The 124,314-nt window shown below is 44.8% G+C and overlaps 1 protein-coding gene across 1 annotated transcript; it reads left to right on the forward strand.

The window, feature by feature from the left end:
• The first annotated feature begins 5,878 nt into the window (after positions 1 to 5,878).
• LOC119462304 (glutamate receptor ionotropic, kainate 2-like) lies at positions 5,879 to 120,339 on the forward strand. Its single transcript, XM_049672927.1, has 14 exons — positions 5,879 to 6,081; positions 72,945 to 73,166; positions 85,358 to 85,621; positions 88,706 to 88,890; positions 89,788 to 89,841; positions 94,726 to 94,902; positions 95,511 to 95,675; positions 100,760 to 100,864; positions 109,740 to 109,853; positions 112,110 to 112,313; positions 113,050 to 113,329; positions 113,492 to 113,573; positions 118,882 to 119,080; positions 120,115 to 120,339. Exons 1-14 carry the CDS (start codon positions 5,940 to 5,942, stop codon positions 120,337 to 120,339), a joined length of 2,418 nt encoding a protein of 805 aa, XP_049528884.1. The 5' UTR covers positions 5,879 to 5,939.
• Positions 120,340 to 124,314: the final 3,975 nt, after the last annotated feature.

Consider the following 124,314-nt stretch of genomic DNA (forward strand, 5'->3'; position numbering starts at 1 on the left):
GAAGTAAACGAGGGCACAGTTATTGGGTTCCTTTGTCTGTCGATGTGTGTAGCGAGCCTCTGCCGTGGCGCCAAGACTTCTACGACCTGCCCCCCCCCCTCCCTCCCCTCTATCCGTCCCTATAGGGGGCGCTTTCAACTGCCTCTTCAATGCAGACTGGTACCGAAGGCCATTGGTTGCGTGAGGCGTGGTTCACGTATAGATGTTTCTTTTGTTCCCTAATTTATTGCCGTTTTTTTTTCTCGTCCACCATAACAACTCCTCCTCGCTACCCTTTCTCCCTACAATCTTCCCGCACGGGGACTGCTCGTTAGCGAAACACTCCCCATTGTCTTCCCGCTTGTAGAGGGCGTGCGGTTCGTTTTAGACGCCTCGAACAACCCTGCACCAGTGCACATGAAACAATGTTTTTGTTTCAATCTGACCTCGGCTCTTCGCCATTGTGTAGTTTGAGGCCCCACTTGCGTTGATCGTCGGCGTAATTAGACTACCAGCCTCCAGTCGAGTTTAGGCATTGGCGGCAAGGATTGACGAAATGGTGCTAGAATAGAAGCCTGATTTGCAAATTACGACCAATAAAATAATGTAAGCCTTTTGTCGTCCCTGGTTTTTGCAGAAAGAACAAAATGATACAGCTCTACAAGCGGTGTGATTCGCTTCCTGATACAACGCCCGCCTTTCTTATTTTTTTGTAGCGTTTATGATGCATGCACGTGATGTACTGTATGCAGCTTGAACCGATGCTGCTTTGGAACTTCGAAAGTACTATGCGCGCCGGCGGGTGACATTCAACGTCCTCAGCACGAACTTCAAATTTCAAAACACGAGGAACGGCTGCATCGGTTCCCGAGCAAAAACATGCTGCTGCTTGACCTTTAGGGATAGCACTCAATGTGCGACCGTTGTGGCGATCCTGGCTAAACATTTCATTGGACAACGACTGCCTTCACTTTTGTCTTCAATTTCTCAAGAGCGTGTTAAAACACTAGTTCGAGTTTGCCACACACAACGTACAAAATAGTTTTCACCACCCCTGCCAATGTTTACACGCACAGGTCCCAAAACAACGTCTTTAAAACAACCCGCCGAATTTAACATTTAACGGAGCGAATGTATTTTTATATAGGCTTCAGAATGTTTATGACCCTCGGGCTGCCATCTGCATGCCATACAGTGGAAACATTTTTTTAACATCCAATTTTACTCTGAAATGCACAAGTACGCTGCAGGCACGAGTTCAACACAGGCAGCGTTTTACTTAAATTTGAAAACGCAGGGAACATGTATACCTACAGTCAACTAAAGAACAACACATTTCATTAATTGTCAAATAAAACCTCCAAAAACGCGCGATTCGAAGTTTGGTGGGGTCTAATACACACTGCCGGAACACACCAGGGCAAAAACAAAAAAGGGGGTGTATATCCTAAATAAAAGAATACTCGCAAATCTAGCTAAATAAATATACCGGAGCAGCATCGAAGCCGGTCACTACCCCAGGCAATGAACTGTGGTACGTGTGCCACGTGTGGCACTAAGTGGATCCATGGACGTGTGGTTTGGTGTCGAATTCCTGGTGCACCTGTAATAATGCCACACCGGTATCAAACACAAAATACTTGATTGCTGGTTGTCGTCCTAGCTATGCGATCCCATTTAGATACCACTAATATTGGGAAATTACGCGCGTAATTATTTAACGCTGAAGACGCAAAAGCCAAAACTTTAAACACTGCGTGAAAAACAAGTTCAGTCATGGCGAAAGGTATATGAGTCCCGTGTCATGTGCGGGTGGTTTGACAATAAGCTGGCTCCTTTTTTAATGTCATTTTATTTACTGTTATAAATGAGTTTGATAGCACGCATAATAAATACAGCAGCTGTACTCGCGGAATTCTTAGTCACCTGAGTGACGCGTACGATCCAGCGCTCCATGTTTAGATGCACGATACGGCTGCTGGCGTGATCAAATTTATGAACAGTAACCCCAATGCGGAGTCGTTTCATGGCCAAAGCTTAGGTTAGTGGCAATAGATGCTGTCTCATGGGTGGTTTTGACACCACAATAATGCAATTCCCATAGGTATTATTAAAAAAAAGTTCCAGGTAGGAAGGTCATAACGACGCTTAGGATCTTTTAATGTCTTCGTAAAGGAAAACTTTCAGTTAGAACGCCCCACAGCTCGGCAGCCACATAAGGGGAAAAATAAACATAGTGTGCAACACTTCCATATCAGCGAGACAAAGCATACTATGTGAGTTCTACTAAATATCCTTTTTTACCTTTTACGAAATTTCGTCATGCGTAATTTGGCAGAAACGTTTCTCCAAGTTGTAACCTTTATTATTTAGCGTCTTATTCAACGCTATTGATGTAAGTACGTACTATAAAACAATAATGGTTTTGTTTTGAACTTTACGTCCAGCATACAAAAAGAAAAAAAAAGAAAAAAAAAACTCAGTGCCATTCCACTCTGTGGAGGTGTATGACCAGCGGAACTGTATATATGCTGATAAAGTATATTGATGTCAATAAAGACACATGGCAGATGAATTGTCATTTTCTGCAGCCATTATCGTTTTGTCACTAAGGTGGCTATAGCTTTGTGGTCGCTATAGTAGACGGCCATGGGTTATTGAACGATGCTTGAGCGGGGATGGTCGCGATGGCGGGGGGCGTCGTTAGCAGACGCCCGGCGCTTCGCGGCGCACATTCCACCTTCTGCTCACGCCGTCGTTCTTCGTAGGCATGCTGTTCTTCCTTCATCTGCACAATACGCGGCCTACCCATTACACTGCCGGAACGCAACTGAGATAACTTGCCTACGCAGTGCGTGACGTCACCAGCCAAAGATACGCACTCATAGGCTATTAAACGCAGCTGGGGCACACCGGCGTTACGCCTTTGCTTTGTATCTAGGCTACGGCGTTTTTGGTTTACGCGCTCGGTCTACGCACGCAGCGACCCGCTGGAAACTAGCGTATAACACCTCGACTGTAAAACTGGCTGGCGTTATTTCGCTTTACGCTAATTATACAAAACGAATGATGTTCCGAAAATATCTACACAAAAAGAAAGCCACATGGAGCATAATTTGTAAATTTGCTACGTCAAATAGGGAAGCAACATCCACGTTTCTTCCATGTAAATTTATTGTATTACTAAATTACAATTTATATCTGGACGGTATATTGCTTGTTTCATTGCATACGTTTTCCTGTTAAATCTTTTTATTGATGTCATCTCAAAAAAAAAGAAAAAAAAAGAATACAGTTGAAATGTAGGAAAATTAACGCTAAAAAGAGATCGGGAGTTAGATCAGCGCTAAAAAGAAATGGGGGTGCTTATATTTACGGTCTTACGAGTTTTTTACTATGTTAAGGACTCACGAGTGCAGAATAAACAGCTTGCTGTGGCACACGTACTCATTTCCAATATGCCAGTCGACCTTGAAAACAGTAATTGTGAGCTGTGCAGACATAAATCAATTCTCAAAAACAAGAAATGAAAGACCTTGTTGGATGCGGTCATCAGGAAGGGAACAGAGTGCGCCTTCTCGAGTGAACACAATACAGAGAAAAATGTTGGTGGACGAAAAATTAGCAGTCGCGAAAACATGTAAACACAATACAGAGGAAAATGGAAGCGGCTAGCAATTGCCTCTAGAGAGGGACACCGCGCCCTCTCGCAGGAAATTGAATGGAGGAGAGGGGAGGGGGGAGGAATAACGCAAGAAAAAAAAATACGCAGTACAATACATCACATACAGATAAAGTGTGGACGCTATGGACGAAAATTGAGTTCTGCAGTTAACAATTGCTCTAGTCCGGCGTTGTCAGCGTCAGCGGCAAAATAACAGCTAATAAGCTGATCGCTTTCGGAATGCGGTCAGCATACTCAATCCATATCACAAGGTTGTTGCTTGTAGTTGTTCATCATTATCACCGGCCTACTAACTCATCTGTTGGACACAGTGGTTAAACACGTGCAACTAAAATTTTGTGGGGCTGTCCGACTTGACTCGGCAAATCTGTTGATTCGGGAAAATTTGACACGATATATGGGGCAGAATAATTATTTCAAAGGCGCGGGCGCGATGAGAATTCCCACGAGCTTCGCCAAGAATCCTGTAGATGGCGCCACGGAAATGCTGCGCGGCGATTTGCACGTGGGAACGCGACAACATCGCCTGTGTTCTTCCCTCAGTCTCTGCCTCGTTTTCCTTCTACAGAGGACCTGCACCACCTCCCTCTCCCTGTCGGTCTCTTTCTCCCTATCTATCTCTCTATCTCAGGCGCTGAGCCGTGCTCCCTAACGGGCTGCAGAAAATAGCCCCTCTACCTCTCCGGAACCTCTCTCTCTCTCTGGAGGACGCCTCGTCTCGGAGTTACGCTCGCAAACTTCTCCTTCCTTGCTTCCCGTCTTTCCATCTATCCCTCACTCCTCCCGAAAAAGGCATTCTCTCCCTAACCCTCTATACCACTACAAGGGCCACGGCGCTCAGTCGGCATGCGGCTGCATTTGCGGGACGTCGCTCTTGCGCTCGAGAGCGCGTAAATAGAGAGCAGGAAGTTGGGAAAGCCATCTGCTCGGCGGCAGGGGGATTCTCATACAGACAAAAAACTTGGCGGATGCATCTTGGATTCGCTTCGAGTCATCGGTACACACTATTTCTACTAGCCTGAGGAACGGTATTACGTCGGCCATCTGCTACGACATTTTACGGAACCGGGGCAACCAGAGAAAATAGGAAACTGTTGGCCGTTTGGCATCTTCGCGGGAGTGGTGACGTGTTGTGACAGTGGCCAGCGCTGATCGCCAATGAAGGAACATTGCGAAGGAACTGTGTTGCACGAGATTGGACCAATTCCTGCGAGCCTCTAATGAACTGTGTTGCGCGTGATTGTAAGCGAAAGTGACGTCGAGTTTCGCTGGCGGTGCATTTCTTCCGGATTCGCTGTGCACTGATCTCCTGAGACTGTGTGTGATATTGTAGAAGAGTGTCGTGACATCTAGAATAATGGCCCCCTGAAAACACACGCTCCCTTTAGGGCAACTGCAGACAATGAAGGGGCGAAAATAATTAGGCGTTCTAAAAATTTCTCTATCACTCAATGTTTGCGTCGGGAACATCTGTATTGCTAGTATAACTTTGGTAGCTCTGGGTTTTGATATAGTTACAGCAAGAGGAAGCTTCACAAGGAAGAATCGCATTCTCCACCTTCATTAGATAACTGAAGCTGCGATTATTTCCTAATGTTTTCTTTCCAACTTTTTCTAAAGGCGTTGCGGAGCCAGAGAAAAACGATGAAAAACAGCCCAAATCTTGCCGTAAAGTGACATTTCCCGCAGCTTTTAAAATCGTGTCATATTTCTGCAATCTTCTTAAGTTTGACTGCTACGTCAAAAAATGAGAATATAGTAAATGCCGTTTTTGGAATAAACTGCATATATCATCAGAAGCTTTCGGTTTTAAAGTACTGTGTGCAGCTTGGACTCGTATAGCTTGAGACAATCGAGAAAGAACGAAATTAAACGATTCCAGTTTTAAGCACTTCTCGATTGTCAGACTTGAAGCGCAGTGGGAAGCAATATCGCAGGACGTGAACGTGTACCTGCGCACGGGATTTCCAGGAAAGAACTTCGCGTTGCAGAGTCTTGATTTCAAATTTCGTCTCGTTTATGTTTTTCCGCACGCTTCCAATACCGAGTAGGGACCTCGGATATAGAGGAGCCGTTGAAAGAGGCTTTGGTCCGTTTCTATCACAAATGCTAAGCTTGAACATGACGCCCTAGTCACGTCTTTCACCTCCTTATATCTGGGGATATTGGCTGAGGCGGCGATGAAAAGAGGTGCGCGACGTCGGAGAAACAGTTCTTTGCACTGACAGCGTGACGAGGCGTACGTACGGCGTCGGCTCTGCTTCATCGACTCGACATGGGCTCGCGGAAACCGTCTATATCAGCCGTCACCTGGAATGAGCGGCGGCACCACCTCGCGGTTGTCGTCATAGCCATCGCTACAATCGTCGTCAAAGGACGTGGCGCCGGTGGGACGCTACCCGACGTCATTCGAATTGGTGAGTGCAACATTTTTCAATTGTGAAATATTCTGCTCTTCATTTTACCCTCAGTTTGAATGCCTAGTTTTTTTTAAATTTTTTCTCAGCTGGCAGCTACGCTAACGAGAGCTCAAAGAGAAATTCATTGCATTCTTTTGAAGACGCAGTGCACGTCCATCTAATTACGGACGGAAAATAAAGAGGTCTCCTTGTAGCTTGTGGGAGTATCTCTAGACGGACAACAAGAGAAGATACGCGTAATTGTCGAAAGCAGAACGTTACACGCAATAGTGATATCAGAAAAGCTACTGGTGTTGCATGGTCCAGGCATGACGAAGGACACTGATAGTTGCAGGCTTCCATGAAAGGCCCGTCTCGTGAAGAATACCCAGTTAGATTATTAAACACAATTTGTCTTTATTTTATGACCTGTACAGCAGTGCGGCAGGTGAGAGTGAAGACAACAATTCGTTGTACTTCACTGATTAGAATGGGAAAGAATATTGAAGTGGGCTAACACTGATAAGCTGGGTAAATTGGGAGAAGCTGGCTACGATTGCACGATATACGTTTACCCACCCATATTTAGCTTAATGGTTACTCTAAGGCCTCAGACGTCAACATCTTGAACGCGCTTTATTCCTACAACAATTCGCGTAGGACTGCTGATGCTTGATTACATAATAATATTTCGAAGTGAGTAATTAGTTTACACAGGAAGGCGACGTTGTAACGCAGCTCTTGGTTCTTCCTTATTTCGAAGGTAGCGCTATCGACGGTAAACTGAAGTCATGGGCAGGATATAAAGTGAAACTTCACGTTCTCGCACTTCTTGTTTTTTTTTTTTTTTTCTTGTTTGCCTGTGACCATTATACTGTGCACTAAGGCAGTAGTTGCAGCAGCGAAACGTCACTGCCAATACTGCGCAGTCACCCTCAATAGTTGCATGTACCTGGATAAGAGTGTGCTGAAAGGTTCACAATGCAGGAGGACCTTGTACCTTGCCTACTATATAGTCATGAACAGCAACCCGTACACGAGGGCGCTCTGTGGCAACGATCACGGGGCGTCCTGTCTCGAAAATGGCTGAAGTAGTTCAGGACGCTCGAATGACTGTATGTGAGTGGACGAAAAGTTGCTCTGATTATCGTGAATATCGTCAAAACATACGTTTTAAACGAAAGATCAAACCTCGGCATTTGCACTTAAAGGTACAGTGTGAAATCAGGACGTGATCACCTAAATGCGAATGTAAATAGCCGTCATCACTTAACTACGAATGTTCATGCCGGAAGCACTTTTGTCGATGGGCGTCAAAGATATCTGTCCTTGTCTTTACCTCGATGAGTGTTGGTCTCAACGCAAAGCGGAGTCGTAGTACTACACTAGATATCCTACTATATAGCGTTTTATCCAGTGCTACTGTGGCAGTGCGCTTGTCACCCCAGAAAGCCACTCGTTTCAGACACAAATGCTTGTGAAGCCAAAAAAACCATATATATATATATATATATATATAGTAACTTTGTTGTATACAGGTTCATATTCTCGATATGTTCAAATCATAAAAACACTGCTTGTGTATCAGACTCAAGTCTGTAGCTTCCTTGTGTATTTCTGAGTAAGTTTCCCTATCAAACGACGTCTTAACCGTTTGGAAAACTGATGTCAGCTAAAGCGTCCTATATATCGTAGGCTATTGCAACTTGTGTTCCCTCCGTTAAAAGCGAAAAGTAGGCGGCCATTCTCAAGAGTAAAACCAAATGCATGTTAAGACCTATGTGTGAGAGTATTGAAGAAGCAATTTTGTCTTTACAGACGTCGTAATCTGTACATTGTCAAATTGGACCACTGCCGATTGCGTCGCTATTCCTATGTCCAGAACAGGCGCAGCAGGAAAGCTCCGTGAGCTTGCTCGAGAGCTTACATTAGCCCACTGGAATTCACCGGACTTCAAAAACCAGCGCCTCTGTTCCCTGGATCCTAATATGAGGCTCCGCCTTCCAGGAAACTCTCATTTCTCGCCTAAGACTTGGAGTAGCTTTTACCAACGCGTACTCCTACCTTATCGCAATGGCCACAAGTCCAGACTGTGAAACTTGCGTGTGCAAAGAGACGATAGCACCTCTTCTGGGTGATTGTCATCGTTTTAGTGCACAAAGGAAAGTCCTCAGCACCACGCTCGCAAGATAGACAGCCGTCCCCTTACGGAAGCCAGAATTCTTGGTCCCTGGTCCCAGCCGACGTCGGAACGAACTGCCCTAAAAGCGCTAGTACGTTTTTTAAAAGAAACAGGACTTAGTGAAATACTATAGAATGTGCTGACTGATGTGTTTTTTTTTTCTTTTTAAAGTTCTCTTGTTTTCTAATATTTTCTGCCCTTACCCCATTCCCCTGTGCAGCGTAGCCAACCGGGCACTTATCCTGGTTAACCTCTCTGCCTTTCACCTCTTATTTTCTTTCCTTCTTTCCTTTCTGGACCAAATTGCCGAACTCACCATCTTGTCAGCTGTAAGTGGCTGTGGGGCTGCTAAGACCTCCCTGATTGCCTGAAAGTGAGAATGAAAGTGTCTGGAATAACACCCGTGGTTTGATTATACCCTTACGGTTTCCGTTTAACTGAGCTGTTGCACAAAGCTCATAGCTTGATATTATCGTCGCCGCTCATTGATCCAGGCCTGCTATTCGAGACGGTGTGCTGCCGTATCAAGGTGGTGGCCAACGTTAACGACGTGTTCGGACTACTTACTTTTCGTGGAACGGATGAGGCGATTACGGCTGTGAGCCTCTCTAAATATTTGTTCATCTGAACTGTATACGTTCCTCGTTACGCTTCAGCGAAGCTCTGTGCCTAAGACCTGGATTATGCCTAATCTTTTCGGCAGTCGAGATTAAATAAAGCAAACGTATTTGTGGGCCTGCGGCTGAGTTCAACTGACAGTCATTTGTTATCTTCTTTTTTTCATTCTTTTCATTGCCTTTACGACGTGGAGCTGGAGAGCGGTCTAATATAGAAGATGTAGTCCAACAGCTTCGATTACTATTGACCACCTGGGGAGTATATTGTGCACCTAAATCTACACACAAAACTGATTTTGCCTTCTGCGCCAATCGGGCCACGATTTTAACAAATTTAACAGGCAACTCGCGCCCAGGCCGCCGTTGTAGCTTAGCGTCTATGCCGTGCTGCCGCTCAGTTCCAGGTCGCGGATTCGATCCCGTACGCGACGTCCACATTTTGATGTGTGTGCTATGCAAAAACGCCCGCATACCGTGCTTTGGGCGTGCATTATAGAACCTCAGATGGTCAACATTACTTCAGTGCCCTGCACTACGGCATGCCTCATAATGATATCGTGGTTTTGGCAAGTAAAACCGCACAATTTAATTTAGGTTTAACCCCGCACCTCGTGTCCTAATTTCAGTACGAAACTATGGGTACATATTTTATTTATTCGAATACGATGTACAGTGGAGAAAAAATAGAGAGAGAACACGTTAAAGCAAACCCGGTTTTCACTTAACCGGGTTTGCTTTAACGTGTTCTCTCTCCCTTTCTCTCCACTGTACATTGTATAATTTCTGCAGCCGCCGCTGACAGTTACTACTCAGCTAAGCGAAGCTCTCGGATCCGCGCACATTCGATTTGTTTATATTGTGTGCCACACTTTTTGATACTCGTTTTGTAGAAAGTTAATCCGATTTATTTATCTTATCCTAGAAGAGTAAAAAAAAAGTAAAGCATTTGTTGTAACTCAGCTGGCATGCCTTGTGCCATGAAGTAAACTTATTTCGTCGTTTCAAGATAAACAGAAACTTCGCTACATTGTTTGTTTACGTGCAGCAATTCATAGTGGTAGGAACACTGAAGCCTGTATTCAAGGAGCACTTGTGCCTTAAGGTTACTGCGAGCCCTAATGACGGCCTGGAACGTCTACACCACTTGTTACGTTTGAAGACATCTTTTAGCAGTAGCTTTATGGCTGTACAGCAAATATATTTGTTACAAAGCGTCCATATATGAGCATCACAGGGAAGTGTCATAATAATAGCAATAAGCTTGGAGTTTATAAAATAGTAGCCGCCGACGGCCTTGTATGAACAAAGAAACGAAGTTTCAAGGTTGCCACCTGGCCGGTTTTTCACCGCCACAGCCGGTTTTTCACTCGTGGCGCCGGTGCCCCGTTCTACTCCCTACGGTACGCCATTTTATGATTTTTATCTGCTCCCCGAATGGGCACATTGTAAGCTGTATCCCAAGCGCTTTCTCCGGGGTTCATACGTAACATACAACTCAATCGTCGCTAGCGAATTCATTTCTAATTACCGAAAGCTTTATATGTTTAATAGTTAGTAGCTACAATTTAAGATTCCTTAGAAATAAGTTTGCAACAACAAAAGCATGAATATTTTTAATTGTTAGATAATGACTTGAAATCAAATTCAATCGTTCAGTTTGTACTCAGCATGTCGCCCATTTATATTGTTTTGTTCTTGTTCGGATTTGTGCCTACAGTAACTTTCACAAAAAGCACGCCCTCACTATTTCATTTACGGTGCCTGTTTTTTTTTTTTTTGTCGGGGCAAAAGTTTTAACTCTAAATGCATTTGCGCGCCAACTTAGACACCTTGCACAAAGCAAACTCGAACACTCCGTAGTTCCTAACCTGCCGTTTCAAACCTGACACGGGTTAGTGAGCGCTAATCGATACGGAGCTGCAGCACGGCAGACAGTGTGAAAGCACTGATCACCTCTTAGAGCTAGAGGAGCCGATGTTTGCTCCCAAGATCGATCGTTGCGCTTACCAGTGAGCGTTAGGTCAAGATTACAGTGGACGCGCCGGATATGGCAAGTGCATCGCAGTCAGGAATGGCGGCCATCGACTGACATCGTGAAATATTCAATAAACAGGACAGCATGTTCGAAAACCAGCATGACCTTAGTGTGGAACCAATCAATCAACAACTTATGCAATTGATTATTAAACGCGTGATGAAAAAAGAAACGAGTCAGCGACCACAAAATATTTAGCCTTGGCTAACGTTTCGGCTCCCTTACGGGAGCCTTATTAACAAATGAGAATAAAAGCGATAATAATAAAGGTACTTGAGTATGCCTTATGACGCGTCAGAGGCGCCTAGTGTACAATGGTGGCAAATTTCATCGCTTCGATTAAGAGGGTCCGTCATAGTTTCAATATGAAGCGACTCTGAATGAAGCCGCATGTTTCGATTCCTTACTTTAGTAACCACGGGATTCCTTGCTGACTGATCCGTGTGATATTTCTGTTGCATATCTAGTTTCCTTTTAGTCATTTTTCTGTATAATGGTGTGCTATGGGAGTGTAAGAGCATTAAAAAAATTCATGGCGGTGGTCTGTAGCAGCCACGTGCGGAATACAAATCGTATTTTCCATTTTCAGTGCATTGAGGTTATTCACCATGCAGCGCATAAGGGTCTTAAGTATTTCTAGCTGTAAAAAAAGTTCTCCAATTGCTCTAAAGTGCTCCGAACACCACTCTTCGGCTTCTTTAAATGTCAAATGTGATATGAAAACAGAATCTACAGATCAAACAACTCTTTCTAAACCATTTCCTTTATGCGGAATAATGCCTTCAAAAAGTAGATGCGACGAAGCCAAGTGTGCACTTTGAGTCGCAGCTTGATTTATCGATCCACTGACCTCAATGCACGACACACCTTTTTAGCATTTTTCGATGCAGACAAACCTTCACCGTATAAAAAAGCGAAGGTAATATTGACACTCCGGACGCTACAAGAAAAACTCTATGGCTGTGGAAAAGGACGCAAGAAGAAAGAGAATCTTAAAGAGCAACCTAACAAAGAAGTTACCCCAAGAGAAACCAGGAGTGTAAAGGAACAATGTCGGGTTTCCAGTCTGCCAAACCAGGCAAAAAGCAAACGTTGGCGGCTAGGGCTCCGTTACTTTAACCAGATACTTTAAAATTCCTCGACCTGGTATACTTCGGTGCCATTTTGATGCTGGTTTTCTATTTGTGAGTTATTATACATGCTGTAGCTTTACATTCTTTTGCAGTTTTTCATATTTAAATTTGAATGTGTAAGCCCGTGTGAAGATTACGGCCAAAAAAGATATTGTAATGCATGCGCATTGATGCTTTCCTTTTTCTCTCTCTGTCTTGTCGGTATAAACATAACTAAATAATAACTTACACGAACACGTACAGAGAGAAATGAACCCATCTGCTGTCTTGTGTTACTGCAGCGTTCTCACGAATAGGGAAGACTAAACGAGCACAAAGAGTCGCCACAGCGCTGCAGATGCATTATTACTCGCGAGATTTGAAAGTCCAGGAGTTGCCGTGGAGGCAATAAATAAAGAGAGGTAGCCTGAAACTTCTTATTCTGGAAGCTATCTGGCAACGGAAGGTTGCTTACCTGCAACACCTGCCTCCCATGACATCCTCTGAGCAGCGGATATGCACCGCTGTCCGGCCGAAACGAGCACATGGCCCAAGGAACAGCTGAGGAAGCCCGCTGTGGTGGCGTAATGGCTTTGGTGTTGCAGTGCTAAGCCCAAGGCTTAGCACTGCAAACTCCTTGCCATTGTGGCCAAATTTCGATAGAGGCAAAATGCAATAACACCCTTGTATCGTGAATTGAATGCACGCTAAAGAACCCGAGCTGGTAAAAATTAAACCGTAGTCCTGCACTACGACGGGTTTCACACTCATACCGTGGTTTTGCCACGTAAAACCCCGAAATTAAATTTTTTTAGCAGCTGAGGAAGCTGAAACGTCTTGGTGGTAAATTTGCGTGCCTACAAGGAAGCAAGCTCGGTAGGCTTTTCTCACAAACTTGCTAAAAAACCCACAAATGGTAGGTTGGTCAGCACGGATGAAGCGTTGCGTAGCATGTAACAGTTTTTTTTTGTTTGTTACGTAAGAGAAACAATATCTTCCCTATATGAAAGCACACACCATCACTCGAGAAAGGATTGTAAGCAAGTAGGATGTACATATTTGGCACCGCATTGCGTATAATCTTGTTTTCAAACTTCCTCTAAGTATTGCATCATTCTTATGCCTCATACTTGGGATAGTAGCGCAGGGAAATATTTCAGCTTCTCATGCACATGTAAAAGATGGCACATGCATATATTTTGTATCCGCATGGCAGTAGAGAATGTTGGTGTTGCCATAGCCATAGTTTTAACATTTCTCCCAAAGCTGTCTGGTTTTTTCTTGTTTTATCCTTGCCACAAGAAAAACCTAAGGACGCGCATATTTTTATTGGCGTTAGTTGTGACATTCTTAACCACCTGTCTTTTGCACTGGTCTCGCTAATCCGCAGACATGTAGCAATATAACTGCTTCTAGAATACTCGTATTATGTTTTTGCAGCGATCACACGGAGTAGTTTCGTAAGCTCTTTTGTTTTAGGCTGTCTTACCCGATTTTGTTAAATGTCACATTGGCGTACATACAAGCTGTTACATCAAAGCGTCACAGACAATTTTAGCTGAAAGAGCGCAGATGAACACGGTTTATTTTGCATTCACTTCTCCAGCTCGCATTCACCTTCTCTTAGGTACTGCATAACGGTCATTTTCTTTTTTTTTCATGTAGCTAAAGATTCGGCGGTGATTTTAATTTTTCTGCACCACGTGTACTCTTGGATGTGCCGCAGGGACTGGGTTACAGCTATTTTTTCACTAACCAATGCTATATTCGGTTGCCTACTGTTTCTCACTAGGAACAACAAAATAGATAAGTTTTCCGAACAAGACAAATGGTCATATATAAGATAATGAGCGTTTTGAGATTGCAGAGATGGGCAGGACATTTGTGGTTGTGGCGCTTCCTAAAGAATAACACCTAGACGCACTTATGTTGTGCGACTGTATACTATAAGAAGTCGAAACTTCTATAGGACTCGTCCCTGGCGAGCAGATACCGTTTAAAAATAATGCGGCCTTATAGATACCGACATCCCAGTGCTACTGAATAAACGTGAAAAATGTTTAAATAAAGATGTTGGGTTTTCTCGAGGGCCATTGCGCAATACGTTCGTATTTCATGAACTTTATTTATCCACTGTATTTATCTCGTCTTATATATTAATTGCATGCGTTATTAGTGCGTCTAGTATGTAGTGCATGTATTTGCACATCTTGATATGCATACTATATTGACACGTGTGCTTGTTTATCTTTCACCGGTGACCGCTTTCACCGGCTAACAAATGTTAAACGCTATCGCTCGGCGCACGACGCGCCTGCATGTATCGGAAGTTTCTCGAGCATTATCGATGCTTCTATCCGATGTCTGTTGTCACCGACGCTTATGTAATCTAATTGTATGAGCGACGCGAATTGTGTATAGTACTTTCTGGAAGACACGAGGGCACCAGGGATTACTTTGGAACCTTTGATGACTCATCTATAAAAGCCGATGCGTCTCGCCGCTGATCAGTTTTTTGTCGACGACTGACAGTTCTGCTCGCCGCTCTTGTTGTAAAGTGCTCGGCACTTTACAATTTAATTTTTTTTGCTGGGCACAGGATCGCCCAATAAAGAGTTTTATCTTTAACAGTTTGGATACTGCGTGCTTCCACGTCACGACCACGTGACAATATATATTAATGTATCGCTTATAGTGTAGGTATAGGTATTTATTGTTGTCACTGTTGCTTCTATTATAGGTATAGGTTATAGATATATAGGTTATAGGTATAGGTTATATTTAGGGCTCCGTATTTTCGGAGCTTATTTTTCTTGAAATTCGGAGGGTGTTTTTCGGAGTTTATTTTCTGGCGGAAATTCGGAGTTTATCGGAGTTTGCTTCTCTTTTTTGCCTTATGGCATCAAAAGGAATCTGTTACACATAATTGTGAAGCTATGTCTCTTGCATAAAATCTAAAAAGGAGCGGTGATGATTAAAAAATAAATTATGGGGTTTTACGTGCAAAACCACGATCTGATTATGAGGCACGCTGTAGTGGGGGACTCCGGAAACTTGGACCACCTGGGGTTATTTAACGTGCAACTAAATCCAAGTACACAGGTGTTTTCGCATTTCGCCCCCATTGAAATGCGGCCGCCGTGGCCGGGATTCGATCCCGCGACCTCGTGCTAGATTAGATTAGAATTATGGAGGTTTTACGTGCCAAACCACGATCTGATTATGAGGCACGCCGTAGTGGGGGACTCCGGAAATTTGGACCACCTGGGGTTCTTTAACGTGCACCTAAATTTATGTACATGGGTGTTCTCGCATTTCGCCCCCATCTAAATGCGGCCGCCGTGGCCGGCATTCGATCCCGCGACCTCGTGCTCAGCAGCCCAACACCATAGCTACTGAGCAACCACGGCGGGTGAGCGGTGATGAGGGCTCTGCATTTATATAGCATTTGCCGTAAGGGGAAAGAATAATTTAGACAAATAAAGTTGTGTCAGGTCAGTGATTTTTACTTATAAATAACAACTAACGGGAAGACAATGGACAGACGACAGCAGCTAACGAAACTGAACTATAAGGTTAAAAGCGCACTGAATGACAATTGTAAATTAGACCTGATTACGTGCCGCTGCTTGCTTCATGTGACTCAGGCTTTATACACAATTAACTTTTGCTTTCGGAAAAGTGAACAAGTCTGTAGATCATGCCGAGATGAAATATAGCAGCACCGAGAAGAAACAGCTGCAATTTACACCGCGGTCTTCTAATATGTGCGCCTCTAAGGGGTTTCTCTCTCTCTCTCTCTCTTTTGTTTTTTGCTTTGTGATAGCAACAAATCATGAAAGAAAAACAAAGCAACGACCGTGCACGCGTTTCCGGAGAAAACATAACACTTTTTTGTATACCAGAAAAATAACACGGTTGTGCCGTGTTTCTCTGGGCGACATTTTCGCATCATCTCACATAGACCATAACAAGAACAAGAAAATGTGTTCGTTCCATGTAGAACGAAATCGAGAACTATGCCCTCGGAAATGCTACACAATGGCGGGTGTGACAACCCACACCGACTCTCGGCTGCAAGTACTCTTACACCGCTGGCGACGAAGAAGCTCGGACAATGAAACGTGTTCCCTGTGCCTGGAACAGTGGAAAAAAAAACGTGTCTCCTCTACGACTCCTCGTATGTGGCCATGGTTCTTTGTCAAAGCCATTTGCTACCCCAGGCTCATGTATCATGGCTGCTGTAATGTCTCTTTTCGTTAGCCTTCAAGTTGATATTTCTTGCTAGCGTTTTGTGTGAGCGCAAACATTTCTGGTGCTGAGTGAAGGAACAGAAAGCTGCTTTCTGTGGGAAATATCAGAGGAAAGTGATGCAGTGGCACTTTGTTAACGCCAGATTCAAGTGAAATCTTGCTCCCCCATAAAAGGTAAGTAGGTAACGTTTACTTCCGGATTGATGCAGTTTACTCTACTAAGACTGCAAGACTGTTTTTGATGAACCATTCTTTGGCCATTTGCGATAGCTAAATACTTCGTCTGTGATTTACAAACGCTCGCGCTGTCAAAATTGTGCCACTATTTTGGAAGAGCAGGTTTTTTACGGTGCCGCTGTGGCTTTTTTGTAGGATGTAAAAGTCTGAAGTGCAAAAAAAAAAAAAACATTGAATGCTACGTCAGGTTAGACAGCAACACGTCAGCTCTATAGCAATTGAAGTGGTAAATGTGGTCCGCTTTATCCCCCCTTTTCATTTTTTTTATTCAAGAGCTGTGGTTTACTTGTTATGCATGAAATCCACCATGAACTAGTTCTCAAGGTAAGGATAGATACAGAAAGAAAGCAGGAAAAAGCTGTATGAATCTGTTTTTTAATTTGTTTGTCTGTATATTATCTGTGTAGTCTCTTCGAATTTTTGTTATATGAGTAATAAGAAATATTATGAAGGGGGACGGACTATTCTGCACCTTTCGGTTAAAAATTGTTGCGTTACGGTGAGACATTTCGTCAGGCATTTGCAGTCAGGTTGGCATTACGGTGGATTTATTTGTGGAGACATATACCAGTCAACATCTACGCCGAAAGCGAGTACCTCAAAATAGGCTGATAATGTCAAGTTATCGTAACGGTGAAGTCGAGCAGTGGCACAACGGTGAATCACCAAACTAACAGTTTATTGGGCGAAATGGTACCCGCAAATCAACTAACACTGAATCCCAACATTAGCGACGAGCACATATATCGATTGTCGAAATCGCACCTGCAGTGAACCGCGTAAGCTAATTATACATGACTATTAAACTTCGAGCGGACTCGCCGGTTCTCCCATAGCTAATAAACACACCAATATTCGCGTCGCGCACCGAATGTCCATATATATACACAAGGCTCGGCGAGAACAAAGATAACAGATATAATCAGCGATAATACTTCCAGAAGCTTCCCCTATAGGATGGCGCGCTTTAGGCTCAGCGATAACTTTTAGCATTTGTTTACCGGTGAAAGAGGGTCAGCGGAAAAAGAATAAAGTGCTCAATAAGGCACGCTTTGTCAATGTAAGCCCAGGCTTCTGAGTGACATAGCCGTAAGCACACCTGTGTTCTACGTAATGAAATATTATCGCAGAATTCACGTCACGATGACTCTCGGTGGTAATGCGAATAGCAATCGAGCTATGTATCGAAAGGCCATATTCCCGAAGTCACATTTGTTTACCACAGGTAGCGGTAATTTTGAGGCTTGTGTTGCTTCGCCTATAAGCCATACTCCGCATTCGTCCAACTTTTGTATGGCACCGGCTTGCCGAGGTTGCCAATGAGCATGGAGGCATGACCACGGCTGTATGAGGCCGACGCAGTGATGATGATGCCACGTCCAGGACGTCATGGAGCCAGATAACGACGGTCTGACGATGACGGCGTGAAAGAAGTGGCATAATCACGATCAAATGGCGACAGTATGATTTCAATATAACGAAGAAACACTGACGTCGATGGAACGACAACGGCATAACGACAACGAGATTGCTTACTGAAGTGACGAGAATGATAAAACGACATCGTGACGACGACGACGGCATGACGACGACTGTGTGGACACAATGGCGTGATGACGAACCATGAAGACGCAAGGCTGGAATTACGACGATGCGACGAAAACGGTGACCTCACGACTCCAAACACGTACCTAGTGGCCCAAGTTATAAGACAACTTGGACCACTGGCTCGGAGTGGAAGATGTCGTGACGACAACTTAACGAGAGTCAGATCACGAAGCTGGAATGACGGTAATTGTATCACCACGACGGAATCAATATGACGGCGTGACAACGAATGCATGATGACTGTACGGTGAGAGTGGCGTGACGAGTGTCGGATGATAAACCTGGAATACGGGCGATGTAGCGACCACGACGTCATAACGACCACGAGCCCATACCTAGTGGCCCAAGCTATTAGACAACTTGGGATACTGGATCGGCGTAAGAGGCTAGATACATAGATAGACAGACAGACAGACAGACAGACAGACAGACAGACAGATAGATAGATAGATAGATAGATAGATAGATAGATAGATAGATAGATAGATAGATAGATAGATAGATAGATATGCTCACAACGGCTGAAGGAGGCAAAAAAAATGCTATTCGCGTTAAAAGTAATTAAATTATAGAGATTTACGTGCCAGGAACACGATCTGATTATGAGGCATTTTGTAGTGGGAGACTCTGGATTAATTTTCTGACCCCGTGGGGTCGGTTATCCTCTGTGCGATGTCTTTATCTCGGTATGATAATTTTTGCACGTTTTGTAGAGTTTATAGTAGGAGACTGCTAACATGTTAGCAAAGAAATATGATTGAGAAAATAAATTGAAAGGACAACATATGTGGCTCGGCTCAACGTGAGATGGCGACTATTTATCACCTCCCTTAATAAAAAGAGACGACCTACTGCTCTTGCCCCTAAAACAAACTTGGAAATTATGTCCCTCGAAATAACCGGCGCATATTCGTGTAAAGACTGCAGCGTAAAACTATGACATTATGAAACCAGTTTACTGTCGTTCGAATATCTAGTGACCCTAATGCAGCGACGTTATTGCAGATTCGAGGTGTATCTCGAGAATACTGTTAATGCGAAATCATTATATGCCCCATTACGCCAAAATCAGTCTCAATCGGCATGCCCAAAATATGGTACCAAAAACGGCCGACGGCTCAGAGTTTTACTCTTTGCACCTAAAGAGGTCTTCGGACTGACGTCAAATTTCTCAGGGAAGTTCCTGTACACAAAGTAAACTGATGGTTTTGAAAATGAATACGATGCACCTCGGACTGGTAAGAATCCAATACAGACCTCCACGATGCGAAAGGAACACGCTTCCCCAACGCCACGGCGGCTCCACGGTTCCAGCTGACGAAAGATGTGCCTAGTGCGTGCGTCATTGCACACCTCAAGTTGCAGCCGTCTGGCTAACTAAAGGTGTGACCTAGTGCGTGCCTCATTAGGCACGTGACAGCGCAGCCAATGGGGATGAGGTGGCGCCACGTCATGAGTGTATAAAATGACCGCGTTCATGACGTTCAGAGTTCTACAAACGATATAACGCTTTCGCATTCCCACACGTAAGCAGTCTTAAGTGTTTCTGCCGAAATTTTATTTTGTTGCTTTCTTCATTGGGTTGCAGACAAGATTAGGAAAAATAACGTCCATGATTCAATAGCCCTCAAAAGGGCCCGTTCGCGGAGTCGGTCAAATCGCTGTATTGCTAGAGCTATAACACTGCCGACGCACGTTCAGCAAAATTTTACATATTGTTTAACGCTTTAAAACCGCCAGCTTTATGAATACTTGTTAGATGCGCAAACGTCAAGAGCAAAGCAAAAGACTAGCAGTGCACGTTTTCTGCTTGGGCAAGAGCCCGCGTACCCAGAAAATGATACGTAGCGGTTAAATTTTGCGCAATTTTGCGCTACTTATATCAATTGAACATAAAAGTGGGGTAAGTTACTGTTTAATAATGGTAACGGGCTGTGTGAACCAGTGGCGCACCGACGGGGGGGTGGGGGGTGGGGGGGAGTGTTTCGGGTGTTGTAACCGCCCCCGCCCCCCCACGCGTCAGTAAGTGGTTCGTATGAAAAGGGAAAGGTTGGCGCTGCAGAAGATATAGCGCTAACCTTTCCCTTTCCATACGAACCACCTGTCCAACGTGTACCTTCAGCGCTCCGTTCACATTGTCATTAGACTTCAGGAGGTGGCTTGAGCTCGAATTTTTCTGATTAACAAAAACACTCTATCACTATCTCGTATTTATTCATGCACGCCACTACTATTACTATTACTATTACTCTATACTTCTACTATTCATGCAAATTACTTTGAGTAAAACGCTGAAAAAATAAACATCGTCATCATTCTGGGTGTCATTATATTATTATAATTATTAGGCATTTTATTGCTGTTGGATTCCTCTATCTAAAGCGAGGAAATTGCATATTATGAAAAGCGCTTGCTTCCCCCCCCCCTCCCCCCCACACCCGACACCACAAAATTCTACCCCTCCCCCCTTCCCGGCAGAGATCCTGGGTGCGCTTACTGGCGTGAACGACGAGGATAAAGAAAGAACCACACATGAATTAGGCACAAGCCAGGGTTCGATGATCCCTGCTGTGCACAAATTCATTGAAGCATCCAGAAGGTTACGCTGCTAGGGTACCGACCGTGAGACATGTTATTTTATATTTATTTTTGTAGTTATTTTCTCTTAACTTTTGTATTTAGTTATTTTATGTATAGGCCCTCTCAAAATTTGCGTTAGGGGTCAGTTGCCAAAATCTTCATTTTGACTGTTCGCCTTTACCCCTTTTGTACTTTGTTGGGTGTATGTTTTATTTTTATTCTACGAGATAGCAAGGTTATTTCTGTTTTGCATTTTAATTCCCGTTCCGCTATTCACAAAAGTGACAGTATCTCTTGTCTTCTCAACCAATTTCCTTTCCAGTTCGACGTCATCATGATTTCTGAAACTTGGTTTCAAAATAGCTACGATGTCGTCGGACTGGATGGATATACTTCACTTTACATTAACCGTCAGAATAGGCGAGGGGGTGGCGTTGCCCTTTATACTAAAGATACTTGCCATTACGAACTGATGCCAGAATTTACATTCATAAGCCTTGACTGCGAGATGTTAACGGTCAAGGACAGGAAGGGGTCTTAACAGTAATATACCGCCCTCCGAGCGGAAGTATTGAGACTTTTAGTAGTTGTTTTGGTAAGCTACTGGAATTCTGTTCATTAAATAATGTTCATTTTGTCTGTGGAGGCGACTTCAACATAAATATTTTAGATAACAATAAGCATGTACAGGATTTAAACAATCTACTACTATCATTTGGCTTTACCAATCTGATCACTACACCAACGAGGGTTACTCAATCGACCTCATCTGCCCTCGAACTTCTCATTACAAATATAGAAACGTCAGTGTGTACCGCGGGTACAATTTCTAATGATATTAGTGATCACTGTCCAGTCTTTATGGTGTACTCACTAGATAATAGTATCAAGCAAAACACTGAATTAATTACTTACCAACACATTTCTAATGAAGCGCTGGATTTATTCAGTGTAGCTGTAGGTACGCAAAACTGGGATTCTGTGTTAAGAAAAAAAATGTTAACGAAGCATATAACGAGTTTCTCGAAGTCTTTCTGCGCATCTACACTGCGCACTTTCCATTCAAGCAAGTTAGGAAATCAAAGAAGATACGAAAACCGTGGATTATGAGTGAGCACATCAAAATGATAAAAAATAAGAACCGCCTTTATCATGCGTTTTTGCACTCCAGATCAGAAATTAAACTTAAGGAATTCAAGACCGAAAGAAATAAACTGAATAAAATACTAAGGCAAGCAAAAATAGATTACTATCAACGTCTGTTTTCTGAAATCAACAAGAAACGTCCGGATGCGGTTTGGAAAGTAATAAATAGCGTCTTAGGTCGTCAAACTAAAAGTAGTGTACCCAAGTCAATAAGCTATGCAAATTGCGAATTGATCGGTGAAGCACTGGCAGACCATTTCAATACTCATTTTGTGAATGCAAGCGTTACGCACACCCATGACTCCCAAGTCGTGTATTCACTAGATAATTGTGTTTCAGAAACTATATTTATGGAGCCAACTGATGAACGCGAGGTGTTCACCACAATAAAAAATCTTAATAACAGCAAAGCATTAGATATTGACAATTTACAAATTAAGCCCATAAAATACGTCTTGCATCACTTGCCATTCATCCGCTCGTTGGTCCATATATTCAATCTAGCAATAGAATCGGCGACTTTCCCAGATGGCATGAAACGAGCTAAAGTATCTGTCATATACAAACATGGCGATATAAATAATGTTTCTAATTATAGGCCAATATCTGTCCTACCCATTTTTTCCAAAGTGCTAGAAAAATTATTGCTACGCGCCTAACAAAGTTTTTAGACAGACATGACGTATTAACAAACTCGCAGTTTGGCTTTAGAAAAGGTAGATCTACTGAGGCAGCCCTTTTATCCTTGAAAGAAAGTATTGTGCAAAGCATAGACAACGGCGAATTCGCCCTCGGGCTCTTCACTGATTTTAGCAAGGCATTTGATTGCCTCAGTCATGACATTCTTAAATATAAACTATCAATATATGGAGTACGCAGACATCCACTCACTTTAATGGAATCGTATCTCAGAAATAGAACTCAGTGTGTATGTATTAACAACGTCCTATCTTCTTTTTTAACACTTACAAATGGAGTACCGCAAGGGAGTGTTTTGGGCCCACTATTATTTAACTTATATATTAATTACTTATTAAATATAGATCCTACAGTTGATTTCTTTATATATGCGGATGATAGCACTATACTCTTCAGGGGAAAGGACGCAAACGAACTAATTATCAGGTGTATTGCATTGCTAATTAAACTATCTGATTGGTCACTTTCAAATGTGATTAGAATTAACCCCACTAAAACGAAAGCTATTCTTTTTAGAGCCAGAAACAAACCTTTTCAGTTGGAACATTCAATCACTTATTTAGGCAAACATATAGAACTAGTTAATGAACACAAAATCCTTGGAGTAATATTTTCATGTCATTTGAGTTGGGATGCTCATTTTAATAACCTTCGAAACAAGTTTTCTGCAGTTGCCGGTGTGCTATCTCGCTGTAGAGCTTACATGCCGACAAAAGCCAAGCTACAAATTTATCATGCATTGTTCACCTCGCAATTTAATTATTGTAGTTTAGTATGGGCAACCACAACGCAAACTAACATAAATAAAATAGTTACATTACAAAAGGCGCTTCTTCGACACATTGCTAATATCGAACCCCGATCGACAACAAAAGCATTGTCACAAACATATCAAATCGTATGGGTAGATCGATACTATGAATATCGTCTTTTACAAATGTTCTATTTTGCAGTAAAAGAATGTAGAGATTTTCTTTCATCGCTAGCGACCTTGCAACACCATGACATACCTGTGCATCTCAGAAACCCTGAACCTTGGCTCGTACCGCGCTTTCGCACCGAATATAAGTTGCAATCTATTAAACACAATTTGCTGAAAATTCTAAATAATCATGTTCATGCTACTAATTTCTCTCGTAAACAGTTGAAGATGTATTTCGTTAACCTGTAAACATATATATTCATGTATAACAATGTATATAACATGACCATGTTTTTGTCTTTTTTTGTTTTATTTGTACAAAAATGTCTGTTGTTGAATCTTACATATCCTGTCATAAGCATGCATCTGAGTTGTAAATTTGTTTAGTTTGTCTTTGTTTAGTAAATTTTTTTTTGCTTTAGTTTTATACCAAAAATGTTACTGTTATCGCTGTGCCATGTGCAACGCCTCCTGGGTCCAGTCAAGCTGCTGACAGCAGCTTTTAGCCCCGGAGGACGTTTCTAGTCTGTACTAGAAGAAGAATAAACTTGAACTTGAACTTGAACTTATCCAGTGTGGCCAATCCCCCTCGTGGGCATGAGCCACGTTTTGAGCCAACAACAACAACAACAACCAGCTCTTTCTTTGTCCTCGTAGTTTGCGCTGCCCGTTACCGTGACCAAACTAATTTCATAGGTCTCGTCACAACCAATGGAGCGTAACAAGGAAACTTTATGCGGAGAGATCTCCCATTTATTATTTAGAGCTGCTTAGGTTAGAAGCTTTTTCACTTATGCTGCCAACTGTACACGTAGTGAAGCAATAGAGCGAACTACTGCGCGGCAATTCAGTTAAAAAACCATGGTTATATGTGGCGAAAGGATACTGTTTCGTGCACTGAAAGTTAGAGCCTTCAGAAATGGCAGCACTTAATTTTTTGAAGTGGTTGTAATTTTAATCCTAACGAGAGAAAAATTCATGAGTGATCCTCATTTTTACACATCGCAAAGCTCAGGCCGAAAATATTACTTACGCTGACAATTTATCGTCTAATTGGGAATAAAGCAAACAAGACATCCAGGAACAAAAAGTTTTCAATTTGCGCCACCCTAAATAATCATGTGCGCATTGATGCAGTAGCACCGGCATAAACCAATCAAGCCCTTTCTTCCACATTTTCTCACTACGCACACTTCCATTGTTTGGCCCGTCGTTCGAAATTTCTGGTCCGATGATTTATTTTCCTGTTTGCGTCGCCTAGATGACAAAATTTCTTTTCAAACACAGATCTTGAAATGTAGATTTCAAGAAAAAATGCTGCAGTATTCAGTTTTTGTTCTTGCATAACAGATACAAAGTAACCGAAAAAGCAATCAAACGTACTGAAACAGTATTACCACTGGATTCCTCAAGGCATACCTGAGTGGAGGTTCACATTGCGCATCCACTTGAACTGGTATCTCAATTTCGCAATGACTTGAGAATGTAGCAATGCGCAGGGCAAACATTGCATTATATTGCCACCTGTAGGTAGTGGGTCGAGGGCAAGAGTGGGTCCAGCCCAAGAGAACAAAGAAAACCGCGCACCCCTTCCCTGCTCGAGCCAGCCCCGACGGTCGCGTCTTCCAAGAGCAAGTTGCTCTACAGTTATTAAAGCTTCAGGACTACTTCTCGAGGCTGGTGACAAACTGGTGGAGGTGCTAGGTAAGCGTCCTCACGGATGTTGCAGACCCCTCCAAGGATCCTCGGTACGAATCCAGTGCCGGTCGACACGGGCAGCACGATGTCGAACCGGTACACACTTGAGAGCCCACGGATCCCGAAGACGTTTCATGGCACAGTGTTCGAAGACGTCGAAGACTGGATGGTCGAATACGAGTGCTTGGCCTCCGTGAACGAATGGAACGACACGGAAAAATTCAGACACGTCTACTTCTCCCTGGAGGATGGGGCGCGTACGTGGTTTCAGAACCACGAGGAGCAACTGACGTCGTGGCGCGAGTTTTGTCGTCAGCTTTTGGAAACCTACACCAGTGTTGATCGCCACGAACGAGAGGAACGAGCGATTCAGGCCCGCGTCCAATTGCCAAACGAAACTGTCACCACGTACGTGGAGGACATGACGCGCCTCTTCCGACGAGCAGATCCAAGAATGACGGAGGAGGAGTTACGTCACCTGATGCGCGGCGTCAAGGAGCAACTCTTCGCTGGCCTCGTACGGAGCCCTCTGAAGACGGTCGCGGAGTTCTTGTCCGAGGCCGTGACCATGGAAAAGATGCTTCTGCATCGCTCGAACCTGTATCAGTGGCAAGCCAACAGCATGTCTGCTGCTGACATTTTCACGGCCATAGGAAGCAACGGTGACTCTCTGCGAGAACTCATCCGCTCTGTAGTGCGTAAAGAGTTGCAAAAGGCCGCCGTAACACCGCAACCTACGGTAAGCTCCATAGCAAGCATTATCAAGAACGAACTGCACCAGGCGCTCCGTGACACCTTGCCTCCTGCTAACGCTGCGGCAGTACCTCCTGAATACCCCCGTGCGACCTACGCGGAAGCCCTGAAGCGCCCTGCTTCCTCTCCGTCGCTGTTCGTTCGTGCTCCTCCTACGGTGTCAGTTCAGTCGGCGCAGCCGACATCGTACTACGACGCTGGGTACACGCCGCCGCCCGTTGTTCATGCCGCTCCATTTGCCCATCGTTCGGAGCAAGCGGTTCACTACGTCGACGACATGACGCCCGCCCCCTCGGAAGTCGGATGTTTGGCGCACACCCGATTATCGGCCTCTGTGCTTCCACTGCGGTGAAGCTCACCACTTGTATCGCCAGTGCCCATACCGGCGCCTTGGGATTCGCGGCTTTTCCGCATACTGGCCGCCGCCCAGATACGGCCAGCGACCTCGGGACATTCAGGAATACCTCTCTCAGCAGCGCTTGCCCCCGCCTGCCAGGCGGCAGTCGCGTTCGCCGTCTCCGAGACGATTTTCACCTCCGCCCCAGTTGTATTCTCCCGAGCGGTCGACCAGTCCCCGCCAGGAAAACTAACTGAGGCAATCTTTGGGGGCCTGGTCGCTGACGGTCGAAGCGCTGAAGACCCCCGATGGACGCAGTTACGGAAAGATACCGATCCGACATCACCTGCAGCTGAACGGGACGACCGGCTTTGCGTTCGATATACCAGTGACTGTTCACGGTTATGCCGTTCGTGCTTTAGTGGACACCGGCGCAGACTACACGATACTAAGCGGGGAAATAGCAACGCAGCTGAAGAAAGTGATCACGCTCTGGCATAACTCGCAGATTCGGACGGCTGGCGGCCACGTTGTTACTCCGCTGGGCGCCTGCACGACTCGAGTTGAGATTCAAGGATCTACATTTGTAGCGAGCAGCCTTGTCTTACGCGAATGCTCCCGCGACGTTATTCTTGGGGTTGACTTCCTGCAGGAGTACGGCGCGATTATCGATCTGCATGAGCGTCGTATCACTTTCTCTGCCGAACGAGCAATCGACGTGGAAGACGGCCAACGGCACGACGACGTACTTCGTGCTTCTAAAGACAGTGTAGTGCTTTCTCCACGAGCCAGTGTCACATGCTATGGCTTACGCGATGGCGAAGCGGTGGCCGAAAGTAACTTGGAACACCTACTGAAGCAAGGTGTTTGTGTGGCTCGAAGTGTTATACAGATTCGTGCTGGTCATTCGCAATTGCTTGTTACTACCTTTAGAAACGAGCACCGACACCTGTTCCGCGGCACTTCGTTAGCGTTAGCAGACGCAGTTGCAAACGTTGACTGTTTCACGTCAGAAGTAGTGGAGACAGCAGACACGTCTCTGGGCCATCTCGACATCAATTCTGAACTGTCCACCGATAGCCAGACAGCACTGCGCAAGCTCTTGCTTGAATTCAGGACCTGCTTTGCACATTCTTCCAAGGTACGCCAGACTTCCATCACTAAACACAGGATCATCACGTACGAAGACGCGCGCCCGATACACCAGCAGCCTTACCGCCTGTCGGCTAAATAACGCGAAGCCATACGTACGCAAGTCCGGGAGATGCTTGACGATGGCTTCATCGAACCTTCCAGCAGCCCGTGGTCGTCTCTGGTCGTTCTTGTCAAAAAGAAAGACGGAACGCTACGCTTCTGTGTCCACTACCGCAAGCTCAACAACGTGAATAAAAAGGACGTGTACCCGCTGCCGCGTATCGACCACTCGTTAGATAGACTACGGCGCGCCCACTACTTTTCTTCTCTCGATTTAAAAAGCGGGTACTGGCAAATCGAGGTAGAAGAACGCGACCGCGAGAAAACAGCCTTTGTGACTCCAGATAGGCTCTATGAATTTCGAGTGCTTCCTTTTGGCTTGTGTTCAGCCGCGGCTACTTTCCAGCGAATGATGGACACTGTCCTTACTGAACTGAAGTGGCAGGCCTGTCTTGTGTACCTGGATGATGTATAGTCATCTTCTCTGAAACGTTCTAGCAGCATCTTCACCGCCTACGGAGTGTGTTAGAAGCCATCCGATCGGCAGACCTCACACTTAAGCCCGAAAAGCGCCAATTTAGTTATGAAGAGCTCAAGTTCCTCGGGGATGTAGTAAGCGCCAAAAGGGTCCGACCCGATCCAGACAAGCTTGCCGCTGTGGCCGCGTTTCCAGCTCTTGCCGATAAGAAGGCCGTCTGATGCCTCCTGCGTTTGTGCGCCTACTATCGCCGGTTTATTAAAGGCTTTTCGAAGATAGCGGAACCCCTGATACGCCTTACAAGGGACGATACGCCATTTGTGTGGCATAATGAGCAACAGGCGGCTTTTGCTGAATTACGACAGCGCCTGCAGTCAGCACCCGTTCTTGCACATTTTGACGACAACGCTGATACTGAGGTGCATACCGACGCCAGTAACATTGGCCTTAGCGCAGTGCTCGTCTAGATCCAAGATGGAGTGGAAAGAGTTATAGCGTATGCCAGCCGCTCCCTATCCCTTGCCGAGGCGAATTATTCGACTACGGAGAAAGAGTGCCCCGCGGTCGTGTGGGCGATCATCAAGTTTCGCCTCTATCTCTATGGTCGTCTCTTCAAAGTAGTGACGGACCACCATGCCCTCTGTTGGTTGGCAAGCATGCGCGACCCTTCAGGACGACTGGCAGCGTGGAGCCTGCGGCTACAGGAATTTGACATCACCATCGTTTATAAGTCTGGCCGTAAGCATGAAGACGCTGACACGTGGTCCCGCGCACCCATTGATCCTGCCAGTCAGGAAACAGAGGATGATGACGGCTTCCTAGGCGCCATTAGTTCGTCGGACTTGAGCAGACGGCAGCGTGACAGCGCTGAGATTCTACCGATCATCGATCATTTAGAGGGCCGCGGCACAACCATAACACGCCATCTGTCCCGCTCGCTGACGTCCTTCTGTCTGCGAGACAACGTGCTGTATAAGAAGAATGCTCGTTCGACCAGCCATGCTTGCCTCCTGGTAGTTCCAAGGGACATGCGTGACGACGTCCTCTTTGCTTGCCATGACGAACCGACATCTGGTCATTTAGGCATTTCACGAACACTCGCTAGAGTAAGCGAAACGTACTATTGGCCCGGGCTTTCAGCAAGCGTCAAACAGTACGTTAAAGGCTGTCGTGAATGCCACCGCTGCAAGACACCATCCGTTAAACCGGCTGGCTTATTCCAGCCAATTGAAGCACCTCACACGCCTTTCGACCAAGCCGGCATGGACATTCTCGGACCGTTTCCTCTGTCTGCCGACGGCAACAAATGGGTGATCGTTAAGACTGATTATTTAACACGCTATGCTGAAACGCGGGTGATCCCACGAGCCACGGCCTCAGAGGTAGCGCAATTCTTCATGCGCCACATCGTCTTGCGTCACGGTGCTCCCTCCACTGTAATAACAGGCAGAGGGACAGCATTCACAGCGCAGCTTATGGACGAGGTTTTTGAATTGAGCAACACCAGGCATCGCAAGACGACCGCGTACCATCCGCAGACCAACGGACTTACCGAGCGACTGAATAAGACGGTCACAGACATGCTCGCCATGTACCTCGATGTCCAACACAAAACATGGAATCGGATCTTGCCTTACGTGACCTTCGCGTATAACACCGCCGTGCTAGAGACGACGCAGCTCACGCCCTTTCGCCTTCTCTACAGTCGCGAAGTCCAGACGATGCTTGACGCTATGCTGCCATGTCAAGACGCTGACCTATTGACCACTGACGCCGAGGAATTTGAAGAGCGTGCTGAGGAAGCTCGGTAGCTTGCGCGGCTGCATATCGGCCAGCAACAGCACGCAGACGCACGACGTTACAACATCCGCCACAGGGACGTGTCCTACAACCGCGGGGAACAAGTTTGGGTGTGGACCCCCGTTCGCCGTCGTGGCCTCTGTGAAAAGCTGCTCAGTCGGTATTTCGGTCCGTATAATGTGCTCCGCCGCGTCAGTGACCTAAACTACGAAGTTGTTCCGGACACAACATCGCAGACACGGAGTAGGACACAAAGACAACCGCGCTCAGACATAGTTCATGTTGTGCGCATGAAGCCGTACATTGCGCGTCTGTAACTTTTTTGTTTTCGTTTTTTCTCTCATTCCCTTCTTTGTTTCTACTTTCCATTTATCTTCGGGAGCTTGTTTCTTCGTTCATTGACGGTGTCGGCGTGACGTTTACTTTTATTGTGTACTTTCGCTTTGCCTGCCTTCTTCTTCTTTGTCTTCTACGCCCATTTTTTTAGCATCGAGGTGACGCTTTTGTTCGGAAGGGGGGGATATTGCCACCTGTGGGTAGTGGGTCGAGGGCAAGAGTGGATCGAGCCCAAGAGAAGAAAGAAGACCACGCGCCCCTTCCCTGCTCGAGCCAGCCCCGACGGTCGCGTCTTCCAAGGGGCAGTTGATCTACGGTTATTAAACTTTGAGGACTACTTCTCGAGTCCCGTGACAATATGAGTGTTGTGACTTCTGCCGGCACAACACTATAACATTTCTTCACCGCGGAGTACAACAGATCGATCGTCATGCCATCTGCGTCACCTTGCTGCCGTAATTGCGCACACGCTCGAGTTACAAATATAAGTGCTCACCTTAGAAAACGATTTTAGTTAGTCTGGTAACGTTTTACAGAGGCCCAAACAATGCTGGATAGCAAGCTGACAGTAAAGTACTTCCATACCATTCACTCTCGCAGTGCGCAAGGTCTACATAGTTACTTGCTGTTCAATCTGCACTGTGCTTAATAACAACTGCAGATATCGAGGAAAATTAGTTAGGAAAATCTTTATCGATTCTGATGCAGCCCTTCATATTACTAAAAAACGCAGACAAATCTTCGTTGAGTACATAGAAGAAAGCGCAAAGAGCGACGGTATAGCGTTTAAATTGATAACGGGCACTGCAATATTCCTGAAAACACTGCAGCTGATGCAGTGGCGAAATAGGCATATAAAAACAAAGAACATAATAAAATCTCCCTTTTTCTGTAGCTAGCGCCATCTGCTCCAGACACACACGTCCGATCGTCTCCACAAAAGTAATTGGTTTGATCAGCAGTTTAATTGCCTAATATAAAGCTGTCATTTCTATCAAACCTGAGCAATAACAGAAATGGAACTCCAAGACAACGATCCATGCCGGTACTGTTAGGTTTATATGAACCATAATTTATATTTCAATATTTTCAAATATCTTTAGGTTTCTACTCAATATATCCTCGTGAGACCCCTTGTAGGATACATTGCACATTGCCTTTACCGTTTATTCGAAAGTCGCTCGGAAGTGATTCCGCTATATATTTATTCTCGGTATGAAGTACAGTACATGTCTAACTGTAAAGAAGTGCTTTACTCGTATAATTGTCATCCGCTTTCGAGAAATTTGACACTAAATTAATCAAGACCTCCGTGTCGTCCCAGACAGCCGAACCAACCTTGATATGTGTTTCGTAACCGCTGAGATTGCGCGAAAATACCGGAGCCGGTAGGTTGTTGCTGTTGTTGTAGCCTAACACGCATGTGGCTCCTACCCACAGCGGCGGATTGGCCAAGAAATGGGTGGATTATTCCAAGTTAATATGGAGCATAAATTTCCGAATATCTATGTAATTGGTGTTGAACAGCGTAGAATTATATGTTAAAGTAAATCAGGAAAGTCGTATCGAATGAGTAATAATTACTCGTTTGGATTCTGTAAGAAACGTTTGGACAGCGAAGCAAGCATCCCTGTGGCTGAATCCCAAAGTGGACGCCCCGAACGAAACAATATTAGGTTCTGTTAAGTCCAGGCCAAGGCATCGAAAAGGTATCTCCAACAATCGTTTTCTTGCCGCAGTAAAGCGGCGACAAGATAGAAGAAAGTGATGTATCGTCTCTTCCTCATTACAAAACGAGCAGAGGGGGGAAGGAACCAAACCCGACCTGTGTAAGTAGAAATTTAGGGAGGGAATACGGCCAACGTAAATTGGTAAGAGAGACCTCAAGCATCTTTATGTTACAGGATTCGCTACGCCAGGGAAATGTCAGGTGCTTATAATCTGGAGAAGCAGTCAGAACTGGGTTTGATACGGCTTTTCTAATTGATCACACCCGAAATATAGCTGCCGTGATGTGTGCTGTCAAATCATCAGGAGAAAGGGAGGCTGACCAAGGGCTGGGCACTTGCCCAGGAGAGTTTTTAGGCATCATTGCTGCTTCAATCAATAGAAAAGTGCTGTAAAAATGAGATGGTGGTTTGGCTGAAACTCAGCCAAACCACCGCGCAGCTAGCTTGTCCGGAGACAGGAGCGTTGCGTGGAACCACCGAGCCACCGCAGCTCTGATGATGGCCGATCGAACGTCGTAGAGAAAAGTAGTTAGCTCGCCAGTTCAGCCGACAGCTCGAGGGAAAGGTACTACACGGAGTTCTATCCTCATCTTTGCCTTTGGGCAATGCAATGCAGTTTTTACCATAGCAATCTTGAGGAGATGATGGAGATGGGAATTTTTTTTACATACACTGATACGCAGCTTTTGGCATCTAACCATAGTATATTTTTTTTTAATTTGGAGGACACTGAAGCTTCGGCTTTAGGAGTGGAATGCGATAGCATATTCAAAGATCCCTGGCTGCTTATCAGGCTTCCCGGCAACTGCAGCTTTCTTTTTTCTCCAACTTCGCCTCCGCATGCGGCTGCCGAGGAGGCGAAGTTGGATAATATTTTTTATGGAGCAAACCGCGGCGCGCCCTGTATGAGTGTTAGAAATGCTGGAAAATTGCGTTGTGTTTGAGTTTCCACCTAAGAGAATTATGTTTTCTCGTATATTCAAATTATAATCCGACGCTATCACGTCTGTGGATTGTGGTTATACTTTACGATTTTTCTGACGCATTTTGCTTTAAGAAATTCGATTAGTTTACTAGCGACTCTGCACCACGCGGAGGGCCTGTGTGGTCGGGGTGGTTCGGGATGACTTCTCCGCCACGGACGCCGGCGCTTACGCCGACACCGACGCCGAAACCGGATTTTCAGCGACACGGGGATTGTTTTTCACGTTGGTAAGATAAGAGTAGGCAATAAAAAGCACCTTGAAGAGTGATTATGTCCCATAGCTGCATTTGGGTCTCAGGATGATATGTGTCCTGTATTACAAAAGTACACATGAGTTATATTTCAAGTTTGTGTAAGTTTCTGATAAGCTTTTAAATGCGTAAGCATTTGTATGGTTACCCAACCAGAAAATTGTCCGAGCGTCTCTCCGTCCTTCGCGTAAGACGATCGCTTTTAAGATAGAGCCAGCCGCAATCTTTTCGGCAGTTGTGGAAGAAGACGACGAACGCGCGAGCAGAGGCACGAGCTAGTCTATGTGACCACGTGACTTGTGCAATCAGGCACGCACTAGGCACACCTGTAGTGAACCAGAACTGTGGAGCCGCCGCGGCTTCGGATCGGAACGTCATCTGCGCACCTGGCACCGCCACCTGCAATAGTTTGTTTGCCTAATCAGTTCCCGTTGCGCCAGAGAGAATAAACTTTATTGTACGAAGAGTGGTTGGTGTGGTTATTCTCGGGTGGAGCCCTCTTGTAGAGCCCCACTGGCCATGGCGGCTCGCCGGGCCTGGTCCAGGGTCGCCAGTTGGCGTCCCAGTGCCAGCTCGGAAAGTCGTGCCTCCCAAGACCACGTTGTGAGTGTCTGTGATGAGCTCACCAGCCTGGATACTGCCTCGGCTGGGCGTTCCGTACACTGGTATGTAATGTGTGTCAGTGTGGCTGTGTGGTCGTTGCACCAGGGACATACACTTGGTTGTGTATACCTCTGGAAACATTGCGTGCAACCTTGATATGTGCGGGTAAGTGTTGGTTTGAAGGCGGCGCCAGTCCCTGGCTTGTTGGCTGCTTACCTTGGAATGTGGAGGAGCGTACTTTCGTCTGGTCAGGCGTTGGTCCTCCAAAATCTGCCTGCTCGTGATGGGATCTTCGTGGCGGTTTGTCAGGGGCCTCGAAGAGTCTTCTGTGGCTCGGCCAGCAAGTCCGCGAGCTACACAGTCGGCCTCCTCGTTGCCTTCGAGGCCAGTGTGCCCTGGGCACCAGACGATCCCATGGTCTTCAGTCAGCGTGGGGCCCAGGATATCGGTGACGCACCTGGGAAGTGTGCCTCTAATATATAACCGACAGGCGGCCAGTGAATCCGTCAGGATATATGCTGAGCGACCTCTTCGTTCTGCTTCGTTGATTGCGAGGGCTATGGCTACTGCCTCGGCGGTGGCGCTTGATCTGGTGCGTATAGATGCGCAGGCCACCACATTCTTTTGGTTAGCTACTGCCGTTGCGTATGCCGGTTTTCAGGGGCCTTGTGGTGTTGTGGAGTAAAGGCTAGCGTCGGTGAAGTATCAGGATCGTTCCTTCTCTGGAGGAGTTTTCGTGCTCGTGCTTGCCGGCGCTTTTGGTTGTATAGCGGATGCATGTTCTTGGGGACCGGTTCCACGATGATGCGAGCCCGTAGGTGCATCGGTACGATGACTTTGTCGTCTCCGCAGTATTGGGGGGTGAGCGGGTATCCCAATATTTGCAGTAGTTTTCTGCCCTGGTGTGTGGTGTTGAGTCGTTCCCTTTGTGCAATTAGCGTTGCGGCTGCCAGTTCTTCATATATGTTATTTATGCCTATCGACATGAGCCTGTCTGTGCTGTCTGTGTCTTGCTCCGCTTTCCTGTCATGTGGGGGACTATATATGTTGCATATTACCTGCTTCGGACGTCCCTTCTTGGCTGGCCAGAGCGTGACGATGTGGTGTGGAGTGTCTTCGTGCGGTACCGTTGCGAGTGTCGCTGCGAATTCCTTCCTGACGAGTGTCGCTACCTTTGGGTGGTTAGGCTCTATGCGCAGTCTGTAGCCCGTAATCGCCGTTGCGCCACGTCCGCAGCAGTTCATGTCGCCGCAGCGCTGTCGCATTTACCGTAATGGCGCCAGGACGACCGCAGCCGCTGAGAAGTGCTAGGATTACCGGCAGTGCTGAGTGTGAGCACTCAACACCACGTCGTTACTACGAAATGCTTACGCATCATTCGGATAACTCCCCAAGGAGAATCTAGGTAATTTTTTTAAGCAACACACTTACCACTGTTGCCATGAGCAGTTGCTTCAACGGGGAAGAAGTTATATACGGACTTAGGGCAGGAATTTTATAAACGGTCCCTCACCAGGCCACATCGCAAATTTACGTAGAAGCGTTTACGCAAATGCTTTTTTTTCAAAATTAGTGATGCCACGTGTTATTTAACAATGTGTTCTTGCGTTCATCAGTTCGTTTGCAATACTGCAAGCTTCTTTGCGTGCTCGAAGTGCTTTTATTCATTTTATAACGGTACATTTGTGTAAGGGCTGAAGTCCACGCTGCCACCGGGTGCCCACTGGTTGCCCAAATAAGCACAAGCGCCCCCAGTCCCGACACTCGGAATTTCTTTCGGGGGAACTGGGGTGCTAAGCAGGATGTGCCGAGTTTGGCGAAACTCGGTATCTTCACGAGCTCTGGGGACGCCCCAAGATGAAAGGACTAATGGAAACAAGACAAAGTTTGTCCGTCGGCACGCCTCCAGATTTATTGATTTATCTAGAATAATTCTGGGTAGTTATCATCCCTTGGGCGCTGCCATATGGGCGGTCGACAAACTGGGGTTCACGTGATCATACGGTTGGTGCATGTCGTACCTTCTTTCCCTTGTTAGTCGTTCCACCGATTGCATGACATGCACAAACAAGTTATAAAATAAATGCATTTAGTACAATGATATTAGTCACATTACCGTAGGGTATAGGTGTTTTAAAGTTTACAAGATGTACACTGAATGTGTATTAGACTAATTCTTAGTTTAATACGTTTCGCGTTATACAACGAGGGGATGCTCGCCCTCTTTTTTTTCATCTGGATCAAATTGGTGCGGCTCGCTACGTGCTTGCGCTAGCATTTCCGAGCATAGATTAGTGTGCGCCTGGTTTTAACACTGGGCTTTCAACAGATCGCTCGTTTCTCACGCTGAAGTAAGGCTGCGAGACGAAGTGAGCGTCGGCTAGCGCATAAGTGGTTTGCCGCGCGCTTACCGTGTAAGCACTCGGGAATGCCAAAAAGCTCTCATATAAGAGTCAGAAAACTACGCTTTGTTTTCTTTTACTTTGTGATGCACCTACATACTGGCTAGCGCCGAGCGATGGCTTCTAACAACCGCAGGAAAGAGTCTTCATACTGGGTAGCCCGAGCGATCCGTGGCTTCTAACAAACGCAAGAAAGGGTCTTTGCAGCGCACGTGGCTGTTGAGTGCCACCACATTCATCCCAGGTGGGACTCCAGCATCGGTGCAGTTACCCTGTACCCACCGCTGACGAGGTGGCGCTTCACTTTCTATTTTTTGCGTGTGAATGCCCGTTATGGGGTCCACAAAGTTCACGCTGTGGTTGACTGCCTCGTAATGCAGATTGATGCACAGCCCGGTTAGCATCCACTAAATTTGGGATACAGTTGTATGCGGCCAATTCGTCAAGATGAATAATGGCCCCCGATTGAACATTGGCTGCAATAATGGCGCCTAGCGTCACCGCCTTTCGTTGGTCGACCTTGAAAAGTCGCAGCATCCCTCTGGTCGCGCATAACATGTCGAAGATCAATGGGCCATCATCTTTAACACCACCGCAATTTTGGTGGCTCGTCGGAACGTTCTCGCCCGTCATTAGGTGGCCTCAATTGTATTTTTGGTCGAAGCGAAGAAGGCACTCGTCAATTTTCGCTATCTACCCGGGGCCATCGAGTGGAAGTTGTGCCAGCAGCTCGTTCATCGCGAACTTACGGGGGTAGTTCCTCCAGTCGGTGATGGCGTGCTCCGATAGAGGAAACAAGTCGCCGGGCATCTCCTTCAACAGCCATATGTCTACGCTTTTACTGACGCAGTACGTGAGCCAAGTCATTTGCCGCCTGGAGAGGTGGTCGTTCGGACGGCCGAGCCGGTCGTGTTGGCGAACTAACTTCCTTCACCCCTCTGCCCCTGCAGGGAAGCGGTACCGTGTAACTGCGAAAACTGCTTTCGGCACCTGCACAGGAAGGCAGCCCAGCCTCCATTCTGAGTCTTCCTATATAATGTGACCACTTCGCCTTCGCAGGCTGGTTGGTCCAGGTTGAACCACAGGTGCTCGCAGGTGCCCCAGTACTCCGATGACGACGGCGGACCTGACCTGGGGCTGGGGCAGGCCTCGGAAAGTCCGCTGGTTTTTTGTCCACGCGAACTGCAGCGCCATCCATGAGATGGATACGAAACCAAGATCACTTTTTCATTTTTTTTCTTGTCAACCCTCTCTCAACTTTGTCGTTTCTCTCTCGCCTTCAACTATCGGCGGCGCGGCTGGCGCGGCCCACGCTCGTTGTCGGCCGTGCTGATAACGGCCAAAACGGCAGCAATTTTTTTTCTGGCATTATGCGGTCAATTTTGCGGTTTTTGCCTTCCGCACTAGCAGTGTGGTCCGTGTGGTACCCTACCGTTGCACGTTTGTCGCTGTTCGTGTGTGGTTCAATGGTGTGCGAACACATCAAGACGAAGTGAGCCATGCGACGTGAAATTCTACCGCATCCTTAAAGACAACAGGTGACCACTGTGCAGTGTACTTCCCGGTTTTTATTTGTGATAGTAATTGTGCGCAGTCGTACATGGCTGTCCGGTGGGGAGGCAGCAGCTAGCTGATTTAAAAACACCACAACAATGCAGTAAATCGTTATCTCAACAAGCAGCGAACATAAAGCTCCTTATAAATATATTACCACCTGCGCGTATCGCGAGGAACACGTGTGTAGGTGTGCGCTTTGCTCTTATTTCTAGGTAATTGGCCGCCATCGTTTAAAAATGCGTTTCTGAGAATTAAGGTTGATATATCACAACTCATTCATATCACAATTAAGGTGGACATATCATATTACAGCCGCGACGCGAAACGAGCTCAGTTTTGTATGTTCCAACTGCGTTGTTATAATTTGTGATCTTCACTGTTCTTCGCGATGGAAGCGTTTTTAACCTATGCTGGAAGCATGGACCTAAAGATTTTGCCTAGAGACAAGGTCAACAACCGCAGAATATGCTCGGTGCACTTCACGGAGGTGGATTTTATGGACCGAGCGAGAAGCAGGCCATGAGAAGCTATTCTGCGCATTGGTAATTAGAGCAATTACAGTAAATGTTTTTTACATGTGCGTACATGAAACACCATCCGCGTTTTGTTGAATTCTATAGTGTGTTGCACTATCTGCTCAAATTCTGGTTTTCGCAAACGAACACTATAAAGTGATTCAAAAGAACTGTTGTGTTGTAAGTGGAATTATTTTTTAATCCAATTTGGGCACATGCTTGCTTGATTGTAATAATGAATGCGACTGCGTGCATGAAAACGCAAAAACAATCCATTGCGTACAAGCACGCAGCACGAATGGCACGGCTGGACAGGAGATGAGCGCGGAGCGCGCGCTTCGGTCCGGCGGCGCGTCTGATAACGCCCACGACCAAAAAAGAAAGAAAAAAAAAAGATTGCGCCGCGGACAGCTAAAGAAATAAAAAAAAAAGCATTCCGCGAGGCATGAGGGGAGGGTGAGGCGAGGAATAGGAAAGTCAAGAGGGAAAGGAGGAACAAGCGGAACAACGTTACCATAAAAAAGGAAGAAAAAAAGTGCTACAGCGAAAGGGGGAGGGTAAAAAAATCGCGCCGCTTTTCTTTCTTTTTTTTTCTTTTTTTCGCCACCGTAGTTCCGTCATCCATGCGGCTAGGGCCTAACTGAAGTGCGCCTTCGCACTAGCGTCGACTGAGTGTCTGCTATTGGGGAACCAATGGGAGGTATAGGAAGATTCACCCCCCTGGCTGGGGCGCGGTGGATCGACGAAGAGCGCTTGAAGCCGGAGACACCCGAAGCGATCGCACGAACTTTTCCTCCGCAGCCTAGTCACACCAGTCTGTGCTCCGAAAGCATAATTTGCCCGCCACGCTGTCTCCGCAGACGAGGGCCTTCGCCTAACTCGTCACACAGCCAACGCACTGACGTTTTTAAAAGTCAAAAATGACGCTGAAACTCTACGTCGGTTATGTAGGTGAACCAGTCCAGACGGTCATATTGACGCTTGCTGCCGCTGGATACGATGAAACAGGCTGCTGCGGCCGCAATCATGTTCCCAAGTTGAACTCGAGGGAGGTTTCGCGGAGTTTGGCACGAGTTCGCCTGTCAATCAAAACCATAGGTCATGCCCCGCGCGAGGCATTTAAGTCTTGTGCGCGCGCCTTCCACGGTTGGGCCACGCCCGACTTATTTTTCGGCAACAGAGACGTGGTGCGGAACTGAGAGGCATCCACAATCTTGAGCGCCGAAATAAAACACGCACAACGCACTGTCATTGGTGATATACTGACCACCACTATCAAAAACAAAGCGTCGACTTTCGCTGGCTTATGCTTATATCTTCTTAGGCTGTGATGGCCCCACAACACCGTTCATTGTCTGAATTGTGGCGACGTATAGCGCACAGCAAATAATTATCTGCACGCCACTGTAGCTGCTTGCAAGTCGCCGATGCGCCGTGGTGGACGACGATGCTGAGCAGTGCGCAGTGTTTTCCAACGACAACGTAACGCAGCTGTCGTTTGAGATGGCTGCTCTGTAATCATTGATGTATCGGAGCCGCAATGTCACAAACATCGTCAGCCTCGAGAAACTCTCGCTTTTCTAGACCCAGCGCGATGGCATTTCTTCATCACGAGCACGGCACATTAAACAGTTGCAACACCTTCCTGCGTTAGAAGTCTAATTTTCTAACTGCATGCACACAAGAGCCATCACCCGCCAAAATGCGATTGCTGCGCGGTCGTTACTATATCCACCTGGGATCGCTGTTAGCTCAGCAACAGAGGCAATCGGCAAGCACATTGCAGTGAACAACTCACTCAAATTCTTCGTAGATACATATGCACGGAGGCATTTTCACTGGGCAAGCGATGACAACGGATGAATTCTGTCGCTGGGCAGCACACTCGATCTTCTCCGCAATGCATCGCGGAGGCTTCGCGCACGCAGATAAACGGGCGCATTTTCACTGTGCTGCATCACTACGGATCCTAGAATACCGCATAGCCATTTTGCAGTGACAGCCGTTGCTTCCGTCTATATATGGCTAGAGTGTCGTTTCAGTTGGTAAAGCGGTGGCCTTAATAGCCGCCTCAGTGAAGCACCTGTGGTGAACTGCCATGCCGCAGCGCTGCGTTGCCATTCCTGTAATAGACAGGGAATGGACAGATCATTGTCATGATTGACTTTATCGAACATAGCACTGCAGCGCCCTTGGCTACTGCTCACCGTATCAACTCCCTCGTGAGTCCGACCTCTAGAATGTATCCGCTTATAAGCTTTCGCCTCACTGTCGCCACTCGCGGCAAAAAAGAGCAAAATTTAATAATTCTCTCGATCTCCGTTTGTCATCACAAATTTATAGCATTCAAACCAAAAAAACCGATACCTTAAGAAATGAAATGATCGTTATTTTATTTGTTGTATTTTAAAGTATTCGATTCAGGGAAAGCGTAGGTGCAAGAATGCACCGCATGTGTCCTGTTCACATTCGACGGTGGATAGAAAGATAATGCCCGAAAGAGGAGGCACGCCCTTGACACGCCCGAGAAAGGCCTGGCAAGCGACTCACGGCAAGTGTGGACATAGACCGCGGGACAGTCACGGTATCGCTAAATTGCGATAATACGTTAATAACAATACGAGGCGCCGGCGCGTTTTGTTGCGCAGTCTTCTGTGCTTGAAGCGCGGAAGCACCGTGCGGTCATGTTGTCATACGCGGCTTTATCTCGACATTTCTTTTTGCCTGCTGTTTTTACACGTTCCTTGCTATCTTGATTCATTGACTGCCATCGAGCAAACTCGGGTAAAACTCGTGCGAACGAGAAACTCGGCGCATCCTGCATATATCACCCCATGTCCTTTCTATTCAGTGGTTTTGGTACACTTTGTGATGTTATTCTGTTTGGCCAGCGACGAGTACAACAGCTAGCTCAATCCATAGGCACCATAATTTCTTTTAAAATCATGTAAATTGAGTAAAAAAATCTTAGGCGCTTCTGCGTAGCCTACCGGTATCATAAAAAATTTCGCGACCCTTATGATCAGCTCTTGTAAGCGTTATTTATAGAACACTTTGGTTATCTCCCGCACGTTTTTGGTAGTGTGACATTATGAAAAAAAAAGCAACCACGCACAACGCGTTACCTTCAAACTTATTTGAAACTACATTAAGTAGTTAAAGTGCAATAAAAATAAGGAAACTGCTCGTAGAGGCTTAACAACCGCACCAGACCAGGCATGTATACTTTGCATTTTTTCTTCAGCATCGTCAGCACTCTTCTTTCCTTCTTTTTCGAAGAGATTACTAGCCATGCAATTGGAGCTTCGGCATCTTCGCGAAATTTTAGTTGCCAGGCTAACTTGTTTCGCTCTCCCCCCCCCCCCCCTTCTCGTCTCAAGCAAACTATTTCACCAGCACTAATGAACCCCACGCGGAAAGAGAGCGTTCGTGACGGCCTTTAATTAAAACAGTCCTGTGTTACTGATGCAGTGCGCCGACCACTGCCGAAAACAAGTGGCTGGCAGCGGTTCTCGCCAAGTCATTTGCGGCACTTACTCGAGCAGAGAGCATGCGACTTGCGCACCGAAAAGGCCGTCATTAATCGTTGCGGTCGCACGGAGGAATGAAGACGCGTCCAGCGGGATTCAACGCAACTACGCGGAATGCCAGTCGAAGGTCTCGGTCGCCCCGAGGGACTCTGTGTGACGGTCCCCTAGAGAGCTAAGTTTATGGCAAAAAGGAAGTCTATGCACGCTAAACTCCGTCTCATTTGTAGACCTGGTGTGAATATAATATCTGGGTGCCTCGTAAGAACACTAACGTAATAAATAGTCAGGCTTAATAAGTCTGTCACACGTCTGTGTTGTACAGTGTATGTGACATTTCGCAAAACAGTTGGAAACAGCTGCCCGGGGCGTGATACTCGTATATTGTTATATTATTGTCAGTATTCACTGCGTGACACAAGGCAACGCCGGAGCTATTCGAGAAGCTGTTGTTTAAGGCTCCGGAATAGTTTTGACCACTTGGTGCTTTTTAACATACATTTACATGTAAGTACACGAAGGTTTCGGCGATTCGCGGCTGTCACAATGCGGCACACCTGCTGGGGAACCGAATAGCCAGTGAGCCGCACTGCGGGTCAGTAGATTGTTGGAAGGCGTCTGACCCAGTGTTTATGTGTATATAATTGTTTTTTACCTTCTTCTGGACGAAGTTGCTCTACTGAATGATAAATTCTCTTATAATTTACATTATGAAGTACCATTTTTTTTTCGCTCAATGGGCCATCATATGCTATAGCATAAAAAAATGTCTGCTGCAGATAAATTCCTTGCTCCTCGACTAGCGTTCCATACGAGTGGTACAAATTTTTGGTAAATTAATTTGGTACTATAATTTTTGGTACTAGAAATGTCGAAAAGTGCATGCGACATTTCAAATGTAAAGATATTTACAATAGCGTACAATGTGCGGACATTATTGAAAAAATGAAGGATATTTTTTATGAACATATACAGTTGATTGGAATGTTTCAGGGCTTTTCGGAATTCGAAAGACTCTGCCTACCACCTCATGCAACCGCGTGTTCCGAAATGAGCAGGAAGTTCTTATGAAATTTCTGTTTCATAAAACAGTCGCAAAATTCAATCTCTAAATTCTATATTACACGCGTGGCTGTAAGGATTACCTGTTCGGTCCGTTCGTGATTCACCGAGTCCGCAGAAAACGGATGAAATATGCTTATAAGGTGAGCATGCGTGGGGCGGTTCAAATTTGGCACTCGGTGTTCTCTTACTTTCCCGTAATTGTGCTCAATTCACTGAATGGCCTCGCATAGTTGCCTACATCCCTGCCTGCGTGTCTGGGAAAATTTTGAACATTGTATAACTCATGGAGGGCGCGCCACGGTGATATAGCTGCCAAGCGCTATTTGAGCGACAATAATATTTTTTTAATAATTCACGTTACCTCACCTTTCAAGAGCACGATAGTAATAAACACGAAGCGATACTCTAGAAAATAATTGAAAGCAATAATTAAAATCTATATTCAAATATATATGGAATGCTGCTAGATTGAGTATTGTTAGTTCCCTTCGTTGGGATCTACGGAAATTTTACGGCTTAGCGTAATGCGGATAGAAAAGCTCCGTCCTAATTTTCTTTTACTTGGCCGAGGTGTTTGTGTGCTGGAAAAAAAATCGAAACTGTTACTAAAGCTGCGCGTTGGCTCGTGGTCGAAATGGAGAGCAAATTTGATATTCACTAGATGGCGCAAGTTCCTATAAGCTGCAGTGTAGTATGCACGTTTACAATGCAGAAAGTTGAAAAACAGCTCGCACTGACATACCGCCATGCTTGTAGGGTTTTCTGCTAGGAATAAGTATGCATAAGCGATGGTCTCTTTGCACTAGCTGTCGTGTTGATCACGTTAGTTGTTTCGGGCGATGCTCTACCCGTGTAGTGTATGAGATAGCGTTATCATGCGGAAGCACTCACGTTTGCCTGGCCGGTAAGAGGATTAGCGTAGGTTTAGGATATTACAAATTGTCTTTTATCCATGATAGCAGCGCACGGCAAAACGGCGACGCCGAAGAGTAAAACACGAGCCGTCCTCGTCACTTTTTTCCATGAATTTCCTTTTGACTTGCGCCGCAATGATTTATAAGTTCCAACTCGTCCGATTTGCTATCTTTCTGCCGTTTATTCACTTTTAAGTAAATAATAATCGATTGCCCGGGCCCGAAAATTTGAGTATAGTCCAAGGAAAGTATAATTCTTTACTCGCGTCTATCGTGGACCGAATAAAGTTCACTGACTCACTCACTCACTCGCTCCTTCGCAAAAAAGTAAACCTCGCCAGCCTAATTATGAAAAGCATTTTGCCTTTTCCTAAGTACTAAATGTACTAAAAGTACTAAATGATCAAAATTTATTTTATGTTAGTACAGTAAAACGCAAATGAGAATTTTTTAATGAAAAAAAACGAAAAAAAGGAAACTGGTGACCTCCTTTTTTTTATTGCGAAACTTCGAGAAAAAATACCTTATTATGGCGTAGTCTACGCTCTAGCCGGAAATAATATCATACATGTCTTTTATCGTTTTTTTCACCGCAAAACGTTTCTATGCTGGCATTCTAATTTCTATGCCGAGTTAGCACATCTGAACCTCAACCATAAATCTCACCTACCGAACTATACAAAATTTACCATGTGACCGCTAACTTGAACCATCTCATGGGTGGATGAATTTGTTCCCTTGCAGACACACGAAGCGAGTGTCTTCGATAAGTCGCTACAAGCATCCCACGAGTGGCCGAAGCGCTGCTTTCAGTCCATGAGCGTTGACGTACGCAATGGCTCGGGCACTCCGTGCAGTCAGGGACGACATTTCGAAGAGACCCAAAGACAACAGTGATTAAGATGTGCGCAGCAGAGTTCAAGTGACGACCATTGTTGCGCATTGGTTCTGTAAGCATTCGTTTACTTTTATGGCACCGATTAACAAGTGGTGTGAAATCGTGTATGGCAGTGGAGCTGTGGAGTGCCGTCAACAACTCGTAATCAGGGTTGCCATTTCAGCGGTTTTCTCACTAGATTCAGTGATTTCCCTAAAGTTTTACCTTCTTTTAACACGAAAGTGCTTTATGCCGGGGTCCACCATCAACGTCCTGTAACCAATGTGACGTGGGTCCGAATGCGTGAAATATGCTCTCTCTTGGCAGGGATGGCACCGCCATCTAGATGCGGTGAAGCGAAGTACTGCATCGCGACACCAACGAGCGCCGACAGTGGGCGCTTCGGTAGTCTCTGCACAGCGGAGGCTCCAACGCGGGGTAGCCTGGTGCAGGCGCTGTAGGCCTTCTGCTGAGGTGACGACACAGTTTCCGCATATGATTCGTCTTTCGCGTCCGGTTAGCCTGTAACGCCTTCTCACCTAGGGAGTGCAGTCGACGGGCGAATCTCGCTTTGGTCCGGCGAGAGACAAACCAGCATGATGCAGCCACTCGCATTCCTGAAACTGAGCTCATCGCAACTCAACCGGACCAAAATGCTTGTAGCTTCACGGAAGCGACTCGGCAGCAGGTCGCGGCTCGCCAAGCAAATCTGCAACACGGTCACCGACCCGCAAATCGTGCGCCTTTTGCTGCAGCGGACCATGAGTTCACGAAAGAAGCATGCAACAGCTTCTGTGAAGACACGTTTCATTTTCGACTTCTACCGATACTTATGAAAGCGGGATCAACCATTTTTTTTCAGTTTAGCGACCGGCACCATTTTAATCCACGTTACAGATGAATTAGCTATATTCTAGTTACTTCAAGGTTATGAAAGTTGCTTCTGAAATAGCCTTCTAGAACACACTTTAATATTCAAGAGCTAGATGTGAGCTGCTGAAATGAGCTGTAGGTATGACACGCAGTCTTTGAGAAATATAACCAAGCAATAATTGCCTTTACAGGTTCCACACTGTGCTCATCAATTACAGCTTTTCTTTCTTTTTCTTTTATTCTTTACGAAACTAAATTGAGTCGAACTTAACGCTCCGGGTATCGCACTTCTACTGAATCTGGTCAAAGGGAATACATTTACAAATTTTATTGCGGGATTTAGAACGCAGAAGGTGAGTAATAAGATAGATTGACTGCAGAAACGCGTAAACATAGGCGCATATGGGCTCGTTCGCGTGAGCTTCAGCACACTGTTTCCGTATCACATGGGTTTGCACAAATCAAAGCCTTCTGGTAAGCCAAGGGGTGGAAGCGTATTATATGACGTGCACAAATGTCGCGTATTTGTCATCGCCCTATGAACATGTCACATGTCTGGTAGAATTTTGCTATCCTTCCATGGACTAAGAGCTTTTCCGTGTAAGTAAAATCATATTGCTTGTGTTCTTTTGATTTGTGCTGAGTTTATAACCTCACAATCTGAGGGTAAACGCGTAATTTGCGTTGTTACCGACCCTTATGTAAGTATAGCCCACTTACGTAATAAAGTAATAGCGCACTGCACACTGCTGATAAAGTCACGGCTTATTCCTGACTCACACGGGCCCGAGACGAACGCTGAGACGCTTGGATAGATGATTCACGCAATGTTGTCGTATATGATAAACAAAAGCGCCTAGGTTACCAAAATAACTCAAAAGGTTTAGCGATAATTTTAGCGACATTGCACCAACAGTTAGCCGAAAGTTAGCGACTTCTTTGTCTCAATGTAGCGACACACCTTTAAAATATGGAAATACTGGTAGTAATTTAGGAGTTTGCGTAATTTGGTAAGCTTGAACGGTTTATATAAAAAAAGACTACATCCGGTGACCTAAGTAACCAAATTTATTTTGTTCTCCGAAGTGCTGACATGTTCGAAAATTGTTGACAGCTGCGAGTTGTGATACTCTGGAGAATCAACAAAACCAACCTATTGTGAAATCGATTTAACATAACACAAGATCTCGCTTTGCGATATTAGATTACCTGATACATTCGTGCCGGTGGGCGTGCGGCGAGAGAGGAGATAGGCTTCGAGACGCTAATTTGATTTCAACATTTTTGTTGCGCCTACCGACGTCGACACAGAAAAACACTTTTCGGTTGCAGATTCTTAATCTGCTCTAAGTTTTTGTCATATAAAAAATAATAACCTTTAAGAAAGCCTTCTAGACTTCGAGTTTTGTGAAAATGGTCCATGTTATGCTGGTTTTCACGCTCGCGCCGAGCTTATGCCGCCAACACGAGAATCTGAATAAGTTAGGGGCGCGTATATCTCACTTTTGGTGCCACCGGTGTTAAATTTCAGTTCACCTTCAGCCTCCCTCGCATGTTGTATCTTAATTAGCTCCTGCAAAAGCCGGAAGCTTGTTGCAGTTTATCGTGGAAGCATTACTTCAGCCAAGGGTGTACTACTTTAGATGCGTTATCATACTTTTTATCTGCGGGTAAGCCAGAATTTTTCGGCTGACTATGATAAGAGAACATTTGCGATGTCTGTGTGGCTGCGTGTCTGTTCTGCATAAACGCATTAGTGCGAAGCACTGCATAAACTAACGCCAAAAACCTAAAGGATGGCAAAAATACACAAATACAATCTCCGACAGAAGCTCGAGCGTGAATTATTATATGCAAAACATTATATAAACGATGTTAGAATTTTTTAAGCTTCTCCGATGACAGCAATGGTGCCTGTTGGCTATATTAGGGCTAATTATCACTTCTTTAAATAAGTAGAGCCTCCAGTACTCAAAGACTGGTTAGGGTTACCAGCAGTATCTGTACATAAGGTGTCTATATTACTCCAAAGGTTTACCTCTACCGCCTTCACATCTACCTGTGGCAAGATTGTAGAAATCTTCACGTAACTCGATACGGGGCATACCCGTGGACCCAAACGACTGAGGATTTAAGTCGCTTTACAAAAAGTCAAGGCAAATACTATTTTTTCAAAGGGACTTGTCATCCTCAGCGTGACAACGAAAACAAGCCCCTTTTTCGAAACGTTGCCTCCATTGACATGCCTTGTTCGATCGACCACGTTTAGTCACTTGAAATAGTATAATTTTTTACAACGGCAATTAGGGTTTCTTTTAGTTTGTGGGACCCCCTCTAGGAGATGTAACCTCGTTTACTGGTCACTTGCACGCGTTTCGGAAAAATTAAATTCTGGAGACTTCTCTAACCATGACAGATTGTTACCTCGATTTATGTGTTCCAACGTTTGTTGCAAGACGAATACAATACCTGAATTTATTAAAGTAGTTCTATAAAATCACAGTAGATGTTCGATTTGGCTCTACAGTGGAAAAAAGTGTTCCATTTTAATAATCTAAATGCTCCCATAAACTGAACGTTCTAATACGAATCCCAGTCTCGATATAGCTGCATCATTACTTGGTCAATGACGCGTAAAGTTGCTGCTCTTAAGAAAAAAAATATGTGATGTAGAGAAATCGCATTCATGACGGTTGGTCACAGGTAAATTATAGTGAGCAGGCTTAGAAATTTCACAAGGTACGTAACTCATTTGGAAACATCAATCTCTTAACAAGTAGTAGGTAACTGATCTTACACCAATGTGGCCTTTATTTTACTTTGCAACATTGTTGAGCATGTGTTGCAGTGAAAATCAAACTCTCTTTACACGTCAAATTGCAATAGCAGTTCCTCTATAAGAACGATTTGAAATGAAGCATACCGCTCTTTATCAGGTTCGCAGCATTCTAAGTCTTCCATGGAATCCGAGATAATAAGAAATCTATCATTTTAAAAGGGAAACGCATACAATTGAGCAGAAAAGTCAGTCTACTTCGGGCAGCTTCCTCGCGCCCCTACCCCTCAAATGTAGATTCATGATGCACTGCTTTCAAATTATTTTGCACTTGCAAAGCGTTTCCATTCACGAGAGAAATAGCGATGTGTAGAAAGAATTCAACGACATTTTGAAATGTGACAGAATGTAAAAAACAAGAAATATACACTTGACTACTTCGAGATTAAAGACGCACTGCAAGTGGCACGTTAGGCAGAAGGAAAATGAAAGAAAAGTACGCATTTTTGCTGAACGTATGGCATACGGCTGTGCATATGGTGAACTGCGGCTATTCGGCACTACCCACGGGATGTATAGCTGGTTTCACGCATGAAGAAATCCTGCGCTCCTTCATTTATGCACGACGTTAGTGTTGCAAAACACAGAACGTTTCGCCCACCTTAGAATCCCGCCGTTGTCAAAAACTAAATTGCTTCTTTTGAGAAACGGAGGCAATCAAAAGGCAATGATCAACGTTAGCTCAGCCACGCCCGAGTTTGCTTCGGGTCTTCAAAAAAAAAAAAAAAGAACTGTTCCTGTTTCTTTTTAAGGTATGTGTAAACATGTCCGCGTGATTACTCCTGATATATATATATATATATATATATATATATAAAACTCGGAAACTCATCTCGCACCTGAAGGGAGTACGAACCGCCACATGGTGTCGCAACTCATCGCTATTAAAATGAAAAACAGATACCGAAACAACGCGAGTAAATTGAGCAGCACAGAATTTCTTGGGCAAGACATCTCAGTGCCCAATGTGGTACATGAGAAACATCTTAAGGTAACTTACAACCAGTCAGAATGCACTAAATCAAATGAAAAATGCATTGGTCCGGTTGCTGACTTCGATTAAGCATGCAGACATCCCCAGGATAAAGACACTTCTGCAGCAAGTTACAGTTTAAGCTGCCGAACCAAACTAAACTAAAACACCATCAAACATCAAAAAATTTCCGGCTGGCGCGAATACCACCGTGTTAAGAAATGCTCTGACTTTTTCAAACCCGTAATTATGATAATTTCGGGTGTCATGGTGCCCTTGTTTTGATTGCATGCCCACTGGAGTTAGAGCCAACAAATCAAAAGCGCCTCCATGAAATATAAGCGTTGTGATGTGGAAAAAATTATGCGTTCTTTTTTTTAAATAATACAAAGTATGTGGCCCTCTTTCTAATTAAATGTACATATCTTGCTACCCTTTTGTTGCATACGTATTTGTCATGTTCGCAACAACCACTTTTTTCGTTGTGTGAAGTTGCTGCCATACAAAACAGGCATATCCTAATGTCTCTCTTGTACCGAGATGTTTCTAGGTTTGTCAGAGCGACTCAATAATGCTTAATATTCTATAATATTCTAACTAGTTTTCATAAATAATTTGGCAGCTATCTCGTCGCAGCATTGCGAATAAAATAGCACCAGTAGCTGAGGCTCGTCCACCATATTTCAAAATAGCCAGACTGCTGTAGTGCTACTGAGCAGCACGCCAAGTTAGGTTCACTGCATAAAAATTCGATTATGCTTTATTTTATGCCAGATATGATATAAAATTGGCTTGAGTATTTATCTAACGCAAAAGGGCAAGAAAAAAAAACACCTGCACAGTAACGTAATCATACATGACATTTAGGATCGGTCAGATTTTATAATAAATGTATACGGATACAAAATTTAAAATTTTATACGTGAACTTCTATTTTCTATGAAAGCTTGTGCAGTGTGGCGTGATGAGGTGTAAATAGTCATCCGTAGTGTATACAAAGCGTACGTGCAGGATAATACAGTATGACACATTAGTTCTGTTCACATTTTCCCTTATATACTGGATTGGATCAAGTACTGTGCAATAAAGCGCTCAGACGATGTAGTGGTACTTATCATCAGTATGCCGGTTGCAGCTGGGTCTCTTAGGGGGGTATGATGTATACAGTTCCACCTGATCTTAATCGTTGTGTAGATGGTAAGGGGAAACACACTAGTGTAGGCAGGATTTTTATGGTATAAGACATCTATTACCAACTATTTACAACGCATACTTGAAACATGTTGCGAACCTTCAACTCTGTCTCGATTGCACCGATTTGGTGTAGAAGAGCGGGGGCAAACAAAGCTCACGTAAAGAACTAAAATAAATAGCGATAAAGTTTAGATTGGCTGGCGTTTTATAACAACAATCTAACAGCGTAACGGCCGCTAACTTTAAAGTGCCCACACAGCAAAGAAGAGCCGACAACGTGCCGAATTTTACTTTATGGTTTATGCCCGTGCGCCTTTCTAGCAATGTCACAGCCATTAGGATAAGAATATTGCTTCTACAAAGGGAGTGCCTCCTTGCAGTTTGAAACTTCCCAGCGCATCTGCGAGCTCTACAGCGAAAGGGCTCTTGTCTTTAAGTCTTCTCTTTAGTCTGCGGTAACGCTTAGGGTCCCTCTGCAAAGAAAATAACAAATTACCTGTAATACAAAAGAGAAACAGAAACGCACCGTGCTGTTCTAGCGCCCCAGAGACAGAAATGTAATGAGGGAAGAAGTAACGAGCGTAAAGTAAGTATAGCAAGCACTTCGTTGCGCAACGTGGGCCATGAGCAAACCAGTACTTTTCCAGGATGAAATAACCAAACATAAAGAAAGATGACAAAAAGGAATCAGTGCAAAAGGGAGGTGCTTTGCATTTCTTGGGTTTCTAAGTTCTCAATATTCACAGAGCACGCATAGCTACTCAGGCAAAATAAGGGATGCGGCAAAAAAGAAAAAGAAAAGTAACAATGAAGAGAAAAGTCAGGAGGTTTAAGGCTAAAGCAAGCTGCATGGACCTGGTGGCGAAATGACCATTGTATTTCGTTTCGAAATTTTGTAACTCATAATTTGACCTACCCGTGTTACAGCACGTCGTTCGCTTGAAAAGCCACTCGGGAGAGCGAAAAATAAAAACGATGCACCCCGCAATAACTGTCGCGCAAAAGAGATCTTGCCCGAAATCGTGGCTTCCATCAACTTTAGTTTTTTTATAACTTCCATGCTCTTGTAGCATTTTTATAGCAACATTGCTTGGGGGCACTGTGTTTTTAATGATCTGCTTTATGAAGCCCACGTCAGCAATACAGGGAACACGTCGCATTCATATAAACGAATTATATAAATATACCATTTTTCTCGCACTGATGTAATAGTAGGAGCCATTCAAGAAGGCAATGACGACGTACAGCAGGGGCCGAATCCACGAAGCTTTCTGTTCGTAAAGGCTCTTTCCTATGGGTAGGGCACCTTTGCAACTGGTATGTAAATATAATATAAATGGTACGTTCGGCATCAAGGCTGGCTGAAATTTACTCTCACAAAAAATGTTATAGTGTGAGAGGTTCTTCTCCTTTTTTCTCAAAATGGACGCAGTTTTTCTTACATCATATTCCACTGGTAGAATAAAAGTGCTCCCGGAGAACTTAGGAGGTCGCATATGGCAATGGTGAAGCTCTACTGCCAATATAGAATGTCTCCGTTAGAGAAAGAAAAAAAAGAAAAATGTCTCTTTGGTAAACTGGCTTGTTTTTGTAGCACATCATTAAAGGCATCGTTGGCGACGTTGTTTTGGAACTGCCGGAGAGCTCAGAATCGTCCTGACGAACATGACACAAGAAATTGCAAGTTTTCCTTCTGACACGATGGAACAGTGTCTCATTGCATTACATACAGTATAGGTGAATTTAGATGTAAAATATATATGGATGGAGATTTCAAAGTCAAAGACTGTAAAGGCGAGTCCTCTTCTTAAGACACACAATAAAAATAAAAATTGTTATCACGGAGGACACATTTGTACATACGTGTTAGTAAATTGTTAATTTATTAGTGAAGTCCTAGCAATATGAATTTGGGATGGCAACAGTGTTAAAACATAATCACATATTAAAAGGTGACCGAGTTCATAGATGAGAAACAGCCTTCTTAGACTGTGATTGAGGAACGTACTTTTACGTGCATTTCAAAATTGAACAATAGAAAACCAAACGGCGTAAATCAAACAACAGCCGCCATACATGTGCAAAGTAAAAAAAAGTAAATAAACAAACAAACAAATAAACAAAACATAGTTCAAACGATACGTTTTTGAATTTCATGCACACGAGTTTGTTCTGTGGAAGTTTATTTAAAGTAGTAGATGTAAAACTCGTTGGTTTGCATTTATACTTCGCATTTCCGACAATGCACTGTTCGTTGTGCGCTCCCGTAATTGTAAACGAGGAATCCCAATCTTCTACATATATATATGCCAAGGGAACCACATTGAGTGATCCGTGATTCACTCGCTGTTTACTAAAAATACTAACAGTGGGATTATGCATGTTCCTGACACCGAATGCGCAGTAATGCCACGTTTTTACTGAGCCAGCAAATGAAGGCACTCAAGTGTGGGCAGATTGTATCAAAAGTGCCGTACACGCAAAATAATGCTCACGTTTATCCAAACTCTTTTGAAATGAAACAATTGCTTGTTTGACGTGGGACACGTAGTTACTACTGCAACTTCCCCGACAGGCGCTTGCCTCTTTGGGGTTAGCCGAGGGGGGTAATATGCAAGCGACAATTTCGGCACCAGGTCAACTGAAACTGCCTACTGTCGCTGTAGAACTTGCATAACAGCTACGCCCGCTAATCCATACACTAAGCTCTGCAGTGGGCCCCGGCACGTCTGAGGAAATGTGTGTTTAGCCGAAAGCTTTTGATCTTCAGTAACCTATAGGTTCGGGGCTATGCGCCAGCCATGCATACATTGGGATCAGCGTTAATTTACACTTGCTAAGGCACCCGATCTGTTACACCACAACAACGATGCAAGGACCCACAATGATAAGTTTAGCTCCTTCGCGCCTGCAGCTTGCAAGGCCGCCGGCACACGCATCGTTGATCCGCTGCCTCATTACCCGCCGCACGTATGGCCAGGGACGAAGGGTCTCACGAAGCCACAAAGTGAACACGCAGCCGTCTCCTTTGGGGCTAGGTGGCTCAAGCCAGCAGAACTTCGGAACACACGCACGTGCAACCCAGCTGGCGCAGCGAGCGCCCCTAATTGTGATGGCCGAAAACACGGGACAAGAAAAAACAGGGACAACAGATTGCGTGGCCACGCTGCGAACACGGAATTCGCTTCAATCAGTGGAATTTTACAACGACGATTTAAAAAAAACTGGAATTAGAACTTGCACGACAACATGATAGACAGTGCTTGCATTTTAAAGGTCCTGCTGGCTTTCTGAAGAAAATACAAGAAGGAACATACAAGAGCAAATTTTCTAGACAAGGAGAAGCGTGCGTCTGCTACAGGAAAAAAAAAAAATTGGAGATGACTTGGCACAATTTCATCGAATTATAGAACCATCAGAAAGCACTGGGTTTCAAAGTTGAGAGCTTTTACTAGTCGACGGTGGTGATAAGCAGATAGATAAGCAGATGAGATTAGAGTGTTGGTGAAAGAAGAAGCAGGGAAGACATCTTTACAAGCTGAGATAAATTTCTGTTTGATATGCATACTGACATTACGCCTTGCATCAAGCCTCTGCTTTCCCAAACCTTTACGTGAGCACTGAAGAGCCCCGAAACACTGGCATGGCTTAGGTCAGACTCTTTCCGCTTACAACCCACGCGACACCAGAATATTCTGATCACACACCTTTTTAATTTAGAGGTGGGCTATTAACGGCACGCTGAGACCGTTGCCTAAATCACCACCTGGAGCTATAAAGATTGTTAAACAAAGGTGCTTCCACGTGCTGTTGGGATTAGCATTCACTATGCAGTTCCTCCACTCTCGAATTTCTTCTAAATGAAGGATTTTATTCTTTCTTGTTCTCTTAGTTTCATAAACCTCGCCTTGAGATAAAAAAAAAGTTTCCCCTCGGGTGCCTACCAGCGGATTATCTTCAAGCCACGCGTGAAAAGTTCTAATACTCTGAAATTTCATTTATTGTAAAGGCGCAGCCAAACATGGCACTGTGCAGGAGAATAAATATATTACACTTGTGGTAGCTGTATATCATTTTTTGGAAAGCAGCAACATTCAGTAATAAATGTTTCGTGAATAATTTTAATATTGCGTTGGTTGTCGCAATAGATAATCTGGCTCGCGGTTGTTGCCATTGACTATACCATCATTTACAAGTCAGAGACAAAACATCTGTAACGGAATGGTGCGAAAGAATTAGTCCGGCCGGAACACAAAGATAAACACTCGTCATGGTTATGTTGAATGTTTCATGGGAGAGTAGAATTGGTAGGCCGAGGAAATATTTTTTTTCACGACAAAGAAAAATCAGTAACATATTTGATTTTGACCTAATATGGACCCCTTGGAAGTGAAAAATGGCGAAAGAGGACTTAAGTATTGATTGAAGAAGTTGAATGGTACGACGATGACGACTGGCCTATCTGACGCGACGGCTTATGACAGCCACGACGATTTCGTGCTAAATACAAGGGCACTGGTATCACTCCCAGTGGCGGGTTCATATTACCTATTGTGGCGCAACACATAGACACAATCTCAAAGGCCTCCCGTGCAGAAAAAATTATTTTGAAGGAGTTCGCTTCAGCAGATTTAATATTGCTCGTATGTAGTTGGGGACATAAGATCCGATTGGTTATTATAATAGAATTAGGGAAGTGGCTAATGTTTAAGTGTTGCTAGAGGACTCATAACGCTCAAGGGGGTCATACACACCACGTGGTATTACTGAGCTCTCAGGGGGCCTTTCTGTTTTGGTCCATGCGAATAACAGCGCCGCAAAAGAAATCTTGGAAGTCAAGGTCTCCTGTGCCCCCTTGAATCTCACGAAGTCAGCAAGACAACTCTTTCTTTCCGGTACTTTACTATAAACAGCATGCTCTCGCAGATACGCTGGCGACAAAGAGAGCCAGAAAATGGAGCGCGCCCTCGAGTTCACGATGACCAGGCTCCTTTCCCACGTGAGCATTCCACGTCGCCATGATTCTTTGGCAACGCCGTTTGCTGCGCAAGCCGTCATATATCACGCCTCCTGTCACGGTGCTATCCACTCGCACTTGCGCTTTTGACGTTGTTGTGAGCTTCAACTTTCCGGCAGCAAGTGCACAGCGCCATCCCGGGCGGAGAGAATACAATGGGAAATATTGCCTGCGCATAGGAAGAAAAGAAACTTAAAATATAAGACTGCCATACCAACAAGCCCCTGTAGCTACTCTCATCGACTTATATTAGAAGCATCTGTAATTTTGATTTTGGCTTTATTAAAGTATACATTACAGTCATATCGCATAGCTGCGCTCGTAGATTCATTTGCGTTTTGTCGAGTTTCCTTGGGTACCACGTGGTTATTTCTTAGACTTTTATTCTTTTGTTTCACTGATCTTTATTGTTTTTTTTTCAGAAATTAATGAAAAACAATTTAACATAATACCAAATAGTGAATATGTCGTTAAGTGCTTGCTACTTTCATGTATGGGCGAGATTGTTTAGTAGTTCAAAAAATTGCAGACACAAAGAGGGCCTGCAGGGCTTTTTATCAAGCCTGAAATTGAGGCTGCTGTCCTTATTTTTTGCGTTTTTTGGTATTCGGTTAAGAATTCACGAATGATTGAACAAACCTACTTTGGTACGTCATTTCACCAAAGTCTGCGATGCTGAATGCAAGGTACAGTCTAAGAGTACCCAGACTCTCTATTTCCTTAGGAAACGTTTTACTACACTAAACACTCATGAGATAGAAAACATTTTTCATAGTTCCAATCGTTTGTAACGTCATTTACGCCGAGCCGGACGCAAAAGATATACGCACAATGGTGCTTCAGATAAAAATGCATTAGTGACATTTACAATAGTATTACTGACGCACCCAAGTGTCATTGAAAGACAGTGCAACACTGTTTGCTGCCTATACGTTTTCACAATTTACGCATGCTGTGTTCGTAAACAATAGAACCCGACCTGCGATATAAAATCACCTTGACGCTTTCTGACATCGAATTTACGTCCAACCGCGTTAACTTGTATTATAAAGTTGGCAAAATATTTCTTGCGCAACGATCACAGCCTTGACATAGAATATTTTCCTCTCGATTAGTGATAACTGCCATACAATTCTGCTGTTCCAGTCTATAGTAGTAATAAAGAGGGACCCCGGAAATTAAAACTGATATTGAGGAGAAACGATGGCGCACTTATCAAACAACCGGTACAATATACTGCATCGGAGTGCAGAGTCTTTTCTCGAAGTCTCTCACGACCACCTTGGCCAAGTCATTAGCTTGAGCTAATAGAGCGGGACGAATGCCCCATGCGCGGAAGGAAGGGACGATCGTTAATCGTTAAGGTCCCAGGAAAAGGAAGACGCAGGACGGCGTAGAATCGACGCCGAAGCTGGGTTAGGAGTTAGCCACCTCTTGGGAGGTCTTGTATTGCCTGCGATCATTTGTGTGCTCTCCCAAGGCAGAATCCGCATAAAGCCATCCATATCTGGCCTTCGTTGCGTCGTAACACGCCTGTAACTCTAATGGATTATGTGAGCACGACAGCAACTTGTAATCGGCGTTTCGTTTTGTTATTGTTATTTAAGTGCATGCTCCTTCGCAAATAATGGAGCCATACACGAACTGATTGTTATCCAAAGAAACTCTGCCGTCTATAGCTACGTAGAGTCAATGCAGTTATCCGGTGCAATACTTGTATGCATTATTTCACTCCAGTTATCGTTACGTTGTGTCGTATTCCATTCGGCGGTCGCTGAAAGGTGGCGGAAAAACGTTGGTGACTATTGTTCCCATAATGCCTAGCACTTGTTCAGATTCCTGAAGCACGGGTATCATGTTTAGTTCTTTACTTACTTGATCATGCCCGATCACAGGTTGCACTACATACCCGCACAGTTGAGATCCAGCTTCCATTTGTATTTGCTTAATGACAACATTCGTGCTAGAACAACAACGCTGCACCCAGAGTGTATGTAGAAAACAAGGTCTTGTGCTGCGGCGACAGTAACGGTCCAGTAGTGTGCTGCTACAGCGTGGCTCTAGATAACACGGGCAGCGCGCCATGCTTTTCTCTGTGACCTAGTAAGAAAAGAAGTATCCACTAAATTTCATACGAGAGCTTGAAGAAACTCCTGCTTGTTCATTTATTTCTACTCGTCAATTTGTGACTACTCGTTTGTTTCATATTCACGTAAAACTGGATTAAAAAACGAGAATTACCTCGAACCCTCAGAGCATGTTAATCAAGGTAATATTTATTTACACAACAACACACATATAGCAGTGATTGTTATGTAAATAATCAAAAAATAAAAGATGCCCGTTTGACTCTTTTCCATACAAAATCAATGGAACGCCAACTTTTCAAGCACGTATAATGGAAAGCGAAACACGTCTTGTCAAGTGACTCAGCTTAAAATGAAACAACGCACTTTGTTTCTTGGCTTAGTGACATGAATAAGCATTTACAAAAGCCTCACAAATGAGTGATTGATACCCAGTGACTCCATAATCATAGAAGGTATAAAAACAGAGATAAAGTGCCTCTGATATGCAGCTTCTATCCTGCAGTGTGCTTCCATTTGTCGGCCGCTATCTTGACTTTGGATGTGCATAATCATAAAGTATAAAAGATTTGTGCACATGGAGGGACACTCCAGGTTGATGTGTCCAAGAATATGCAGAAATCGTTCGACATTGGGCAGCCACTCAGGTAGAAACGGTTTTATTATATACCTTCTAAAGAACTGTGAGTGTTGACATGGTTGAAATTCTGTTGCGACGGTCACTGAAAAATGTAAGCATCAGGCGCAACTTCTTTTGCCATATATTATAAACACATATGAATCGTTGCCATTGCTCTTTTTTTAACGACAATGGATCCTCTAGGTAGTTAAGAAGGACTTTTTTAATTTTCCCACGCTGCACTTCCCAGAACGAGGTGTTTTTTCTACTCGGTGTTTTTTTTTTCTCTCAAGAGCAGTTACACAGTTGGAGGAAAGGGCGTCATTGTAATGGCATTGTTTAATGCATCTCCTTTACGCTTGTGATGTATTGTGATTTGTCATTAATTTTTATGTTTCTCACATGAAAAGTAGTAGCCGACTCCTTTTCCTGGTGGCGCCACTATCTTTATTTTCTAGTGTTAAAAAAAAGGGGGGGGGAGGGGCAGGGACGTTAGCGAAATTATGAATCATTACCGGAGCACGCTAAAATAGTTGTCATCACTTTCATTGCTCGAAATCCGGAGCAATGCGTAAGCATCTGTAGTCTTCACTTCTACGAGTCCCACAACACCATTGCTGTATACATAAGCCCTGTCAAACGACCCGGATGTCGAGTTTCTCTCTCTTGCGAAGTAGATCAAAACATTTTCACAAAGCTGACAATATATTAAACAGGATATGGACATCAGCCTGAACGTTTCTACATCGTTAGCGAAAATACATTTCGTAATCTCATAATTTTGCATGTATTCAGCTTTGCTTCTATATATAAAAATGAAGCAAAGTTATGCGGAGTCTCTTCGTTATTGTACAATCAGTAAAAACAATGTGCATACGAACTCATATTTCATGCATTTTTTCCATACAGAGCCCTTGTCCGTATACTAATGTCTTCGGTGGAGCGTTGCGTTTAAGGTCATTGGTATTGCACTGTGTTGAAGCAGGGTCCTTCAAAAAAGTATTGAAGGCACTGGCTGAAGAAACGAATTTTCTTCAAACAACTTTCGCCGCGCTGTGAAGCTCAAAACGTACATTTTCCACAATCTCGCACAAATTTCGCACATCCCAAAATGTATTCACAAGAGCGACAACCCTATGTCGAAACGTGCCATTACAGAATGCAGGAAGACGTTTGGTTTTAGTAAATATATCATTCAGAAAGCCCTAGTATTCGCATGTGTCATCTTTGTTCTTTTTCGACGCAGACGAACAAATTGCAATGCCCCTCTTGGCGTACTGAATTGGGGCATTAAAACACAGAACCACGCACGCCTGCACAAGCAATCCGACCAGTAGTCAGCATTAAGATACGAGTGTAATGATTGCGGCATCATTTTCAAGTGCCGGTTGCCCCCCCCCCCTCCTTCCCTTTCCTTTTTTCATAACGATTCGGACTTCTCCAGATTCCTCCGCATAAAACGACGCCTGCTGCCCCATTATTATCTATGGTGGCGCAACATGTCGCATCAGGCGCACTTACAAGGATCGTAAATTTCGCTAATCTCTCTAACCCGCGGACGCGTTGGGTTTAGCAATACTCATTACTCACGACTAAGATTCGCGCGTGTGTAGCTGCCTCACACCAGCTGTGGATGTCTTGTTCTTGTTCGCAAGCTACGACATTTACTGACACGGGGCTGTCTAATAAACGGCGAGACGTGCGTGTCCTCCCCAAAATCCTAGCAACCAATGTTTCTGATTTATGCACCTGTGTCCAGGCACACATCACAGCATGTTTTCCGGGTATATCACACTCGTGGTTTTAAGGAGAAGATGGTGGACGAGGTTCTTTGCCAGGCTGCAATTTTGTTGGAAGGACGGCGCACACGTCTAATATGACACGAGGCGGGTTGCGTCGGACGCGGAACGCCAGCAGTTCATTGCTTTATTGTAGTTTTGGTCTTCTAGGCATTCTCAACAAGCTATATCACGCTCTAAAGGGATGTTTACGCGCACAAAGATGAACATACAGGTGTATGAAGACATTCGTCCCTTTATTCCGCGCTACAACACGAGCCATATATGTGCCGCATCCGCCATACACAAACACATGCACTCACTACCAGGCACGCCATATTGGAAGGCTGTAACGGGAATGACATCGGCACCTTTAAGCGACGTTGCCTCATTGGTGATTCCTGAACCTGGGACTTCTTTCTCACTGCCAGCTAACAGGATTATCTATTGATAAATGCGAATAATATCATTTGCCTGATCCAGGAGATGTTTAACTTCTTCGCAAACGCTATAATAAAGGGTTGTTTACCGTAGTCACGCGACATAATGCAGGGACACGTGCTGCGCTCATGACTTCGCTTGTTTTCGCAAACGTGTTTGCTTGTGTGCGTTGTTTTATGAAGCGGGGGAAAATTGAAAGGAAGATTTATCTATGGGAAAGTGAAGGGCATGTCGTAAGAAATAGCATTTTTGATATATTCACTTTCATCTGTGAAAAATGACTGAATTTTGAACCTTCCCCATAGAAAGCGAAGCTGCTCTAGACGTTGTTTGTAACTCTTAAATTGCTGTACAACGTATTTTAAGGTGTTAATAGTCTGCACGCTGCTTTACATTGCATGTTGGAGTGCACGTGAAAGAACCCCAGGTGGTCAAAATTAATTCGGAGCCCTCCACTACGGCTGGCCTCATAATCAGAACTGGTTTTAGCACGTAACACCCCAGAAAGAAGAAGAACTTTATAATGCCATCTTTACGCTGCCCTGGTTTTTAATCGCGAGGAGAAAACTATAGTGCTTGACTTGAAACAGTTTTGCGGGCATTTTGCAGTCAAATGCTCTCATCAAATGAGCCTCAAAGCTTACAATAAACTTCGCGAAAACTGCAATAGACGCTCAGCGTTACGTAATATCCCTCAAATACCATTTTACCCGACAGACAAATAAACAAGTTTAGAAAATAACCTAGAGCCCTATCTACCCATGCAATTAAAACTATAAGGCAGAACCTGGGCTGACGCGTCATTTTCTGTCGTGCACATTCAATAGAATACTGTCACTTTCGCGAGATTTTTTAAGACTAGCACGATACGCGTTGTCTTCTATCGGCGACAGCACTCCTGTAAGTAATATCGTGCTTACTATAGTGCCGGGATTGCTTTCGATCGTAGACGCCGCAACGTTCGGTGCTGTATCCACGTAAGATCGCGGGAAAGCGTTGGTACTGTTGAATGGGATCGACCGAATGTACGGCGTCCAAACGGGAGCGGTACTTTCGGTCCTGTGTCCTGTATGACCCACGCCACACAGGACATGCTATTTCATTGCTATAAATTGCAAGACCTGAAAATTTTGTTTTGAGCTATGCCTTCACCACACCATGGCCTACCTACCGCATTTAAGGAAACGGGCATGGACAAGCGGCTGTGACAGTCATGTCACGTACCACGCAAGAGTGACGGACTGTGACTGACGATGTGTGTGCGGTGCTATGTGTTCTCTCTCTCCTCCCGATCTTTCATTCCCCCTCATCCCGCTCCCATGCGTAGGGTAGCAAACCGGTTGTGCTAAACTGGTTAACCTTCCTGCCTTTCCTTCTCGACTCTTTCCTTCCTTCCTTATGACACTAATACATTAAGTGTCCCTGAAGCCAATAACACTAGCGTTGACATGAAGTCAGCGTGGGCCAGTATGTCTAACATGAGCACATAATCCAGAACCAACTGCAAGCGTCTTAGCGTAACACCCACGCTGCCCTTGGCCTTATTGATGGTTCACTGTTCATAGGTACTACTTCTCCGTGTCGTACACGTCGTGAACTAAAATATGTGTCTGTCGTTGCTGTTGCGCACCCTGCGCCACTGGTGATGCATGCACTTTGCAAATTTGTAATCTATGCACGCCTGGACCCATCTGTCTGGTGCTGTATCCCACCTGGACTATCTATATTGGACAGAAGTGTTCTCTACCGAATATTGCTTTCTGTTTTGTATACGAGAACTTTTCATATGACATCAAAATGGCCACGAGTGCTGCCTGTGAGGATTACGGAAGCGAGCAAACCATCGAACAAGTTTTTTGGCACTGTCCTGGCTACAGCGTCCAGAGACGGCCCCCTCGCGACCGCACTAGCTCGCCACGCTGAGCGACCACCTTCTGAGCTGCCGTTGTTGGAATTCCAGCCTAAGCGGTCACCACACCAGAAGGTGACGAAGGCCCTATAGAAGTCCATTCGTTCAAGTAGCCTTGTTTTTAAAAACCCTTGTACTTCCGCGTCCTTTTAACATGCACCGCTGGTATCCTCTGTGTCATTGTAGTTTAATTTAAATGAAGGAATTCTGCAAGCCATTGAGCCACGATAAAACACCGAGGAAAACGTTTCTCGTCAATGCATTTGCTTTACTTGTTCTTGTGGTTCTTCTTTATATGATGCCACGTCAATTAGACGAATCATATCTATTATACGAGCAGTACCAATGTTCATCACAATCGGAAACTATTAACTTATGCCATACATCTGTGATATATTTAACAGACGTGAATGATCTTAGGCAAAATAAAAGTTCCCTATACTTTACGCCACACATTGACACGTTTTGAACTATGTTGAAAAGGCTGCCGAAAAAAAAACACCTGGGAACTGCATATAGAAAACGCGATCACGCGACGTCTCGAATAGCTTTGTGAGAAGGGCCAGCATTTACTCAATGTTGCTGTGTTCACAAACTAAGACAGCGAAACCAAATCACAATTGAAATCAAATGGAAAGCGACTGCCTTTGAGGCGGGAGAGACTAATAAGCTGCCAAACAGATCAGTAACAGAAAAGAAATATGCGAAATCAATTATATCGTACATATTTCAACTTACCTTGTCAAAAGCTATAGTTTCGCATTAGGGGTCCAGGTTAAATGTATTTTGGAATGCAGACATCAAAATAGAAATTGTTAAAGAGGAGGCGCAGAAGCTAATGTCTGCGACGTGAACTAGCTTCTGCTCGGAACCAACTTTTAGCGTGCCTTTGATCTAATAATGTCACCTAAAATATATTATGCGCTCGTAAAACAAGAATTTTTTCACAAGCTTCAGGAACACCCAAAGAGCCGACCCAGCTCATGGTCATAATTTAATTACGTTTCAGTTTGCCAATCTCGCAACTTTTGGTAGCCTGCAGTTCCTGCAGCCATACTTCCTCTAGAAAGCCATTGTGCCCGTCTCAAATTAGGCAGACGAGAGTCGCGAAAAAGCACGTAGTTCAACGTGATTTCGTGGTGGTCCCTTCTTTGTTAAAAGCGAGCCGCATCTAGTGCTGTACAATGTTACTAGTGGCAAAAAATAAGGTATTTCAAAAGCATGTTGGCCAAGTCATTAGCGCCAGCTAATAGGCGAGACACCGCGGCGCGCACAAAGAAACGACGCTCGTTAATCGTCGGGTTCTCGGAAGCAAAGTAAGGCTCGGCCCCCTGTGTATTCACTACACCACTTCGTAGACGCCGAGAGAAGTCAGGGGCCTCTGCAGCCCCAGTGGACATCTTGCGCGAAGGCACCGGTGTAGTGGACCCCTATTTAGACGTGGTAGCAGACGCCTATCAATTTACCGCGCTAAGTGAACATGCGTGCCGCGACCAAATAGAATGTACTTCTTTTATGTTTGAGATTACCAGAAAAAGATTTTAGAAAAAAAAGCATGTGCAGTGGAGTCATCTGTTTTCTTAGATTTGACACCGAAGTAAAAAAAAGAAAAAAGAAGCTATAAAAGGAAGAAGACCAACCGGAATGAGACAAAAAAATTCGCAGTTTTTTCCGTGTTTCTTATTACAATGCAGTTTGCAATTGTATTTTTTTATATCCCCAAGCCCCGTAACACTGGCCAAAGCTACGGCCTTTCCAATGACGATGTCTTTCATATTTTTTTTGTCTCTCAGGACCTTCATTAAAGTTCTCTGTTTGTCTATCTGTCTGTAGACATTATGAAGCAGGAGAGGTTTGCGCATTTTAGGTGGCACCGGCTTCTCATCGTCTCACTTGGCAAATATATATATAGTGTTACATAATTTGCAACAAGATGGAGTGAAAAGAAAGGTCATTGAAGAAGAAAAGTAGCCATACCTGTCCTTTATTCTGCTGTCGACATCATAGTGTCGCATGAGTGAGAAAATGAAGGCGGGCACATACATGTTCAGCGTGTTTTTTGTTTGTTTTTGTTTGTTTTTTAACAGGTACACCGGACCGAGGAGGGCAGCTAATGTAGTATGACAATAATTACTTTTGTGGGTTGCAGGCAATGTGACCAATGACTACTTCGATTATAACGTAGCTTTATATTTATGACCTGCAGTGTACAGCAATGTTGCTCAATAAAAAAAGAACACGTAATTGAACTTTCGCACAAGTTTACGGATTATGTGCTCACAGTATGATTTATTAATTTTTTTAACAGTTCCTTTCACATTACAAGGTAGACGTGCTCACTTTATATTTCTTGGCTATGTTCATTGCAATAGATATGTTTGCTCTGGGAAGTACATAGGGTCACTATAGGTGTTTTATGCACTCTTACTTTACATGTTGTTGAGACCGTAGGTTCGCAACAATAGCCTGAGTTTTGCCTTGGTTCTGCAGCCTACAAGAGTAGTTGTCAACGGGCATCTTATTACGTATTTATTTTTTATTCATTCCACACTAGAGAACTTACGTGGGTGTCAAAGAAGGGTAGACCAAAAAGAAGATTGTCACAGTTCTCCGGAAAGAATCCGCGATATTGGCATTCTGTGTTAAATTTAAACCACTCCACTCGGTTATTCAGCTTGAAATAAACTAGTACTTGAATTGTTGCTTCCGGCGAAGTACGTGCCTGAATTTTGTTGTGGTTTTGCAGCCTTCAAGGGTAGTTGTCGAGGGTGCATATTATTTTAATTTATTTTTTATTGATTCCACACTGGAGAGTCTAGGTGTGTCAAAGAAGGGTAGACCAAAAAGAATATGTTCACAGTAATCCGAAAAGGACCCACGATATTGGCATTCTCGGTTAAATTTAAACCGCTCTGCTCGGTTATTCAGCTTGTAAGAAGTTAGTACTTGAATCTGTTGCATCCGATCAAGCCCGGCGATCAAGTTTGAGCGATGCAGGTATGAGAATTTGTCAATATGTTTAGGTTATTCTTCCATGGAAACCTTGACTCTAACATAGTTGGTTAAACGTGACAGCAAACTTTTGTTGAACGGCACGAAAATAGATAAACTTTATTTCACAACGACTCTTAGTCCAAGTCATCGCTGTTGGAGTCCGTCTAAGTCACAGGTCTAGATGTTGACTCAATTTGTCGACATCTAGGATTGTGTTTAATGTCGGCTACCAGCAGTGGCCATAGTGCAGGCGGAGCTGCTGCGATGGAGCGGTCCAGCTCTCCCAGGTGTAAGGAAGAGTGAGAGGAATTTTTGAGCGAAATAGAAAATGTGGATAAGAGAGTGCCCTGGTGCATTTCCAGTAAGTATGGAGTCCGTTGGGGTATTCACCCCAAGTGTGCCACCGTTTCACAAACACAACACAACACAAAACAGTAGAATACAATACAATGCAATTCAACATAATACAAATACTGCAGACTTCTCTTACCATCCCAATCACAATCAGAAACTAGAGATAACGCTGCACTAATACGCCAGGCACAAACACTTGCACTACCCAACACTGCTGTGAGAAAAGACGAGCACTGCAGAGCCAGGGACGGTATGGAGAACACAGAAATCAAAAGATTACGGGAAACACACCTCATAGAGAGAACAAACCACTTAGTTCCTAACATGTCCTAGATGATAACGAATCAGCCCTTGGCGTGCAGAAGAAGGAAACAATAAAATCTGAACAATGTGAGTGACTATCAAAACATTTATCCTACGAGTGAGATGCGCATGCCCCATATAGTCTCAAGTTGTTCGAGTTGGTAGTTCGAGTTGGTACATGATGAACTATGACAAAAACTAGTTGCGAAAGTGGGCGCATGGCAAGTAGTACACAGAGCAAACGCTGCTTTATTATATATCCCTTTTGTAACCAATATGTTTACAAATACATAATTTATTGATTTTATCCTATTATCGCGGATATTCGTACCTCCTCATCCCTATTACCACAAGTAGGATTGTGAGCTGTCTGCAGCCCAAAAATTTCGCTATGACTTAACCGTGCCGGATACGGTTTGCAGGGTTGTGGTGTTATCCATTGGGTGCGGCATAATTAGTTGAAAGCAATGGATCATATAAAATAAATCTGAAGAGCTAAAAGTTTGATCGCACAATTTCTCTGCAACTATGGCTGGAGTCCACTCTAATATATGGCGTATTCCTCTTGCGATGCAGCAAGTGTTCATGCAATATCTAACTGAAATCCTTTGTGCACTAAATTCCAAATTGCCCCTATTCGAAGCTTTTGAATATTAACTCAGAAGCAACCAAATCGCCTCCATCGTTTCCATCCAAAAGCCCACAATGTTCAAGCAATTTGTCTTCACCTACACTAAACCACTTGCTGTTATTTTTTTTCTTTCGCTTTTTTTGTTTAGTTATGTTGCTCATTCACTCCCCTCTATAACGGCTGAATGGTTTTCAAAGTAACAAAGTATGAAATGAAATAAATTGCTACCCCAGATATGCAGTCAGACGTATCGGAAACTGTGTGCAAGTTGTTCGCCTACATTTAGGTTTATTAAAAGGGCCCTGGAAAACGTTCTTGTCGACGTCGATAAATGAATTTAAAGTTAAACTAGAATATTTAATAAATACGTTGCAGGAAAAAGTAATTCAAGGCCTTCAGCAAAAGTGGAGTTACTGGCAGTCAAAGATCACCTGTGGTCCCCTTCCCGGTGCTCTCGTTCCTTCTTTAATGCCTTGCACTGCGAAGGCTACGGCGGAGCGGGGTGTGCGCGCAACGCATCACTCACTGAACATCACTGTGGTGCGCAGTTCAAGTTTGATTTTAGATGCTCACGTAGACGCCACTGTTTCCGAATTTCGAGCCTACGACTCGCCAAACGCGGCTGTCCTAAGCCAGCCGCACTGCGCTCACCGAGCAGGCTTGTCGTGGCACCCTGTGGTGGCAGCGGTATCTGCGTAACATAATGGACCACAGCTACATGCAGTCGTGGTACGTATTCCCCGCGTTTGCTTCGTGCACGAGAAGGCTAGTAATGTGGAAAGTTGGGCGAGTTGGTGATTAATCATCATACCCTATTGGTGAAGCAGTGCACTGACAAGGACAAAGTGGAGAGACACAAGAGCGTCGTGTATTCTTGTGTCTCTCCACTTTGTCCTTGTCAGTGCGCTGCTTCACCAATAGAGAAGGCTAGAGTGCGCGCTAGCCCTCATGTGCTCGAATCGGGCAGTACTACGAGGGCAGATTTGTTGTTCTAGATGTGATGGCAGCTCGTAGTCTAGCAACATTGTAATAGCAATTAGTTGCTTCAGCTCGGACCATCCGCCAAATTAAAACGCTAAATCAGCAACATTGCAAGCAGAAACTTATACTGAGCGTTCATCGAATGCTGTGTAATCAGCGAGTGCAATTACCGTGCTAAAGCCCATGCCCTATATCCGCAGAACGCATAATACAAAAGAACGCATACATGCTGCGTTTAAACAACAAAATGGCCTTTTCCAGAAATACTGGCGCACCGTCAGCGGCGGCCGCAAGGCATTATGGGAAGTCGCAGCGCCGGTCACCGTGGTGCCGTGTCTGTTCGCATTGGCTGCATCGCGCCAGCAGCTCGCAGCCCGGCGCTCCTTTCTCCCACAATGCCTCGCGCCTAACCACCAGCGGAAAGAGCGCTTGCAGCGGCCGCCGCTGACGGTGCGCGCGCATTTCTGGAAATGGCTGTTGTGTAGCATGTGACACCCCAAAATATAATAATGAAAACATGCACCGAGGGAAGATTTGTCGATTAAAATTCATCAGCTCTTTTTGAGCTACCAAATTTATTTTCCCGTTCTGTCTGCCACAATCGTTTGGTGTAAAAACACGGCTGCCACACTTTTTCTCCATATTTTTGAAAAATAACATAAACGAAGTGTCCTTCTGCGATAGAACTGCTGTGCACGTGTAAAATGTTTGAGCAGCGCTATTGACTCAGCTCGTTGTCCTGGGTGGTGCGCACACTTTCACTGCAACAGAACGCAAATGAGTAAATAAATAAATAAATAGTTTAGAAATTATATGTTACGTTCAGATTGAGTGTCAGAAACAAGTCAACATTCCTTAAATCATTGCAACAAGGACAAGTTTTCTCTGAGTACCTTCTCGTGCAAGAAAAGCAATATTTTTATGTTGGTGAGGCACCCTAACAGCGGAGCACTTTCAGCGATTTCTCCAGGCCACATTGACCTACTGTACTACGTCTGATGCCTCAATTTTGCCAGCGCTCACTGTGCTTCGCTAAAGGAGTGCGAACACTCCAATATTTGCAGAGAAATTCCGATGCTCTCTTCAAAAAAACTCTCCAGACACTCACCAACTCTGCCCACTTTCGACGTATCCGCATTATAGTTGAGCGTGCAGGTAGACAGAAAGCAACACATTTGATTTCTTTTTGAGACTAGACTTCGTTGAATTATTCGAACGAAGTACCACATTAAAAAAAGACAAATCAAATATTATGTGAAATCACATCGTACCACGCCACGTGTACTACAAAACGCGAGCGAATGGTTTCAAATGTTTTCCTAGCGCCGTTCAAAATGAGAGAAATAGCGCGTGCGCGGATGCGCGAATACTTACACATCACCGAAACCGTTCACCGACTGAGCCATGATTGAGACCTGTTTCTGCTCGCTAGCCGTCGGCAGCAGCTGCTGCCGCTTGGCTGTGAGTCCGAAAGTGAAAACTGGGACCGGATTGACGCCAGAAGCTGATGGCCTTTATCGACTTTGTGTCTTTATAGCACGGAACTATGAAGGAGGGACGGGTGAACAAATAAACTAAGAGTCAAGTCGTGCCTGAAGTGTTTTTAAATTACGCAGTCTAAAATGTAAACATACAAACTTTCGAAAGATATTTCCGCTTGGCCCGAGCTCGTATACAATAAATTCATCTTGACGTTCCGTGTCGGAGCAAGAAAAAAAATAAATGGGTAGCCTTTTGCGGAGATCGCATTTATTAAAAAACAGTAGGCAGTGCACCCAGCTTCCAAAGGCTGAAAAACGCTTGAGTGTAAGAATTCTTGAGATTGAGTGCATATATACCTGCATGTAGTATTTTGGAAATCGCCGAACTTTTTAATGTGAGTTTTGTCGGATAAGAACGATGGTTATTACAAACGTTCCGGCTCTTTATTCCAGATTTAAATTCTACAGCGAGCAAAACGAAGATAAATGACCAATCAACCATTTTAAACCTGGTCTATACCATCCTGCTTGAAACTACTCAACCTGTTAAACTAGTGCTTCTGAAAAAAAAAACTACAAGCTATTGCGTCGCTGTGAGTTGGTTTCGTGCCTAGAATAATACGCGGAATGGTTACGCTAAGAGTACTTAAAGAGGGCACCCACGGTCAAAAGTGGCCACCCACATTGTCGCTATCTCTAGCTAGCAGTAGGATTGGCAACAGTCACAGATGCAGCAACGTACTATTGCAGCAGCTTATTATTTACATTAGTGGCTATACAGGTGAAAATGTGGGTGTTTAACGAAACTTGCATTCACTTCTGCGAAAGCCGCCCATCGCGCTGGTTTCCCGATTTCCGAGGCGGGCGATCTAGTTTGCACGCATTTTTCAGTGTTTCTGACATCGGGACTCCTATTATCTGTTGCGATAGCAATTATAGCGACACTGCAGGCGCATTCCCGCCGTCAGCGTCGCCGTGATGTTCCGTATTAAGTCCGCGCGCAGTGTGCTATGGGTGCGAGCGCAAGCGTGCGAGGGCGAGCCGAGAAGGATGGTGGTTCGATCTCGAGTGCGCAAGACAGAAAGGCGTGGAGGATACGCCCCGTCAAGGTGGAATATGAAAATTGTTATAGTTTCCACTGCTCAGGTGCTAGATCGCAGGAGTAGTTCGGGGCCCACGGAAAAAAGAATGGAGAGATTGATGTGACCGGATCCGTTAGAGGAATACGTAGCGGTACAAGGTATATATAGATAGAGAAGTTTTGAGGAAGAGAAAAAATATTAAGGAGAGGTATACAGAAATGATCGAATGAAAAGCACGTATAGCATACCTGAATAACTCAAACAAGCTAGGTGACTATTTGTCACTGCCCCGTTTCAAAGGGAATGCCAATAAATCATCACCTTCATCATGATCACGGGAACGGGGGGAGGGCATCCTTTACATTGAGTTAATGGGAAAATGAGAACACGTGGTCATTTTCGCTTGCTTGCCCAGCACGGTGTCGATCTATTTAATGCCTTAGAAGTATTCAAGCTCTTAGACTGGGAAGGCTTAGGAGTGAGGATCAATGGCGAAAATCTCAGCAACCTTCGGTTTGCAAATGACATTGTCCTATTCAGCAACATTGGGGACGAATTACAACAAATGATTGAGGACCTTAACCGAGAAAGTTATGAGTGTGGTTGAAGATTATTATGCAGAAGACAAAGATAATGCTCAATAGCCTGGCAAGGGAACAAGAATTCAGGATTGCCAGTCAGCCTCTAGAGTCTTCAAAGGAGTATGTTTATACCTAGGTCAATTACTCACAGGGGACCCTGATCATGAGAGGGAAACTTACAGAAGAATCCACGTTGAAGAACCCCAGGTGGTCAAAATTAATCCGGAGCCCTCCACTACGGCGTGCCTCATAATCAGAACTGGTTTTGGCACGTAAAACCCCAGAAAAAAAAAGAAAATGGAAGGAAATGCAGCAAAGTCAGCTTCGGACCGCGTTTGATAATTTATTATACTTGGCCAGGCTTTCCTAATGCACACATGCCAAGCCCGCGGGACCCCCACGGATGGCCCTCGCTCTCCCGCGCCATCCGTCCTAGACAGCGCGCAATGTTAGCAATTCTTTTCTCTGCTTGGAGCTCTGTTCATACACATATCATATTGTTCGACCCAGTACAGGCAGCTACGGGGCGTTCTAAACTGGCGGCGGCTGCGTATCGCACTATTTTGAGCGCGGCCATGCGGGCCCTATCTTGACAGCATTCTGCGGTGGGTACACAGTCTAGGCGCACCAAGGCAACCGAGGGCTGACGGTTTCTGTGCGCTATGTTCGCGCCGCTAGTTGACATAGTACGCGCTGAAGCGAGAGGCAGCGAGAAAGCAATTCGCTCGCTGCTTGCCGCCGCTCTTCCTCACGCCAGCGTTTTGACAGCGAGTGCCCGCGGATATCGGGTTAGATGTGTTCATGTTTACCTAGGCGCGCATGACACCATGCTTGTTAATGTAGGCAGTAAGCGAATGTTTACAAGTTTGTGCGGCCGAAAAAACTACTGTCCTTACTTCGTGAAGACCTCTAATACCTTTTTATTGGAACCGATGCTTCGCCTTCCGTGCGAAACTGCGACACTTTTTTAGAGATTACTCAGAACGGACTATTCTGCTTACAATATTTCCACGCGCGTTTGGAAGTAACCACTGCTGTTATAAATATTTCAAAGGATAAGCATTTCCTTGCGCCGTAAGATTTTGGTCTGTGAATATCGCTTTTTGATCCTTTTAAGGGGGATAAGGGGGGGGGGGGGGGGCGAGATAGGAGTGCGTTGCAACACCGTATATTGACATCTATACTGTACTACCCCTTTTTCCCGTCTAAAATTGGCTCCCCTGGTAAACCATAATCCCCAATAGATACAACCAGGTAACCAGCTTTCCTGTTTGACTAACATTTGCTTTTATAAGAGTGTCCTATCGCATTGTGACGGACTTTGTTTTTGTTTTTTTCGTCTTGTGTGACTGACCTAGTTTGCACTTTTTCACCGAACCACGCCGAACCTTGCAGCTAGAATTTTCATGCCACTGCATATGTCTAGGTTGCTTTATTACATTGCTATTGTCACTTGGACGTAGCCGCTCTACTTTCCTCTTTTCCATTACATTGCTTTCATCAGGTGTAGAGACGCTTTGAACTTACAGTACTTCTTGTCATTCTTGCCGTCTATATACGGGACAAGGAAATGGTCGTGTAGATAAACGTGGCTTCGAAACAAGCAATAAACAGGGATGTTAGGTTGCTGGATAAATATATTGAAGTTCAAAAATCCCGAAATATGTCCATTTAGCATTTGGCGGAGGCATGGTAAGTCAGAAATAACTGAAAAAAATCTCTTGGCACCTCTCGTGTCGTCATTAGATTTGCACAGAGTCTACAATGACTATAGTTAGGAGTTGGAGTTTTTCTCTTAGCAAAGAATAAGTTTGTCATTAAATGACGCAATGACTCACCTGAACAAGTTTTGAGAAATCTTCCGAGGACTGCCCGAACATGCGAACGAACTTTGAAAGTGATGACATCATATTGACGTACCGGTACTTATTGGAAATTCAAATGGAAGGAAATTAAAATACAAAGATCGGTCGTTCGTTTGCTTCGCAATGAAATACATATTTTTGAATTGGGCAAGTTCTTCAGGTTAAATAAAAGCTATCGAGGGCCGGAAAAGTACTTCGCCTGTGCTAAGGCAATCTAATGTTCTTTTTAGTGTGTCTTTCAGCGCGTAGATATACTAGCACATAATAATATTTAGTCAAATATAGCACTCTTGAACGTGAATCTGCATTTATTCTTCTATCTTCTACGGTGTCACATTTATTATTTTTTGCAATGTGCCTAGTCGTCACGTTCTTGTAAACAAAGATATCTGTGTGTGGTAACTGTAGGCAAATTTTAAATGCTTTTTCCTTCCCGTGACAAACAATAACGCCGTTGTTTCGTCAACAGGTGTCGTGTACGATCATGCGGGCTCATCCGAGGAAGAGAAGCTGCTGTGGCAAGCGCTCGACCGAGCCAACCTAAACGCCAGCGACGACGGAGAGGCGCCGACGGCAATGGGTGGCGGCCCAGGGACCCATGAGGCGGCTCCTGTTTCAAGCAGGGCACCGCACCTCAGTCTGGCCATAGAAAGGTTGGATCCGGAAGACACCTTCCGATCGGCAAAGAAAGGTGACTGCCACGTTACACTACGCTCGCTACTTTATATTTGCCATTGTTGAAAAATACGCGTCAGAACGAGGGACAATGCGAAGCCGGTGAACAGGACGCATGGGCGGGGGTCTTGTCTTCCTTCTTCGCCCTGTCAAGTGTTCGACGAGCCTTTTCAAAAATCAGCAGTACCAAGTCACCACGTTTTCTGCTATTCTCAACTTTATATTTTCTTTATGCATAATTGGCCGGATGTCTTCTACTTACTCGAGCTTTATTATATAGGCCATTTCTTAAGTAAGTAAGAAAATATAGGGTTATTTAGTTACTCAAAACTCTTCAGATATCGCTCTACAGCATGTCAGTGTCGGCGGAGTTTCGCGCCACTTATGTTCACGTTCTTTTCTTCAGTTCTCATCGACAGTTGTTACTTTGGAACACTTGTTCGCACGTATTTCCTGTACAAATGAGCATATCTATTGTGGAAAAATAATTCCGAAGTTTCAAAATACCAAACCCTCTATAGACTCGTGAAATTTACGCTTAGCTACGAAGTGATTACAAAATACAATATAGTATTTGCTGGTGTAATTCGTTGACTGTTTCAACATGCTACGCCTTTTCATACAATCAGAAATATGTCTAAATTTGAACAGGGAAAGAAATCAATCGTGCCCCTTCAGCTTGATTTCATGAAACGCGCGGGCTCCTGTAAGGACAAGTCACAATTGGTGATTCAGTAATTACCATAACAGCACCATAATAAATTACCACAAATATGCTCCGGGGCATATCTTTCACTTTATAAATTTGGGATTCAAGATGTTCGTGCATAAATAGAGTTCCAGTACATCTACACTTGTTCACCTAGTTGACCTTGTTTTTCTCTCAGCAGCCTTCTTTGCAAACAATGGCGTAAAGCTATGTGCAACATTGTTGCCTTGTTGGTTTGCCTATTTTGAGTACTATTGTTTCCAGCCTGGCACCAATGTACAAAAAGTTTGAAACTGATATTTGAACTACAGATTTGTTTAAACTACACAATCACAGTATATATACCCAAATTATACAAAAAACGACGTAAAATTTTATTATGTAGTGAACTGTCCACCCATCACTGTCATGAAACAGAAAATTAACGAAGTTTTTTTCGGAAGAGGTGCAACTGCAGATTAAATATATAGGTGAGACGCAAGAATTGTAATGTGCGCATAAGTTTCATAAAGTTCTGACGAACCACCATAACTGGCTTGCTCGCCTTGCCGAATTTTTCCCTTGATGCATCTTGGCCTATGAACTATCTTGACTCATGAAGTGTTCATTGTGCAAATAATGTAAGGAGGGTTAGATTGTGGAACATTTATAAGTTGGCGCTGTCATTGCTGCATAACTTGTCTATAGGTCAAAGTTTGTCCTAAAGAAATCAATTTGTCCTAATGAAACTTGCACGGTCGAGAAAAAAAGAAAACAATGTAATTTAGGATCCGTGCGCATCTGCAGCATTGTGTAAATGGCCATTGCTTTTGCTAATCAAATGTCACATTCTTTGTGTCACAAATATCTAAGTAGCTGGCGCCATTTGGCGGATGTTGCCTTACAACAGAAAACTTTATGAATGATGGCCGTTGAAAACGATAAGTGATTGGTATTGCCACTAATAAAAAAAGAATTGCAGCATATTGTTTGCGCCAATTAAGGCAACATGGCAGTCCTTTCATAAGGCGCTCTTTCTGCTTCTTACTAAATCGTTGCCGACAGCTTTACTCTCAACAAGGTAATGATGAAACACCGTTTCATCATTACCTTGTGCTGTAAAATGGTGCACGAACACAACGAGAGTCAAGTGTACTGCGGTCATTGACGTGACCTTAACAGTCAGTAATAAAATCAACCAAAATGTTCGAACTTTCTTCTAATCAAATAGAATCTCTTGCCGGGCAGGTTTAATAACTTCGCATTCTCAGACTATCGACCGCAATGCAGAAAATGCGGGGCGTTGGAACAATATTTACCCTTTTGTTGTAACAGCGAGCTCTCCCTTTTAAGGATGTCTGACCATCGAGAGAGGTTTCTGGTTTGTTTCTAAGAACCTAAGAGGTCCCTGACTTCGAAAGAAAGAAAACGCCGCTACTAGACGTAATCTGAGACACGTCAGCCCTTGCAAGACCTGTTTATTGCAAGAGATAGTTGTTTGGAGAAGTCAAGTGGTCGCTAAAGGAATGTTTCCTTTAGCTTTTTTTTTTGTCTGTCAACCGTGGCCCTTCCTATTAGTTTCCATGGACGCGGGATGCTTAGGATGTCTTTCGACCGAGTGCTTAGCAGAGCGTAAGTGATACAAGAAGGCAGTTGCGCGAGCACTACTCGAAACAGTTCCACTCCGGCGCTCTGGCCTGACAGGGAGGGAGAGCGCCGAGGGTGGGAACGCGCTGTGGCACCTGACACCGCTGTCTCTTCGAGAGCGTGTTTTGTGCCGGGTGCTGACAAGTCTGTTTCCTCAGTGGTACACGCAAAGTGTGTCTGCTATTAGTCTCCGCTAGAAGCTCTCCTGGTAACAGAGACCTGGGGACAACACCGGAAATCTGATACAGTTCTCTCACTGGAATTTTCACCTGTTCCTAGCGTTTTGTTTTTTTATTGACCTCAAGAAAAGCAAGATAAAAATAATAACAGAAGAACATTGCAGTCCCAGTGACAGTGAATGTTAAAGTAAGACAAGGGTGAGCATATAAGTGAGTTTAGCTCAGTCTCAACTAAGTAGAATTCAGTTGAGTTGCGATCCGCCCCGCATAGAGTTTCTTACAAAACATTACTTCAGGTGACTCTTACGTTAGCGTCTACAGGAGCTGAAAGCTTGGATAATCAGCCAATATGATAATGGCAGGCCGCGCATAGCTTTGCTTAAGGTTTGTTTATCTTCAAAAACCTTCGCAATTCGGCAAATTATTTATCTTCAACAAAATGTCGCGGTTATAAATGCAGAAATTAGCAATAATTGGGCATATGCGCGTATATCTATGATCCTGCCGTCTTTAGAAACATGTGATTGCTCAGAAACCTTGCAAGATAAAGCAGAACAATTAACTCCAGAGAACATCTTAAGCGACAAGCAGGAATATTAGATAAATTCATTTACTGCCCATCGTTTTCTTAGGAATTGAACGATCGCACCGCCAGAGTTTTGTGTAGCAATTTTAGTACAAAACTCTGTGCTGTGCCGTGAGGCACAGAAATGAACATTCGGCACGAAAGAAAACGACTATTTGTGAATATCTATTTAAGAGGTAAATTACGAAATTTCCTTCCAGTACTGGCGAAGACAACAAAAAAGTAGAAATAGCTTTGAATCCAAAGTTGTAGGATGCGCTGTAAGCTCTGCCTATCAGCTATATATTCAACAGTAATATAGAAGAGGTGTTCCTTAGATCATACAGAACACTGAAAAATCGCCTGTGGCAGATAGCGGAATTTCAGTCCTTGCGCAAGATTACTCGACGTGGCGGACGTTACCCGCATGAGAAATCGTTCCGCATAATTGACTGATTAAAAAATTCACAAAATAGCTGTAATTATTTACTCAACTGAACATATTGCAAATTGCGAATTGTAGCTGGTGAGTTGGAAACGTATATGTACAAATTAATGAATAAAAAATATACAATTGTTGTTTCCTGAAGGAAATTTATTCGATACGTTTCTAAGCTCGAAGGGGCTGTTAATTTTTTTCTCGATAACATCAAAGAGGTTGTGCATTGCTGCAGCCAGCTGCTTAGCGATGGATAGCATTTTGTGTTTCCAGGAAGCCGTAAAGCCTGCGCGAGAGGATGTGTGCACGTTTATGTTTTTATTTTCCCTTCTTCTCTAGTCTATGGTGATATACAAAACCTGCAACTACATGCCATGCCTTTCACTCGGCTATCCTCTCCAGTTATCATTTAAGGTTATCGTTCCAGAGTGCGAATATTTTGGCGGACGGGTTTATGTACACAATTTTTTCTCTGATACACCCGTTGAATAAGAAAGATGTGGGCATGATGGGTGGGATATGGGATGCGAATGGGACATATCGCGTCAGTGTATGTTCAAGAGGTCATTAGCCCAGTCTAACGATCTGACATATCCCGGCGCCAATTTCCGAGCAGTTTAACTCACGGGACCTAAAATATCATGTCTTTGCGTTCAATGCTGTATATACGAATAACACGCAAACGTGTCCGTGTCATGTTCTCGCAACCGCGAGGAACAATTACGAATTGCTGTCGTTTCCATGAGCAGCGCAGATGTAACGCATTGTTTATCCAAATTGTAATTTCGCAAGCAACGTTGGCTATAGATAGGCGCCGCTGCGCGTATTATTACCGCGTTTGGCTTAATGTAGCATTCACTAGTAATCCCCCATATAAAGGTCAGCAGTTCATTCAGCAGTCGAAAAAGCCGCACGTGCAGATTTCGCGAGGACTTAGTCAAATATTCTGGACTTGATCCTTAGGGCAGTAGCGCGTATGCGCCTAATGTTTGGGTAAGAATATACAGTTGGCCGAAGAATGATGCGACGTTTCGAGGAACATTAAAAACAAATATTTATGTACCAGTAAATACGCGCTTCCAACATGCCAAAGAGGATGTATAGAACGAGACGATGAGCACGTGTAACAATGGAAATTTTTGCGCCGATCTATACAGAGGAATAAACGGCATAATAACAAAAGATTACCGCCTGTTTGCTTATTCGTATGTTTGTAGTTTCGCTTTTCATTCTACGCAAGGGCGAATGTCAAAACGAGCAATGCTTACAAGTGGCTGCGCTCAATGAATGCAAAGAGACGATATGTTGCATTTTGGCCCTTTCATTGCTATTTCTTGACCAGTTCACGTGAGCTTACACGTATAAAAAAGCGATACTATCTATGAAAAAGAACTTTAGCTGTACAAAATAGATATAGGATTATGTGTACTTTGTGACAGCATGTTCAACAGCAAAAAAAAATAATAAATGTTGGACACCAAAGGTATAAGATGTCGTTGTTCGTTTCAATGAATTATATTTTATGGCCAGTTTTGCGTAACGCTTCTGACGGCAGGCATCGCCGAAAGTATGTCATATATGGTATACGATAAAGCAGTTTCATTACAATGGATGAGCCATGTTTGCGAAGGCAAAGTACCAGACAAGTGTCGGAGACGAGGCCTTATACTAACAATGATCGTCTTGACCGTGAGTGCCTTTAGTGCAGCCGCATACCTCTGGCGAAAACATTCACCATGTGCACGCTTCGCTTCTTCCTACCGTTATCTCTTCTCACTTCCCAGCACCTTACCGCGCATCTCTCCGAGTGTTTACTGCCACGCCATAGACAATCTCTACTATACACTCGCTCTATTGTCATTAAAAAGATGAGTGCTTTGAGATGAGATGAGATGAGAAAAAGTGAGTGCTTTGTCCTTGGCTAACAAAATCACTTATGGCGTATTTTTACTTATGCATTTCCTTTCCGACTTTCCACTTTTAGCACTCAGTTCCGGCATGACGGAAGCAATAACTTTGACCTCATCCTGGAGCTTGGTAAATGCAACATTAAAGACAGTTTCTAGAAGAAAAGATGGACTGGGACGGGAGAAAATAACACACGAGATATGTCTTTACTATCAATTGAACATTCAATATTCCTATGGACGCGTAATATAGCAGCAAAACGAAAAAAATTCAGTGCTATTTCTAGCTTGTCCCATCGATAGTCCATTCCTGAAGCGGGCAGATTTCTTTTTGCTAATGAAGCCTTTTCCTGTGCCTTTTTTTAGTTTACAAAGCTGACGTTACACTGATACATGACAGCGATCTCTCCTATACTTTTAGTTATTAGCCGAGAAGTATCTCGCGTGTCTTCATCCCAGCTGTCCATAATAGAGTTATCTGCTGGAAACGTTTTTGCAATAACGTTGTAGTTTAGAAATTTCCATTTTTCCTAAGACTGAAAATGTGGCAGCAGTGAAAGAATAATAATACTATAGGATGTTTTTTGTTCTTTTTTTGCAAGTACGTGATGACTTTTCTTCAGAAAATCGAAGATTCAGCTTTTCTCCGTGTATGTTTTTGTTTTTCTTTCTCTGCTCCCTAAAATTGAGAAACTCGGAGAACAGGTGCAGTGTGCCGTGTTTTATTTGAATTTTTGTAGAAGCGGTAAGTTATACACAGTACTTACACGGAGTAAGTACTGTAAGCATGTACGCTTCTTCAAGTAAGAAGGCGCTTCTTTATAAGAAGGCGCTCATAAAAGCTTCAATTTCGCATTCGCTGACCTAATGGATTTGTGTATGCTACTCTCCTGGTAAGAAGGTACTACAGAATGCAGCAGTTACACAGCATTGTAACTAGTTTACTTTTCTAAATATTGAGAAAGTCGCCGTTTCGTCCGAAAGCATATTCATTGACAGCGATAAGCATTGGAGAATTACATGAAGTAAGGTTCGCGTCGTTTCATAGGCCGTATAACTGGCAGTAGAAATTCCCTTGCTAAACAAAGAAGAATGGTGTCGCACTTGCAGAAAGAAACATCAAGAGGAAGTACGCGACGACCGCGAGCCCTCGCTGTCATAATGCTAGCATAATTACGAGTACCGGCAGCGAGCAGCGTGCGTGCGTGTTCCAAAGCGACCGTTTCATGCTGCTGCCCGCTTCACCATTTCGACTGCGCTGTATCCCCAAAACTCTGATTAGGCTACTTTGTATACACCAGGAACGCGAGAAGACAGCGCGCGTGAATTAAGCCACCAGCCATCTCGGCTCATCCTTGCGCGCTTGCCCTTCGCCCTGCCACACTCAGGAAAAGACATCTAACACAAAAGTGCGCCGGGCGCGCATGCGCTTGGCTGCGCGGGCTGTCACAGCACGGCTTAAGGAGTGGAGATGTGCTCTCCTCCTCTACCTAGGGCGTACGGCAGCGAAGGGCTCCATCACGTGACCTCCAACATTGCGTGCCCAGGTGCACGGCCCGCATAAAAGAATGGCCTCCGAGATCGAATGGAGCGTGCGGTCTTCAGTCAGCTAACCATGAATGAGAGAGCAGCGAGAAATATAACTCTTCCATGCATGAAGCAGCACTGCTTCTCGGGCCGCCTTCGCACCTTGCCCCCACACCCGCAGCCACCGCGCGGTCCACTCATTCTTCTCACACTTGGACTTTATTCGGCACAGCACGATGGTGGCGACGGTGACGACGAAAACGCGCCAGGAGGAATAGTATATTTTCTAACCCAATTAGATATTTCGCTTGAGGACAATGAGATTTACTGAAGAAGAAAACGGAAACATAAAGCGAAACGCACAGGGCAAGTTTAAAAATTAAAATAAAGTATTTTATAGTGAACAAACGCGCTTTGTGCCACACACACAAAAAATATTTCCTTATTTGCAAAGTTAAGCAATACTTTCGGAAGCGGGTTTCGATATTCAAGGTACCTGTTTGACGTGGGAAGGTTATTTTACTTGTGGGATATAAACTGCAGATATGAAGGTAAAAATAAAGTCGCCCTCCAATATGGAACACCAATGTCATGAATGTATGGTGTACTGTGCATGAAGAATTATTTGGTCGCGCAAGTCATCGTCAGAAAGCATCTGAAAAAGCGTGGAATGGTACCTTTTGCCTTGGTTTGCAAGGTTTTTTACATTAAGGCTTCATTTCATTAACGTTGTACCACCGCTAAGGCAATAATTAAACAGTACGATCCTAACATCTAGAATCGTTCTATGCCATATCAAGTAATTACACCAAATTTGCTTGTCGTGGACCCATACTCACGCATGACACTCACGTCTAGTGCATATACTTACAGGCAGTACGTAAGTGATCTACAACAGGTTCGGCCTAGAGCTCTGCACGGGCCCGGGCCGGCCCGAAAGCCCGGGCCCGGCCCGGCCCGCGGGCCGGGCCGGGCCGTCCGAAGCGTTTTTTTGGCGGGCTCGGGCCGGGCCCGGGCTTAAAGCCACGGGCCCGGGCCGGGCTCGGGCTTGAGGCCGTGGGCCCGGGCCGGACTCGGGCTTGAAGCCACGGGCCCGGGCCAGACTCGGGCCCGCTCATTAAAGGACCTAAGTAGGCGTTCGAGCACACGCAACCGTTATGCATTGCATGGTTCAATGCATTCTGTGCCAAGCTGAAGTGACACGTGCAAAATGACTGTCATCATCATCATCAGCCTATATTTATGTCCACTGCAGGACGAAGGCCTCTCCCCTGCGATCTCCCATTAACCCTGTCTTGCAATAGGTGATTCCAATTTGCGCCTGCGAATTTTCTAACTTCATCTCCCCACCTAGTTTTCTGCCGTCCTCGACTGCGCTTCCCTTCTCTTCGTATACATTCTGTAGCTCTAATGGTCCATCGGTTATCCATCCTACGCATTACTTGGCCTGCCCAGCTTCATTTTTTCCGCTTAATGTCAACTAAAATATCGGTTATCCTCGTTCTCTGATTCACACCGCTCTCTTGACTGTATATCTTATCGGATGGCTGTATATCTTATGAAGAAAATATTAAAGCAGATGATGTTCTCATTTTAACAGCCGAGCTGTTTCAGCCGGGCGCAATGCGTCTGCTGAATCCAAAAAAGGGTGCCGATCCTGGTAGCAGTGTAGAAGGGATCCAAGCGCAATGACACATACACCTGTGAACTAGCGAAGCTGAGCCTGGATAATTCTAGCTAAGAATGGTGGGGACTACTTAAACTTAGTCAGTCATCAATAGGCAATTGATAGCCAATCAATAGCTAGTCGAGAATCGATCAATAACCAATAAATTCCGCAAAATTCTGTGGGTGACTTGGTAGTGCTTAGCCTAGCCCAAATACGTGGCCAATATCTTGCGATAGACAATCGGAAGCCAATCAATAGCTAATCGATAATCAATCAATTATAAATAAATTACGGGAAATGCTGGGGATGACTTGGTAGTGCTTAGCCTAGCCCAAAAGCCAGGACTAGCTAGGTGCCCATCAGCTCCGCTGTCTCTTTAGCATTGCACCGGCAGTGCAAGCTACGCTATTTTTTTTCCACAAAAACAAACATTGTTTCCGCGTAAGGAAAAATAAATTATACAAAGAACCACTCCTCAAACCATTTCCATGTTACCGCTTTTGTGATTGCACTATTACCAGTGTCGATACTATTGCATTATTTTAGAGCTAAGGCCAGTTACTTTTGTTGTTCAATGCATAAAACAGCGTCTTCCTCAGAAAGTTAACTGGAACACCCACGCATTTCGTCGGATATTTTGAAAATTAATATCTCGAAACTGATTCAGTCCTGAGAATTCGTTCCAAGTGGATACGCCCTGCAAACTCAGAGGCTATAATTCATAGGTTGAAAGATGTGCCGTAAAATAATTAATTAAAAAGTTAATTAGGGTAATTATGTTAAATATTCAATTAGGCGTTTTGACCATCCATTAGGCCGTCTATGTCAGAATTAGCTTGGAACTACATAAAACAATTAGCCTCCTTAAAGCGTCATCGCATTAATGCGAACACAAGAAATCCTGAGATATGGTCAATTCCATACTTCAGAACACTCTATAAGCATCAGTCGCTAATACATAACCTACCATTCACTTTGAACAAATACAAAAATGTCGATAATTTCAGTAAGAAAGAACTCAGCCCATACTTTGGTAGCTTGTAATGTATCAGATGTGATTATTGTTCTGCCTTCGTGTATGGCTCTGAGTATATAATGTACATCCTGTTTCGTTATCTTAGCAAATGTTAATCTTGTAAAATTCAGTCTCATGCTATGTTGTATAGCTGGCGTTGCGTTGTTTTGTATAGCTAGTATTGCTATTGTATATTTTATATAGGCTGATGATGATGATGATGATTGCTATTGTAGTGTTGTTTAAAATGCATTCTGTTAAAAATTTTCCAAATTCTCTTAACTCGCCGTGACGGAAATATTCTCTGTTTTTCCGTTCAAAGCTATTTCCTCCGTGAGGAATTCCAGTGACAGCTGGAAATATACGTGAATTATTGTACATGTGCGCACACTGTTCACTGACGTACTATTGCCTTGCCTGGTGTTTTGGGTCACGTCAAGATACGTATGTAGCATTTAGTCCAATATGACCGTCCAGCATGTAAATTGGAGAATAAATTGATTTGATTGATTTCGTCGGACACTTTGAAAATGATTATCTCGAAACTGGTTCAGTCCTGAGAATTCGTTCCAAGAGGATACGCCTGCGAACTCAGCGGCTATAATTCGTAGATTGAAAGATGTGCCATAAAATAATTAATGAAAAAGTTAATTAGCGTAATTATGTTAATTCTTCAATTAGTCGTTTTGTTTTCTCGTGGAAGTAATGACCGCCTCATCGAGTAGTTTAGATCAAGGATTATTATATAATTGTGCAATCTGCAACAGGCAATATTTAAAAATTTGGTTGAGCTAAAATGAAACACCCTGTATATTTGCATACTAAATGACGTCACAGAACCATATCGTACAAATCAAGGTAAGTGCATGCACACCAGCGGAAAAATAGCAGCACAGGCAATGGGCCGGATTACCGATGTTCCCGTGGGAGAAACAAAGATTTCGGCCTTTTATTGCTTATATACTGCAGCTGATTAAACCTCGGAACGTGAGGGTGAAAGATACGGTACAATCTGTAAGTAAAAAAAAAAAAGATTTTTTTTCTCTTACAGGTCGGGCCTGGTCATGTACACGCGGGCCCTAGCTAAGCTTAGTAATGAACGCCCGGGCCCGGGCCGGGCCCGGGCTCAATAGCACGGGCCCGGGTCGGGCCCGGGCTTGGAACCACGGGCCCGGGCCGGGCCCGGGCTGGTCTCGATCATGTACGCCCGGGCCCGGGCCGGACTCGGGCTTTGTATTACGGGCCCGGGCTGGGCTCGGGCCTTGTAACGCGGGCCCGGGCCGGGCTCGGGCCGATAAATCCGGCCCGTGCAGTGCTCTAGTTCGGCCAGCTCTACCCGAGCCGGTGGTTAGCGTTTTAAAGGCATACTGAAGGTAAATATTCCAAACAACTTGAATACTGTGTCAACACCGAGTAACAAGTAAGCGTGGAGATAAGTTTTCCATTGACCAATGTCGACATAAAGCCAGCCACTCGGTTCTACGAGATTACAAGAGGCGTTGAAGCACTTTCTCATTGAATACCGATACAATACATTGAATACTCCTAGCATTGCATGCCTGTGTACCCAATTTTTTCGTGAGGGCTAAATATAGCTTTGCGTGCTCCCAAACTAAAACCCCTTGTGCACCTACTGTATCCCATGTGCTCTTTGTGCGCCTGGGCGATAGCGTCCCCTAACCTTGAGTCCCTCGTTTCTAAAGCTTCCTATTGTTTATCGTGCGCCATACAAACAAAACAGCGAAGACTGTTCTCGGCGGCTGCACTTATATCATTGAGTATTCCGCTTGAGCAAAGGTTCTTTTTTGATACTGGAAAGCGTGTGTGTCTATCGACCGCCCTGCAGTAACACAAATGAGTTATACAGTCAACCATACCAACGCGTGTACTAAATCGACTACCTGATTTTCTTAACGTAGGCGCTCATGATGCAAACCACAAGAATCGCAGTAACGTTGATCTTCTCTCAGCTACTTTTGCACACAGTTATCTTTCAACTTTTTAATAATTCTAAATAGTTCGCATTGTAGAATAATTTTTCGCTGGAAGTCAAAGGCTAGAAGAGGCATGCAGTCTCGTTACGTTAAATCTTAAGCATCAAGTGTTTAGTTGATGATTAAGTGTCGACATTTAACCTCTAACGTTTTAACATAACAAGGGTGTTCCGTTTCGCTATTCCATTCAAATGACATTTGGTAATTGTGCTGGTATTGTGTTTTTTCTTGAAAACCACCGACATAAAATCTGACTAAGATATCACGACAAAACCACAATATATTTGTTTTCAGTTTGTGCTCGACAACTTGCATTCATGGTTTTATATTAATTTATTTTTGGGTTTACACTAGCAAAAAGGAACTCCAACAGGAGGATTACCCAGACGCTTTCCTTTATTCTTTTTGATTAAGCCTGTGGACCTTGAGTGAATGTGAAACAATATGCGCTCCAGGCGAGAATAAAGATCGACAACGTCCCTCTGCCCTGCTTGGTGGTTTGTTGCCATGCTTTTTAACCATTGGCCTACTGCAAATATGAACCCTCTTGTGCTTACTATTCTTTTTCACGGGACAGTGTGCAGACTCCTTGAGCAGGGCGTCCTAGCGGTGCTGGGACCTCGGCAGCGAGACGCGGCATCCCTGGTCGGCAGCGCTTGCACAGGACACAGAGTCCCGCACGTCCACTTGTCCCAGGAAGTTGGGGCTCATGCAGACGTAAATGTGGGTTCGGCGTCCCTTACCCTGGCACCTCCCCCCCACGAACTGGACCAAGCTCTCAGGGATTTGGTGGAAGCTCAGCGGTGGAAAGGCTTCACGATTGTGTACGAAAAACCCGAAGGTGAGTGCGGCGAAGCAGGCGTTTATTATCTAGTTTAGCCTGTCGGTGATTTAAGATGAAAGGACTTCGAAATCGCTATGCTTCGAAGTCCTATGCCACATTAAAATGACCGCATAGCTTTTTTTAAGGTAATAAGGAGCCTAAATTCGTAACTCGGCAATTTCCTCATCAAAATATTAACTACAGCTCATTTATCTATGAACCCGCATTGTGTTTTACCCAAATAAATGTTTCTTTTTTGCTTCACGTTGTTCTTTGTGCCCATGAATTTGACGTCCTTTTGGCGTCGGCGACACAACCTGTAGGGCAACTTCATATCAGTTTGTTTAGCAAATAACAGTTATTGGCACCTTAAAAACAAAATCTATGGGTTGCGGTAAGAGAGCGCAGAGAAAGCACCGAACTTTGTCAGCGAAGGACAAGAGACAAAAAGAACACAAAACCAACTTTTCGGTAGAGCTCTTATGAATGTTGTCGCTGATGTTCTGTTCGGTAGAACTCAGTGATTTCATTCATAACTCTGTGGCATTATCCCTTGAAGCAACTTTATTCTGAGTTCATTCGAATCTAGTGACGTTAAAGTTAAGTAGCTGCTAAAGCAAGCATGAAAGGTGACCCGCAATATTGTTTTACACCCCAATAAAACGCTATCATTGTTTATAGAGGCGAGTTTTGGTTTGCTTTTGAAGCGAATAACATTTTCTATTACGATATGTTTTCTTTATATAGTTAGCTAGCGAGAGGCGAGGAATACAGAAGAGGAGAGTGTTTCGGTGGGGCAGAGCTAGTGCCGTGAAAGTAGATAACAGGGAGAGGAGAGCGGTGCCAGCGTCTCCGACCTGTCTGCATTCCCTTGCTTTGCTGGAGGTGGCTCGTCGACGATAGGGGCTGCGTGCAACACATCGCTAAGACACCGACAAAACAGATGCTCAATAAAGAAATTTTGGTAGAGCGGTATCGTATAGGCGCCGAAAGTGATCGGCAACGTTATACAACCACGCAAAATATTTATTATACGCAAAGAAATCCATTTTTGCTGGCAGCTTTGAGTTCATAGGACCGGCGCGATCAATGAACAATCATCTTCTATTCCTTTCGGAACGGGGTGCAGTCGTCGGCTATTAAAAAAAGCGAAAATCAGTTTTGTTCGGCATAAATTGCATCTTTAGTGCGTACACGTCAATTTGTCATAATACTTTTCCGCAGTTTTGTGACGTCGCGTATCAAAAGGCACACTAGGCGGTTTCCGAAAACATCTTCACCAACCGCGGATGGCTAATGGTGACAAAGGCGTACAATCGGAAAGAAATGTTTTTATTTTGTTTGGCCTAATCATACTTAATCAGTGTGTACACGTCATCTTCGGATGGGAAGTTTTCATGGTTTTCAGGACGTCTCGTCCTAGACAGGCGAAATGGGCGTGGTTCCGAAAGTGCTTAAGCAACTGCACAGAGCTAACGCAAGCAGTGGACTAGAACCAAATTGGAAAACGTTCCCGCTATAGTGTCCCTGCAATCGAATCTTGTTTGTTCCCACCCTCAAGTGCAACTTAGAAGCCCTCATAAGCAACCCTATAAAAGTCATAAAGCAACAAAGAGACTCTCAACAACCTACTGAATAATCATCATCGTCATCAGCAGCGGCCTGTTTTATGTTGACTGTAGAACCAAACCCTATCCCAGTGATCTCCAAATAACTACAAATTGCGTCGGCCTGCATCGTACTATGTCTGGACATTTCCTAAGCCAATCAAGCCGCGTTATCTGCCCTCAGCAGCTGTTTCCTACCTAGGAAACCCAGTTTATTACTCTACTGGACCACGGTTACGTTATCGAGGCCATAAACGACTTGCTGAACTCATTTCTTGTTTTTAATCTCAACTAAAGCATGCCCTCTACACAAGCCCTCTCCTGCATCCGCACCATGATAGTCCTGGCTCCTAATGTTACGCGGACCAATTTCTATATCATAGCTCGTTGGGCCGTCCTCAACTTTGTGAGCTGCTTATCCGGCGAATTGCTGTATAATATATACGCTGTATTTTTTTATACCATAGGTATTTATTTTTTGGCAATCTATAAACTCTGCGAACGTGACGTTCTTGAAATGAGCTCCCTGGCGAGTCCGACGTACTTTACGGCTAATACGTGTGCTTCGGGTGAATAATCCACAGAAAAATCAGTTAAGTACATTTTTCCTTGGTGCCTTGGAGACATGCTTAAATATAAATTCTGGAGGCAGGGACGTTTTAGGTCGCCCCCAATTTATTTTTTAATTCTAAAGATCGTTTCTTATCCAAGATATTCAACATCAAATTTCAAAGCTGCATCGAGTCAATATGGAAACCGAGTGCGTCCCGCTTCTCCGTCTGATGGAAACGCCCCGTAAATAAGTGTGCGACGATATTTTAATAATGGCATCTCAGGGCAAATCCAGACACAGCACTTGCTTCCCATGCGTACAAAGCAAACCGTGCGGTATGAGTATACGCTGTGATTGGTCTTGACGTTCACTTTCCAACTACGCCTCGCATTCGCTCGGGGGGGGTTTCCTTTTGACATGATACCGGGGCTGCTTTTTCTGCGCTTCCAGGACGTTTGGTTCCGATATGTCCGGGTTTATTGATAGAAATTTGATGATGAATATTTCTGATCAGGTGCGACTTTACATTTTACAAAACATTTAGGCTGTAATAAAATGTGAATGCCTCCAAATTAGCAATTTAGGCAACTGCTACCAAAGCATTGTGAAAAAAGTTCAGTATTGATTTTTGTTTATTAGTCTTCTGACAGTTCCGTTATTAGCGCCAAAGTAAGTTTTCCTCATTCAGGAACCAATGTGCATAAACGCCACGTTCTCTGCGCCAAGAGTTTTTTATTGAAAAATTGTATGGTCTAAAAAATACCCTGTATGCTCTATTGGTAGAACACAGTGAATGTACACTTTCCAAGGATTCCGGTAAGCTTCTGCAGTGGTTAGTTGGAAGGACGTGCTTCTGAACTTATTTACCGAGCATTTATCTAAGACATGCCAACTCAATCAGGCATTTCGGATGTCTTTTTTTTTTGTTCGTCATATTCTCAGCTCTGCTACGGCTGCGTGGTCTCCTACACTTGCCGCAGCCTGGCGGTCGTCCACTTCCGGTGTCGCTGCGCCTACTTCCGGACAAAACGGACCCGCGAATTGTTCTGCGGGAGATCGCTAAGGCCGGGGAGAGCAACATCGTTCTCGACGTGGCTACGCACAGGCTTGGCGATCTATTCAGACATGTACGGGAAGCTTTTTGTGATTCTTTATAGAAACTTGGTGCTTAGGATTGGTTATTCCTACTATTGTGCGCCACGTTATACCCACCAGCCATTTATAAATGAAATGGCTGCATTCCGGCAACGCATGAAGATACAAACCAGGGGCCGAATTCAGAAAACTTTACTTTCGTAAGTACGAGTACTCTCCGCCATTTACCAACCGCTTTCGCTAATAATATGTCCAGCATCAGGACTGGCTGAAATTTTATCTTACGAACAATTTTAGCGCAATAAGGTGTTGTGAATTCGGGTTCAGAAGAATAACATTAAGACGCTTTAAGTAGATGATTCGGTTGACTGGCTGAGTAAAACAGAGTATTTTTTTCTAAATTCACAGTGGTGAAGAACCTCATCCAAACAAAACGCCATTTTGTCGGGCCTTGTTTGTCTCTATAATGTTTCATATTATGTTTACACACATCACAATAGCTGGCGCGGTAGCTTGCACTCACTCCGTGTAAAGTACCGCCACGCCATAAAGTGGCGGTACCTGCGGTACTTGCTACAATCTCACATGCATATCTTCGTAATTATCATCCCTTCTCAATGATTTCCTTATCCTACTTTCGGAAAAATATAAAGTAAAATATGAGTACTGCATTTTTGTACCTGATGGGGTATTTTTCTTTTTAATTTGCGTATTAAGATTAGAGTTGCAAATTCTTGTTATATTTTGGCGCAATAAATCGCATGTTTTTATGAGCGAAGTTTGAGTGTTGGTTATAATGATGTACTTCGAAACTATTGCGCACAGAATTGAAAAACAATATTCCAGGCAGAATTGCGAACTTGTTTTTGTTATTGTTATTATTGAAACGAGAGCTCCTAAGTGTTAACTATGCGCCAACCTATTTTCAGGCCCAAAGAATTGGAATCGTCAACGAGTATCACAACTTCATTGTCACTACACTGGTAAGCACGTACGCCTGTGCCTTGGTTGGGACAGTGTAGACCTTTTGATAAGTACTTCGAATTGTGTTTGCGTTTATATGCATTTCGGCTATCAGCAGCGGCAGATTTTATACACATTTCTTACATTTTCCTGTAGATTTACGTTTCAAGCGCCAAGGTCTCTTTTGAAAAATGAAAGCTGTTCTTTAGGAGTCGTCCAAAAGATTTCTTTTTCCAGTTCGGCAGTATAGATCCTCCCATAATTTCTTACTTTCTACTTCAATGTAACTTGAGAACTTCGTTGTACCCGTTGACATTCTTATTGGAAGACACAGAGATTCGAACTGTCAACGTATTTTCCGCACTGACTGCAGCAATGTAGGTTTCTGAATAGGCTCTTCGCCCACCCCACCCTGTCTTATGTACCACAAATGTCTTTCGTAGATGCTTGCCTTTGGCCTGAGACACGTCAAATAGTGGCGATCAAATGCCTCCTTGGATTCCTTCATTCGTCATGAGGCAATGCACGCCTAAAGGCACAATCACACGCGCGCCATGCCCGAGCGACGGCAACACGTGACAACGACAAGCGACAGGTTTGGCCGTCGCGGAGGGGTATCTGTCACCGCCCCAGTTTCTGGCCAGCCAGAAAATCTTCACTCGTCGCCCGAAAGTTCGTTTGGCGGCTTCAGCCAGTTACACGCTTTTGCACAACAGCATGGCAGCCGCCACGCTATCCATGCTGTGCGCTTCCACCTGATTTCGCTCTTGCTACTGGCTCTGCGTCGTGACAGCTAGCAACAAACGCTGAAATTAGTTTTCGCTTTGCCTCATCGCATGCTGACAACAACAACAAAGAAAAATGTTGACGACGCTTTGCCGTCATTATTGAGATCGGCTGTATGTTTACGCACTCTTAGGCGTAAGACGCCACCAAGAGCCGTAAAAGTGTTCGCTTGTACTTAGCAGATGGCGCCGCACCATTTAACGCTGGAAATGTGGAACAATTTTCTGCTGGCGATGACAGCATGTAAAAACTAGATCTAGCACACACTGTTTAAAATGTTGGCCCCGCAGCGCGTTTGCAATTTTCTTTACCGGCGTCAGTTTGTGTAACCGATTGCGTTTATTTTTACAAAAGAACTTTATCGCTACTTCTTTCCGCGATGTCGCGTGCATATGGTTGTCTCTCACAGCACGGTGGAACACAAGAGCCGCAGGCAGCGTTGGCAGCGTCTCAACCAGAGCAGCCCAGGAAATCTCGAGCTTGCGCCACCTGGACGATATTACATACATACATACATACATACATACATACATACATACATACATACATACATACATACATACATACATACATACATACATACATACATACATACATACATACATGCATGCATGCATGCATGCATACATACATACATGCTCCTCTATTGCAGCGGCTCAAGATGTATTACGCATTTCGTGCCCGCATAAGCGAAAGACGCCTGTGTGCAGGGAACAGCAAGCAGGAAGTGCTGGCTCACTGCTACAGAGATCTGAGTACGAACGCAGCAAAAGTAGCAGCGCGTTCAAGTGAACACCGTACATAACATATGTTTTACTGCATAAGTAACTAAAGAGCAACCATTATTTACTTCCCGCGCACTCGCGCGGGAAGAAATCCGGGCCGTGGCGACCGCATTTCGATGGGGGCACACTGCGACAACACCGGTGTATCGGGTATGGGTGCACTGTAAAGAACTCCTGCTGGTCAAAATTATTCCGAAGTCCCACACATGCCTCGTAATCATAGTGTGGTTTTCGCGCGTAAAACTCCAGAAATAAACAAGCATTTTATTTAATACTTGGTCATCATTTTGGCGAATGAATTAACATGATTTTTTGGGCAACTGTTTGAAAAAACGAACACAGTACTCATGACATTTTTTAGCGTAGTTAGTATAATTACGCGGAAACTAATAAAGTTGTGTTTTTCTCAACGCTTTAGGCTCGGTATCTGACGTTTTGTGACAATTGAAGAGAAATTACCAGGAAGTATCTATCAGCTGTGTAAATAGGTCTTAACAAAAATAAACATCAGGAATGTAGACGTTATTGCATGAGCAATCACGAGCAGTACTGTTTAGTAGGGTCGCGTATATCCTATTTAACAGCTTATCTACTTGATCTATCGTTTGGGCTCAGGAGCCGCAAACTGAAATTCCATATCGGAGCACAGACTGGCACAGAACCTTAAAAACTAACCCATGCAACTTAAAAGGAGTATTGAATTTAGGTGCACACAACTGCGCTGCTGGCATGCCTAAACGTTTCATGATATTGTCAATATGAGGGGACCGTAACATATGGTTGTCATGATAAATTCAAATCTACTTAACCGAACAGGAGAACAGTAGAAACACGCAAGAACATCCTGAACACTCACTACTGCCTAATTGAACGGACTAGTGCAAGTTATGACTGGTATGAGGGTTTCTAAACTAACCAGGAAAGCTTTTTTTTATACCTTAGTACGGCACAATAGGCGAATACTCACTTATACTCACCACCCAATATGTTCGCAGGCTCTCAACTCAATCACGCTCATTTGTACTCACACTTAACTCGCGTTTTTACTGACGCCCACTTATAATCACCGTTCCTCACTCGCGCTCATAATCACTTCCATTACCACTTACCTGTACTCACTCATGTTCATACTCGCATCCACTCACCGGCAGTCAGTCACGCTTATATGCTCACGCGCCTTAAGATCATCGTCAGTGATTTCCGTTCGTACTAACGTGGACTGGCCCTAGCTCCTACTGATACTCGCACTCGTTTATACTGACGTCCATTAATGCTTTTTTTTTCACTCACTGACGCTCTATGTCATGCCTGTATAATGAGTTTGAAGTGAGTATGAGTCAGATGAGGGGTTTCTCGTGAGTGAGTATGCCGACCCATTGTTTAAATGTCTTTGAATGGCATTTAACCAATCAAGTCTACAATTCGCATTTATTTATAAAGTAATTTTACTGCCAGGAAATATGATTACGATTGGAGCAATGTCATCAGCATATTGAAATAACGTAGCATTCGGTCGTAGGTGTGAACAATATCATTGATATAACTGCTAAAAATAAAGGGTACGAGAAGCCACATTTGATGTGCACCATATCCAAATGGCACAAATTAACTATATATGTTACCCTGGAGACTACGTGCGAATGGTTATGAACGTTATTGGAAAAATACTTTCAATAAGAAACTCGGACTCTAACACTTTCTCATTTGAGCAACGTGACATTGTGTTTTGCGGTGTCCTATAAGCTCTTGTCAAATCAAGGAAAACCCCAAGCGCAGTATTACTTTGTTCAATATTTATCCATACATATCAATAATTCTTCAAGTAAATCATGTGTACTGAGATTATGGCTAAAACCATATTGGGTGGATCTTATCACAGCAAATTTATCGCATATACATATCATGTATTGGAAAAAAATTCCGTCACTATGTGCGTTAACACGTCCATTATTGCAATTCGGCTTAAATTATTCTTATGTACTGCATTGCCTTAGTTATGCATCGTCCTAATTATTGAGATCTACCAAGCATGTGAGATTACGCCAGTTTCGAAACGTCGATTCCTTATGAGCATAAGTGCCTTTAGTTGAAAACAAACTGTATACAGTGTCTCGTGGTCTTACTCGCTCATAACTTGCCGGTTTGTTGAACGGCATTGCATTATTATATTTCCACAGCTCACCTCCAGTATTCGGTGGTACAATGGCCGAACTAGGAAGTGTTTGCCTTATGTAGTATACACCGGGAGTACCGGAAGAAGCTGTTTTACTTTTGTTAGCGACAGGTGAAAGGTACCGTTCAAGGAGATCGCAACACCGAAGGACGTTGCAGGCGCTAATGTTTTCAGCAAACTGTCATAAAAATTTTGTCGAGGCTTTCCTGTCGACTCGCTTAGCAAGCCACAGATCATTCTTGCATTACTATGACACTGAGAAGGTTTTTCCACATAGCATTATACTTTAGTTTTTCCTATCTGTGCCACAAGTGTAATGCGTACAGGTCGATATTCTTGTTGTATATCTGAAAACATCGCGGTACGTTCACAATACCTCAATAGATGACCGTTTTGAAAAAATATTTCTTCATTGAATCATGTTCATTCGGGAAAGTCTAGGCTTTAAACTAACTTTCTACGTGATTAGTAAAAAAACGCACTAAACTGATTTACCAATTGATTATGTGTACTCAAGTGGTTAGTAGTATTCATTGCGGCCCATTCAAACTTATTGAATAACTCATCTACACTTCTGTCAACTCTAATGTGTCCCACGCGATTTAGACGATTTTCAGTAGATGTATCATATGTGACACACAAAGTCGTAAAATGATGATGCGCCACATTTTTGTGCATTACTACTGCGCAAGTTTCAAGGTGTAAGCATCTAGATGCTATTTGACCAATACAGGACAACGTGAGCCTCGAGGCTGCATTTTTCTCGTGGGTGAAATTTTGTTGGGTAATATGTCTTCCGTATAATTTCAAGTACATAATTATTGTTTGATTCAAAGCAAAGCCCTAAATTAGCGTACTAAGCAGAAGTGGCAAAGATTTCCAAGGATGAGCTGGACGCATCCTGACAGATTTGACCATGCCTAGATATAACGGAAAACTTGGATGAGATACTGTCACCAAGTGCTGAGCGAGCTCTCGATCAAATGTTCCGCATAAGCTCGACTTTAGCGAATAATTCCAAGCAGTCTTGTCTAAAACAGAGACCTTTAGAAAGCTTGCGCCATTGACGATCCGACGAGAGAAAAATAAAAATGGTTTTTCGCTGTCCGGAAGTTTTGGCTACTTTCTGATTTGCTACGCTAAGTTATCGAACTGCGCAGGACTTGCACACGGTGGACCTTTCGGATCTTCAGAACTCGGGAACCAACTTGACTGGCTTCCTGCTTCTGAAAAGAGATCTCTGGGAGCAGGACATCGGTGCCGTACGTGAGAAGTACACTCAAACTGGCGTATACCCATTATTTCTCGCGCATCGGGTCTTCTGGAAGCAATTAAGGGTGAGTTCCTTACGGCGCGTATGTTGTCTTAGCAAGGGCTTGCTGACTCGTTTGCGCATTCAAAAGGTAAAAATTTATGTTGCAAACATAGCGGAGGCGATTTTGAATTAAGTGTTCTCATTCGTTTTTCCGTCTTCATTCGTGTTAGTGGAGAAAAAAAATATTGGAAGCAATGCAATATTGGTATCATAAAAAACAGTAAAATTGATATGGTATGGAAGTAAAAGCGATAAAAATTTAGTACTGACTGCTCTAATCATTTACTAAATTGATTAGAAGAATCCATTATTAGAAGTTAAACCTTTAAAAGCAAAAAGAAGCGCATACTTAAATCACCGCTCTGGAGGGTTCAGTGTTTATGTGGCTAATTTTATTTGTTAGGCGGGTATCTAAAGCTTGGTATAATTGAGCTGGTTGTATTTAGCCTCCATCTTGATGACATGTCATCTGCACTGAGCCGCCGCTATAATTCCAGGTTAGAAGCAATCTGCTGCACAACCAGACACTCGAAACATGCGTGCGTTAAACTAATTGCGAACAGTAAATGAGCGCATGCTAGGCGCTTCGTCACCGGTGCACTGCTTCATAAACCCTGCGTTTTCGTCCAGACAGACGCGGCTCTCACTCAAGACGCACTGAACATACTCGTGCGAGCCATCCAGAGCCTAGCCAAGGCCCGTACGCTGGATACGCCCCCCAAAGTCAGCTGCCGTGCCAATTCCGCGCCGAGCAACTGGGCGCACTCCGACATGCTCATCGATGCTGTGAAGAAGGTACGCTACAACAAGCACCCACATTGTTGTCAACAAGAGTGCCTATCAGCGAATGCAACCGTGCTCATTGAACAAGATAACAGCAGTGCCGACTTGCCTGATAAGACCACCCAGCTAAGAACCGGCTGACCCGAGTATTTTGGATGCGGCATCGAAATTTCTTTTCACTATTTTTGATTATAGCTTTACATTAAGAAGGGCTAATATAAGCTTAATTTGTGCCATAACGATCCCTTGCTGCTATCCAAATGCTGTACATTTTAACCGACTTAAGAGCGCTAAAAAAGACATTTGGCGTCTCTAAGCCCTCGATTTCATCTTTTTATAGCTCATGTATCCCCATTACAACCAATAATCTATGAGTGCATGAAAACATCACCTATAGGTTCGACATTGTCTCTGCTTGCAGCGATGCTTAGGATACTAATAGTCGCACAGCGCCGGGCCTATGCACTTTCCTATCTGTTCGCTGTGCACCTCCAATCATGAAAGACACACTTAGTCGTCGTCTTTTGAAAACTAAATTAGACACGTCCACAGCCCTGTCAGAACGTTTTCTCATTCTCTAGCAGCGAAACAATTATTCCAGGTTCTGGGCTTTTCTCGGTGCTCGGAAGCGCACCAAATTTTCTGTCGCATATTTTTTTGCGCACTGAAACTTCATATCCCTCTACGTGTATAGTATGTACACTCGTCGCCTGTCACCTATCCGGCTGGCGCTGTCTGCAGAAATAGACCGCTTGCCTGTCTCAGTGCACCTTTGTCCTTTCCACAACGTCATATGACGCGACACGTCGCAAGCTCTGTAGGAGCCTTTTCTCGGGTCCAAGTCGCGGTCACTTACGCGTGCGTTGCCTTCCAGCAGCCGGCACGGCCATTCGACGCTTCTAGGCTTAGATATTACATATAGGCACGCACATACCAGCGTGAAGTAAAAGGCGGATGCTTTAGGACAACCATTTCTTCAAACTAGGTATATATGTCCTGACCCTCGTAGGCGCCTTATAATTACTTTTCTTGGAGGACCCTGGTATTAGTCGAAGCAATCAAGGCTGGTGACAGGCATGTTTCTTCAGTGAATTAGGTGCGTATTAGTATCATATGTGTATGATGAGACGAACCTCGCAAACGAGGACATTGCAGTTTGTGCGTATTCGTTGCAATGTATTCTGATGTCCTTGCACATAATTGTGCCATCACTATTTTTTTACTGGGATGCTATTAGGTTGAGTAGACAACAGCTTTTCACCAAGAATATTAGCGCGCAGCTGCAACAGAATTTTACGGCGACATCCTTTCTTTGAGCTTGCCTTTTCAATGTGTCCCATACATGGTAAGCTGTGCTGCCAAGCTGCTTCACCAAGATACAAAGTGCAAGGAAAACACGACGCCTGAAGGGTAGCCTGCATTCAAGTGACGAATTGTAATTAATAGGAAAGCATCGTACATGCGCTATCGCGGTGGAAATGTGGAAATAGGTGAGAAGTTTCATTCCTTGGACATCTAAAAAATATTCATAGCGACATCACACATGGTACACATATCACCAAGAAAAAAAGAAATCCTGCCTCGGCAGCACCTCTTTCGAAACTATATAGTGTACGGGATCTTTGCCAATAGGAGCTACGGAACGTATTGTTCATTATTACATCAATAACAATAACAACTATTTTAAAGCTTTAGATTTTTTTACCTCGTTGCTCAGTTTCGCGCAGATGGTGCCGTTCGCAGGCTCAGAGCTTGGCGGCACACCGGAAGGTGCTCCCATTGGTTGAAGCGCAAGTGATGACGCAACCGGTTCCACAAATGAGAGATGACCATTGGATCGCGGTGACTCAAAGCTTCGTTAAATGGTTCCCTAGAGCACCACCAGATGTCGCTGTCCTCCGTGAATCACGGGTGGCAAAACCCACCAATTGCAGCGGTCGTCCTTCAATCGAACTCATTCCTTCTTTTTCATTGCATCTTAATCATGCTCTCATCATTCAGTTGTGAACAGGTCGACATTGCAACGACCATCGTCTTCGTTTCGTTTCGTCGTTTTCATATATTTGTCGTCATGCATTTCTTACCATAGCATCGCCGTGATGCCGTCGTATCATTGCATCATCGCCATTATAGCTTCATCACTCGATTCTCGTCATGCTCTCATCGTCAGGCCATTCTCGTGACCTCATCGTCGTCATACAGCCGTCGCCACGCCATCAGCGTCATCTCAAGCCCTTATGCCGTCTTCGTCATGCTATGATCGGTATACCGTCATAATATATCAAAAATTGTCATTGCAACGGTGTCATGCACTCTACATTCGGCTCCCATCATGCCGTCATCATCAACCTTTCGAAATCATATACAGTTGTCGTCATGCACTCGTCGTCATACCTTTGTCTTCAATCCATCGTCGTCACGCTGTAGCCGTTGTACCATAGTCATCGATTCAGAATTGTCATTGCACCGTCCTTGTGCAGCCGTACTCTAGCAGTTGTCATCAAGCCATCTCACACCGCCATTTTCATATAGTCGTCATCGTACAGTCGTCGGCCCGCCAACGTCGGCATGCACTCATCGTCATCTTTGTTTTCATACCATCGTCTTCGCGCTGTCTTCGTCATACAATTGCCATCATTTCAGAACATTCTTCTCATTCTCGCCATGCCGCCATTGTCATGCAGTATTTTGCTGCGCCCGTCTATGCAGAGAAAGCCGACGAGCACTCGAGCATCGCAGACGAGTGCAGCACTTTAAGCAGGGCTGTTAAAGAACATCCTTTATATACTCACATGTCAAGGACGAAGTAGGAACTTTAAACGGCCGAGTGATCCGGTCAGCCTGAGGTGGGGAACGAAAACGGTTAGCCCGCACTACAACTACCGCCTAAACAATGCCGTTACACACTCGCAAACGTGCTGTGCGTTTTTTTTTATTGATAACGGTATTTAGAGTGAGATTGATGCTTTTGTTTGGCATCGGCTGCTCCTCTTCTGTGAGAGGTAGTTATGCTCAAAATGAAGGCGCCTCCCAGCAAAAGCAGAAACACACCTGCTCGTTCTTTTTTTTTTTTCAATAAATGTTTTTCCTGCTCCTCGTCCTACTTGTTCATAATTTTGATAAATCGGACGGCTGGATAAAAAGCACAAAAACCTTCACGCATACAAATTTCACTTAAAATAACATGAATGTTCACACTATATAAAGCTTCCCACAACAATCACGTTCCCAAAGTATAAATTCTGGAGCACTTGCACTTGAGGTATCTCTTAAATGCAACATTCCAAGCACAAAACTCGCGGACTCGAAAGCAAAAGTCAGAGAGACATCACAATACAAGTAAACACTTCAAGACGAATATCTCTTGGTAAAAAAAGCATCCAAACCAACAACAATAAGAATCAACAAATGGAGGGCATGGCTATGATTTTGTAACATTTTGATATTCATGAGGCACTCATTGGTGTAGCTATTGTGCGTGCAGTGATGTGTTGCATTTTTTATGACCGACATTTTTTCTAAATGATTGTCGTCACCAAAAAACGTCGGACGAGGAGCGTCTAAATTTGCCTTTGTGCTTCCGTGGAAGATTTTGCATAATCAACTTACTGTCAGGTTATGAAAGACTATATGATTTACTGTCCTTCTGGCTGCGCCACACTCAGCACTTTATTGTGAATGATAAATGTCAATAAAGCCAGAGTAGGGCTTCGAGCACGGTGGCATGGTAAAGTCGTTTATTTTTATATAAATGACACAATAACTCGATAAAACGTAGAAGTAGTACATGTTACATTACAGAGACACGTTTATCCTCATAATACACTTACACAGCTTGTCAGAGAATGAGCGTGCGAATAATATTCCTATGTTATTTTGTCTTCATTCACGCAAGAAATCGGTTCAAACTATAAAAAGAAAATAGGTGTTATCAGTTAATAAGAAATTGTGATGCACTTGCACCTGTTTATCTCACGACAAAAAAATTCTTGGTAGTTAAAGCAGTGATCGCACATCGCTATGCTCGCTTTCTTGGCTACGACACCTTCTTTAAACAAAAATATAGTGGACGCACACTTTAGGCAATTCCACAAAATATTCAACCCGGCGAAAACGTAACAATGCCTATAAAGCACAGGTCTAACATGCTTTCACGGCCTTCAAATGGTTCTGGAGCTCAGCCGGGCTGGACGCCAGGAGGGCGCATGATATAAACAGAACACTGAATAGCCGAGCTGAATCCATAGCTCTGTAAAATCCGCATGCTAATGCGTACCCTTCGGCGATAACGCACAATTGAATTGTGCGAGCGTAAACAGCACAGGCTAAATTCGCGGAAGCGAAAACAAGCTCCCATTTAATCATTACACTAAGCGGGCACAAGGACATCCGATAACCAAATGGATGGCTAGTAAAATACTTGGTCAAAGTTTGTTTTTGATGCGACAGCGGATAAGATTCACCGACCAGCATATTAAGCAGGATCAACAGAGACAGCGAGAGAAGCTTATCCAACACAGGCGCCCTAATAAGCACGCCGTAACTTTTCCTATGCGCAACCAATTAACGATGGCGTGTACGTGGAACCAACTAACGATGTTATCTCTAGCTATATAGCTGCGTTGGCGGAAGCTACACATGGAAGTGCGTGCGTTCACGAGTACTCCGACGGCATAGAAACGCTGCCGGAGTGGAATATCGGTTAATTTTATGCTGCCTGTCTTGCAGAGGACATGTTTTCGAACCGGAAGATTTTAAGCTCGCGCTCAGGTGATTAGGCAAAGTCATCGGTATACATTATAGCTTATGAACAATAATAGGACGACACTGATGAGATGAGATAGCTTTCATAATAAATACAGCACGCGAATATGGAAGCTCGCAGGAAATCGGTAGCCTCCTTGTACGTAGAGAAGAGATTTAGTGGGCTTTGCCGTAAGCGTCATTGTTTTCGTCTTAGTGCACATTATGACTATAATAAAATGTGGTTTTTCGATTCGTTTCGCGTGGGAAAATGTCACGTGTATGTATCATTCCGCTTCAAATGAGGCCAATGGAGGTTGGTGATTTCGCTATCATGCTTACTTTTGGGACAGGCTCGCTTTTCCGGCCTGACTGGACCCATTTGGCTGGATGCTACGGGTCATCGAAGAAACGTGTCCCTGTACGTAGTGCAACTGAAGCGTGTGGGGCTGACGTCGGTAAGTGTGATGCTCGACTTTGAACGCTGACATGGCTGATTTTAGAGATTGCATGCCAACAACATGCACGTGTTGTCTCTGTCGCAATAGTATAGAAGTATACCAGCAATTGGCGTTTACTACAAGAAAAGATATGAGTGTAAGCTAAATACAAAAATACGTGTCGTCGTTATTCGTGTACCGCAGCAATGCGCTACTAGTATACGAGTAAATAAATGTTGCCTGCTTTTCAAGAGGAATAATATCGCAACACTTAATAACAAGTCGAATGTTCCTTGATCTTATGAACATTTACAGCGATATTTCTGGCAGTCTTCTGCACCACTGGAACATCTAGGCAACGACAATCTACATTGTTTGCTTGTGTACGTGTACGGGTCTGTGTTTTTGGGTTTGCGTGCGGTACGAGGATTTAGCAAGCGTGCTTGCACGCGCGCGTGCGTTGCTGTGAAGGTACAGCTTCTATGTAAACAATAAGAAAAAGCAACCACGTTTATTTACTGCTTACGGTTGCAAGCGCACTCGATCACGCAATCTCAGCTTTGTTTCTTTACTGAAGACCACCGGCCTTATTTGGAAAGACAACCTTGATAGAAATCAAACAAAACCTCTGAAAGCAGCATCAAAGAGTGCATCAATTCTCCTGGACGCGGCACTATGGGTAGGTTCCTTGCTTAGTGGATGCTTTCACTTGAGGAGTGTTTAGTTGCATGTATGTATTGCTGACATCTATACAATATGGGAAGACTCTCCAAAATGGCAAATAACTTCTGAAATATCTTGCACTTTTTCAAATGTATTCAAACATGAATCCATTTACGCTCTGTATTCGAAAAACCATCACACCGAGGCTGCTATGCCTAAACTTAAATTGAAACCATCCTGAGAGACACAACGCGTCAGTTGAAAATACTTTATTTAGGTGGGTGGAGGGTTACTGCACGTTTGAATTGAAAAAAGACGAAAATTGACGTTTTTGATGAATCAATCCCGGTCGCTGTCAAAAATAGCGTTTTAGCATGGTTTGGGCGTGGTTATTTGTGGCACTACATGTTGCACTATGCGTTGGGGTGGCCGTATGTGGCAACCGGTACGTCGAGCTCAATTTCATTAAGACAAGTTGGCAACTGCTTGAAGCACTGCGACCACATCTGGCGTTGCGACCAGAGGTACAACATCTCAAATGGCAGCGTCTGCGCATTCAACCGGGGGCACAACGTTAGAAAATGCTAGCTATCACGCACCCCTTTCTACAGTGCCACCGTGGTGTATTGCATGGTACCAACGCTATCAATGGTATGACAGGTACACGTGTTACCAAAGTGTTTGCTGCTGTGTTAGATTGCAAGTCTTCGGCATCCGCCCATGAAAATGGTTAGATGCTCACAACAGGTTGGGGTTATTTTCAAAATTATGCAAAACGGCTTTAAAAGTGGTCCTGCATAAGCTGGGAAGAAATATGGTTGATCCCTCTTTCATAGAAATCGGTAGAAATCGAAGTGAAACGTGTCTTCATAGAAGCTGTTGCATGTTTGCTTGGTGAAATTACGATCCGCTGCAGCGAAGTGCACACGATTTGCGGGCCGGCGACCGTGTTGCAGGTTTTCTTGGCGAGAGGCGTCCAGCGGCCAAGTCGCTTAGGCGACGGTACCAGCATTTTGGTCCGACTCCGTAATTTCTTGGGCAGCCAGTTGAGTTGCTATGCGCTCGGCTTTAGGTATGCGAGTGGAAGATTTCACAGCGTGTGCCCCGAACGCGCAAAGGCGTTCTGCTTCAAGCTGGCGTGTCTCTCGCCGGGCCAAAGCGACTTTCGCCCGTCGATGCCGCTGCCTTTCTGCGCCGCTCAGCACAGCAGTTTTCTTACTTATTGCCATCGCAAGCGAAGCAGTAGGCGGCGTGTGAGCACTGCTGTTGCATGTTAAAGCTGCACTCCGAAGGCGACGAGGGGCCACAGGCTAATCCGACGCGCAAACAGACCATGTGCGCAAAGTGCCAACACCAGGCTATACCGCGTTGAAGCCTCCGCTGCGCTTTACCTACCGTAGCGCTCTCTGTCGATGCTCATTATTGTAACGATGCAGTACTCCGCTTCACCGCTCCTAGATGGCAGCGCCATCCCTGTCAACAGAAGTGCCAGGTGTGCTTAGCTATCGCCTAAGAGGCGCGAAGGCGAAATCCTTGTAAAGCCTGCTCTAATTGATCTCAATCCACCTTATTCCTCCTTAATCCCCCCTAACCCAACTTAATTATTGTTCATACACCTTAAACGACCTTAATCCACTCTAATGCTCCTTAATACACCTTACTCCACATTAATCGACCTTATTCAATTTAATCCACACTAATCGACCTTAATCCGTCTTAATCGACCTTAATTGAGCCTAATTCACCCTTATCCATCTTAATCCTCGTTCATCTACCTTAATGCACTATAATCCACTTGAATCCTCTTTAATACAACTTAATCCACCTTATTCGACACCAATTCACCCTAATCCACCCTAATCAGCTTGAATACACCTTAATCCAATCACTAATCAATCTCTTATACACGGTTGGACATGATCTAAGGCTTTCGCCTTAAAACATATTTTGCTGTTGGAGCCGAACGTCAAATCCGCTGCATCCTGTAGTGGAAGTTCATCGCGGACCCCGGCATAAAACACTTTCGTGTTAAAAAAAACTCATTCCAAAGTGGCTTCATTGGGAAAACCATCTTAAACACTAATGCAACGTCAAACTACATATGTTTCGATTCACTGCGTCCTCAAAATATGCCGACTCTTAAAGAAGAAAGACCACTAACGTACCGACATATTAAATAACCTCTTTCTGACAGTGAAAGACTCTACCGCACGAATTTAAAATGTTCAAGGCTAACTGTCCGTCGATGTACACTGGGGAAACAAAAAAATGTAAATGATAGAATATTGCAAGAGAGAACTATGCCAAAACTTACGCTAGAGTACACGGTGCCGTCGCCGACAATTGCGAAAATGACTACCACGAAATTGCTTTCGATGAAACAGAAATATTGCAAAGAGACCACAGCCCTCGAAAATGGCTCTTACTAGATGCCACACGACATCAATCGTTCGAACAGCTACGTGTACATTCTGAATTCCTTTACGTCGAAAAGCAAGCGGCGTAAAGCAAGCGGCGAAAAGCAAGCGCATTCGTGAAACGGTGCAGGAGGGGCGCATGTCACGTGTCCTTTGCTGCTGAAAAACCACGACCACCACTTTGCTTTGCCCATTTGGCTGGACGACCGCAAGTCTTGAGCCTCAGATGCAATAAACGTGATTTAAAGCAGAAAAGTTGCGCTTGACTTGCGAGCCATCCTATTGCTAAGAGCATGAAATTTATCAAGCTTTCAGAACATTCTAGGGGACATCAATCCCTGGTTTCCAGCTGGAAACTTCGCGCTCGGATGTTATCGCACGACAGACCGAAACACATTGATTTCGTGGATGAAGCGTGGCGTATGACTCAACGAAACGAGTACAAGTCACACCACAGTTTGTTTTCAGCACAGCTGTGCACAGTAGAGTTAGTGATGTCTGTCTACATCGCACTCAGTATGTGGAGTTGCCGGAAAGTACGATACACCGTGTAAAGGTACCACTCCTGAATCAAAGACGTGAAAATTTATATTTATATAACCTAAATCATTCGAAGTTATCGCTACCGTATTCCGAACTGCCAGTGAGGGAGTGACATTAGCTTATATAAGCAAGCGAAGGCAGAACATTTTGCAGTTGCTGATGGAGTTCCGAGTTGGAATGCGCGCGCGACACGCAGCACGGCAACGTTGTTTGGCGTGTCCTAGAATACCGTCTCCGAAACAAAATAGCTCCGCTAGTGCTTTTTTCCATTCTACGCCACCACAGTAGAAGTGGCTGCAAGGGCGATCCACATAGGTCGCGAAGCTTCGGACGAAAAGTGGTTCAGAACCAATTGTCACCGATATCAGCAAGGTTGGTTATGGCAGCATCGACTGAAGTGCAACTAAGCGAGGAGGGAACAAACACTGAAAATAAAAAAAAAGCATTTTTATTATTATTTAGGCGAGACACAATGTGATTATTTCATCGAAAAAAATCTTATTCAATTTTATATGCGCTCGGCGAAGAAATAAAATACATATCTAGTTTCCTCTATCACTAACAATAAATACCTCTTTCATAAGAGGCCCACTAAGAAAAGGGGTCATTGGCGCCGTTATCGCTTGCAATGCTATGCAGCCCTTGAAGTGTGCAGAAAGGCGCGCTCGTAAGTTCACCTCTTACAAAACGCCCCCCTCATAGGTTGTGATGTTTTGCTTGCAACGGTTGCCTGAATTCTGGTCGCGCGGGAGGTTTCATTGTTTCTCAGTAGTTGGTTAAGCGTGCCGTATAATTGTTTACTTTAACTGTTTTCGTGCGGCTACGCGGGCTTGTCGTCTGACGATGCAACTAGTACTCTACACCGAAAGCTTTCGTCGGCCTGCAAAGAAACGATGTTCATGCAGGCGTGCGGTTCCGACATCTGTATCGGCTGACATTTTGCGGCAACGCTTTCCGCGCTGAAAGCTCGAAACGCCCATCGAGTGCTAATGGCGGGGCTTTTGAAAATACAACTCTAAAGGCCGGCCACCAAAACGAACTTCGCTCCTTTGAGAACTAAACATGACGTCATTTTCGCTTTAACGGATATTGCCTCACATTATTTTTTCTTCCGCGGGAAGTGTTTCCTCGTCCCACAAATGGCGCTAAGCCCCATGAACCACCGATGAACCATGGCATGTTTTGAACGTACGGGCTTGTATGGAACTTTCGTTGCTGTGGGTGGTAACCTAACCACCTCAGATATTTTTATTTTTCTAACATTTCAAGTAAACACGCGCATCGAGTTCAGAATGCCGTCACGACCAACGGTGCCAAACGCTACAGCTCTGCGCGCCGCGGGCACGCCGCAGAAAAAAAAAAGAAAGAAAAAGAAAAAAATAAAAGAACACAAACAATGCCGTCCTCCTTTCCTGGCCTTTCCGGTATCCCCAGCGGTCGTCACGATGTCACCAGGGTGCATCAGGTGATGTCAACGGCGGTGACGATGTCCATTGGTCGAACAAGAATCTACTACTGCCGGTTAGTCTGCTAGCAGGTATACGCGCCCTCCCTACTCTGCGTCGTCGTGTTGCTCGCTTGTGCACACTTGCAAACCGGGGTGCCAGTGCCTTGGCCCTATGAGGCCTGGGCACATGCGTGTCATGTGAGGGCTGTGCGTTGGCGCTGGGCCCTTGAAGGGTCCAAACTCGCTCGCTTAATAAAGTTTTTCCATCCATCCATCGCGAATCGGCAATTAACAGCCCGCAACGCAAGTGCCAAATCGCTCGCGTTGCAGCACAGTCGTGCTTAGCGGTCTGATTAGCTGCGCGAACAGAGTACGATGGTGTTGGCCTTTCTAGACTTGCGCGCAACACAGGGTCCATAGCAGCACGCTTGGCATGAGCACGGGCCGGCACGGCAGCAACAGCGGGTAGCCGAGAAGCGCTGAGTCGCGGCTAAGGCCCGTCCACGTTACCGGCACGGTAACTCGTCGTACGCCGTGTCCCTGGCGTCCGTTCTAGCACACCTGGACAATCGACCACTGTCAATTGAAACCATTCTCGCGTGTCGTCGACAGAAGACATCGCAGCTGAAAGCAACGAAGGGACTGCTTAGGTTTTTAAAGGAAACGGGCTTGGACAAGCGGCTATGACAGTGATGTCACGTACCACGCAAGAGTGACGAACTGTGGCTGACGATGTGTGTGCTGTGTACGTTATGTGCTCTCTCTCTCTCTCTCCTCCCCATCTTTCATTCCCCCTCACCCCGCTCCCATGTGTAGGGTAGCAAACCGGTTGTCCTGAACTGGTTAACCTCCCTGCCTTTCCTTCTCCACTCTTTCCTTCCTTCCTTGCCATTCGCGGGCCACCGTTCGACGGTGGTTTTGCTTACGAACGGCGAGATTTCCTTGCCGTAGAGAGGATGAGACCGGGACCCATTTGTGCGGCAGCCTCACCACCGCTGATCGCTGGAGGGCGCCGATATCGTTGCTATAGGCCTTTTCCGGCAGGCCTTTTCCGGTTCCGAGCTCCGACAAGTATCGGAGCTCTCGCTCATGTTTAACTTTTGACAGTGAATATCAGTTTGCATAAAATATACAATTTATGCATCGCTTTAACTAGCGGAAAATATTTTGCTTGGAATAGAAGCGGCAGCCGATGTTTTCGTCGCCGGTGGCGGAGGCACGTAGCTTCGAGGCCGTCGAATGGTCCGTTGATCGTGCGGTGCGTGGTGCGCCGGCCGAACTGCCGTCTACTTTGGACACCTCTCACGTGGCAGACGTTCCACGGCACTGGAGGCTGGTTAGCCGTCGGTATATTTGCCGCTAGCGCGGACGCACCTTAACCGAAAGTGGACAGTGTTTTGAGAAGCGCGTTGTGATGACATGTCACGTGACATTTGAAGGCGCACTCGGCGAGGAGGAGAGACCAGCCGACGAGGAGATAGCGAAGGAAAGAGCGAAACGTTCGAGGGCCGTGTTTCGATCATCAAACGCGTGTAACTGCGCTATTACGGCATGATTTCGAAAAATTCTCGCTGCTATGTGTTCGTTGTAGACTCGTGCACAACTGCGACACGACAACTAAATTTCAACCTCTGTGTGGTTCAGGGGCCCTTAAATTTTGTTGAGTGTACTGAAGTGATTTTTAAATCTCACGGGTGGCCGTGGACGAAACTCAGTTTCTCCGGTGGAGGGAAAGGGGGGTGGAGGGGAGTGGCAGGCTATTGACGTGGTATTACATGGCAGGATTCCACCCCTCCATTCCTCCCTCGCCACTGGGGAGGACGACATCGGGGGGTAGCCAGGTGAGCACATCGAGGCAGCCTACACGAGCCACGCGTAAGTGTGTTCCTTTTAACAGTGGGCACACCTGTACATTTACACCTGTTACGCTTCTATCCAAACCTGGAGATAGAACAGGCTCTTCCATTACCTAAATCTCGAAGGGACGTACGCACCCTGCCTTCGATATCGGATACAAGAAAGGCCCTTTTCAGGATATGTACATGGTGGCGCGCCGGAACATCCTCATGTCCACAATTTGACACAACATGGACGGGCACGCCGTGCCCGCCTTGGCGTCCTAAGTTTGCGCACCTATCTGTAAAAAAATTACTCGAACCCCAGTGCTGTTCTTGTAAGGAAATAGAAGCTGTTGAAATCTTGCGCGATTTGCTGACCGAGACAGTTGCTTGCAAAGAGTGCTGTTTTTCTGACGTAACTTGTATCACACGGTAACTTCAAAACAATCTTCCAGGGTCATTGGCATTTTTGTTGCTTTGGTGTGATGTTATGTTTTTTATAATATAATATCAGGATAACGTTTTTCTGCGTTAGTGACAAGTGATACGCCTTGCTGTCTTCTTAACCATTTTAGCATGAGTAGAAACGACTCATGCTTGTCGCAGGAAAAGCGCTCACTCTGGTATACGCATTACACGTATATATTCCCACATTGTTGCCATGTTCTCAGTGTATATTGAGCCTTTAATGTTAAGAGATTGTGAAAGGTTTCGACTGTATAATTTTCGCATTGGCAGTTTCCTGCCGTCGAGCGTTTAATTTTCTTTATCTACTGTCTGTTCATTTTTAAGCTTTACGAAATTTTTAAAACTCGCTTGCTGCAGGTAGCTTAATTCTTATGGTTGAGCTGAATTATTCGAAGAGGCGGACATTAATTAGTAGCACGAGAAAACGAAAAACATCTTCAACTAATTAACAAATATCCACTAATTCACTTCTTAGTTAATTACTTCACGACACAAGTTGCAATCTAAGAATTGCAGCCGGTGAGCTTGTCAGGCGTATCCACTTGGAAATAATTTCGAGAATGACACCAGTTTGGAGATACGCGCCATCAAACTCGCCGTAAAAATCCACTGTTGTTCCACTTATACCTTTTCACCAAAATTCGGTTTTATATATTGAAGCAGAAAAGTAACTGGAACGCCCATGTATTTCGTCCCACACTTTGGGAAGTAATATCTCGAAACTGGTGTCATCCTTGAAACTCATTTCAAGTAGATGCGTCTTGCAAACTCAGCGATTACAATTCGTGAATTGCAATATGTGTCGTAAAGTAAGTAATAATGAAGTTCGTTAGTCGATTTTGTGTCAATTAGTTGAATATGTGTTTTGATTTCTCGTGCTACTAATGTCCGCCTTTTTGAATAACCCTGCTCAATGACAAGAATTATGCTACCTGCTACAGGCGATTTTTATAAAATTCCGTAAAGCTTAATTTTGAACACTCGGTATATAGAATTTTGGGATCGCGCACTTTTCAACAATCACTACCCGTCATTTCAAAAACCCTGAGTAATTAGCTAAATTGTCTCTTGAATGTCCAGCTTAGTAAACCTCACTTGTTTTATTTGCTTCAGTTTACTTGTCACTTAACTCTCTAGGTTGTGATTTCAGACTGGAGCCATCGGAAACAATTAAAAATGGCTAGATGAATACTTTTGAACTTAAGCTTCATAGTCAGTTGTGTATGCTTGAGACGCAAAGAAAACAAATTTTGTCGTGGGTTCCCTGTTCCCTTGTTCTCTTTAGTCACTCATTCTTCGGCGTTATTAATTCATTTCTGCGTTTTGCAATGTGGCAATTCGGCAGTTAAAAAAAAAGCTCTCGCCTACGTTGTTACCCTAAAGAGTACATTTGCGCATTTATATCGTTGTTGAATAAAGAAATTTTGCTTGCGCGAAATGCGCAGATAAAATACGCATTTTTCTTATCATTCACTTGTGCACGTTGATTTGTCTTTGACTTTTGCATATTTTACCAGGTCGGAACCTGGAGTGCGTCGTCTGGGCTCAACATCACTCACGCGGAAAAGATGTTCCAGGAAGAAATACTTAATGTATTGAAGAACAAGACGTTGAGAATTACGACAATATTGGTGAGCCGGTACTTGCCTTTTTCCGATATTTAATGCCAGATGAGCAGCTCTTGAATTATTTGTACTCGGCTGTCATAGTTGTATAACTTCCTGCGAAGTAATGTTTTACATGACATGTTGCGCGATCACCTTATTAAAACTTACGCAAGCAATCTGAACTGATCTAAACTGGCAAATAAGACACTCCAACTGAAACAGCGCAAATAAATAACGTAACCGCCTGGGCACTTTGTGTGCGACAAGAAACAAAGGCGCACATGTAAATTTTTGATGTCTGGTTTTCGTTTGGTTTATTTGACCCTCTCAGATCGTAATGAAACGCACTATCGTGGTGAGCAGAATGGGTTAAAGCTGTGTCTCCGCTGCTTGACTAGGATTGCTACTGCCAGGGGGGTCTGATACAGGGATGCAGTAGGGGTGGAGGTTGGGGAGGGGTATCATCGCAAGAAATATAATACCACCGCAAGGACGGGGCAGGGGGCTCAATGCGCACTCAAAATGGCGTCAGCGCAGAAGGGCCTTCATGTTTGCAATGAGAGGGGATCCCATGGATGCCTCTGGATAATGTAGTGCTCCCAGGTCACAAAGGTAGCAACAAAAGAGACGGTGCAGCGTAATTGTTACTCTAGATAATATACACTATACAACTATGAATATAAATGCTTCTGAGCACAAAGTCCGAAGCAAACGTCAGAAATCTCACTCGAGACACAATTTCTTACAAAGCTCTCTACTGTAAGACACGCAAGCTCTCATCCACTAGTTCGATCTTATTGAAAAAGCTGTGTACCGAATATTGCAGCAGTTATCGCTATTCTTTCTTTTAGAGCATAAAACACTTGAATGCAATGTTTCATAAGCCTGCAAAAGCATTCATACTTTCGAACGGGACTAGGTAGCTGGATGACCGCAATGAGGCAAGTCATTTTCGCGCTGCTACTAACAGTAAGAACAACACGACATATAGGAAAACAAAATAGTTTTGACGACAACTAAAAGCAAACTGATATCTGTGGAAGCATCGCTGCTTCTAAGCATATCCCCACATACTCTCAAGATATATCACGGTGCAATGCTTTCCCTTTTACCGCAATAGCGCTACAGGCGCCGTGTCGCATAAAATCCGAGAAAATCATCGCGAACCACTCCGACCACGCAGGCCCTCCGCGTGGCACAGAGGCGTTAGTAAAGTAATTCAATTTCTCAAAGTAAATGCATCAGAAAAATCGTAAAGTGCGACTTAACCACAACCTACAGACGTGATGGCGTCGGACTGTAATCTGAATATTGTGGGCGTTTATTACGCACGTCTTCTTCATCTGTACGTTATCATCATCATCATCCTACGTTGCTCGATCCTCATCTTCAGTTCTGTGGGATCATCATCATCGGGTGTGTGCCTTTGCTGGTTCGCTGCCGAGTATTCGGGTCGAATAAACGTCGTGCCAACAGTAACGTCATAAGCGGTGGAGGTGCGGGGTACTTGATGGCAAGGGCATTAAAGGCGACTGATCTAATGCCTTTCAGAATGTGGCGCACTTTGTCGGTCTCTGACATAGATCAACTAACACGGCGGCAAAACGCAAGCGGCGGCCTGAACGTAGCTCCAGGGGGTATAGACTGAACGGGCAGAGGACTGAGGATCGAAGAGCTACCTCTTGGAAGAAGGAGGGTTGCACGCGCGCAGAACAGGTCAAGGACCCCAATTCATCCCTGATGATGTCACGCAAGGCCGTGCTAGAAAGCGCACTGGGGCACACCGACGGTGACGACAAGCCCATAGAATGTAATTCTTCGCGTATCATGACACGCGCATGTGGGTCCTCCGTAAAAGAATAGTCGCCAACGTCCGGCTGAACACTAAGACTCAAGTTCGGCCAGGCGCTTTGACAATATACGAGAAAACCTAATTCTCTTACGCGGAAACGCAAACACAAACGCCTTTTCCAGCATTTCTCCATTCATACAGCGGAGCGCGCCGGTTGGTCCCTTGAATAAACACCATCCAGATGGCGCTCGCCTCCTCGGCAGCCGCGCGCTGAGGCGAAGTTGGAGAAAAAAGAAAGCAGCAGTTGCCGGGAAGCCTGACAAGCAGTCAGGAATCTTTGAATGCTATCGCGTTGCGCTCTTAAAGGCGAAGCTTAAGCATCCTTCAATTTTTGTTGTGTTCGTTGCAATTCGCTGTTCCTCTTTTGCGTACCATGTGCTCCAAATTAGTAGAAATTTCATGTGTGTCCTATTCAATTATTCCGGCAGAATGCACCTTATGTCATGCTCAAGAAATCCGCACACAAGCTTGAAGGAAACGACCGCTTCGAAGGATTCTGCATGGACTTGCTGCGCGAAATATCTGTGTCTCTGGGCTTTCGCTACCAGCTGAGGCTTGTCAGGGATGGTGCTTACGGAGCCCAAGACTCCCGAGGCCACTGGAATGGCGTGATGCGCGAGCTCATCGACAAGGTAAGTTGGGTGGCAAAGCATGACCAAAGTTGCGAATGCTAAGTGCGTCATTGTGTCATACCGCCCAATGTCACAAACCTGTCAACGTTCAGAAGTCGCGTTGAGATAACTTAATAAGTACTTGCTCGAAAGTATTAATGTGGTACCGAAAATGCCGGAATTTCGAATTCCGCATTAGGAGAAGCAGCCTACCAATTTTGTGCAGCGAAACTTTTCCTGTTTTAGAAACGCCGCAAGAAATCCCTTGGCGGTCAAGAAAATTCCTCCAGTTAGAGGTTGCTTTTATTGAATAAACTTTGGGTGATATGCAACACAAATACCACGTGCAGAACAAGCCACAAGATTTAAGTGTAAGGGGAGCTTGCTAGTATGAGAGGTCCCCTGGCTAGCTGTAGTTGGTGATTTCCATCCTTTCGTTCGCTGGAAAAAATTATCAATATTTCTGCGTTGCTGCTTTGAAATCTTAATCACAGCGCGTAACACATAATTTTATCAGCATTAAGAACTGTTTGACGTTGTAGTGCTTGCATGGACGGTTATACAGACGATTCTTTCTGTCAGGATTTGAAAAAAAAAAAGCTGCTGCATTTTACTGTCTCGGCGTTATGAATCCCTAGTGCTGTCTTTTCTGAAGCAAGCGAAAGAGAATATTTTGTTCTTGCTGCTTCTAGACTCCACGCGTTGTTTTACAGCATACAATGCCTACGCGAATTTTCTACCTGCGGTTTCATTCTAGGAGGCTGACCTGGCGATCGGCGACTTGACCATCACATCACAGCGCGAGCAGGCCGTTGACTTTACTATGCCATTCATGACCTTGGGCGTCAGCATACTTTACAAGAAGACGGAGCAGAAACGTTCGCTTCTGTTCTTCCTGTCTCCGCTCTCATCGGATGTGTGGCTGTGTGTTGCAGCAGCGTGCATTGTTGTCAGTGTCGTGCTGTGTTGCGTTGCGCGTGCTCAAAGTGCGGAGTGGACTAGAAGCCGTGCCGTTTCGCGATGTGCTGGCTGCTGCTGCCGGAATAGCGTAACGCGCAGCGGTGGCAATTGGTACACTAGAACGGAGGGTGGCCATGCTGGGCTCGATATCATCAGGGGACAGGAAGGAATGGATTCCTCGGAACACCAAGAAGAGAGGATATTTTGGGACGGCAAGGGAAGTGGCGGCCCACAAAAAGTGAAAAGTGACTTCACTCTGCTTAACAGCTTGTGGTTCACAATAAGCGCCATCATGCGCCAGGGGTGCGATAAGTCTCCAAGGTGAGTCCAGGAATGTTTTTGTTTTTACGTCTTGTTTGCAGGCCTCTTTTTTAACTGGAGATAGTAATCCTCATCCTAATCTAACTTATTGCTCTTTTGTAAGAAAGAGAAAAAAAACTAAATTAAAGAAAATCAGCGTCAGGCTTGCTGCCTGACGCTGAGGAAATGGGGTAAGGGATGAAAAGGAAAGAAATAAAGATCCAAAGAAGGTAAGGTCTCAGGGTATGCCTTCGTCGGGACGTGCACATCTAAATTGCAGTCACTAACTGAAGAAGGGCACGCATCGCTTTACGAACTTGTGGTGCAAGTGGCCATCGTGCAGGTACTTTTGTCGCTATGAGTGGTCTTGAATTACAGATGATCAAATATTGTACCCAGTAGAATACACATGTCGTCACAGTGGAGACAGATGAAGGGTACATGTTCGATAGCGTTTTCACACCCGCAGCTGTCGCACGAATGTGTGTCTCTCATCAAAATTGGTAATGACACGCTCTCTGAGAATGCCAGACCCAGCCACACAAGTGACACAGAAATGTTGCGTCGCAGTGAAGAGGCTTTGTGGTAGCTGGAGCGTCATGCAAGAGTCGAGAATTCGTAGGTGACAGTTCGAGAGATGGGGAGATTTCCAGACAGCCAGAGTGGCGTTACAAGCGCATGATCCGACTTCGCTAGAAAGGTTCGTTGTAGGGCAGCTTTGGATCGAACACTTCTTTATAGAGTTTTTTAATGAACGGGCACAATGCAACAAAAGACAGCAAGTCATGACGTTTTCCTAATTGACCTTTCAGAGTAAGAAGAAGAAACACTTCATTGGTGAAAGGTTAAATTGATGCGTAGTCGGACATCCTTCCTCTATACAAGCTTTGTAGATGTTTCCGAGACAGGTGTCAGACAATGTCTCCAGCATAAACATTAACCATGTAGCGACTGTCTTAAGTTAAGCGTGCAAACACGAATACTCCACGCCGTAAATTTTTACTTTGTGCTCACATGTGCTAGGGTAACGGTTGGCAAGTTGAGCACTGGGATCAGCTTCGTGTATGCCTAGTTCAAAATTGTGTGCACGGAAGAGGGGTTACATGATTTTGTTTTTGCTCTTTCGTATAGTACACTTAAAGAATATTTAAAAAAAATGTGGTTGATCCCTCTTATATAGGAATCGGTATAGAACACGAAAGTGAAACGTGTCTTCACAGAAGTAGTGTAATGTTTATTGCACATTGATATATAATGTCTATTGGTGTTTTGTGGCTAAAGCGCCCTTAGGCGTTGATGCACCCACGCTGACGCCTGGTGGCACGTCTCCTCCATCACGACTACCAACGTCGATGACCATGAGCAACCGTCGTGCATATGGAAGCTGCACTACGCTGCACACGCTAGCACAACGCGAAAGACGAAGCACGTAACTGACACACTAATACAACGCGCAAGACAAAGCACGTAACTGAATCGTCACCGAGTCAAATCAGCGCGTACAGCGCGTCGTAATTGCAGCCTCCGCGATCAACTTCAGAAACATTTTCAGAGCTAATTGCGGAGGCCACGCTCCGCTGTGCTGAGTACGGTGAACGCCACCTAGGTGGCGTTGGTAGTGCTTCTTGATGCCAGCGTCCCTTCGAATGCTGGCATCGAGGCGTCGTAGTGCTGAGACCACCGAAGCGTTCACTGTCGGTGCGCGTTAAGGCCGGAATACATGGAGCGAATAACCGGCGTCCGAGCGAAGAACTTCGTCGGGCGGCGAACGTCCGACGGCCGGCGTCAAGAAATTTGCCGTCCGCAGCCGATCTGCCTGTCCAAACATTTTCGTCGGGCGAACGCCGCCGCCGGAAGCGTCTAGCGCGCAGCGGTGGACGACAGCCAATCAGGAGGCACTAGTTCCGGTCGCAATGCATGCTGGTGTTTCGCGCGCGCGCGCCTTTTCGCGTCGTCTGCAATCGCGTTGGTGTTGCCGTGTCTGCATGTCTCTGCACCGATTGAGTAGTTCCTAGTATGATCTCTCAGGAATCGCGTTGTATTTGTACATCCCATATCCGCTGATCTGCGAGGAAACAGACAAGCAGTGCAAGCTCTCTACAACAACCTTCAACAGAAATCTTCTGATCTCAGAGGCCACATGCTGTCGTCATGCCTATCTCCCGACTTCCCCGATAGATGACGTTGGCATCGGATATTTCTTTCGCTAGGCTTAGACGCGTTCGAAACGAGAAGCGATCTCGAAAACTACTCAAGGTTATCCATAATACTCTGTCGTCGAAGCGGCCTGAGACTAAGCGAAAGCCGTTTACGCAGTCATTTGCTTCCAACTAAGTGAATTCTACAAGGACAACGCCAAATTCAGTTCGAAGCGGGCGGCCGGGACCGCCGCCAACACGGCGGCCAACGCGCGGCGGCGTTCGCCGCATGTATTGCAACACAGCAAACATCCTGCGTCGTGTCGCCGCGTCGGTACTTGACGCGTGAAGTTCGTCGAGAAAGTTCGCTCCATGTATCCCGGGCTTTAGTGTCATAATGCAGTACTTCTCTTTTCTGCTCGTAGGCGGCGGCACCGCCCCGAGCAAGAGCGCGGGTACACGGAGGAGTGTTAGATATATAAGGCGCGTCTGTGTAGCTCTCTGCGAATGCGTTTGTGGCGCAATGGGTTAAACGCTCGGCGATCTATCGTCGCGGACCGAGAGGTCGTGGGTTCGATTCCCAAATTTTGCATGTTTGTGGAACTTTTTCTTCTGGTTTCTTTCTTTGTATTATGTTCTATGACGTATTTCCGTGACGGAAATACGTCAGTGAAGTCTTGGTGGACCCCGGAATAAAACACTTTCGTGTTAAAAAATTTAGTTTCGCAACGTTCACTGACGTATAAGAAAATGAAGGTGTCGGAAACTACCGTGTCGCCTGCTATTCCACAACACATTGTTCGGTGACCAAAATGTAGCGTCATAATTTTCATCAGGCATCATCAGCAGTCATCATCGCACTACCCATCTCGTGGAACCCAAGTCAGAAGCAGTAGACGCGCTTTCGTTCTCGACTCGGCTGCTCACCGCAGTCCGCCATTCAGCTGGCCACTCCGCGTTGTCAAATAAATGTAGGGACGACGGCGTGCCTCTTTGGCTGCCATCGCATCATCTTTCTACACAGAGAATTGCGATGTGAGTAAAAACAACGCATTGCTAAATCCGTCAGCTTAACAAGGAACAAATGCAAGGAAAGAAATGCTGCCAGAATTATTTAATCCGCCGACAATCATTCAAAATACTCAGGATTGTTCAAGGACTTTAGCTTTGGCTTGATTATGGCTATACTTCCAGAAGCTATGCATGAACAACAACGCCAACACTCCGTTGCAACGTGGCTCCATGGTGACGTCCCTCTTGAATTATGCAAACCCCGAGTTTTTTTTAACACGAAAGTGTTTTATTCCGGGGTCCACCAAGACTTCACTGACGTATTTCCGTCACGGAAATACGTCATAGAACATAATACAAAGAAAGAAACCAGAAGAAAAAGTTCCACAAACATGCAAAATTTGGGAATCGAACCCACGACCTCTCGGTCCGCGACGATAGATCGCCGAGCGTTTAACCCATTGCGCCACAAACGCATTCGCAGAGAGCTACACAGACGCGCCTTATATATCTAACACTCCTCCGTGTACCCGCGCTCTTGCTCGGGGCGGTGCCGCCGCCTACGAGCAGAAAAGAGAAGTACTGCATTATGACACTAAAGCCCGGGATACATGGAGCGAACTTTCTCGACGAACTTCACGCGTCAAGTAACGACGCGGCGACACGACGCAGGATGTTTGCTGTGTTGCAATACATGCGGCGAACGCCGCCGCGCGTTGGCCGCCGTGTTGGCGGCGGTCCCGGCCGCCCGCTTCGAACTGAATTTGGCGTTGTCCTTGTAGAATTCACTTAGTTGGAAGCAAATGACTGCGTAAACGGCTTTCGCTTAGTCTCAGGCCGCTTCGACGACAGAGTATTATGGATAACCTTGAGTAGTTTTCGAGATCGCTTCTCGTTTCGAACGCGTCTAAGCCTAGCGAAAGAAATATCCGATGCCAACGTCATCTATCGGGGAAGTCGGGAGATAGGCATGACGACAGCATGTGACCTCTGAGATCAGAAGAATTCTGTTGAAGGTTGTTGTAGAGAGCTTGCACTGCTTGTCTGTTTCCTCGCAGATCAGCGGATATGGGATGTACAAATACAACGCGATTCCTGAGAGATCATACTAGGAACTACTCAATCGGTGCAGAGACATGCAGACACGGCAACACCAACGCGATTGCAGACGACGCGAAAAGGCGCGCGCGCGCGAAACACCAGCATGCATTGCGACCGGAACTAGTGCCTCCTGATTGGCTGTCGTCCACCGCTGCGCGCTAGACGCTTCCGGCGGCGGCGTTCGCCCGACGAAAATGTTTGGACAGGCAGATCGGCTGCGGACGGCAAATTTCTTGACGCCGGCCGTCGGACGTTCGCCGCCCGACGAAGTTCTTCGCTCGGACGCCGGTTATTCGCTCCATGTATTCCGGCCTTAACGCGCACCGACAGTGAACGCTTCGGTGGTCTCAGCACTACGACGCCTCGATGCCAGCATTCGAAGGGACGCTGGCATCAAGAAGCACTACCAACGCCACCTAGGTGGCGTTCACCGTACTCAGCACAGCGGAGCGTGGCCTCCGCAATTAGCTCTGAAAATGTTTCTGAAGTTGATCGCGGAGGCTGCAATTACGACGCGCTGTACGCGCTGATTTGACTCGGTGACGATTCAGTTACGTGCTTTGTCTTGCGCGTTGTATTAGTGTGTCAGTTACGTGCTTCGTCTTTCGCGTTGTGCTAGCGTGTGCAGCGTAGTGCAGCTTCCATATGCACGACGGTTGCTCATGGTCATCGACGTTGGTAGTCGTGATGGAGGAGACGTGCCACCAGGCGTCAGCGTGGGTGCATCAACGCCTAAGGGCGCTTTAGCCACAAAACACCAATAGACATTATATATCAATGTGCAATAAACATTACACTACTTCTGTGAAGACACGTTTCACTTTCGTGTTCTATACCGATTCCTATATAAGAGGGATCAACCACATTTTTTTTAAGTACCAACCACTTATACCGAAGAAAGGGGAAGCAGAGAGTATTTAGCTATAATTATCGACTTGTGTAAAGGCATATTTACGATGTTCCACAATATTAATATTCTTGCGAATATGCATATTCAACAAATTTTCACTCATTCTATGCCCTATTCTCATGACTTTGCTTAGTTAGGATAATGTTCAATAACATAGCAAATACTGCAGGTCGCCTTCAACACGCATCATCACGGTGACTTGGTGGATGTTCTCGTTCGTGCTGGTATCTTCGTACACGGCGAACCTGGCGTCATTCCTGACTCGAGAGCGGCTTCGGTCGCCCATCGAGAGCGCCGAAGACTTGGCCAAGCAGTCCGCTGTGCGCTACGGTTGCGTGCGATCAGGATCGACACACACTTTATTCAAGGTATGACGCCGACATTACTGAGTTGACCAAATCTGTGTTGTGCCTGTGGTGTAATTTTCGCTGAAACCGTGCGCCACCTTGTTAAAGCAGCCGCAGCCACGGTTATCATGAACACCGTCCCCAAAGCCGTTATCATTTGTCATACTATTTTATGCTCGCTGTATCACACATATGCGTCTCCCTACGAACCCCTATTGTCATGGCTTCAACTCCGCCAACCGTCCTGCAAATGTCTCATAGAAAAGAGCGATGTTGCCTTTTAATAGAAACGTGGTGTTGCTTGTCTGGCTAAAAGCCTCGAATGCTGATCCACGGGTTGCGTGAAAAAGATGATATGCGGAGTGATTACACGTAGGAACGAATGCTATAGACTTCCACTGCCATGTGCACACACTCGCCTGTCCATAAACTCTTACTAACACAATGAAGCAGGAAAATCTTTAGGGCACAACTGCACATCTCAAAAACAGCGAGGTCCAATACCATTTCCTCAGGGAGCCCCACGCGCCACATTTTAGCGGGAAATGTAGTACGTTTGGCTTGCGGAAAGCCAGTCTGTATTTGGCAACATCGCATTCAGAGCTATCGGCAACGTGTTTTGTAATGTAATGCATTCGGTCTCCTGCGGCATGAGGCCTGAGAAGCTTATGTTCTTCAGTCCTACTTGATAGCATCGAGAAAACTGGAAATCTTAACGCCCGAAGATGCAGATTAAAACGATCAATACGATAGAGTAATTTACTTCTCTGTACGAAGTTCAGCTAGGACAATTTTAAGCATATGTAGCGTAGCTGCATTTCATGATGAAAGAAAACATCAAATTTTACTGCCCTCAATCTTAACGCGTCCTGGAATAGCTGGCATCATAGCGTTAAGTGATGTGGACTTTACCAAGGTGCAATCACGTTAGAGGTGAATGAAAGCCTCGAATCATTCTGGTTTCTTATTTAAGAAAAAGAAAGCAGCTCGTTTGTATTCAGGCTAGGTTTTTTTTTTTTCATTTTCTTATGTTCTCCCGCAACCTTGTACCTCAGGAGTCGAGATACGAGACGTACGAGATGATGTGGCACGCCATGAAGGATGACTTGGTGTCTTCCAACGACGAGGGCATTGAGCGCGTTGAAAGCGGGGGCTACGCCTTCCTCATGGAGTCTACCAGCGTCGAGTACGTGGTACGGAGACGGTGCAAGCTCAAGCAGATTGGGGGTCTGTTGGAATCCAAAGGCTATGGCATCGCCACGCCGACCGGTGAGTCTTAACGTACGCTGTGCACCAATCTCAGCGTCTTTCTGTAGTGATATATTTTATTATAAAATACAAGTGGCTAGCGACACATAGGAGGCGCAAAAAAGTTATTGCACCTTGTCTGGAGATATCAACGCATATTCTTTGTGTGTAATGTTAAATGTCATACCTGTGCAATCCAACACTTTTGCTCGGCTCTAAATTATGCATTATATGAAACATTCGAGCGCTTTAGAGATCAACTAGCTCGCAACAATAATAGGCATCTAGCTTGCGTGCCTTCTACCTTCTTTTGACGCTGCGTTTCCGCTGAATTGAGACCACTAACGATATGTAGGCGTCAGCGTGGGCGCGTTCTTGAGAGAAACGTTCCAGGCGCGTGGCGCTTAACAAAGAAAGTGCACGAAAGAGAGATCACTAATGTACAAGATAGGCCCTAAAGGCTGTTAGTTTCTTTTATTTAAAGTGTAATACCAAAAATCGCCGTTGAATCCCACGCATGACCACTAACAGGCACATGAGCCGGCACATTAACAGGAATTCTTCTACTGAGGAAAATAAAAACGTGCACGGATTTTAATTCAGCTATACATAAAGAACTTGTTGTTCTAAATTGTAAGAGACAGCTAAAGTTTAAATTCAAGCAAAGTGGATATCTGTTTTGTACGGCTGCAGGTCCTCATCAACGGCCAACCGCTACAACACATTGAGCTACTTAAAAGCATAGCTTCAGATAATTTAGATATAGAGCAGCCTCCACACAGTCTTTAACGTTTGAAATGAAGCTGGAAGCGTCACAAAAGACTCCCAACTGTAGACGTTTTTGATGCCAAAACCTAAAAGGAAATAGAGACGTTCATATTACCGCTCGCTGGAAGCTACGCATGACTCAGAAATTGCAGGTCATCGGCATGACATCTGAGAATCGGCTGCGCCAGTAGCTATCCGCGGCGCGCTGAAAATTTTGGGAGACGACGTGCTGGAGTTACGTAAACATTTCAGACCACCATACGCATGTTACGCCTGTTGAAGTGCTACTAAAGGCTGCTAACGAGAAAATTAGACAAGTAACAGCCCTGCAGTTCTTCCGAGACTGCTTCAGTGGTATAATATACTACTAATTTATTACCAGCTTTAGCGAAATAAACATGCCTTTTGTGTTGACGATTAGTCCATAATATATTTAGTTGCAGGACCATGGGAAAGCTGCGCATTGTATTATTTCCCTTCAATACAAAACCAAAACGCTAAAGAAGATATAAATATATTGCTATGGAACAGTTATTTCAGTAACCAAAAGCAAGCCTGTCATGATTGCAAGGACGAATAGGACGACGTTTTTAACCTGGCAGGGGCTGGTCGGCCTGGTTAGAGCTACATGCATATGCGCTTGTAACTATACCTGTAAATAGTCATTCCCGTGCGTCTTTATACGTAACATACTTGGTGTAGTTGCGGTCCCTGTCCTCACCATGGAGCTCCGCAGCGGACGCTCATTCGAGGTTTTCACCGTGGCTTCCGGTCAGTCAACTTCGCCGACAACGGCCACTCTACCTACCACTGTTCGTTCTGCAGTTCGTTCTGGACAGAGCTACATGCATATGCGCTTGTAAATATACCCGTATATAGTCAGACCTCTCTGCCTTTCTATTAATTATCTCTCTCTCTCTCTCTGTATATAGTCATTCCCGTGCATCTGTCTGCGTAACAATATATATCATAAGAAGCCAACATGGACACCAAGGACAACATAGGGGAAATTACTTGTACTTACAAATTGCATTAAATAAACGATAAATTAATGGAAATGAAAGTAGATGAAAAAAAGCGAAAGCTTGCACTAGGCCGCCCAAAGCTCAAGACACAGCGAAGCTGGCCTATTGATTGCGTCTCTTGGTTGTGGCTAGGTTATCTCTCTCTCTCTTTCTTTCTTTCTCTCGCTTTCTTTCTTTCTGTCTCTTTTTCTTTCTCTATTTTCCCCTCTATCTCTCCTCCTTTCTCTATCTTTCTCTGTCTCTCTCTCTCTCATTTTCTCTTGATCTCTCCCAAAGGAAGTTGTGTTGCAATCGTCAGTACAATGCAACCGTATGGTTCCCATAAATGCACGTTCCACAAGCGTAGGTGTATAGCGCTCAATAATAAAAAATGTGGTTGATCCCTCTTATATAGGAATCGGTATAGAACACGAAAGTGAAACGTGTCTTCACAGAAGTAGTGTAATGTTTATTGCACATTGATATATAATGTCTATTGGTGTTTTGTGGCTAAAGCGCCCTTAGGCGTTGATGCACCCACGCTGACGCCTGGTGGCACGTCTCCTCCATCACGACTACCAACGTCGATGACCATGAGCAACCGTCGTGCATATGGAAGCTGCACTACGCTGCACACGCTAGCACAACGCGAAAGACGAAGCACGTAACTGACACACTAATACAACGCGCAAGACAAAGCACGTAACTGAATCGTCACCGAGTCAAATCAGCGCGTACAGCGCGTCGTAATTGCAGCCTCCGCGATCAACTTCAGAAACATTTTCAGAGCTAATTGCGGAGGCCACGCTCCGCTGTGCTGAGTACGGTGAACGCCACCTAGGTGGCGTTGGTAGTGCTTCTTGATGCCAGCGTCCCTTCGAATGCTGGCATCGAGGCGTCGTAGTACTGAGACCACCGAAGCGTTCACTGTCGGTGCGCGTTAAGGCCGGAATACATGGAGCGAATAACCGGCGTCCGAGCGAAGAACTTCGTCGGGCGGCGAACGTCCGACGGCCGGCGTCAAGAAATTTGCCGTCCGCAGCCGATCTGCCTGTCCAAACATTTTCGTCGGGCGAACGCCGCCGCCGGAAGCGTCTAGCGCGCAGCGGTGGACGACAGCCAATCAGGAGGCACTAGTTCCGGTCGCAATGCATGCTGGTGTTTCGCGCGCGCGCGCCTTTTCGCGTCGTCTGCAATCGCGTTGGTGTTGCCGTGTCTGCATGTCTCTGCACCGATTGAGTAGTTCCTAGTATGATCTCTCAGGAATCGCGTTGTATTTGTACATCCCATATCCGCTGATCTGCGAGGAAACAGACAAGCAGTGCAAGCTCTCTACAACAACCTTCAACAGAAATCTTCTGATCTCAGAGGCCACATGCTGTCGTCATGCCTATCTCCCGACTTCCCCGATAGATGGCGTTGGCATCGGATATTTCTTTCGCTAGGCTTAGACGCGTTCGAAACGAGAAGCGATCTCGAAAACTACTCAAGGTTATCCATAATACTCTGTCGTCGAAGCGGCCTGAGACTAAGCGAAAGCCGTTTACGCAGTCATTTGCTTCCAACTAAGTGAATTCTACAAGGACAACGCCAAATTCAGTTCGAAGCGGGCGGCCGGGACCGCCGCCAACACGGCGGCCAACGCGCGGCGGCGTTTCGCCGCATGTATTGCAACACAGCAAACATCCTGCGTCGTGTCGCCGCGTCGTTACTTGACGCGTGAAGTTCGTCGAGAAAGTTCGCTCCATGTATCCCGGGCTTTAGTGTCATAATGCAGTACTTCTCTTTTCTGCTCATAGGCGGCGGCACCGCCCCGAGCAAGAGCGCGGGTACACGGAGGAGTGTTAGATATATAAGGCGCGTCTGTGTAGCTCTCTGCGAATGCGTTTGTGGCGCAATGGGTTAAACGCTCGGCGATCTATCGTCGCGGACCGAGAGGTCGTGGGTTCGATTCCCAAATTTTGCATGTTTGTGGAACTTTTTCTTCTGGTTTCTTTCTTTGTATTATGTTCTATGACGTATTTCCGTGACGGAAATACGTCAGTGAAGTCTTGGTGGACCCCGGAATAAAACACTTTCGTGTTAAAAAAAAAGTGGGTGTACGGCGCAGTGGTTATGACGCACGCCTTTGGACCGTGGGTACCCGGGCTCGTATCCTACCGTGCCAAAAACGCTCATTTTGTTTTATTTATTTATTTCTCTCGGGCGGCGAATGCAGACGCGCCATGATGACGT

Source organism: Dermacentor silvarum, chromosome 8, assembly GCF_013339745.2.
Source record: "Dermacentor silvarum isolate Dsil-2018 chromosome 8, BIME_Dsil_1.4, whole genome shotgun sequence".
Taxonomy (NCBI): domain Eukaryota; kingdom Metazoa; phylum Arthropoda; class Arachnida; order Ixodida; family Ixodidae; genus Dermacentor; species Dermacentor silvarum.

Coding starts and splice junctions, on each gene's coding strand:
- LOC119462304 (XM_049672927.1), top strand. CDS start 5,940: ATGGGCTCGCGGAAACCGTCTATATCAGCCGTCACCTGGAATGAGCGG. Junction 88,891..89,787: donor TTGGCGATCTATTCAGACAT/GTACGGGAAGCT, acceptor ACCTATTTTCAG/GCCCAAAGAATTGGAATCGT. Junction 113,330..113,491: donor GCGATGTGCTGGCTGCTGCT/GCCGGAATAGCG, acceptor GCCCACAAAAAG/TGAAAAGTGACTTCACTCTG.